The sequence below is a fragment of the Salarias fasciatus genome, chromosome 10, assembly GCF_902148845.1.
Source record: "Salarias fasciatus chromosome 10, fSalaFa1.1, whole genome shotgun sequence".
In the NCBI taxonomy this organism is placed as follows: Eukaryota; Metazoa; Chordata; class Actinopteri; order Blenniiformes; family Blenniidae; genus Salarias; species Salarias fasciatus.
The window spans coordinates 22,506,705-22,650,044 of NC_043754.1; the positions used below are offsets into that span (position 1 = coordinate 22,506,705).

The following is a 143,340-nucleotide window of genomic DNA, read 5'->3' on the forward strand; positions in this document are numbered from 1 at the left end:
AAATTGATTGGCCAATCAAAGAACATAAGCTATGGAAATCATGGTAACACTTTGCTTGAAGCTCCCCTGTATAACACATTATAAGTACATTTATAAAGTATTATAATGCCATTATAGCACGTGTAGCTATAGCTATAAACACTCATAAATGATCACAATGTCAGGACCTAACCCTAACCCTAATCCTGTGCTGTATAATGGCTTATAAAGCATTATGATCATTTATGAGTGTTTATAACTACTTATAATGTGTTATACCGGGTGCTTCAAGTAAAGTGTTACCGAAATCTTTTATACAACTCAATTCCCAACTCATAATAACACAAACATACATATTCTTAAAAAGACCGGCTTCTAGCACTGCCAAAACTCCAGCACGGACCCCACCAGGTAAAAGAAACTTCAGTTTTACTCGAGTGCTACTAACAGAGCGAGGAAGAAGTTCTCCTCTTCCGTGCACGTACACAGAAACAAGCCACAGGCACGAGCGTTTCACTAAGCCATAGTTATGCCCAAGGCCTGAAGGGGCCGTTTTTTTGCATGAAACATGCAAACTCCTTAATGCACCTTTAACAGTTAAAAGTGCTTATTCCAAGCTCTAATGCTTTAAATCTGTCAGGAGGAGATATATTCAGGGAAAACCCCCAATATTCACAGCATGTGTAAACACCATATTAGTAGAAAGACAGAGTTCTCCTGTGTGATGGTTACCTGCTGGCTGTAGGCGTTCAGGACCTCCTGCAGGGGGAATTTGAAGCGGAACGAGCCGTACATGGCCCTCTCAGAGAAGGCTGGAGACGTAGCGAACTTCCACAGGAAGCTGTTGGAGGCCTTTACCTCTGGGAATTTTTCCTCCAGCAGCCTCTTCTCAGCAGACATGATCTCCTCAGGACCCACAGCCAGATCGAACCACATCAGATCCTCACGTAGTGAACCTCTGAACCCGCTGTCTCTGTGAATACCGTTCAACCCCCTTGGTCCAGTCTCGTGCTTCAAATGAGACACGTGGAACTCTGGATGGGGGTAAGGTGGGATATTTTCTTTGTAAAGATAGCTGTTTCTTATTTCTTTTGCGATCAAGTCATCCAGGTTCAGGTGCACTCCATGGAAATGAGTTGCTTCACCTCCCCACCGGTTTCGTTGCGTTGCCATGGTCAGACTGGAAGTTATGAAGATCAAAAACAGGAAGTAGAAGAGCTTCCAGTGAAGAGTGTGTTTGCTGCCTGCTGCCTCACAAAGGAGTGATTCATGGCAGCTTCACAGGAGGAGAATTGCTCAATGAAACAAATGTCCTGCAGCAAGAAAGCAGGAATATTCAAATATCCCGTCGTTGGTGTCTGGAAATTTTCAGATCCCAATAATCGCCACTCCTCTAGAGGCTACTGTACCACTACTGCTGTACCAGCACGACTAGAACGCTTCTCGCTCCTCTTAAGTTTCATTTTCACTGAACAGTCAGTTGCTCTCCCTCCCACTGTCTCTGTCCCTCCCTCTCTCTCTCTCTCTCTCTCTCTCTCTCTCTCTCTCTCTCTCTCTCTCTCTCTCTCGGTGCATGCTGGGAGAGGGCGGCGGCTGGAGTGTGTGAGAGCGTGGTGTGTGTTGTGTGGCGTTTAGATTGTTTTTCTCTGTTTGTTTAAGTTGTTAATGTTCACATTCACCGTAGTTTATTAATCACAGAGCACATTTACTAGTTTATATCGTTTATTTGGGTTCTTGGTGGGTTTTGCGGTCTGTTTGGGGGAGGTCTGGCTGCAGCCATGACCAACCTCAGGCAGCTCACCCGCAAACACGGGGTCCGGGTGGTGGCCCAGTTCCCCTGCAGCGTGGAGGACGTGGCCCTGGCTGTGGGGGAGAAAGTGGGCTACGACAATGTTAGGTCGGTCGCGAGGATGAACAGCGCCGTGGTGATCTTCCTGGACCAGGTGGAGCAGGCTAACGCTGTGGTGGAGTCGGGCATTACCGTCGCGGACAGGTTCGTCCCGGTCCAGCCGCTGTCTCAGCCTGCTGTCCGGGTCGTCCTGTCCAACGTCCCTCCCTTCGTGCCAGATGAGCTTCTGATCCGCGAGCTGTCCAGATTTGGAAAGGTGGTGTCCTCGGTGAAGGACATCCTGTCTGGATGTAAGTCTCAGCTGCTGAAGAACGCCGTGTGCCACCGAAGACACGTTTTTATGATACTCAATAACCGGAGCGAGGAGCTGAACCTCAGGTTCCGCGTGAGAGTAAATGATTATGATTACGTGGTTTTCGCGAGCTCAGCTGGCATGAAGTGTTTCGGCTGTGGACAGGAGGGACACACCATCAGGGCCTGCCCGGCCGCGTCTGCTCCATCTGGTTCAGCAGGATCTGGCTCTCCGGACTCCGGCTCTGCTGGGTCTGGCTCGGCGGAGGCGGACCAGGCGGGACCGGGTTCCGGGGGACCCGGCGCTGCCGCCGCGGCCGCGGCCGCCCCGGCCCCGGCGCCGCGGGCCAACGCCTGGGGGGTCCCCCCACCGGCGGCGGCTCCGCGCTCCGGGCTCCCGGGGGACGCGGCGGCCGGGGCTCAGTCCGAGCGGCCGACTGCGGCTCCTCGGACCTTCCCGAGGAGGCGATCTGTCGTGGCCCCACAGGAGAGCACCGAGCACGTGGTGAGTAGTGTAAATACACCGGGTGAAGCTGCGGGTGACGGCAGGGAAGAGGAGAGCGAGTCTGCCGGGTGGAGGGACACTGACACTACTGTAAATAACACTGCGGAGGTGGAGGGAAAAAAAGAAAAAATACAGGAAAAAATAGTGGGTGAGGGAGGGGAGGAGAAGCAAGGTGAGGTGGAGGGACAGGTGGAGGAGGCTCCGGGTGAGACAGTAGTGGAGGAGCGGGTGGAGGAGGAACAGGGGGAGAAAGTAGTGGTGGAGGAGCAGGTGGAAAGAAAGAAGGGAGGAAAAGCGATGGAGGAGGGAGGAGGGGAAGCAGGCAAGGGCGCCTCCTGGGCTGAACAGGTGGAGGAAGCAGAGATGGAGGAGGATAGAACGGACAGGGTAAAACCATGTAAAAGAAAGAAAAAAGGCAATAATGCAGATGCGAAGAAAAGTTGTGTGGAGGAGCGGCTGTCAGACAGTGACAGTGAGTGTGTGTCAGACAGCAGTGACGTTTCTTTTAGCAGCTCACAGAAAAACAGGTCTTCATACAGCGCAGACAAACTTAAAATGTTTTTACACCAGACCAAAAACCAGCACAGGGTGAAGGTGGGGGATCATTTCCCCGACTTGAATGGTTTTATTTTATCGGCCAGGCTCCATATGAGCAACAGACAGGAGTCTGGCCTCACGGATCAAGAATGCTACCGTTTAAAAAAGCTGGTGCCAAAAGCCAAGAAACAATTAAATGATGAAGGTGGCAGCCAAGCATTTTTTAATTAATTTATTTGTTCTTATCCTGGTTTTAGACATCTCATTTATCATGGATGTTTTTAAGCTGGGTGTTTTAAACATAAATGGAGCCAGAGATCTGAGAAAGAGACAGTCAGTTTATGAGACAGCCACACTGAAGAAGATCGACGTCCTGTTCCTTCAAGAAACGCACAGTGATTTTAACATTGAGGCTGAATGGAGGAGGGAATGGAGGGGGGAGGCCATCTTAAGCCACCTCACTCCTCTCAGTGGAGGAGTGGGCCTCCTCCTCTCCAGGGCTTTTAACCCCGACTCCCTGGAGGTCCAGCATTGTGTACAGGGGAGGCTGCTTTTAGTCAAAGCTCAGTTCCACCATTTTAAACTTGTATTTATTAACATTTATGCTCCAACAGCCGGTGCAGAGAGGAAGCAGTTTTTCCTCAAACTGTCTGAGGTGGTAAGTGGGTGTGGGTCGGAGGACTATTTGTTTGTGGGGGGGGATTTTAACTGCACGGAAGACGCGACTTTGGATCGCAACCATGCAGAGCCTCATCCAGCCTCTCAGCACGTCTTGAAGCAGCTGGTCCACTCTCAGGGCGTTGTGGACGTTTGGAGAAGGATGCATCCTGACTGTCGGCAGTACACCTGGTCCCACTGTAGAGAGAGCAGGGTCTCCTCAGCCAGGCTGGATCGTATTTATTGTTTTAAGCATCATTTTAATGTTTTTAGGAGGTGTGATATTTTACCGGTTGGTTTTACTGATCATTGTCTACTTTTAAGCAGTATTTTTATCAGGGAGGTGAGACCAAGGAGTGCTTACTGGCATTTTAACTCTGTTTTAACCTTTGATAGAAGTTTTAGGGAGGCTTTAATGTTTTTTTGGCAGGGTTTTAGACAGAGGAAGGGAGATTTTAGCAGTCTTAGGCAGTGGTGGGACCACGGTAAGACGCAGATCAAACTCCTGTGTCAACAGCACACCCTCAATGTCACAAGTGATATCACCAGATCTATGAAGGATCTAGAGACCGAGATAGTGGAACTGGAGCATTTAAGTGAGTCCACAGGAAATCGAGGTAATTTTGAAAACCTCAAAAAGAAAAAAATGGCTTTAGCCGACCTGCTGAACGTTAAAGTGCAGGGCGCACTGGTTCGGTCCCGGTACCAGACCATCACAGGGATGGATGCTCCCTCTAGCTTCTTTTTTGGCCTGGAGAAAAAGGCCGGACAGGGGAGAGTGATCCACGCACTGCTTTCAGACACGGGGGAGGAGATCACCGAACCATGCCAGATACGGAGGACGGCGGTGGGCTTCTACTCCTCCCTGTACGGGAGTGAGTTCAAGGAGGAGCAGGAGCTCCTGGAGGGGTTCCTGAGGGGACTGCCTCGTGTCTCCGAGGAGACCAACACTGAACTGGAGGCCTGCCTGGACATGCAGGAGCTGCGGGCAGCGCTGCAGGCGATGCCAACGGGCAGGTCTCCTGGGATCGACGGGCTCACCGCCGAGTTCTACAAGGCGTTCTGGGACATCCTGGGTACGGATGTCCTGGACGTCCACAACGAGTGTCTGGCCTCTGGTTCCTTGCCAGTGTCCTGCAGGAGAGCAGTCCTCACGCTGCTCCCCAAGAAGGGGAACCTGCAGGACATCAAGAACTGGCGCCCCGTGTCCTTGCTCTGTGTGGATTACAAACTCCTGTCCAAGGTCTTGGCCTCCAGGCTGGGGAGGGCTATGGAGCAGGTCATCCACCGGGATCAGACCTACTGTGTCCCCGGCAGGTCCATGGTGGACAACATCCACCTGATTCGGGATGTTTTGGAAGTCTCTAGTTCTTTGGATATCGATGCTGGTCTGATTTCAGTAGATCAGGAAAAGGCTTTTGACCGAGTTGAACACAGCTTCCTTTGGAGGGTCATGGAAAGTTTTGGGTTCAGCGTTGGTTTCATAGCTAAGATCCAGGTGCTGTACAGGGACATTGAGAGTGTGCTGAAGATCAACGGCAGTCTGTGTGCTCCTTTTAGGGTGTGTAGAGGTGTCAGGCAGGGCTGTGCTCTGTCTGGGATGCTCTATGCGCTCTCCCTGGAGCCCCTTCTCTCTAAGCTACGTTCCAGTCTGCAGGGTCTGCTTTTACCGGGTTTTAGTGAAAGCATGATTTTATCAGCCTATGCAGACGATCTTATTGTTTTTATAAGGAATCAAGGGGACGTAGATATTTTAGTTAATATTATTAAAGATTTTAATGTGGCATCCGCAGCAAGGGTCAACTGGGGGAAGAGTGAGGCCCTTGCTGTCGGCAGGTGGCATGGCGGTCTTCCAGTTCTTCCCCAAAATTTAACATGGAGGAGGGAGGGCCTCAAATATCTGGGAATTTATGTTGGAAAGGAACATTTTGTTCAGAAGAACTGGGAGACCGTCATGGAAAAGGTGGAGGCTAAGCTCTCCAAGTGGAGGTGGCTCCTCCCGAAAATGTCACTTCGGGGCAGAGTCTTGGTTTTAAATAATCTGGTTGCATCCCAGCTGTGGCATCGACTCACCAGTGCAGACCCTCCTCCAGGTCTCCTGGCTCAAATTCAAAGGAAAATGATCGATTTCTTCTGGGATGGTCTGCACTGGGTGCCACAGGGGGTGCTGTTTTTAGACAGAGAGGAGGGGGGCCAGGGCCTGGTCCACTTGGCCAGCCGGACCGCCACTTTTAGACTCCAGTTCCTGCAGAGGTACCTCGCAGGACCGGCGGATCTGGTGTGGAGAGGCGTGGCCAGCTGCATCCTGAGGCGGGCCAATAAGTTGGGGTTGGATAATGTTCTGTTTTTGACTGATCCCAAATTTCTAAATCTCAAGGGGCTGCCTCCGTTTTACCAGAGTTTATTTAAATGCTGGGCCTTATTTTCACGCAGAAGGTGCCTGAAAGCCGACTCTCTGCACTGGCTGTTGAAAGAACCCCTGATCCACGGATCCAGACTGGACATCAGCGGAGCCTCGACCCCTGGCCTGACCGGAAGGCTGATCCAGTCTGGGACCCTCACCGTGGGTCAGCTTGTGGATGCTGTGGGGCCGGACCTGAACGACGCCCAGGCTCTGGGCTCGCTGCTGGGGATGCAGTCCATCCGGGTGTCCCAGGGGCTCCTGGAGAAGTGGAGGAGTGCACTGACGCCCAGGGACAGGAGCCTGCTGAGGAGGTACAGCCAAGGAGAACTCTCCCCGGATGCTGACGACCCCTTCCCCGAGGTCCTGCTGAGCCTGGAGCTGGGGGATCTGTCCGGCCCCCTCCTGAAGACCACACAGCCTGAAAGACTGTCCTTGCACAAAGCAGACAAGAAGATTTTTTACAGGAACTGTGTGAAGAGCATCCACAAGGGTGGACTGAGCAACAGGCCCCCCACTGTGTGGTCACAGAGACTTGGACAGGCTGGACCTGGACCCGGCCCACAGTGGAGGATTTTATACAAGCCCCCCTTGAGAAAACGGACTGGAGACCTCCAGTGGAGGATTTTACACGGTGCCATCGCCTCCAATGCTTTTATCTCTGTCCTCAACCCTGCTGTTTTAAACACATGCCCCTTCTGCCATCAGAGAGAGACTATTTACCACGTTTTTACTGAGTGCAAGAGGCTCACAGGCTTCTTCACTCTTTTAACGGCAGTTTTTAGTCTTTTTAGTGTTGCTTTTACTGAGAGAACTTTTATTATGGGAGCTGGCTACAAACAAAAAGAAAAAAACAAGTGGCAGCTCCTTAATTTTATCTCAGGGGAAGCCAAGATGGCGATTTATGTCAGCAGAAGGAACAAGGTTGAGGGCAGAGAAGGACAGGACGTCAGAGAAGTGTGGCAGGTCAACGTCAAATCCAGACTCTGGCTCGAATACCGGTTTTTTAAACAAAACAATGATTTAAATGCTTTTAAGGAGGTCTGGTGTTTTAAGGACATTCTGTGCTGTATGGACAACAATCAACTTCATTTTGCACATTTTTTAATTTGAAAGCATGAATGGTTTTTAAGAGTCTGACACACACTGCATTACTGTGAACTGTGCAAATAAAAGTGTCTTTAAAAATCAAAAATCTCTCTCTCTCTCTGTCTCTTTCTCTCTGTCTCTTTCTCTCTGTCTCTTTCTCTCTCGCACAGTTTTAGTTTAGTACACTTGGATGTTAGTGAAAAGAACAGATGTCAAAGCATGCTCAGCCTACACTTGTAGTTGAACTTTAGATCAGAATGTGCTAAAACAAAATGTGATATCTAGGTCAAGGTGTCAGGAACTTGAGTTGAGAACAACAAATCCTGTTGGGAAAGTTGTGAAATTCTCCCTATATAAACACTGGAGTGAGCACAGAGAGCAGGGTTAGGGTTAGAGTCTTCGGGTTACAGTTGGAGGGTTAGAGGGTTAGGGCAATAGGGTTAGGGTTATAGGATAATAAGATTTGGGTTAAAGGGTTAGGGTTATAGGGTGTTAGGGTTAGTGGGTAATTGGGTTTGGGCTAGAAGGTGATAGGGTTAGGGTTATAGGGTGAGGGTTTTAGGGCAATAGGGTAAGAGAGTAATATGTTTAGGGTTATAGGGCCACAGGGTTAGGGTTATAAGGTCTTAGGGTTAGTGGGTAACTGGGTTTGGGTTAGAAGGTGATAGGGTTATGGTTAGAGGGTGAGGGTTTTAGGGCAACAGGGTTAGAGGGTAATACGGTTAGGGTTATAGGGTGTCAGGGTTAAACGGTAATTGGATTAGGGTTCGAGGATGATAGGGTTCAGTTTGGGATTACATGGTCTTTATCATTCAGACTCTAAACTGATTTTCACTATAAGCTTGGTGTCTTTTCCAGTGCTTATTGATCAAAGGAATGTGTGTTTTATGTGTTTTTTGTTTCAGACATCAGGTCAGCCAGTGGGGAATCGTCTGGATCAAAATGCCCTCGTCGATGCATTGCTGACAGTTTGAAGTGTGGTGGTCACACTAATTAGTTTGCAGTGATCAGAGTGTACCCTTAATGCGGGCTCATAATGGACTCTCAGGCAGCATAGTACAGGTGCCTGTTGGAAAGGCTTGTTTTGTTCCATACCATCTGTTGCTCACTGGGTCTACCTTTTAAAACTATTCTTTTAGGATTGTTACAGTCCATAACAGTCTGTTTTTATCCTCAAGGTTTTCACAGTCTCATCATCCTTCCACCAGTAAAATAAACTTAAGATGCGTGCATGTCTGCAGCTCTTCCTGTTCCTGGAAAACAAATGGAGCCAGTACTCAGTACTGATGGCTGAGACTGATCCAGACCATCGGGTTATGCAGAGGCCTAGTGTGGTCCTCCCACTTAGGTACTGGTTTTGGTCACAAAAAGTATCAGCAGGTATTAAAACAGTTGTGGGGCTTTTTGTTTTTTTATTGGTGTGTGTGTCTTGAATAGTCGTTGTGCTTATGGTTTTGATAATAGTCTATTTGATACATTTTCACTCATACTGGTTTCTTTGTGGTCAACTCTGGGAAGGTTTCCTCCAGTACACTCCTCTGAGAGGATCTGATTTCTTCAGGACTCACAGTCAGATTAAACCAGACCAGACCCTCATCTGTAAATTAAAATCCTAATTAAAAAAATAACACAAGGACGACTGGAAAGAATTACATATTTTATTCTGAGTGAAAAGAAGATGGTGTTGTGTGTTTTTAAAAGGTCACCAAGCAAAATAAAAGCCTGCCTGACCAGATAGAACTGAAAAACCCAGAAGCCACCCTTATCTAAACCTTTCCTCAGATAAAGTCATTTTCCTGGGTGACTTAAACATTCATGTTGATGCTGACAGCCTCAAAACTCATATTGTGACATGACTGGTTTTCCACAGAAGGAAAATAAACCCTCTCATTTTAATTACACCCTTGATGAAGGTAAAGACACTGATTCTCCACAGTCCTCTGCTGTCAGACCACTTCCTGATATTGTTTGAATTTACATTAACTGGCTTTACAGCATTGAAGATAGAGTTTTTCTCTCAAGTTGAATCTGCTCTGTCCAGGCTGCTGAGCAGAGTCCAGACTGGAGCCTGATCCTCGTCTCTCAGCCCATTCGAACATGCTCTGAGACAATGAGACAATTACATGTCTTCATGAATGTTCACTTTGTTATAACAGATTTTTCTCAGAACACACAGTTATTTTAACTTGTTTTTTCCGTCAACAACAACAGAGAAAACATCCAACTAAACTTATTTTAAAGTTGTAACTGAAAAAAAAGATGTAATGACAGAACCTGAGAGTAAACCTATGATGCAGTGTGCTTGTTCCGTCCGGCAGAAGGCCACAGTTCTTCAACCAAGAGTTGAGCCTCATCAAACTCCAGGAAATGATCTTCCCTGAAATCCATGAACGGAGCATCAAACTTGTCGCAGTAGGTGAGGTGTTTCCTCAGCTGGTCCTCACTGAGTCTCAGCACCTGAAATATATGGTGGAATTTAATCAACACACAAAAAAAGACATAAACTTCAGTATTCCCCCACAGTCACGATAAAACACAAACACAGAGAAAAGAAAAAAGGAGTGGCCCTTATAAACAGCGTGAAAAACCATGTAAACATGTAAATTTCTTCACCATCAACATCATCGTCCATTTTTTTAGAATTGATCTGAGACGAGAGAATGCTCTATTGGTATCTGTATTTTCCATGAAATTAATGCGTTGAAAATTAGCATCAGCCACAGAGAATGAAGATTTTTCTTTTTTTAAATTAACATTTGTGCTTCAGCTGTCATCACTTTGCACACAGTTTACTATGAATACGGGGACCTGGATCCACTCGGACGCAGCAGATGAAGCTCTCAAGCAACCAGACGAGCGACTCTGGGAAACGTGAAGGAGGAGGACTGGTCCTCTACTCCAACAACAGTTACTGAAACACACCGTTCTCCTGATGTGGAGTTTATAACATTCAGATGCTGTCAGTTTTATGTGGCCTGACAGCTCACGGTTGTCATGGTAACGACTCTGCAAGCCGCTGTTCCCAATAGCAAGTCTGCATGGCCAACCCAGAACGTCTTTGTAACAAAGGACTTACCAGACGACACTTCCACTGTTCTGTTTTATACCAAAACGTGCATAAAGAAGGTCGGACTGTGAGCTCAGTCCCCTGCTCTGTGCCCTCTACACCAGCAGTCTCCAGTTCCGGTCCTCGAGGGCCTTTGTCCTGCATGTTTTAGGTCCCTGCCTGCTTCATCACACCTCAATCTAAAGTTGTGGTCATCAACCAGCTTGTATAAAAGCCTAATAACGAGTCCCTCATTGGAATTTGCTGTGCTGCGACTGGGAGAGACACCGGCCCACAAGGACCAGAACTGCAGAACCCTGCTCTGCACCCATGACTGCACCAGCAGTCCACAACAGCAGCATCTGGTCCAATGTGCAGATGACACTACTGTGGTGAGGATGATTCACGGCAATGATGAGACGGTCTACAGAGAGGAGGTCCTGAACCACTATCCTGACACTCCACTGCTCCAAAACACAGGAGCTGGCGCTGGACGGACGATTTGTTGGATATAATCATTTAAACAGTGGTGATAAAGCAGTGCTAGCTTGTTAGCAGCCTTTGCTAAGCGGTGGGGATTTAAGATGGACTGAGATACTTGTAGAGACAAGTAATGATCGATGAATGATAGTAACACAATAATCTCAAAGGCAAAGGAAAGCAAGATGAAGGTGAAGATGAAGGTACCTCTCCAGGCTCCAAATGCAGGGCGATGGAAACTTCATCCCAGACGTAATACTCCCACCTGCCCTTGACAGGGACCGCATTAATCCAGTTTGAACCGACGTCCATCTCATAACTGACAGAAGAGACAAATCAATCAGTTGACAGAAGATGAGAACGTTCCACTGTTCCACTGAGCCACACAGTTCAAAGTGTCAGTGTTAGAAGACAGAAAGGAGAACGTGATGTTTCTCTGACATACAGACACAAAAAAGAACATTTATGAAGAACGTTCATTTTCATCTAGTCTTCACCTGGAGATGGACTGTGAAGAAGCAGTTTCTGGTTCTGGGTTCTGGGCTAAAGTCCCTGTTTGAACCTCATCTTCAGTTTTTCTCAGCTAAACATGTGAGTCTGGAGGAACCGATGGAATCTGTGTATGTATTTGTCTTCCTCTTCTTTATCATCGCTACAGACTCAGTGCTTCCACCTCTGGTGAAAAGATGTCAGTGTCCGTCTTTGAGGATGGTGACAGATGTGAAGTGATTTAATGTTAGAGTTGCCAATTCCAAGAAAAACAATTAAGGGACATATCACTGGCAGGGCCGTCCAATCCAATCGCCTTCATCCTTCTCAGAAAGGTGAATTTTTTTCATCCCTTTCTTTGTGTGTGAAACAATTTCACTGGTTCATTTGATCCTGAATTTAAGCAGATGCATGTTGTTTATTGATATGAGCACATTGAAAACAATATATATACACACACACACACACACACACACACACACACACACACACACACACACACACATATATATATATATATATATATATGTATATATAATTTTTTTTTTTTTTTTTTGCCTGTCCTGTCCAGCCTGGGAGCAGCAGAATGGAGGTGTGGCTGCTGTTATATTCCAGACAGATTTGCTCTTCCAAGAGGAACTTATAAGTATAAAGCTCTTCTTGTTAACTTGTTTACTTAAAGGACCTGTATCATGCTTTTTTAGCTCGTCCAAACCCTATTATTGGCATTAACATGGTAATAGTTTATTTTTGGCGCTAAGGAAAAGTCATTTTGTGTGAAATAAAAGATTTTCGGAGGCTAATTCTGAAACCCGGAAGAGAAAACGCTCAGTATCACTGAAATCCCGCCTCTCTCCCTGTGGACTTTGACTGACAGCTACTTCAACCAATCGGAGCTGCGTTAGCGTCTCTAAGGATTAGCTTTAGCTCTTTAGCTTTAGCTTCTCTACACGCAATGACACGTGAAAACGTGTTTTCCTGTTAGAAACTCACCAAGCGCAGACCCTTCAGACTCTTGCTCTTGCTTGACTGTTGCTTTCAGATGATGGTTAAAGTTTATATCCATGATCGGAGATTCAAAAAGTGGCAACGCTGATTGCCGAGGGCCTGGGGGGGGGGGGGGGGGGGGGTCTCCTCAGTGGAAAATGCGAATCAGCTGCGTGCTTGTCAGGAGAGAGTGGGGGTGTTGTCTGCGCGGGGTGGGGTGGGAGAAGAGTGGTGGGGAGGAGTTCAACTTTGTGACGTACTTAGGTTTGAAGAGTTTCAAACGAGCTGTTTTCTACCCGAAGGGAGGGGCTGCTGTGAAGAGCAGCAGACTGAAAGAGATTACTCAGACATGCGTGGATGAAAGGAAATAACATTTTGGGGGTGGTTTTAAAGGGAAAACAACTATGGGGGATGGTAAAAATCCTAAAAAAGTGGATTTTGCATGATATAGGTCCTTTAATTTATTTTATTTATTTTGAATACTGATAGATGATATTGCTGGATCTGACAGCGGGATAGAAAGACGGGAATAGAGGCAGAAAGTTAAAGAAGCAAAGAAGTGAACAAACAAGCAAACAACACCAAAAAAAGAGTGGAGAGAAGGGACTGCAAAGATACGACGGTCTACCAGTTGATACTGACACTACAGACAATCGGCTACTGCACCTGCATAAAGATACGACAGAGGGCATCCTACGGACTTTTGTTGGAGCACATAGCTGGTAGTGATCTGGGACTGAGGATCCAGGTATCAAATTACACAAGAGCATCAATAGAGGCCTGCCACAGATCAAGACTGATCAAAGACTGGGATGATCCACGCACCATTGTATCTCTCGGAGTTTCTCGTGACATCTCAACAATATGTGCCGTGGACCAACGTAGTTTTTACACAATCTGGAGTGAGACTGGGTTCACAAATTTTACAGTATCTATGGCCATACAATGCTGATATTCATTGCACATTCCCATATTAACCTTGACCAAAGTGTTTTTAAAAATAATTGTCACTTACCATACGTGCCTCTGGTGCGGCCTGGATGACAACAAATTGGTCACAAATTCCCCTCATTTTCTTGTCCCTCGTGTTTTTTATGTCCATCACTTAAAACATGCTGCTTCAGGTCAGACAGTCCACCATGGGCTACTGAAAAAGGTGCCTGCACAGAGTCCAATGCGCTTTATGAGCATTATCTCGCACTTTGCCCACCCAGGAGGCGCCCACTCTTCCCTGTATTTTTTCAGCATCTTGTGTTAAGTTCCTTTGAGGAGCATTGCTTGTTGAAGGTGTCGTCAAGGTGCACCGGTATGCTTCAACTAGATAAGCAGGATTCTGTATGGTTTGCCTCCTGTGTGTGCTGTTTGCTGATTGGCCATAGAGCAGGAGTGGGCGGGGAATAGGTTCACCATAAGTTTTCATGTAGAGCGCCCGGTTTTTTATTAATTTGGATGGCAATTTACAGACCATGTTTTATTCTCTCGGTAATACCAGACAAAGTGCGTCCCTTTCCAGGTCAATATGGGATGCATACTTTTGTTCCTAAATACGGGACGGTTGTGTTTTTCGATCGATGGTTGGCAACTCTATTTAATGTTGATGATCCGAAACCTGTGAAAAAACAAACTGCTTCTTCAGTTGGTCCTTTGGTGGAGCTAAGAACCAAAATCAAGGCAGAGCCTGGTTTGATCTGGTGAAAAGAGCTGATATGGAGTGTACTGGAGGCTCTGCAGAGGTTCGGTTCTGGTTTTCTTACCGGTGCGTCCCACACATGGCCTCAGGCCTCCAGATGAAGTGTCCACCTCTGTATGTGCAGACGGCGTCTTCCCGCTGGTCTTCCAGCAGAGGATATTTGGAGAAGCGCTTGATATCCTTTGGTCGATGAACCAACACAACGTATTGCACTTCCTGCTTGAACACGGAGGTCCTGAACACCCGCATGACAGGTCGATCTCCAGGGCAAAACTAGAGAAAAGAAAGAGGTTCAGTGAAGACGGCGAGCAGACTGACTGCTGTCATGAGAGGAGAGTTCTGTTCAGTTCCGATACAGCAGAGTTAGAGGAAAGTTATTATCATTTGACTCAGTTCTGTGCACTGGTCTAATTTTTCGTGGGTCACTAGTCTGTTCATCTGGTGATCCTGAATCTCTTCTGCCAACCAGCCCCGGCCCCCCACCAGCCCACGACCCAAATTCAACGTCCACTCTGAACCCGAAACTCAGCTCCTAGAAAACCCTCCTGAGCCTCACTGTGTGACAATATCTGCAGGACGACAAGTTCTCCTGAGTGATGGTTACCTGCTGGCTGTAGGCGTCCAGGACCTCCTGCAGGGGGAGGGTGAAGCGGAACGAGCCGTACATGGACGTCTCAGAGAAGGCTGGAGACGTGGCGAACTTCCACAGGAAGTTATTGGGGGCCAACATTGAGAAGGTTTTTTTCAGCAGCCTCTTCTCAGCAGCTCTGATCTTCTTGGGACCCACAGCCAGATTAAACCACACCAGACCCTCGTCCCTTGAACCTCTGAAGCCGCTGTCTCTGTAGATTCCTTTCAAGCCTCTTGGATCAGTCTCATGCTTCAAATCACACACGCGGAACTCAGGATGAGGGTACCGTGGGATATTTTCTTTGCAAAGATAACTGTTTCCTATTCCCTTTGCTTTCAAACAAACGAGGTCCAAGTGTTCTGCAGTGAAGTCAGTTGCTTCACCTCCCAGCCGGGTTCGTCGTGTCGTCATGGTCAGATTGGAGTCGATGAAGATCAGAAACGCGAAGCAGAAGAGCCTCCTGTCAGGAGTGTGTTTGCTGCCTGCTGCCTGCTGCCTGCTGCCTGCTGCGTCACAGTGGTTGGCGGTAGCCACACTGAGGAAAGAGGAGAACTGTCCAAACAAACGCTCTGCAGCCTTGAATCAAACTTTTAGAAGTTGATCAAGAAAGTAACAGAGTTGGACACGAATATCCGAACATGCTATGGTTGTTGTGGTCGCCTCTCCCCCCGTGACGCTCAGCTCACGAGGTGCTGCTGACTCATACTTTAATACTGCTGCTCCTCTCATGTTTCACTTTCCAATGAAACAGACATCCCGTCACTTGGATTGTGAAAACTAAACCATGACAGCCAAAATTCTGACTGTGCACTTGACCGGTTAATTTTATATCTTAATAAAGGAACAGTGTGATTCTCTCTGAATGCTCACTTACTCACTCAAACACCCCTGAAAAACACGCTTTGCTCAGCTTCCTGTGTGTGTTGCCGGCACTAAATACGTCGAGGGCAGTCAGTTTTAAGTTGTGGTGCAGACTTATGAAATACAGAGACGAATAATGACACAAGTGTGAAACGATCGTGGCTCTCAGTCCTGAGCTGGGTGTCTGCAATGCTTTCCCCTGATAAAGCAACTGTCGGCTGCATTAAAATACAGACATAGCTGCTCGTTCTGCATTAACTCCGGTTGGCTGTGGGTCAAGTCTGGAGCAAGGCGGCCCAACCAACACTGTCGTCGCAGAGATTTCTCAGAAACCGATTGGTCCGTATCTGTGTTCTTCTGATGTGTTAGGACTTTGTTAGGAACTTTTGAGCAGTCACAATCAGAAAGAAGAAATTACAAAGCAGATTAAGCACAACTAAGAGGAAAAGGAGGGCTGTGTTGCTGTTACAACACAAGTTGTTTTTTCTTTTATTATTTGTGAGAGCTGCAGTTCAACTCTATCTTGACATGTTACCAAGCTACAGCTGACTGCTTAAACCTTTTTTAAAACTGTGAAGTGCAAGTTTTGCAAATTATTAATTATTAAGTATTATACTTAAATAATTTAACACTTGAAATGAAGTGTTAAAAGTTCTCATACTCTACTGCCTGAAATAGTGCTCCTCACAAAGTCCGAATACATCAAAAGGATTCCGAACAAGACCCGAAGCAGTGACGCCAAAGAGCCAATCAGCTTCTGATTAGTGACGGCTGCCGTCGGTGAGCTGCTGTGTGTACGGCAGCTGATTGGACCGACGACTCTGTTTTCAACAACCTTGTACCAAACATGTGTGTGTGTGTGTGTGTGTGTGTGCGTGATGCTTCAAGTGTGTTATTATTTTCACATCTACTCCAAGAGTCTCTATATAGTTGCTCACGACGTATGATCCATCAAACTTCCAAAACGGTGTCATGACGCTTTAAAAGAAGGAAATGCTGCTACTATCTGTCCTGTTCCCAGATGCTTTTAGAGTTCCCTGGAGAATGATGTTTTCAGAGTTAAAGGAGCTTGCCCTTATGAAACAACAATATATTGCAGTATATTGGGAAATACCATACAATATATTCGAAAATATAATCCCATGTATGAGATTAGATTATCATATTTTGCAATACATTTCAACCAACAGGGAGACGAAGGGCCGTAACAGAGCAAATTACTGATTGTCTCCTAACCGCTGCATTTTTCAGCTTTAGAAGAAAGGCTCGAGTAGTTTCTACTTTCTAAAATGGAAAAATAGAGTTCATTTGCACAGGATTGGATTTTTTTTTAGAGAAAAAAACCAAACAGCCAAAACAAAAAACACTAGTCTTGTGGTGGAACAGCAACACAGCCATCCCGTAGGTGGACGATTTCAGGTGCAAATCCTGGCAAGTGTGCAATTTGTAATTTATTAAAAAAAAAAAAATCATAGAGGATAATCAAGGATAATAATAGAATAATAAATCAAGGATAACAATAGAACAATAGAACAATAAATATTTAATAGAACATAAACAGTGGAACAAGTGCTTATGGTATCAGATTTTATGCTGAATTCTCTCCTTTTTCTCTTTTCCTTTTTTTATAGGCCCCATCTCAGCAGCCCCTTTTGCATTTCTAGGACTTTATCATTAACTGTTAGGACTTCGTTAGGACTTTGTTAGGAACTGTTAGGACTTTGTTAGGAACTGTTAGGACTTCGTTAGGACTTTGTTAGGAACTGTTAGGACTTTGTTAGGATCTGTTAGGACTTCGTTAGGACTTTGTTAGGACTTTGTTAGGAACTGTTAGGACTTTGTTAGGATCTGTTAGGACTTTGTTAGGATCTGTTAGGACTTTGTTAGGAACTGTTAGGATTTTATTAGGAACTGTTAGGATTTTGTTCGGACCTGGTAGGAGTTTTAGGTGAAGTGCACCACCAAAAGTAAATTAAGAGGAAATAAAGATATTTGCCCGCTGCGAGCAGGGTTCGAACCTGCGCGGGGAGACCCCATTGGATTTCAAGTCCAACGCCTTAACCACTCGGCCATCGCAGCTTGCGTCACACATACATGTAGACGTTTATTTTATTGGGCGATTCATAATTTTCTCTGTTTTTTGATCGAGGCGGGTTTGCCGCGGTGTCGTTACGCTCGTTACCTTATATGCACTCTTTACACTGGATTTTCTCGAAGCGGCAGAAACCAGCTCAAAAACATGGCGCTGAGGCACAGAGCCGCCATCAAGAACATATCTTGGTCTTGTACTACCATCTGCTGTCTGTATTGCGTTACTGCACGCTCTATTACATTCACTGCAGACTAAACACGGAATGCTTTGGCTATCTTGTTCGAGCCCACTTTTTACAATGACGAAGAATGAAATTCAGATTCACTCATGCGTGAGCATTATTTTAATCGTCTGAATAGTGAACACTGCCACGAGAGGAAGTCGGGGAGAGCTGTGTCCTCATTCAACATGGCGGCCACAAAAGTGAACACATTTGGAGAGACATGAGTCCTCATTCAAGATGGCGGCCACGTTACGTCAGAGGCGGAGTTTAGAGGCTTTCGGGTGAAATTTATGTAAAACGTAAAAAGTTAATGCGATGCAAGCATGCAATGAGATTATATCATGAAGGGAGGGAAAGTAGACGTCTCCGATAATGATCTAACGTCAAACAAATTATTGAAACAAAAAAACTTGATTTTGTGTCAGTCATTTAAATATTGAATATTAGCATCCGATTTATTTATAACTGCTCTCATCTGTCACTCGTCCATATTCTTTTCATTACTACCCCTGAATTCACGCGTTAATTTGAATATTTTTTGGTTTACAGGAGACACCAAAGTAAATGGGTCACCAGATAACAGGGACACTAGTTAATCTATAACAGTGGTGCAGCGCTTTTTCTCATGTTACGTGTGAGAAATAATGAAAGAAAAGAAACAGAATCTGCCTTTTGGGAAAGAGGGACTTTCTGGAATAACAACAATCCCAAAATGTGTTTCTATGTTTAAAAGTTAGGTGATTCCAAAATTTAGGTGATATTTATTATCGTTAAACATGTGGAACTGTGGATCTTTATTTATTTATTTATTTATTTATTTATTTATTTATTTATTTATTTATTCATATCCGTCTTAAATTTATATTTAAACTACATTTAATTATGTCGTTTGGTTTTTATATGTTATTTAATTATATATATATCCTAAATTTACAGTTAATTGTTAATGTATGGTTGGGCCTTGTAAATTCTCATATTTCCTCATTTCTTTTCTGTTTACATTTCTTTTCTCTGTGCTGCTCCCCCTGTGGGACAAATAAAGGACTTTCCTTTACCTGCTGTTGAAACTTCACGGTGACGTCACACCTACTTCCGGGTTAAAAGCGCTGTGTGAGAAACTACCGGACGGTGTCGCTGTGTAGCTGCGCACCGACTCGGTACAGACATCGATAGAACTGAGAAAGAAGATGTGTATTGATGTCGCTACTGTTGTAATCAGTACCATTTTTATTTTCGTGGTTAAAATTACGGTTCATGTTGTTTTCGTCCTTTCTGAAGCCACAATGATAAAAACTAATACATGTATTGTTTTCCGAACGCCGTACAACAGCTGAGTAATCGTCTCCCGCCGCCTCACGCACTGTGTGGGGATGTAGCTCAGTGGTAGAGCGCATGCTTCGCATGTATGAGGTCCCGGGTTCAATCCCCGGCATCTCCACTTTTAAAAGGTATCTTAACAGGTGACACTTCGAAACAGATGAAGTCCGTGAAAAACATAAATCAGAGACCTGTCAATATTACATCTGATGATCACATCTGTACTTGTGGAAAATTTAAATCTACTTATTTTTTTTGGTTCACAAGTGAAATGTTGAGCACATATTGATTGTAAAAGCATAATGCCCACTGTAATTGTTTATCTTCCATTTGAGTAGTCTTTATTATGCATTTTATTGACTGATAAAAACAACCATCCCAGTCATACAGCGCAGTAAAAAGGAAAACTCATCAAAATCGGACTGAATACCAGGAAGGAATTTCAAAGAAAGTTTATTTTGACTTCATTTTTATTACAAAATATCAACAAAACCACACACACTCGCACAAACATTGCTATACACACACCCCAGTGTCAGTGAAAAGTTTCATTCCAAACATTTTGAATTGTTTGTCAGGACCTAAAGGTGGAAGATAAAAACTAAGTTCCTGTTTGACCAGAAAAATAAGCATTCGCATCGTCCTGTGGAGAGAAATCTGTGGTTGAGGGCCTGATTCAGAAGGAAACTCTTCACTAAAACTTCAATCCGGCAATCAAACGAGAAAGGAAAAAGAAAATCGCTTCGTTTACACTGTTTACAGACACACCTCTGACTCACAGAAAAACACCAGATCTACAAAAATAGACACTTTAACAACCTGTGGCGGATTCTGAAGCTGCTTGTCACACATCAAAAAGCCACGTTTGCGAGGGAATGAAGCTTTGTCTTCAGCGGTGGCTCTCACAGCTCACCCTCAGGCCCGCTCACAGCATCCCACCATCGTCCTGTTCATGGCTTCCTGACAACAAACTCTTTCCTGATGGAGGCGTCCCACACGAATCGATTCTGGCTTAACAGGAAAACCAGAAAGCTGCAGTTTTCAGTATTGATGACTCACCTGTGAGACCTTCAAACTCAACTTGGCATTTTAATTTGTATTTAATCAAGAATCTATTTCAAATAGCAAATTGGGGCCAATGGTTCCTTAAAGTTGTAATGTTACTGCGATGTAGTACCACCGTAGTCCACTGGGCGGCAGAAGGAAGCTGTGAGGCAGTTCTCAGCAATCCTCTGTGCCAAGTTATATTTACATCTGTCAACTGCAGTAAAAGAAGAAAAAAAAAACATTAAGACTAAGATAACTTCACCGGCAGTGACCCAGTGATCCACTGCAGCCCCGTGTGGAGGAGAGGATGATGAAGCTGGTGAGCTGGAGTCTCATTAGCTAACTTCAGCATTACATCATTAAACCATATATAAAGGGAAAAAGTTCTATTTTTGTTGCCTCAAATCCAGATAATTTCATTTGTGGTGTTCCACAAGGAGCTGTTCCAGGACCAATGTTGTTCTTTACCTCTAGAAACCGGGCTGACTTTATCCATCCTCCCTCCAGTAAACTGCCATCAAGTTTTCATGAGCTGAAGATCCGAAGCCACCGTTACTGAAACTGCCTGCTGTTGTCCGATAATCCCCTCAGAAAAACCCGCTTTACGCTGCGAAACGCTGTCATTAAAATTCTTTGAAGCTCCAGGTTCCGAGTCTCCGGTTGCAGTAAAAACTCCCGCCGTCCTCTCAGAATCTGACCACGGGTCGGCGGGTCAACGCCGCCGTTCTGCGCTCTCATTGGCTGACGACGAGCTGGCGCAGGTACGCCTGCGTGAGGCCGCGCAGCTCCTCCAGCGTGTAGTCCTCCGGCATCGGCAGGCGGCTGATGTGCGGCGCCAGCTGAGCCAGCGGCACGCCGAGCGAGTCGGGCGCCGCGTCGCTGTGCTGCAGGCTCAGCACGGCGCGCAGGATGTTCGCCACCCGCTTCGCCATCTCTGCAGAAACCGGGGAGGGGGAGGGGCACGTCAGAGCAGAGAACCTCGCGTCATATCGGCGCTGAAAGCGGTTTGCTCGGCGCTCTCACCTGATTGGGCGAGGCGGTCTCTGGCCGTGCTGCAGGGCAGCAGCTCGATCCGGCTGCACAGAGACGTCACGTCGCCATGGAGACGCTCCAGCTCGTATCCGGCGTTCTCCATCTGACGTACAACACCAAACACAGCGGGATGACCGGGTCAAGGAGACCTGACGACACCACACACACACACACACACACACCCCCACACACACACTACCTGCTGGATGTCCTGCAGGGTCTTGATGACCCGGATGTAGTCCAGGTAGACCCTCCCGGCTGTGTCCCAGTCCTGGATGGTGGCGCTGTGCTCGGGGACCGACAGGCCCTGCAGGAACTCCAGGAGGTAGTCGTGGTTGTCGTTGATGATGCAGTCTGCGAGAGGAAACACGCTTCGTCAGTTCCGTCCGCGCGAACCAGAGCGCCTTCCCTAGTTTCCCCGGGCGGGGCGGAGGCCTCACCTGAGGCCAGGTGCCGGATGATCAGACGGTGGCACTGGTTCCAGTGTCCGGCCTTGTACAGGTGCAGCGCCTGCTGGTGGCGGTCGCCGTCGCGGCGGGCCCGCGTGGCTTTGGCCTCGTGGATCCAGCGCTGCGGGACGAGCAGCCGCTCCACCAGGAAGCGCTCCCTCCGCAGGGACTCCTCCGACTCGCACGGCGACACGTGGAGGGTGAGCACCTCGCGCACGGCTCGCTCCCGCTGGCTGGAGAGGGGGGCGGGGACAACTCAGCCAAGGAGGGCAGGGCAGCCGTCAATGTGTGCGCGTCAGTGTGTGTGTGCACCTGTTGTCGGGGATGTGCAGCAGGATGAGGACGGCCAGGTGCCACAGCCCGGCGCTCTCCAGCTGCGCGGCGTAGCTGGCGTGTAGGAGGCCCTGCCGGGAGGCGCCGAGGTGCTGGTAGTGCAGCGCCTGCAGGACGCCCCACAGGTGCCAGCTGAGGCGGTAGTCCAGCCGCCGCCACGTCACGCTCAGCGGGTCCAGCAGCTGCTGCAGGCTGTAGTGTCTGTGGGGGGAGGGGCGGGGTTAGGGGAAGGGGTTGTACTCCCACATCACACACGACCAGCGGGGGGCGCCGCGGGCCTCACCTGTCGCTGTACAGTTTGAGCAGGTGGAAGCACAAGTCGTACAGCGGTCGTTTACACTCCTCCTCTTCCTCGTCCTCCGGCTCCTCCTCCAGGTACGGGGGCAGCGGGGGGCAGGCGTACTTCCCGCTGTCACACGAGCCCTGCAGGACAGACGGCCCGGTCAGAGAGACGGCGGCCCCTCCTCTGACGACGTGCCGGGCAGCGGCGGCTCACCTGGAAGGCGGACTCGTATCGGGCCAGGGCGTCGGCCACCGAGGCCGTGGGCGGCAGCATGAACCACAGGTGGACGGCGACGCAGCGCTTCCAGTCCAGCTCCGAGCACACGTTCACCGCCGAGTCCGAGGACTGCCACACCTGCGGGACAGGAGAAGCGTCAACACTCCGCCGCTCCTCCCCGTGGTCGGTTACCGCGTCTCTGCATGGGATTCTGGGCGTTTCTGACGCGTCGTACGGGTTTTCCTGCCAGCAGTGTGAAGATGCGCAGCCGCTCCTCGGGCAGGTAGCAGTCGGTCTTCATGCGGTTCCAGTCGGCCAGCTGCAGGGCGAGAAGGTCGCGGGAGTACTGCGAGCCGGCGGCCTGGGACAGCAGCAGGGACAGACGGTGGTCTCCTAAACAGACGAGTGGAAATCCGTGAAATCAAAGGCGCCGTGTTGCTGAGGTAAAAGGGTAGCGGGCGGAGCGCCGCCTCACCCTCCTTCTGTGCGACGCGGCACGCCTCGCTGATGCGGTTCCCCGTCAGGTAGCTGAAGATGGCCTCCGTGTGGCAGCCTTTCCCCGCTCGGGCCACCTCCTCCTCCACCCTGCCGGCGGCGCCGCGGGACAGCCACGCCGAGAAGCTCCGCCTCCTCTCCCGCTGCTGCTCGTACTCGCCGGCGGAGGCCTCGCCATCGAGCTCCAGGTGGTCCGGGGGACCCAGCCGGCCCCACAGAGCCTCGCACAGAGTCCAGACCTCGGCCCAGTGACCCAGGACGGCTGCAGCGGCAACGGGATGAGAGCCGTTACCATGGAAACAAAGCTAATGGATAACTTTAGAGAGGAAGCCCTTCAGCCAACATGGACTAAAAGGTGGATTCTCACGGTCGGCGTCGCCCTGCTGCTCCTTCAGCTCGCAGATCCACTCGGCGTAGTCGTGCAGCGCCGCCACGCCGGGCTGCGGCCGCACCAGCGGGCAGGCGGAGCCGTCCGGCGTGCTGACCGTGCTGTGCTTCAGGCAGATCTCCAGGGGGCGCTGCAGCACCGCCTGGCCTTCCTCCTCGTCCTCCTCCTCGTCCTCGCTGGCCTTCAGCCGTGGAGGCTCCAGAGCCTCCAGCCGCTCCAGCATCACCTTGTAGGGACTCTCGGCGAGTCTGAGGAGGAGCCAACGGAGGTGAAGATCTGCTTCCATCTGGAAGCTCTCAGGTAAACAAACAAACAAAAAAAAAAAAAAAACAGCTCAAGTGCTTCTCAGACACTTACGGTTTGTTCCTGGCAGGCTTGGGCAGGAAGCTGAAATCAGCCTTTGGACCGACTTCCTGCTTTGTGGGCGTGGCTGAGCCGAGGGGGCGGCCGCAGTGCGCCAGCGTCCATCCGGGGCCCCAGCCCACCCTGAAGGAGCGCACGGCAAACAGGCCCGTGTCCATCAGCAGACCGCCCTGCAGCGGGGAAAACCTGCCGAGTCAGCAGACTGAACCAAAACCTGCCGAGTCGTGATCTGAATCTGAACCCATGGCGGGGATTAACAGTCAACATGTGACATACTGACAACAGGAACCAGAGCCTGAACCAGTCCAGGTGTGAGCTGCTGTTCCAAGATGAACTGAGTTCAAGAGGTCAAAGAACTTTTTTTTTTCCCATCATGCTCCTCTCTCAGCACCCACCTTCCCCTGGGTGATGGACTCCTTGAGGGGTACGGGCCCGCCCAGGCGCCGCACCCCCACCGTCCTGATGGGGGGCTCCGGAGCTCGCGGCGGCAGCAGGAAGGAGGCGGGGCTGTGGCCGAGCCTCGCCCGCTGGGCGGGGCGTGACGGCTCCAACGCTGCGGGAGACCCCCGAGACGGGGTGAGGGGGGCGGCGGGAGAGTCCAGCTGGTGATGGAGGAGGGTGGAGGTAAACCGAGCCTGAAGAAGACCGCCGACTGCAAAGAGAGAGACATGTGTGTTCAGTCACTGCTACACACACACACACACACACACACACACACACACACACACACACACACACACACACACACACACACACACACACACACACACACACACACACACACAGAGAGGAGCGCCACGTACCGGAGGGTCTGCCCGGCAGGACGAGGCGTGGCGACGACACGTCCACCGACAGCTTCGTCTGATCAAACATGTCTCCGTCGTCGTCGTCCTCCGCAAACAGAGACGCCTTCATGATCTGGAAACAACAGATTTCATGAAAAACACAAAGTCGCTCTGCTCAAAGCATCACCTGCTGATTAACAGCATTTCAACTTGGTTAAACTAAACAAAAACACCAGAATCTGTACTTTGTGCCATTTTTTTTTATATCTACAGTTTGAGAAACAATCCAACAAATTGACACAAAACATGAACAAAAATGTAAAAACTAGAAACATAAATAAATAAAACTGTAATGAACAAATCTTCAGTTTAAAATCCTGTTTTCTCTCCTCTCACCTGCAGGGCGTGCGGGTTGATCCCCAGCGAGGACGCCATGTGGCCGGATGTGGAAACGCCATCGTGTTCAGTGGGGAAGGAGCCGCCCGTCATCTCCATCACTTCGCCGCCGCCGTCCTCCTCGCCGGGCGACAGGATGTCCGTCAGGCAGCTCTGGGTGATGTCAGCCATGTCGCTGTCCAGCTCCGCCATGCCGCCGCCGGGCGCCTCCACCGTCATCGACTGGAGACAAACGTAAGGAAAGGCATATCCAGTGGTCTGCTGAGCTTACGGCGCCACTTCCTGGTTACTGAGGACTCTCTCCTCTGATTGGTCGAAGCTAAAAGTCACATCATACATTGTCCTACCCACAAAAAAGGACTGACACCAAAATGAACGTTTGCTCTGTTGTCACGGTTACAAAGAGCCAGTTTTCTTTAAGCACACTTTCAACTGAAACGCAGGTTTTATGGAGCAACATCCCAAAAGAATCAAACTTTCATATTTGAAAGTTGGACATTAAGTGTTTATTGCTGGACTGTTTGTGAAGCTGGAGTTCGCCCATTTCGCTGCAGGACGAGAGAACAGAAGTCCAGAATCCTCTCCTCCCTCTGAGGCTTCGTTCCTTTCAGAACGGCCAGCAGGTCTTTAGCCGGAGCCAGAGGGGTTGGTCTAAGTCCTCTGGCGTTCAGAACCTCTGAGCTGAATTAACTGAAAAACAAATGCACACATACTAACGCACCTCAATAATTTTTAATTAACTAACTTCCACATTTGTTTTTACATTAAATTTGTTTCTTTAATTTTATTTCAATTATTTAATTTCACATTATTACTATATTGGCAGAATTACACTGGTTTCCGCAGCAGAAAGGACTATCGTGTACTTACATTCCCCCAGACTTCACAATAGCTTCTACAGTGAAATATCGAAGTTTAACATGAGGCATTGGGATATTTCACTGTATATGTTACAAATTGAAACCTTTCAAAGCATAGCTTGATCATTAGTGTGTGCAGACTGAAAACGCTGAGTCATGATTTCCAGTGGACCAGGGTTCAGTGCAGGCTCCACAGCTTTTGAAGATAAAATCTTAAAATGTGAGAAATTGTTGAATATTGTTGAAAAGAAGTTTGAAATCCTCAAAATCAAGTTTGATGCAAAAAAAAATGTCTGAAAAATGAAACTAAAGGTTCCTGAAAAACCGAATAAAAAAGCTTGTGGACATAAACGTGTTGGTTATATCAAAGGGAAGATAACAGCAAGAGTTTATATGAATGAAGACATTTAATATGAGGCTCTGTGGTGTTAATTGTTTATTTCACTTCATGTGAAGCATTGGTGTGGAAAGTCGCAAACAGATGTGAGGATAAAACAGTAAAACCTTCAGTTTAAAAACTAATATATAAGAGTGAAATATCAGCAAAGAATTTACACATCAAGAAATTCTAGTCTCCCGATCAGCCCAATGCTAAAAAGCAGCCTCTTAGTGTAACCTCATTTCAGGTATTAGAAATGAGTTTTTTCTGCAAGAAGGGCAGGCTTCAGAGGCAGAAACCCCAGCGTCTCGCCCCCTACTGGTCACCTGTGGCGCTGCAGGAACAGCAAGATGCCAAATAACTCTTATCTGGCTTATAATTCATTAAACGGACTACATCAGCTCTGTGATGGAGACACACACACACTTTATTCAGATTAGCTGTGTCAGTGAGGAAGAGGAGGCAGATGAAGGGTGTGGATGGGCGCAGGCTGCTCTACCTGAGCCTGCGGCGCCACCTGCTGCTGCTGCTGCGGGGGTTTGCCGGCCGGCACGGACGTCTTCAGCTTCTTGACGTCCACCTTCAGCGGGACGTCCTCGTCCTCGTCCGAGTCCTGCAGGCCGTACTTGGAGAAGTGGGCCACCTGAGGGGAGAGGGGGCGGAGTCAGTGCTAGTCAGATCGCCAAAGTGAAACTGGGAATCGTTTCGAAGGGTCTTGGACGGACCTCGAACACCCAGGAGCCGGTCTCGGGACGGTACTCCAGGAAGCGGGCGCCCTGTTTCCGCGACGCCCTCTCCAGCCGGCCCTCGTAGTTCATGTCGGCGAGGCGCTCGGGGCTCCGGATCTGCGTGCAGCTCGTCTTGTCGTTGGGCCACACGCCGTCCAGGGTCACCTCCGCACGCCTGGGGGGAAGCAAACGGGGAGCCGTCACATGACGGAGAGAGGGCCGAAGGTGGGTCGCCGGCAGGCCTGGAGTGGACGACCGTCATCCTCACCGGTTGAGCCCCTCCCCCTCCGGCGGCTTGTTCTTGTCGTCTGGGTAAACGATGACCTCCTTGCGTCTGAAATGGACGATGTCGTCCAGGTTCAGTCCCGTCACGTTCACCGCGCCGGGGAAGAAGACGGAGCCGTAACCTGCCGTGGCCGAGCAGAGCAGAGCGGTGAGAGAGGGAAAGCGGCAGCGGGTGAAACGCTCTGCAGACGCCCGGATCGTCACCTTTCCGGCCCACGGTGAAGTTCTCCACCACACACTCGCCCTGCTCGTCCACCATCTCGGCCAGATCCTCCATGGAGGGGATGGTGTAGTAACCCACACGGCTCAGGACGATGCCTGAAACACACACAGTTCTTACTGTAGGTACCGGATTTTAGTGGATCTCCCTCCTACTCTTTCCCAGATCAAACAAATCGCAGACGTTGGTCCATACGAGTGTGTTCTCGACTCTGTAAATGTTTATAGCGTATCGTTCTTTATGGGTGGTTTCATGACAGAAACAAACAGCAGCACCCACTGGTGCTCTAATATACCAACTACGTTGTGAGTATTTGTCGTTACCATGGAAACGGGTATCATTTTCAAAGCACTTAGAGCTTCCGAAATGAAAACGCCAGAACATTGCATTGTTACTTGAAGCACTGTCACGTCACCGGTTTTTCTCAGCAGACACAGGAGGGTCTTACCGGCAGGGTGAGGAGAGCGCTGGGACTCCTGCTGCTCCTCCTCCTCCTCGTCCTCCCGCTCCTCCTGCAGAGACTCCTCCCCGACGGACGCAGACACGTCGTCGCCGCTCAGCTGAGGAAGCAAACGGGAAACGGGACGTGACGCTCGAGCGTTCCACCCTGCAGCTTTCAGTCCAACTCCACCACGTCACTCATTCTCAGCTTCACTTTTTAAATTCCAATTTAACGACATAAAACAAATGATTGCGTTTGTGTGTTTTTGTTTTATGCTGAGGCCTGAGCGAAGAAGCTCCGTCAGACACAAGGTTTGATCTCAGCTGTCAGACTGAACTACATCAGTCAAGCTGGCGTTAACACAGCTCATGTCTTTATGCACCAACAGTGTTCTTCCTCGCCTCTCTTGTTCCTCAGTTTTAAAAAGTGGAGTGGTTTGTTTTAGGCTGTTTTCACATATATTTGGGTCGAGCCACAGGCAGGCGCACCAGTAAAAAAGACACAATGTTTCAATTTTCAGCTAACACTGTCCCTTTTCACGTATGCTTTTCATGACCGCGCAGAGCAGCCGCTCTACACAAGGGAAGTGTGGGGTATCCGTGACAACCAGGCGGAAGTTGGCGTAAAACCAAAACAGCAGGGCTCTGAAGTCTCACGCATTGAGTGTGACAGTCACATCTCGGTCTTTTGTCACTCACGCCACACATTGCATTTCTCACGCTGAAAAAAAAAAAAGATACCGGTAAATTTGTCCGGTGCGCCGCTGCTATGGAACCGCAAAGAATCAAACACGTGTGAGAGCCTGTCACTTACCTGTCAATCAAAAAAGGAAAAGGTAGCTAAAGCTAAAATCACGCAAAAACCAGTGGGAAAAAAAGCATTGTTATCACGCGAGTCTGGTCGAGAGTGAGCGGCAGAGAGTTTCTTCTTTCTGCCATTATGACATGTGATCCCTTTCCCCAGGATTGAGCCAACTACGGGAGCCTGTGTAGTTCAAAAAGGCGCAGTGTCGAAACTTTGGGTCGAGCTAAAGCCAATGCGCTTTCACATGTCTGCCGCGACGCAGTCCAGGTCGACCCAAACCGCTCCGAGACCGCCCCTTCCAGCCGCTCTCGGAGCGGGCGAGTTAGAGCGACGACTAGAGCGAGTGGCGCTTTCACACCAACCCAGTCGCGCCGCGCTCGGTCCAAAAACTCTGTTAGGTCGAGCTAAAGTGGGTAGGTGTGAAAACACCCTCAGTCATTCTACATCTGAGTGTTTAATCATCCTATGAACGTGTGGCGGCGCGTCTGCTGACCTCCAGGCCGATGCGGGACGACTTGTGCATGTTGAGGTCGCTGATGGTGTCCTGCAGCCCGGGCTGGCCACGGCCCTGGGGGATGGGCTTGGCGATGGGGTTGACGTAGAAGTTTGTGACCTCGGGGTCGTCGTCCGCTCGGCTCCCGGAGCGCGCCGGCTCCCTCTGGTCTTCGTCGTCGTCCAGGTGGCTGCGGTGGGGGTTGAGACGGACGAGCGGACGGTCAGCTACCTGCGAGATGCTGCGTGGCTCTCACAGTGACGGTATCGAACCGAGGTTCCCCAGCAGCGAGCTGGACGCTGACCTGTGTCCGTTGTGCGGGTACTCGGGGGGTGAGGACAGCTCGTCGCCGTCCTTGAGGGAGCTGTTGTACTGGCTGCTGTTCAGGTTCTTCAAAACCAGCTTCTTGATGCTTTTCCTGCACACACACAAACACACACACACACAAAACTGTCAGTACTTTATGGACACGGAAAATTTCCGGGACCCCTGTTGCCATGGTAACCAGAAAGGTACCTGGGCACAAAGGCGCCGTTGGTGAGCGAGGGCTCGTCGTCATCCAGGCCATCGAAGAGCTGCGACTTGGACGAGCCGGAGGAGTTGAGCGCCTTGGGCCGCACCCGGGTGGCGGGCCGCGGCGTCAGCTTGTAGTGGGAGGGCGTGGTCAGAGCCTTCTGGGCCGTGGGATTGGTCGGCTTCAGGCGCTGCCGGAGCACAGAGGGGAGACCGTGAGAGCAGAACCACACCGTGAACAGCAGCACGGCGGTTCAAATGTCTGCCGAGCAACACGTGAGGGATTCTGGGAAACGTCACGGTCGGGTCAAACATCGGGGCTCCTGCTTCTTGACGCTCGTCTCACCTCTTCCTTCTTCTTGGGGTCCGACAGCGGGTTCCTGAACAGCGGCGAGTCTCCGTACGGGGAGTAGGCCAGGACGTTGAGCTGCTGCTGCAGCATGGCCTGCTGGGCCGCCGCCGCGCTGGGGTCGGCGAGCGCTGCGGGGACAGAGACCATGAGGCCGCGCAGGGAAAGCTGCGGAACGCGGACGAAACCTGCGAGGTGCTCGGCCGCTCACCGACGGGCTGCTGCGGCGCGCCAAAGCCCAGAGTGCTCGTCCCGCCGCTGAATCCCGTGGCGCCGAACGTCCCCATGGTTCCCAGAGTGGTGCCCAGTTTGTTCTGGTTGTTCCCGAACAGCGTCTGCCCGGGTCCCACTGCTACACAAACGCACACGGTGAGGAAGCCGAACACACGCAGTCCCGACGATGCCTGGAGGAACAGCTGAGGACTGAAGACTTACCGGTGCCGAAGCTGGTTCCCAGTCCGGTGCCAAGGCCTCCAGTGGTCGACTTGTTTCCAAACAGGCTCCCTGCAGCGGGATTCGCTCCAAAACCTCCAAACACGGGGAAAAAACAAAAACAAACTAAACATACATATATATAACATTTCGGTCCTGCAGACTGAATATGAAGTCCTCAGTGCTTCACTGAAAGCTTCCCTGCTGAAGGCGTACCGAAGGTGGACGTGTTGTTGCCGGTGCCCAGCGTGAGGGCCGGTTTGTTGCCGAAGAGGCCGGTGCCGGTGCCGAAGGACGGGGCGCTGGTGGTGGTGGTGCCGAAGCCGGCGGTCTTGTTCCCGAACAGACTCTGTAGTGGGGGAGGAGCAGAGTACAGACCCTGGATTACTGCCCCAAAGAAACAGCGAAATTAACTTATCTACTTTGGAAAAAAGTTCTTTAAAATCAGCTCAGAAATAGATATATGTCTATGAAGGAGCTTAGGAGGGCCAAGTAGAACGGTTGGACACAGAGAGAAGTAGGTCATCGGCATACAGCCACAGTTTGACAACGCAACTTCATGAAAACGCTGGTGCTGCACAACTACCGTCGTTCTGCACAAGCGCCAGAAGAACTCATTCATAAGGAATGCTGCTCACTTTTGAATTTGACAGCGCCTCCCTAATAGAGTGGATTCACTACACCATGACCTGGATCACATGTGGAGAAATTTCATTCCCAATAGAAACTCGACTCCACCGTCCCACCTCGTACCTGCGTGCCCATGTTTCCGAAGCCGGCGTTGGTCGGTCCGAAGAGTCCGGAGGCTGCGCCGAATCCCGAGGCCGTGCTCGTCTGTGTCGCGCCGAAAAGACCGCCGGGCTGAGACGCCGCCGTGTTTCCAAAGAGACCCTGAAGAAAGACAAAGCGTCAGGCTGACAGATTCAAAATCGAGCTTCATTTTGCCGCTACTTATCATCCCAAAGTCTCATGGAGATATGTTTTTTAACCATTTAACTGTTTCTCATGATGTTTATGATTGTTTATTTCTTGAACCACGTGGTTCCACAGCCATTCTGTTATTGCTCCCTGAAGCTTTGTATTAGTTATGTTCATTTTTTATTTCTTTTTCAAAGTGCTAAACACTAGGGGTGTAACGATAAACAAAAATCTCGGTTCGATACGTACCTCGGTTCTGAGGTCACGGTTCGGTTCGGTTTCGAAACAGTAGCGAGCAAAATGCAAAACCTAAATTTTCTTGTCGTTGTCCATGCTTCCCATGTCCGCGTGTCTGTGTCCGCTTTGCGGCACATCACCGATGCGAACGCTCTTCTTTTCTGCTACATTTGGGCTCAGTTGTGCACGTTCCATGCAGGCGCACTGATCCACACATCCTCGAGAAGCTTTTCCGGCTCTCTAGACTGTTTATCTGCTCCTTTATTTCAGATTATTTATAGGAAATGAGGCACATACATTGTCAGTACGTTATTTAGTATCAGAGTTTATTCAGCCTTTTTTTCCTGTTTCTGAATCTCGGAGCGGTGCCCGAGCGATTACATACTTTCACTCAGGGTGCGAACTATGGGGGGGGCCAGGGGGGTCTCAGCCCCCCTTGATGAGACATGGGCCCCCCTGAAAACATGATTTGTGAAATTTTGAAGGGACCCTAAATATTGGAAAAATGCTGTTTCCCCCATGTATTTCCTTTAATTTATTATTGATTTTGTGTGATCATAATCATGGATTATATGCAGAATTAGGCCAATTTTAAAGGATGATTTTCTCATCACTATTTCACTTTAATAAAGATGCCGACCTGCATGCAGTACTTGTCCTCACCATTGAAGCATGGGGGCGCTATGCCTTAAGCGTCACTTAAAGCAGACATATTCCCTCCGAGGCACGCGCATCCCCCCCCAATAAGTGAGCCCCCCGACAGCTGCGGTATAGTTCACACACTGCTGTCACTTCTGTGACAGACCTTCTCCTCCTCCTCACAGAGTCTGCTCTCTCCGTCCTCCAGCTTTTCTCTGAGTTTCTTCAGACAGAGTTGCAGCCTGTTCGCTTCATAGACTCACTTTTCAAAGTTAGCGTCTGTCATGGTTTGTTTGCTGTGGCGCTCTGGCGCATGCGTGTACCGGCACGACGTGCGCATACGCACAACGCGGTCACAAAATCTGTCCTGCGCGGGGACGTCCGTGGACAGAAATTCATGGCATTATGTCCCAGGGACCAATGCGCCACACGGACATGTGAAGCATGGACGAAGCTGCTAGCCGTAGCAATCATGGCTGCAGGTGTAGCTGCACATGCTAGCGGCAGAACATAAACACACGCACCATCCAGCCGTGAGCTGGGGAAAAAAGAAAACAAACTTTGGTCCGTGAACTCACCCGTGCACAGTCCTGTACCGAACCGAACGGCCCATACCGAAACGGTTCAATACAAATACATGTATTGTTGCACCCCTACTAAACACAGCCCAAAGTGATTAAAAACCCACAAGAAAGTTGGAAAACATCTTAAAAGCATAAAATTGCTAGGAACGGTTAAAAGGGACAAAATGAACAAATTGAACTAAAATGTAAAATTGTAAAAACAAAAAAACTCCACTCTGTAAAACTGTTTACATCACAAAAAGAGAAAAAAAAGGCGGAAAACCTCAGCTGCTAAAATACTGTAAAGCTTGATTCAAGAACAGGCTGAATTTGTGAAACGAAATCTACTAATAAAACTCTGATGCAGCACCAGACGGTTCTCATAACTTTGTTTCATCGTTCTTTTAAAGATTAAAGCCTCATTTATGCAACAACCTTTCAACTGAAAATGCATCGTTTTGTGGCTCCAGAAGAATTTTATTTAATGGAAAGTAAGAAAAGTGGCTCTTTGGTATTGCAGGGTGCAGGTTTGTGTCCTGGTGAACCGTTCCACTGAGCTGCTCTACAGAACTTCCAGGACTGTCGTGGGCGCTCACCATGCTGCTGGTGTTGGTCTGCCCCATGGTGTTGGTGTTCCCGAAGGAGAAGCCAGTGGTCTGTGTGGTGGTGGTCTGACTGAACGGCTTGAAGAGGCTGCCGGCCGGCTGCTGGGCCGGCTGGCCGAACAGACCGCCGGTGGCCGTGCCGAAACCACCGGCCGGCGCTGTACAAAGGGGAGAGATAATTTAATTGATTTATTTTTAAATCAACCACATGTGGTTCAGACAAATACAGACATGTCAAAACACTTTGATCATGTAACAAAAGTATTTACAAACTTCCCTGAACAGCAAGCAAGAAAGTGAAACTGTCGAAACACGGTGGCACACAGCACATAATAAACCAGTCAGTTTTGGCCCACAGGCCTTATGTTAGACACCTCTGGTTGAGATAGTCCCCGTTACTGAAGCAGCGTCTTAACCTGGCAAAAGCCGTATTGACATGAGCAGCAACGAAAAATTGCTTCACATGTCAATCTGGGATTTCACTCGGCAGATCCGTTCGGGGAAGGAGGGACTTGCTGTAGAACTCTTTGCGTTCATTGGACGGAAGGACACAGTGCACCCGCCTAACCATGTTTGGTTTCAGCCAATCGCTGCAAAGAAAAAACCTCTTGCTGATCGTTTTTCAAAGATGCAATAGAGGATTCATCCAAAACAGATTTAATTGCCGTCGGGACATCCACTGTTTTCGCTAGCAATGCTAATATTATGAGCAGTCCGTCGCTTCCTGCCCCGCCCTAAACGACGCGTGATTGGTCCGACCGAAAAAGTCAGAGACCGAGCACATTAGCGGGAGCGGTGCAAGATGGATTCTCGAGGTGTGTGTGAACAAATACCGCGAGAATTCAGCTTGCCGGCAAGGTTAGCAGCATCTCACCGGCTCCGAAGGTGCTCTTGTTCCCGCCGAAGGAGAAGCTGGTGTTGGGGGCCGAGGAGCCGAACAGGCCCGTGGTGGTGCTGGACGTGGCCGTGCCGAACAGGCTGCCGGTCCCCGCTGCCATCGGGTTGGTGGGTCCCTTCCTGCCTGCCTGGTAGTCCTCCAGCCTCAGCTCCTGCAGGAAGAGGCACAGGGAGACGACGCGAGTCAGAACCAGGAGAGACTCCTCCCGCTCTGCCCCGGGCGTCCTCCTCCACACCCACCTCCAGGGACTTGTTCTCGTACTCCTTCATGGCCGTGATGCACTGGTGCTTGGTGTTGATGCTTGTGGTCACACCGGCTTTCACCATGGTGTCGCTGCCGGTCGGAGGCTAGAGGAAGAAAGGGAAAACATTTTACACAACTTCCTGCAACGCATTATCTCCAAGTGAAGAGTGAGTTAGCACACTGTTGACACGTGTAAAAATAAAAAGAATTCTGTGTTAAATTTAACAGTTTGAATAATGATGACCATTAATTCTCACATACTGACAGCATTTTCTGACTTTACAATGATCAGAGGAGCGTGACTGCTGTAAGGACACCATCACTCAGGCCGAAGAACTCACATTAAACTTCACGGTGGTCCCCGGCTGCTGAGCGGCGGAGAACCCGGAGCCTCCGAACAGCGAGTTGGAGCCGCCGAAGGGGTTGGACGTGGTGTTGGTGGATCCAAACAGGCCGCCGCTGCTGGTGCTGGTCCCGAAGCCTAAAGGAGGGAGGGGGTCGTTTAATGAAAACTCAACAGATGCAGCTCGAATTGATCAAACAGGAAGCGGGTCATTTCACTGAGCCTGAGATTCCTCACTTCCAAATGCGGCGGGCTTGTTGGCGCTGAAGGCGTTGTTCTGCTGGGAGAACAGGCCGCCGGTGGCGCCCGTCCCAGTGTTGCCGAACAGGCTGGTGGACGTGCCGCCGGCTGCGCCGAAGCCGAAACCAGTGCTGGTGGAGGACGTGGCCGGCTGGCTGAAGGTGCTGGAGCCGAACAGACCGCCTGCGAGAGGAGAAGTGCCACGTTAGCCGCCACACTCAACCCAGAGCCGCACGGAACCGCGCTGCATTCAGGGGAGGCTGGGAGACTTCATTTTCACAAAGCCAATCATTCACTCCACATACTTCTTCATGAAGCACTCTAATCCCAATAAAACATATCACCAGCATCCTTGTGAACGAAATTAGCAAACTACACAGTTTTTATGTGTGCACATCAGTGTTCACCATGTCAGAACCACACACACACACACACACTTTATTACGGACAGAGAAACCAGGGCTGACTCACCAGGTTTGTTCTGCGTGGAGCCAAACAGTCCTCCAGTGTTGGTAGTTGTTCCAAAAGCAGACGTTCCAAAGCCGCCCGTCGTCCCAAAGCCAGTGTCTGCACAAACATTACATGAGACATTCAGGGACCTCTATAGCTCTGAAGCCTGTAGGAGGGCCATCACACAGGTTTTCTGCTACGGACTCCCTCATTTTAACATTAGAAATATTAGCCTGGCACGCCAGACTGTCTCTCCATGCTCAGGGATACACGGAGATACAGTCTGGTACCGCGCCAATTGAATCTGACTTCTGCCCGGCACACTTCTGCCGGGCCAATCACAGCCCACGAGAGGCGAAAGTTAGTGATGCGTCATATTATACCCCCTCAAAACAATCATGGTGGCGGCCGCAACACAGCGAGGTTTTATCACGGCTCTGTCTGAAGTTTTGAACAAACTGAATTTGGAGCTAAAACCACAGCAAGAATCTGCTCTGAAGGCTTTTCTTTCCAACCCCCAAATTCCACCAGACGCAAAAGCGCCGCGCCGCGTCCCAGAAGCGCTGCGCGCGCCACGGCGCTGGTGATTCGCTTCAGGTTGCCGCTTCTGAACGGCGCGGCGCTGCGCTCCCGGTGTGCGCTGGCTTCAGGAACAGGACGCAACGCGTCGCTTAAGCGTCCGGTGGAATTTGGGGGTAAAACGGACATAAAACTCCATGCCATGATCCCATGTCTTGGACTACAAAACTACAACAACGGAGCGCTGCGTACGTGGCATTGTCATTGCGTCACAGCCTTGTTTCTTGGATTGGTTCTCTCCGCTCAATAGTCCCGCCTCTCGTCAGCCTGTTTGAAATGATGCCCCAGTGGCGCGGTACCAGACTGTCTTGTGTGTAACAAATAAAGTCAGTCTGGCATGCCAGGCTATAGAAATATAGGTGTTGGCTCACTCTGACGGACCATTTCTACAGATTTTGATATGAGCACACGTTTATCATCAACAGTATAAACCTGGGAACACCCCACCTTTCTGATGTGCACCACTCAGCAGGACTACTTACTTTGCTGTCCGAAGGTGGACGAGGTACCGAAGCCCCCCGTCCCCCCACCGAAGGGAGTACCAAACGACTTGTTGAACATCTTGTCCTGCTAACAGGACCGCATGCGTCTTCTGCAAAAGACAGATGAGAAGACAAATCAAACTCACATTGTTAAAAAAGGAAAACATCTCATTCAGGGCTGGAAAAGCTCACATTTATCATTGTGATGGTAGGTTTGGCATACATATCGCAGAGGACTATCAGCAAATTCTGGCTCTTGCCTTGTGTCCTGATGGAGGAGGACAGACAAGCCGGCTTCAAAGATTCATGGGGGGAGAGGGTCCACAAAACCCTCTTGATTATCAGATGTTTTTTTTTTAATCCAAAAATTAGATGAGCCAGCATTTAACTCAGTTTATGTCAAGAAACTACCAAAACATTTATTCTCCAATCAGCACAAACCTAAGATCACACAGTAAGAAACAGGATGAAAAAAAGGCACACCAGACTAAAGAGAAAGATTAATCTATCAATAAAAACAAAAGAATCAACACTGAATTTGACTTTTGTCAATCAATGGATTAATTTAGGGCTGAATGCATATTTTGTGGAGAATGAAAGTTGGAAAGCGAAATCTGAAGCAGCACCAGTCCACCAAACACTCCAAGACGATGTATGAACCAAAGAGGTCATTGTCAGAGGACAGACAGTCGTCGTTGCAGAACATAAACTGTTTCAGTGCTTCATTTGCGTTTCAGAGCTGCAGGATTCCAGGAGTTCTTCAAGCATGCAAACACTTCACAATACACCCAGTCATAATCTAACTGCTATAACCTTATGTAAGCTGTTCATTTCGATTTATCTACATGCACATGACATAATGTTTTTTTCAGTGGAATCGTGGCGGTGTTTCTGGGTCCACCGCCTGACAGCAGCACGTGTTTTTATGAAAGTGTTTCACACATCCAGTCTGGTGCAGATGTGTCCTAACTTCTCCCCGTTTCACTTCACCGGGGCCTCATCTGACCCCACGCTCCACGTGCAGCCCCCACCGGGATGCGGTGTCACCACGCGACGTTCGCACCACGTCACAGTCCCGGTTTGACCGACTGCCCGTGTTTTCACATCCAAACCTTCCGGGAATCGAACCTGTGACGCAGCGAGTCCGAGCCAGCCGAGACCAGTTTGAAACTCCTGCGGCTAACGCCTGATAGCATCGCTCCTGCTGCGGCTAACAACACGCTAGCTCAACGGCCAAACAAACCGAGCTGTCAAGGCCACTGAGCGGCCGCCGGACGGGTACACGCCGGTACCGGTACCCCCGGCTTCCGTCCTCCTCCGGCTGACGGTTAACCGCCATAAGCAGGCGCGGAAGAGTTCCAGCCGTCGGGCTAACGTTAGCCAGCGAGCTAGCCCCTACCATGACCTGAACGTTAGCAAAACAAAAGAGAAACTAAACAGGAAATGCGGCTCTCTCGGCCGGTTTTTTACCTTTAACAGCGATGTGCCGCCGAGGTTCCGCCGCCGTGTCGGGTTGGTGAAGCTACCGAGTCCGAAGTGTCCGCGGTGGGAAGAGTTTTCAGAGAAACATCGGCGCCGCCGGCTAGCTCCGTCAACGAGGAGGGAAAACTGTGGCGCAGCGACGTCATGACGCACTTATCATGACGCCACGACGTAGTGCCGTGCATTTTTTTTTAACAATTTAAAAACAAAGTCATTGAAAAAAACAAATGTGATTGTCAAAACAAATGAAATATGTTTTTATTTCAATAAATTACTGTCTTAGTGAGTCTATAAAGTCCCAGTTGTTGATATTTTTTATCGTTTGTGCAAAAGGTAGTAATGAATAAAGGTAAAGTAGTCTTGGAGAACTCCTGTTTTAATCAAAAATGGAGGAAACTTGATTAAAGAAACACGACACAACATGAATGTGTACATTTTGCTCTCAAGCTTTAATTCAAAAATTCTACCTTGAACGTTTGAGATTTAAAACCAATCCACTGCATACAATTAATTTTGATCACTTTTTTAATTTTACAGTTGAGTATTTAAACATATCACAGCCTTAATTGTGACCGCTTTATTTACTTTTTTGTTTTGGGTTGTAGTGCATTCTACACACTTGTTTGCATGTTATTCCTACTATAATATTGTGCAGTGTTGTGTTATAGTGTAGTTTACTATGTAATGTCATGTTAATAATCTATACCCTAAGTTCATTTTGGGAATTTTTTTTTGGTTTCTTCATTTGACAGGCATTGTCAGATAACTTACTCTCAACTTATTTCAGAAAATAAAGACAACCCCCAGTTCCTCTTCTCCACCTTCAACATTTTAACAGGCACTAATTTTAATAAAGCTTTTAAGGTGCTGACAGATGCTCTCTGTGAAGACTTTGCAGACCACTTCAGAGGTAATATCATGGACATCAGGTTTAGTCTTTTACCCCAACAGGTTTTATCTTGCCTCGTAAACCAGCCACGCCCACTCCTCATCCGCATTTGGATTTTGGAGTTAGGCTCAGTCTGGGTAGGAGCTCATAGAAGGGGATTTCAGTCGGTCGTGAAAGGGCCGAGCCAATCAGCATTGCCACTTTTGGTTTTCAAATTTTTTTGGCAAATTCCGGTGGCTTAACTGGAAGTGACACCACTGCGCGTAGCGGAGATTACAGACTTTAACTTTAACCATCGTCTAAAAGCTGCAATAAGTAAAGTTATAGACAAAATACCAAGCATTACAACAATCAAGCAAGAGCAAGAGTCTGCGCTTGGTGAGTTTCTTACAGGAAAAGACGTTTTTGCGTGTCTTCGCGTGTAGGGAAGCTAGAGCTAATGAGCTAATGCTAACCCTTAGAGAAGTGAACACATTTTGAAGACATATTTGTTTTGAAGTGCTGATTGGCTGAAGCACGCTGTCAGTCAAAGGAGACACCCCCTGCAAGAAGTTTCTGTGGGCTCCTATCCAGACTATGCCCAACTCCAAATCCAAATGTGGATGAGGAGTGGGCGGGTCTGGTTTACGAGGCTAGGTTTTATCAGTGAACACAGCTGAACATTTGTCCATGTCTGAGGAAACACTGGAGAGTTTTGACCTGGCTGATGCGGGGACTCTTGGTCTACTTTTCTCCCAAGTGAAATCTACAACCTGCCTTTTAGATCCCATCCCCACACCACTTTTAAAATAATTTTATGGACTCCTTGAGGAACAGATTTTAAATATCATGAATTGCTCTCTTCAGGCGGGTGTCTTCCCCACTGCCTTTTAAACGGCGGTGGTGAAGCCCCTTCTGAAGAAGAGCAATTTAGACCCCAATGTTCTTAATAACTACAGACCAGTATCCAACTTACAGTTTTTAGTAAGGTTTTAGAAAGACTGGTTTTTAACCAAGTCAGTTACTTTTTACTGACAAATAACATTTTAGAAAGACATCAGTCTGGTTTTAAGGTGAACAACAGTACCGAGATGGCCCTTTTAAAGATTTTAAATGATATCAGGTGGAATCTAGATAATGAAAGCAACTCACAGTGATGGACCTAAGTGCCGCTTTCGACACAGGCTATGTTCACACTGCAGGCTGAAGTGACCCAAATCCGATTTTTTTGCCCCTATGCGACCTGTATCGGATCTTTTCCTGACAGTCTGAACGACACAGATCCGATTTTTTCGAAAGCGCCCCAGGCCACTTGGATATGTGGTCCTAAATCCGATACGTTTTGCCATGCGACTTCAGTCTGAACGGCCAGGCCTCATTTATCCGACCTACACGTCACGATGTGGGGCGCCCAAGATGTGTGTCTTACCGTGAGTGTTAAAAAAAAGGCGCTCGCAGACGTACATTAAGGGAGTTTTTGTCAAAATTATTAAAAATTATTATTGAACTCCGTATCATTAAAGCCTCTCACACCACTGCCCCACAAAAAACTTGGCTCTCTTCCTTCTCATTTGCTAAATTCTGCAGCGCCAGGACGACAGAGAGAAAAAAATAATATCATCCACACGCTCTCTCTCTCTCTCTCTCTCTCTCTCTCTCTCTCTCTCTCTCTCTCTCTCTCTCTCTCTCTCTCTCACACACACACACACACACACACAGAAGGAGCTCGGCGCGGCTGATTAGAAGCGCTGCGCTCAAATGATTGCTCAATGTTCAATTGTAAGAATGTGTGTTTGATCAGTTCTTGAATAAATCGACACTTGAAAAGCTACAGATTCTGTATGTTGTTTGTGAGCTCCGCAAACACTGAAGCGCTGCTGCGTGACGTCGTTATGTCCTCTTCTGCGCATGCGGGACACTTTTGGGTTGTATTCCGTTCAGACGGGAGATCACATACAAGTCGCATTTTATTGTAAATGTGAACGAACTCACAAAAAAATCGGATTTCACAAAAAAATCCGAATTGAGCATTAAGCCCTGCAGTGTGACCATCACATTTTAATAAATGGACATAGACACCTGGTGGGCCTCTGGTGCTGTTCTTAACTGGTTCAGTTCTTATCTCACAGATCGATGTTTTTATGTAAGTTTGGACACTTGTTCCTCAGGAACCCATGGAATTAGGTGTGGGGTTCCCCAAGGTTCGATTTTAGGTCCCATACTTTTTAATCTCGACATGCTTCCACTTGGGGACGTCATCAGGAGACACGGCATCAGTTTCCATAGCTATGCTGACGACACTCAGCTGTATCGTGTCTCCTGATGACTCAGGGCCAATAGAAACCCTTTTTAACTGTATTTCAGACATCAAGTCATGGATGGCAGTGAATTTCCTACAGCTCAACCAGGACAAGACTGAGGTTTTAGTTATCGGTCCCGAAGGCCTTTCAAGGACTTTCACCAAAATTACTAGATTTTAAACCAGCACAATCAGTTAAGAACCTGGGCGAGATTTTTGACTCCGAGCAAAATTTTATTCCACACATTAAAAACATAACTAAGATTGGATTTTATCACCTTAAGAATATAGCCAGAGTCGCCCGTTTCTCTCTCAGGCCAGTACAGAGGTGCTAATGCAGCTTTTATCTCCTGTATATTAGATTAATGTAAAGCCTTGCTCCCTGGTCTTCCCCAAAACAATATTTCAAACCTCCAGTTTTTACAAAACTCAGCTGCTCGCGTGCTGACAAGGACACGGGGGCGGAGCCACATCACACCGGTTTTACAGTCGCTGCATTGGCTCCCTGTCCGCTTCAGGATCCACTTTAAAGTTCTCTTATTAGTTTTTAAATGTCTTAACGGCCTTGCGCCTTCTTATTTAGCTGATTTGCTGATTTCCTGAGGTCCTCTGGCAGTGCCTTATTGTCTGTTCCAAAAGCAAGAACAAAGACTCAAGGCGAGGCGGCTTTTAGCCACTACGGCCCCCGCCTGTGGAACAGCCTGCAGGAGAACCTCAGGACCGCAGAGACTGTTGATATTTTTACAAGGGAGGTTAAAAACACACCTTTTTAATCAGGCTTGTAACTGACCTTTTATAGTCCTCTTAGTTCCATCATTATTTATGTAATTTTATTCAGTTTTATTATGTACTTTTAACTTATTTTACTTTATTACTTTATAATCTTATCTTATCTTATTTTATATTAACTTTGTATCATATCTTCTTAAGTTTTTAACGGTCTAACTCCAGTGTTTCCTGAGGGGGGTTCTTCACACCGGGAGTTGGATCCGATCCACTGCTGGGGTTACTGTGCTCGGGTCCTCTGGTCCCGGCTGGCCCGGGGATCTCCGCACCTTGGTGTGCGGGTTCCCTTGGTCTGGCGGGGTTGGGGGACGGGCGCTGGAGCCCCAGTATTAATGACCTTTGACTTCTCCTGGTGTGGGCGGCCCCACTGGTGGTGTTTCCTAAGATGCTCAGGCCAGGCCATGTCTCCCCTTCTGTGCGAATTAAAATGGGAGAGTGTCTGTTTGTATGTGTGTGTGTGTGTGTGTGTGTGTGTGTGTGTGTGTGTGTGTGTGTATACCCAGTTGTCTGTGTCTGTCTCTGTGTGTGTGTGTGTGTGTGTGTGTGTGTGTGTGCATAAATAATGATGGTGCGCTTTTTGTTCTTTTGTTTTTATGACTGTTTTTACTGTTCAGCACTTTGCGTTGTTTTATTAATATGAAAAGTGCTCTACAAATAAAGATTGATTGATTGATTGATTGATTGATTGATTGGAGAGAAGGACTTCACTCTGGTTGTCATGGTGAATCCACGATTCTGTGATCGATCGCATTGTTCTCTTTAAGGAAGTGATTGCGCACACTCAGTTGGATTGGTTTCACCTGGCTTGATGAATCCATGCATTCTCATCCTGGATTGGTCTTTAGTGCAACCAAGTGGTTGAAACCAAGTAGGGCCAGGCTAGTGAAAAAGCGCCATAAGTCTGAACCCTCTGGTTCGGTCATTCATCCTGGACGTCTGAATCCTACTTTGGTGCGATTGGCCCCAGTACTCTGCTTTTCCAGTTTATTCCTTAAACACATGAAATAAAACTCGGTTTGCTTGGAAATAGTTGGATCTCTGTTTCCAGCAATTTGCATATTAATGTCCAACTGTGTCATGACACACCATCTCACATGGGTAAGGAAACACTCCATCCATCCGTCCGTCCACTCTAAACACATTCACGTTCACTCTGGACTCACACTTCCACTCTAAACACTCACTTTCACTTTAACTTCATTCACACCATGGTGTATATCCTAATATTTTAGTTTTTATGCTGAGAGATTAATCATTTAAAACTGCCTCCTGCATGAGGAAAAAGTTTGGATACCCCTGCCATAAATCTCCAAAAGTGGAAGAAATAATGATGAAACGTGAGGACTGAAAAGTGAGCCTGGAGTCAAAAGTTCCAACATGATCCAAACTTTCACCTGTTTGTTCTGGTTTGAAAACACCCACAGGACTCATTAATGAGTGTGTTTACTGAGCGCGCTCACTAATGAGGCTGTGAATAATTAATGAAACTAAGTGAGTTGTGAAATAACAACACATCGATGGAACAATAACACAAAAACAACTCAGCATAACAGCTGACAGAATAAACAGATGATGAAAACAAGGAAGCAAAACAGCAAAACTAAGTTTGTTGTGTTCACCTCTGGGACTGACGGTCCTGAGCAGCCGTGTGGCCCTCGGGGGCCCCAAATCAGCTGGATGTTTACTGAAGCTGTGAATATTTCATGAGGTTATTGAGTCATCGCGGAGCAGTGTTGATTTCTCTCAAAGGATTTAACCCAGCGACATTAACCTGCACCCCAGAGATCACTGAGGGAAAACAACCTTCAGTTCCTGAGAATGAGAAATGACTTTCAAATTCAATTTTTCTTGTGTATCTAATGAAGACACTTTGTGGAAAATGTACATTTTCATTTCTGATCTGTGCTTTGGGAATTCTCCCAGGTCGATTTTGTTGATAGAAAAATACACTTTTTTGACCCTCAGAGGCTCCTGTACCCACAAACAAGCAATATTTAAGAATAGACGATTCCCAGATGTAAGTAGAATCATGGACAAAAAAAGTAGGGCTGTCAAAAATTAATTTTTAAAATCATGATCACATTATTCCCATAGTCAATCATGATTAATCACGCTTTGAATTCCATTTTTTAAATTCAGTTGTTTAGCATTTCAAGGCAGTTTTGAGCTCATAATGTAAAGCATTCATCAGTCCAAACCATCAGTCCAAAAGTTGAATTTAAAGTCATTGTTGAAGTTTCAGCGGGGCGAGCTCCTGCAGTGACTGACTTCTGACCAGAGCGTCTTGATCAGGAATCAAATACAGAGAAAGAATTTCCTTTTTCACCTTATTGGATTTTCTTTCAAAATAAAATGCCATGTAGACCAACTTAATACTTAATGGTGGTGGTGGTGGTGGTGGTGGGGGGGGGGCGAGCGAAGCCAAGCAGTGCGCTGCGACCGCTGGGCGGTGCGCCTCACGGCCTCAGGCTCGGCGCCCTGGGCAAGTGCCCCGGATGCCCAGCCTAATCGCCGGCCCTGACTTCGTGTCGTACATTTTCTGTCTCGTCTGTTTCGTGTTTTATTCTGAAGCATCACGCTGTCTCTGGTTTCAGACTCACTGATTTCCCTTCCTCACGTCCGACTGCCGATCCCTGCCCTGATGTGTTCCACCCCACTGTGTGACGGCAGTGACGAGCGCTCAGAGGAGGAAATAAAATGAAAAAATAAATGAAATGGCTGTATTTTCCAGTGATTTTATAACGTAATAATCAATTTCACTTTGCTGATTTTATATTATCTTTTAATTTTAACGTTTACCATTAAAATACCGAAAAGAGACGAGGCAACAGACACAGTGGGACACAGCGGGACACAGCGCTGCACCGCCTACATCCAGAGGCCAGGTCTGACCGGGCCTCAGATGGGCAGGTGCTCTCTCTTTATGTCTCTATTAAAGGTGTAATATAGGATTTTCTATTTGCTTTGAGTTCCGGGTGGATCATCAAAATAACTGGTGGGTCTGTTTGTCAATCATTCTGACGAGCTGCTCTCGTCAAGCCTTTGTGTGCTCGCTCTCAATCAGATTCTACTTATTGCGCATTCTGAGTGTTTATGTAGCCGGTGAGCCCCGGTTTCAGCTAGTACTTACCGATGGCGAGTCTGACATAATGAAACTGTAACTGTTTCGGAGAATAAGCTTTATGAGCGAGGCCGATCGCAGAAACTGTAAACAGAGCCGTGCACGCCCAGAGAAGAAGAGCTCGCGCTCGCACGCTTCCGCCATTGATAGGCGTTTCCTCTGGAGAAGCCGTCGAGCAGGTAGGATGGTCTGGCGCATGCGCGTTTTTCAAAAGTGAGTAACAGATGTTTGGCTTCGTCTTTTCGAGAAAATCCTGTATTACACCTTTAAATGTTCAAATACAAATACTATATGAACTAAATTGTTATAGTTTAGCTGGTTTATATGATGAGTTGTGTTTTTATCAGCAACTTTATTTCTGTTATGCATTTCTTGTGCCATACAATCAGTGGTGTAGAAGCATAAGGGAGGCCGACAGTTCTCTGGGCTCATGTTAGGGGGCGCTCATGATGTCAAGCGGTGGTAGTGGAAAAAGACATTTACAGGTAGCGTGTCAAGTGCTGAGTCATCTATTCCTTTCTTCTTGCCTTGTCGTACTTTCGGAATGGAGGATTATATTCAGAAGCTAAAACAATTCTCAACTTTGGATTTCTGCTTGAAGGAGGAAAAAATAGCTAAAGGAAGACCGACGCCAGAGCTGAGAGATTTGTTTCAGAGCACGGATCGGAAAACCTGCTCCTTTAAAACGGGCTGGCACTCAAGAAAAGCCTGGCTGTGTGGATGTCCACTGAGAAAGAACCTTTTCTGCTTTTCCTGCCTGGTTTTCTCACCCAGTTGTCTGGACTCAGTCAGGATATTGCGACCTTAAAGGGATACTTCAACATTTTGGCAAATTGGCCCATTTAGCACAATTCCTTAGTCATTTCGAACAGCATACTTACTTTTTTTGTGAGGGCGAGCTGTTGTTTATTCAGAGGTGAGTTGGGAAGGTTTTGGGGACGGACACAATGGAAGTGGATGGTATTTTTGTTCCCCCTCTCAAACTTATCAAATACACAATCCAACAACCCCAAAACACTTTGGTGGACACGTTATAACCACGTTATAATGTTTTTTTTTTTGTTGTCAAAATTAATATTTTATTTTGGGGTCATTTTAGGAAGTGTCATTGATTTTCAAGGGAAAGGAATTGAATCCAGAGTATGTTTATTGCCTAAATGTTAAATCCTGATTCTTTTTTTTTTTTTTTTTTCAATTCCAAATTAAACATGATGCATAAATTTACATCAATTACATTTTTCCTCCACGAGGAATGTGGGCGATTTCAAACAAACCATTATTCTGCTTAAGGAACTTTTTTTTCCCCCTTTGAAAAAAAAAAACAAAAACAAAAAAAGAACAAAAAAACAGAACAAAAAAAGGAAGAAAAAAAAGAAACAACAAAAAAAAACAACAACACAAATTTCCACACAGTGTCAAAAACAATGAATAAAAGAATCATTAACAACTCAAATTGACAAGAGGGTGTTAGTCATGCAGGCAGTAGATGCTACAGTGAAGCATTTAGTAGGTATGGCAGTTCAAGTGCATGATTCTGAAGGTATGTCTATCCAAGATAGTCCAAAGAGGCCCCTCTGCACAGTCTGTGCATTTGTGGAGCCAATGTGGTCCAAGAAAGGAGCCCAGGTTTTATAAAACAGTGAAGGTTTGTCTTTAGTCCAGTAGGTTGTTGCTTCCAAAGGGATAAGTTCCATGATACTCTGTAACCACTGTGAGAGTGTAGGGGGTTTTTCGGAGATCCACTCAAGTAAAACGCACCTTCTGGCACTAAACAAGAGCACATCAAGCAGTGATGACATATGAGGTGTAAGATTTAGACCAGAGTGTAATCCAAGATTACAAGATAGAGGAGTGATATCCAGACCAAGTATTTCAGATATCTTTTCACATACATTTCTCTAGAAACTTCTAAGACAGGGGCAGTCAAAATACAATGGTAGTATGTTCCATCAGAAATTTTACATTTATTACAATATTTGGGAAGTGAGGGTTAAATTTATTCCATAACACTGGCGTAATCTGGAGCCTGTGAATGATTTTGAATTGCAATTCCCTATCTTTATTTGTGGGTAAACAACTAGAGGGACTCAGCCACACATCTGCCCACACATCATCAGCAATCATTACGCCCTGGTCAGCCTCCCAGAGCAATTTGAGATGTCCAGCACCCCCTTCTGGAAGAGACAGAGTATTATAAAACCGGCTGATCAATTTTTGGGGTCTAGGGTCTTGCAAAATTTCCTCCAAAGAGGAACGAGAGAAGCCACCAGGGTGCAACCTGGCCTGACCTGAAGTGATAAAGCTGCGAACTTGTAAATACCTGTAGAAATGTTTCGATGGGAGGTTATATTGCTCAGTTACCTGGCTAAAAGATTTAACAATACCATCAAGCATGAGGTCCCCCTATATTACAAATGCCCTTTTCTGACCACAGAACAAATGCACGGTCATTAAAGCGATACTTCAACATTTTGGCAAATTGGCCCATTTAGCACAATTCCTTAGTCATTTCGAACAGCATACTTACTTTTTTGTGAGGGCGAGCTGTTGTTTATTCAGAGGTGAGTCGGGGAAGGTTTTGGGGACGGACACAATGGAAGTGGATGGTATTTTTGTTCCCCCTCGTCAAACTCATCAAATACAAAATCCAACAACCCCCAAACACTTTGGTGGACACGTTATAATCCGCACGTTCACTACGCTTTTTTCCACAAAAAGGAAGATAATGAGCTGTTAAGATCAGAAAGAGATTTTTTGGTCAGGAGAACAGGGACCATTTGGAACACATAAAGTAAACGAGGAAGAATGTTCATCTTAAAAAGATTCACTCTCCCTATAAGATATAATGGGAGACATGTCCAGCGGGCCAGGTCCTCTTTAATTTTATGGATTAAAGGTATAAAGTTGGCCTTATAAAGGCCAAGAAGGGATGGGGTTATGCATATACCAATATAGGTAAACCCAGATGGCGACCATCGAAAAGGGGAAGCAGTGGATGCAAAGATATTAGAGGTCAGGGGCATGACCTCTGACTTTGAATAATTAATCTTGTAACCTGAAAACAGTCCAAAAGATTTAATGATCTGAATAACTCTAACAATAGATGTCTCAGGGTCACTTAAAAAAAGCAAAATATCATCAGCATAAAGAGAAATTGTATGGTTTTGAGGGCCTATATTGATGCCTGCCACTAAGGGGTCGTTCCTAATCGGCTCAGCCAAGGGCTCGATGGCGAGCGCAAACAATAACGGCGATATTGGGCAGCCTTGACGAGTGCTCTTGGGATTCTTTAATTGGGTTCTATATCAGACACTTACAGGTCTATACATGTGCATTATAATGGAATTGTAAGAGTCCATTTAGTTCCAGTGGTGCATTCAGAGTTATGAGGGTCTTTGAAATTAAGTTTTGAGAACCACTGGTTTAGTCAATTCATAAGCTAAATGAAAATGTTTAAAAGTACAGGTAACTTGTGCTGTCATTTCCAGACATGTATACAAGGGCTGTGTGGAAGGAAGGTGAGCAAGAGGAGGAGGGTGTTGTTCCTGAATGTTGGATTGACAGGACCAACAAAACTGTCAGGTGGACACATATTCTGAGTGCCACAAAAACAGAAAAGGCAATAAGGGAAAGGATAAATCCCCGGGAGGACTGGATGACATTCCCTTTAATCAAGATAAAAATGACACCAGGAAAGTGTTTAGAATGTTTGTTTATGTAAATACTTTATGTATGTGTGTAATCGAATGAAAGTCATTACATATATATTTTTTGTACTTTCAAAATTATAGCTAAGCGTCCTGAATGTGCTATCTACAACCTGACAAGCCAGGCGGAGGAGGAGGGGGATGTGCCGATTAGATCAAAGAGGGACTGCACAAAAAATGGAATTCCAAAGGGTTTTGGGTCCGTGTACCCTCTGTTCATTCTATTTCCAATTCTGAAACGCAAATAAGAAAACAAAAAAAACCAGGCATTTTTAATTTTCCAATATATGTAGCAGAATTTAAAATAAACAAACAGGAGCCGTTTCCCATTAATATATTGCCATAAAATGGGTTTTTCTGCTGTTTTCCTATTGTAAGTTTTTCTATTCCCAGATAAACACCAAGAATCCAATCTATGCTAATCCAAAATGCAAAAATGTGGTTATATTTGTATTATTGCAAGGTGAACCGGAAGCAGTATTTTTTTCTTTAATGCAAAAAAAAAAAAAAAAAAAAAAATGCGTTGAACTGGAAGCAGTTTTTCCCGCGAGTAAACACGTGTCTTAAACACAGCAGATTGGGTACAAAAATTTAATTGTAGAAATGATTACACAAAATCTTTCATATGCCGACATTTCAACAAATTTGTCAGAACAAGGTGTGAAGGAAGCTTGCTCAGCAATGAGTGTCAGGAGATTTTGTGCACACCACCACATTCCCAGGAGGGGACATGTGTCCGACTCACAATCAGAAGCTGCTATCAGCAGAGCAAGGCCCAATCCCAATTCTCTGCTTCATCCTCACTCCTCAACCTTGATCCTCAATCTCAAATGAAGTGCCTCCTAAAAACAAGTGTTAAGGAATGTAATGTCACTTGGAAATGGGACAACCCTTAAAGACAGTTACGTCCTTGGACCACAGGGGGCAGCACTGCGCAAGAGGGTAGAAGAAAGCTGGAAGTGCAGTGTTTCCTGCAGGAAAAAAGTTTGGCCAGGGGGGAGCGCATGGCGGGGAGTTTTTGGACCGTCAGGAGGGTGCTAGCGGCTCGCGCGACTGCTTTTTTGGACCATCCGAAGGAAAAGAGAGCGCACACGCGTGGACCGCTGTTTTTTTTTTTTTTTTTTTTCCCCTCTCCGTTGTCAAGGCGCTGCAGAATTTAGCGCGGTGGTGGTGGTGGTGGTGGTGGTGGTGGGGGGGGGGGGGGGGGGGGGGGGGGGGGGGGGCTGGCAGCAGTAATACTTTCGGTCAATGATCAATAACAACGCCCTTTATAAACTGTAAGTACTGCGCCCTGCATAGAAATGTTGAACATGTTGCATGTGTGACCTTGTTAATAAATGCATTCAAATGAATTGTCTCAATTTCTTTATAATAGCCTTTGTAAATATTATCTGTGATAGAAAGTTAATACAATTACTCCCAAAGTAATATACACAATTTTTTATTAATAAAATAACAGCAAAACGAATTATTTAACAAGCATTCTGGGTCATCCTTAACTCCAAGGTAGGTCTCGTAGAATCTCAAAATTAAGGGAGATAACGCTCCTTAGTCTCACTCCTTTCCTCAACTTGATTAGGAATGGGACAGCACTTAACTTCACGGGAGCGCGCATTTTGAGGAATGAGGAGTAAGATTGAGGATTAAGCAGAGAATTGGGATTCGCCCCAAGAAATCAGGTAGGTTTTTTTTGGTTTTCTGTTTGTTTGTTTTTTCAGAGGTGGGTAGTTACTAGTTACATTTACTCAGTTACATTTACCTGATGAGGTTTATGGATAAATTGTACTTCTAAGATAGTTTTACATGGTCTCCATACTTTTTTACTTTTACTTGAGCAGGTTTGTGAAGAAGACTGTACTCTTACTAGAGTCCATCAGGCGACACTGAGCTAGCTACTTTCTTATTTACCCATTAACTATCCTACACACTATTATCCCCCTTATGCATCAATTAATGTTGTATTTTGTCAGATAGAGGGACTTCCTCCATATGCTCTACCACCTGACGGTGTTCCTCCAATCACAATTGGAAATGTGTGCTTCTTTATTATATATTATTATTATTATTATTATTATTATTATTATTTATTATCATTATCATTATTATTATTTATTTATCTTTTTAAATTTCTTAAATAATTCTATTATTTTATTTTATTACTTGCTACAGTCAGTCACTGACGACTATTATTTTGGTTGTACTGTCAATTCATGTCTTTGACTGTTTCTGTTATTATTAAATAAAAAAACATTTGATCACAAAAAAAGGAAATGTGTGCTTCTTGTGCTGTAATTTGTTATTTTTTAAATATTTAATTTATTTTTCATGTTTAGTTATTCTATTATTTAACTTGATTGGAAGTACTCAATTTAGATTATGATTTTGTATTTTTGTCTCATTAAATGCAAGTTTTCACAAATTAATTGGATGTTCCTCAACAGTTGCTCAGTACTTGAGTAGTTTTTTTTTGCCCAGTACTTTTTTTACTTTAACTCACCACACCAACTTGACTCACATTCTGAAGTAACTCGACTCTTACTTGAGTAGAATTTTTGGCTTCTCTACCCACCTCAGCTGATTTATTTTTAGACTACATATGTTTTATTAAATATAAATCCATGAAGACTCGGCCAAATGTCACAGCTTACTTATGTTGATTCATCAGACAGGGTCAACATATGGTTGGAAGATGATGACTGGGTACCTGTCTGTAATAGGCGTGGTTGCTGGTGAACGCCGGGTGAGGAAGATTTTGAGAACAACTCATCGTCCCTATCACGAAATGTGCAAACATGTAAGTATCTTTTGCAAGCTTTTAATGTTGTGGTATATATGGTGTTATGTATTTTACAAGCTAACTTTTACTTACTTTTTCCCCAAAAGGCGCATGTAACCTTAACCCCATCCCCTACACAGCTGAATACATGGGAAACAAAATTTACATTGACCAGAACGAAAAAGTGGTTCGGAGTGACACACATTCTTGCAGTGGATGAGTACAGCACCACAAACCCATGCCTGTCAAAGTTTTATTTTTTTTACTTTGTATGTACTGTAAAGACTAACTTTTCTCACAACTTCACTTTTATGTGAGTTTTTTGTGACTTTATTTGTGACATTTTTTTTTAAAACTGTTTCTTGTGGCTTTTTAGATATGAATTGTGCTGTTTTTTGCTCTTTTTTAAATTTGTTATAGGCAACCCATTGTTTCTCAAATGGGGGTCCGTGTACCCAAGGGGTACTCTGAGGTGCAAAGAGGGGTACACTTTGGATTGACCAAAAGCACGGTACTTGTTAAATAATAAAATGAATCCTGAAAAGTACAGTGCTTTCAGTAATTCCAAAATGTTATAAATCTCAACCCTGACAGTAAAAGTAAGGTTTTAGCTCTCTTGTCTGTGTGCATAATTATTAGGCAACTATCAAATTGTAGAACTATTATGCAACTGAATGAAATACAAAAATGTTCCCATCTCACCTGTTTGCATTGTTCTGCTAAAGGGCTGAATAATAAAAAACTCAAAATTCTGAAAGTAAAAAAATATATATCTGTGACCAGTATAGCCACCCTTCTTTTAAATAAGTCACAAAAATGGTGCACTAGTAGATTGCAATACTGTTGGTCTATTGTACAAAATCAACAATTGATTGAGTTATGTTTCACTAATTTACAGATCAGCAGTTCTTGAATGCGGGATGAGGGACCAGGTCAGGGTGGACCATGGCCATGAATTCTACTCGTCCCTCTACACAGGAGATGCTGTCTAACCACAGCAAGCTTTAGAAATGTTACTCAGTTTTTTATGTAGTGGTAATGGACACCAAAATAACAAACTCTTGCTGCACTGATCCTCATTTCAAACACACGGGGCCAAAACCTCAAACCTTAGTTAGCCATATAAACAAACTCCCAAAGATTGCATTGTTTACATTCATGCTCCATCTAGAGAAATCGTTGCACAGCCCGAACCCTCTGTCAGTCTGCCTGCAGAGCCACAGAGCGTGTCTCGGGCCGTGGTGTATTACTCCGCGGTGCTGAAGGTAAACACAGGAGACAACACGGGGAAGAGCAATAGAGCCCAATGGATCAGTGGGTTTGTAGCAGTTCTCTATGTAGTGTGAATGTTCACCAATATGGCATTGTTAAGCTGAGCTGAAATATCACTTTTACCAGATGCACGCTTGAGTGGGGGGTGCTTGTGGGTACAAATACACATCAATGGTCCTGCTCCTTGGACTCCTAATCAAACAATACTGCCTGTAAACTTTTAACATCTGATATAATCCTGTTTCCTCTCACCATATTAAATTTGCAGACTTAAAGGGACTTAAGGCAAGATTTGTGAGAAACTTCACATGCATTTCCAGTTTATTCAATGCTAATGAGTCGTGAAGCATTAAAAACCTAATAATAACAGGCCAATCGCGTATCTGTCTGTTGCCTTATACAGGCTGTGTGCCAAATAATTTGTTGCTGTTCGAGGTCCGAATTTCCCACGCAGTCGTGGGGATGTGACGTAAATTGACACTGTATGCGCGTTGCCGAACAGGAAGAACATGGCCGCCGTGGACGCGGACTCAAACACTGCTGGGATCAGGGCGGGCAGTGTTGCCAACTTGGTGACTAATTTTATCGCTAAATCTGGCGACTTTCCAAAGCCTCTTGGCGACTTTTTTTGTCAAAAGTGACTAGCAACAATTTTAGCGACTTTTTCTGGTGCTCTGGAGACGTGACAGGACGTCTCCGCTGTCCTCAACAAGCAGCGGGAGCTGCGTGAGCCCTTCCCCCGTCCCAAAGCACTCACAGGCGGCCAGTCTCACGCAGCGCTCCCTGCTGCAGTCAGAGCAGAGAGGAGACCCACACCGCTCCGTCCACACGTCAAATGAATCGCGCTGCGCAAATACACCGCTGCTCACTCGTTGACAAACCAAGAATCAACAGAAGAAAGTTAATTTGTAATTCTATTTGTAGTTTCATTTGTCCGCTCTCCTGGTATATTATACATTTGCTCCCGGTCTGTGAATCCAAGCACGAGTCGAGCCCCCCCCCCCCACCCCCGCGCTCTTCATACAATCGGATAACTGCATCCACTCAAAGCCCACAAAAAACACCACGAAGAAAAAAAGGACTTTATCAGCGTTATCTCGTGAGTCAAAAAAAAAAAGACCGAAGCCGCAGGCACCCGAATAAATATTGGATATGCGTTTGATTCATGGAGGGAACTTCAGCTGCATTTGGGAGTGAAAACGGATGCTGACAAAAATCACATAAGATGCGCTGTGGTCTTGCAGTAAACCGCGACGTAGTAAACAGCATGAGCATCACTGGTGCAGCGCTGTGAAGCCGGACAGTCTGTAAAATGTTTGTGCGACCTCCCGTGCCGCCTTGGCTGGTGGCTGCAGTTCCCCGCAGCGCCTATCGCGGCAGCACTGAGGTAAATTTTGAAAAGTTGCCTTAAGTCCTTTTAATTGAACCTACCCCTTTCTTGTCTACAGAATCGTACAGTGGAGCGATTGTTGGTCGAGATAAATAACAGGGTAAATTACCCAGTGAAGGAGGCCCTCATACAGCTGCAGGATCAGGAAGTCCTCAACATCGACGACAATGTGACAAGATACTGTACATCTAACCTTACTGCTGAGCTGTGCAAGATTAGCAAAGCAAGAGCTGTACATGCATGGAATGCACACAGAATTCCAGGTGAGGTAAAAAAAAACAAAAAACAAAACATGTATCCAGTCATTTTTTGTGAATTTTTAAAGGTGCTGTAGGCAGGATTTTGCTAGTCAATGCTAATTGACTAGCAAAATTTCTTTGGATTAAATGTTAGAGTATCCATTGATAATCCTTTAGGAGTGCAGCATAACTGCACTACCGCGAGGGCGCAGCGTCTCCATCTGTCTCTGTTCTGAGCTGAAAAGGAATCTCGACAGCTCCAGGTATCGTTGACCAATCAGAAGAGCCCATGAGGCTCTAACCGTGATTGGTCGAGGGGCGTTCGTCGCACGTTCTTGTGGGAGGGGCTTAACTTGTGTGAGGGCGTGATGTCAGAGAAAACAGGACAGGATTGGCTGTGTTGGGTTTCAAATCACCATCTTAGATGAGTCAAATCGTGGAGATGGTGGAGATGCGGAATCCTGCTTACAGCACCTTTAATTTAAGTTTTGTTACTGAAATGTAACAATGAAATGTTGTGACCTACGCTTTGCTACACAGGCAAAGGAACACCAAAAAATCGCCTGGCAGCAGGAGGATGTCCAAAGAAACTGGGAGAGGAGTTGCTGTCACGTGCCTCTCAAGCAGCAGACATGTACGAGCAGGATGTTGGCAATTCAGCAATATGCATGAACATGTCAAATAAAGGCAAGTTGGTACTGCATATACTGTATATTTTGTTACTTTACTTTAACAAAATCAAACACTTGCTAAAGTTGCTACAATGGCTGTGTTAAACATTACTCAATATTGGTCAGACATGAAATACAAAAAAATTTTTATAAAATAAAACTATTATGCATCGACAGCTGTTGAACAAGCGTCCATGCTGAAAGCGACCATGATGTACCGAAGACGGCGAGCCGATCTTTGTTGAAGAGCCGAAAAAACTCTCCGTCGGTAAAGCATCATAATTGGCATCATAACTGGTCCGTTAATGGGACACCGGTCCAAACGGCGATGTTAAGCGACATATATTGCTGAAAGGTTGCCTTCTTGTTTTCAAAGTAAAAGCACAGATTTATCACTGAGGTTTTTTTGCATGAGAAAGGGAAAGGGGTGGTTTATTTTGGTGAAAATAACCGGAAGTGCGTTGCTCACTGCAGCTGGCTTGAATTTCGCCGAATTCGCCCGAACAAAATACTAAACGGCTGGTATTCGGACAAATAAACGACACACTCGGGCTCCAAACGACCACTTTGTCGCCTAATTAAAAAAAAAAAAAAATCTCGATGAAGTATACATTTGACGAGTTTAGAGCTAAAGTGAAATCAGCTTTAGCAGATCGATTTCTGCTCATGGAAGAAGTGCAATGCATTGTGGGTTATTATGTAGTATGCTGTAGTGTAAACGCTTCGCATACTGTTTGATGGACTGAGTAAGCAGGATGCAGGATGGATAGTATGAGTATGTAAGGATGTAGTAGACAGTATGCGGTTTCGAACACAGCCCATGTCTTTATGAGTACAGGTAGAGTTAAAAACGACAACAAATATTACATTTACCAGTTCTGTTCAGATAACTTTTTTTATAAAGACATGTTATTCGAAACAAAATAAATATTGACAAATATTGGCAAGCAGTAACTAAAATGTTTACCTCAGTTTCTTTCCCTTTGTTCCTTGCTGGAACTCATGAAACATCTGCTCTGGGACAGCAAGAAACTTTTTTGCGTTTTGCTTCCAATACTTGGATCCTAGCAAGAAAGGAACTCATGTAACAGATATAATGTAAACACACTTACAGCTGAACAGAAAACTTTGTTGGTCAACAAAAAATTAAGAGACAAATTAAGGGAGTAGATGGGGCATGTAGTTTAACCACAAAGCATATTCATTTATTGTTATACAACTATTCATTTTTTCAATTAGTACTTCTTGTCCCTTCAGAGTCCACAATCTCATTTCCCTGGGCATCAGTCAGGATGAGAGGGTCATTACTTTGCAGGGCATCTTGTATTTCTACAAGGGTACCTGTGGTTGTGGCTTCAAACTGAAACAGTCTGAGTACAACCATACGGGCAGGCTTCAGCTTCCCCTGGCTGAGCTCAGCAATGAAAACAGTCCTAGAAAGATTGTTGTGGGAGTAGTTTGCATTAACTCAAATCAATCAGTTGCTTCCATCTCACATAGCCTACTGTAAATCCTCTTATAGTAGCTGGGGCTTTTATTTGTCTCAGCTGTAGCTGGCACCAGGCTTTCAATGGAAGGAGGCATGTATAAGAGAGAGGCTGATATTTTAAAATTTTCAAAAAGAGCAGAAAGATCTTTTGTGTCTGTTTGAACCCAGTAAAATGTACTGAGCTCATTTAATGAAAACAAGTATCGAACAGTACTGAACAGTAGTGCAGTTTAGAGCTGGGGGATAAATCAAATTAATTCAAATAATTTGATTTTATTTTTTCAATCGATGTGAAAAAAATGAAATCTCAACATCAAGTTTAATGTTTTCTGTCTCTCCGCCATTTTTACCGGACGCATGTAATACACACAGTCGCCATACCAGGAGGACTGGCGCTGTAGCACAGACTACTGTCAGTACAGTGCTGTAGCGCTTCACAGAGAAAAAGAAAAGACAAGACAAAACAAAAAAAAAAACAAAACAAAACAGGCTTATATTGGGAGGCGGCTTTTATGAGCTTTCTTCAAAGATGCTCCCGGTCATTAAAGGAGACGGGTTTTTAATGGAATACAAGTCATTATTAGAGGATTTATGGTACATTACAAACGATTCAGTTACAATTGATTCAAGTTTTAAAATGATCTTGGTTACAAAGGATCTTAAGAATTACAAAAACAAATACAATCATGTTGAGGTATTCATATTTAGCTAGACTTGGACCAAGATGTTCATGAAAGCAACCCCCCCCTTTTTAGTATTTAAAAAAATTGAAATAATATATGTGTGGATTTTTTCTAACCATTTTATCAATGTCTGATTTATGTTTAATCTTTACTGCATTTATGTTGGATGTTTGTTATATTCCTATGTTTCTGTATAATTGTACTGAAAGAAACAGAGCATGCTGTAGTACATCCGCGCATGTTGCACATTCCGGATCTACTTTTTGGTCAGACGGTGATGTTGACCGGTGATGCTGAACTGTTGTTTACCTGACAGAACAAACTGTGTTTTTCATTAATAAATGTTCTGAAGAAACAGTACTGGAGTGTCCGGAGTGTGAGGAGACACTGTGTCATCGAGTCAACACACCCTTTACGGTGCGAGTTATCAAGCTAAATATGCTAGTGCGATAAAACCGTACAATATACATTTTGATGCTTAAATAATTTGACTAGCAAATAACTTAGTAATCAATGGTGGGGGGGTGGGGGTACCTTTGGAACGTGTTACTCATGCTTGCTGGAGGGGGAGTGGGAGCAATGGCCTGAGCAGGTGATCCCAGAGCAGCAGTGGGCTGTGCTGGACGGTGGAACTGGAAACGGTTCTGGCTTGACATTGGAAGGAGTCTGCACGGCAACTGGAAGAGCAATATCATCCCCATGAACCTCATAGTGGCCTCATAGAGGTTCAAGGTCCAAGCAGCAGAAATGTCCAGCCGATCATGGGAATATGGCCACCATATTGTCATCATCAGTCATGCACAGGTTACCCGGGCACACACTGGATGCTTTCTGTTTCAGTTCCGGATGCCGCAACTAATCAGTAGTCATTAAAATCAATGCTGTGGCTCACACCTGCTCCGGTCCGGCTCAGCTCCGGAGCCTGTCCAGCGGTCCGGTAACTTTCCGCAAGAACCCTATTTTTCCGGGACCGGAGCCCTACCACATCAAGTTGGACACAAACAAGTCAGGTGCCGGAAAGAAAGTCAATACATGTTCCAAAATAAGTGATTTCAAAATAACATCTGTGTCGTGTTTTTGCCTTTATATTATATATGTATATATATATATATATATATATATATATATATATATACACACACACACACACACACACACATACATACATATATATATACACATACATATATATATATATATGTACAGACAGGACAGAGTCATACCGGCTCGGACGTCGCCCGTGTTAACAAGGTCCGCGTCAGTTGTTGTGGAACCAGGGCATACTGATGACAATTGGCTACTGGAACAGACACTCGTGGAGCAGGTCGGAGAACAGAGCGTTAATGGAATGCTACTACAGCAGTAATCCCAGTGAAAGGGGATACATGCAGAGAATGTGGGAACAATGGTTACTTCGAAACCCAACATCCAAGCTAACTAAGAAACAGCTACTAAGTCAGTGCTCAAATATCCGCAAGAGGAACTTACTGTCACAGTTGGAGATTGATGAGGTGCAACAGGACCAAGACCAAGACCCAGCACCTCACCCACGGTACAAGATGCTACATCAAGAGGGAGCCAGGATGACAGGTCATACGAGATTAGGTATCAAGCCCCAATAACAGAGCTGAACAAGAGAGCAACTGACCTGAGAGAGAAGATCATGACGTCCTGGGGGAACTCAACACCCTCCTGGCTGCCAAAGCGAAGTAATGACAAAGTACCATCGGAATCTCTACTGGAAGATGTGAACACAGCACTGCTAACAATCCCTACCAACACCATCACTGAGACCAATCAGCTGATATATGCAACAGCAACAGTCATCCTAGAGATGCTTGGCTACAAGATGAACAGCATGAGTAGCCGGAGTGACCAAGAACCTCCATGGAAAAGAAGGCGAGAGGCAAAAATCATGGCAACACGGAGAGAAGTCAGCTTCCTCGCAGAACTAAGCAGAGGGGTGAATCTCAAGAAAGAACTGCCCAAGAAATACAGAAAGCTGTCAATAACTGAGGCACTGGAGACTGCTAAGCAAAGACTCACAGCCCTAGCTACCCGCCGAAAGAGATACACGAGAGAAGTGGGCACCAGGAGAATAAGCAGGGTGTTCTCCAACAATCCAGCTAAGGTCTACTCTCAGTGGCAGGGTAGTAAGACCACAGCAGACCCACCCAGGGCTGAGACTGAGCAATACTGGAAGAGTATCTGGGAGAAAGATGTGTCACACAACACCAATGCCCAATGGTTGGCAGCCTTGCAGGCAGAGCACAGCAACCTCCCAGAACAAGACCCAGTAGTAATTACAACAGCAGATGTACAGGCAAGAGTGGCCAAAATGAAGAGCTGGACAGCTCCAGGGCCCGACAAGATTCACACCTACTGGCTTAAGAAGCTAACTGCACTCCATGAACGCCTTGCAGCACAAATGAACCAGCTGCTAATATCAGGGACCCACCCAGAGTGGCTAACCCAAGGTCGGACAGTCCTCATCATGAAGGACACCCAGAAGGGAACAATACCATCAAACTGCCGGCCTATAACCTGCCTCAGCACCACATGGAAACTCCTATCAGGCATCATAGCGGCCAAGATAAGTAGGCACATGGATCAGTACATGAGTGAAGCACAAAAAGGGATTGAGAATAACACCAGGGGGGCCAAACACCAGCTACTGGTTGACAGGTCAATCGCCCAAGACTGCAAGGCCCGCAGCACCAACCTGTGTACTGCCTGGATTGATTACAAGAAAGCCTATGACTCAATGCCACACACGTGGATACTGGAGTGCTTGAAACTCTACAACATCAACAAGACTCTAAGGAGCTTCATTCAGAACTCAATGGGGCTGTGGAAGACAAATCTAGAGGCCAACTCAAAGCCAGTGGCACAGGTTAGCATCAAATGCGGCATATACCAAGGCGATTCCCTGTCCCCGGTTCAAGAGCGGAACGACTGTCAGCCACCTCCTCTACATGGATGACATCAAACTGTATGCCAAGAATGAGCGTGATATCGACTCCCTGATTCACCTCACCAGGATATACAGCAATGACATCGGGATGTCATTCGGACTGGATAAGTGTGGACGAATGGTATCTAGAAGAGGGAAGGTGATCACAACTGAAGGAGTTGAATTGCCTGAAGGTAACATAACAGATGTGCAGGACAGCTACAAGTACCTGGGGATCCCACAGGTAAATGGTAACCATGAGGAGGCAGCTCGAAAGTCAGCCACAGCCAAATACCTACAGAGAGTAAGACAAGTCCTGAAGAGTCAGCTGAATGGCAAAAATAAGATCCAGGCCATAAACACCTATGCCCTACCAGTAATCAGATACCCTGCTGGCGTAATATCCTGGCCACTGGAAGAAATGCAAGCCACTGATATCAAGACAAGAAAGCTCCTTACAATGCACGGAGGGTTCTACCTAAGTCCAGCATACTGAGGCTATACACCAAGAGAAAGGAGGAAGGCCGAGCACTAGTGAGTGTCAGAACAACTATCCAGGAGGAAACCAAGAGCCTCCATGAGTATACCAAGAAGATGGCTCCCAGTGATGATCTGCTAAGTGAATGCCTCAGACATCAAAAGCCCAGTAAGGAGGAACCAGAGCAGCTATCATGGACAGATAAAGCCCTGCATGGCATGTACCACCGACAAATTGAAGAAGTGGCTGACATTGGAAAAACATACCAGTGGCTGGAAAAGGCCGGACTGAAGGACAGCACAGAGGCACTAATTATGGCTGCACAAGAACAGGCCCTTAACACAAGATCAATAGAGGCCGGGATCTACCACACCACACAAGACCCCAGGTGCAGACTGTGCAAAGAAGCCCCAGAGACAGTACAGCACATCACAGCAGGGTGTAAGATGCTGGCAGGCAAGGCATACATGGAACGGCACAACCAGGTAGTGGGCATCGTGTACAGGAACATATGTACCGAGTATGGACTGGAGGTCCCAGGGTCAAGATGGGAGACACCCCTAAAGGTGGTCGAGAACAATTGAGCCAAGATCCTGTGGGACTTCCAGATCCAGACTGACAAGCAGGTGATGGCCAATCAACCTGACATAGTGGTGGTGGATAAACAGCAGAAGACAGCTGTGGTGATAGATGTAGCAATCCCAAGTGATGGAACATCAGGATAAAGGAGCACGAGAAGCTGGAGAAGTACCAAGGGTTGAGGGAAGAGATAGAAAGAGTGTGGGGCATGAAAGCAACAGTGATACCAGTCGTGATTGGGACACTGGGAGCAGTAACCCCCAAGCTGGGAGGATGGCTCCAGCAGATACCAGGAACAACATCTGAAATCTCTGTTCAAAAGAGCGCAATCCTCGGAACAGCTAAGATCTTGCGCAGAACCCTCAAGCTCCCAGGCCTCTGGTAGAGGACCCGAGCTTGAAGGAGACAGACACAATACCGCCGGGGTGGCGAGAACACAATTTCTTGTATATATACATATGTATACATATATATATTTTAATTTTCTGGAGAAACTGAAGAAACAATGCGATGTAGTCATTATACACATTAGAAGAATGAATGGTTTTGTACTTCGTCGCTGCACGAAAGGGAAACCGCACAAAGTCACGTTGGACTACGTGAGATTTGGAAGAGTGAGGAGCCGATTGTCTGATGAAGAATCTTCTAGAAGAATCTTCTGCTTCAGAGCGACTCCACACACTAGAAGATCAGGAGAGGAAACTGGTGTGATCTGTCTTCTGTTGTCTTCTCGTGTGTGGTCTCTGAATCGGGGAAGATTGAAAAAAATCCTGTAGTGTGTACTGGCCTTTCGGTGGACTAGAGCCGTGATTGAGAGAACATCAGACAACAGAACATCTATCGTGGCTGATCCATTGATCTAATGAGACAGCCTGGACTCAATGGATGCAAACAGTTTCTAACTGGAAAAACCATGCCAATCTGCTTAAAAGGAGGTGAGATGGTTAAAACAGCTAAATTTCAAAACTCTCAACAAAAAATCTTGAAAGAAGGAACAAAACTGTTCGAATTAGTTTAAATGCAATAAAATGTTCAGTATTGTGAACTGTAGTTAAAATGTCATGAATGCATCATAAGATACAGATTGTGGGTCAAAACTGCATAAGAAACTTTTGAACAAACAAACTGCATTTGCCTCATTTGTGAGTCCAGACGAACTTAACTTGGAAGAAAGGGAAAAAAATGGCTCTTTTGGTCACAAAGGTTGCAGACCCCTGCCATGTGGATCTGTTGTGTTTTCTCTATAAAAGTGTTGGGAAATAACTATGTTGTAATTGGCACCAAATAAATAAAGCTGAATAAGATAAATCAGAATAGAAAATAGAAAGGAAAAGTCTGACTGGATGAGACTTTCTCAGATGTCATCATCCAGTAATCACATTACTTCCAATACGAGATGCGTACGTGATGCAAGAAGAAGGTTGCATATAGCATCTGAAGTCTGCAGAGGAGGAAGACTTCCAGTCTGCACGTTACCACAGACCTCAACAGGTTGTTATACTTTTCAGTGTTCAAAGTTCATTCTGGATGAATTCTCTTGTTTACTCCTCTGATGCTTTCAGGTCTTTTCTTTTCAATGTTTGATGCCTCTGATGTTTTAAGTTGTTGTTTTAACATTTTATTGTTTCTGCTGTTTTAACGTTTCTGATGTTTTTCACATAATTTTGATGTTTCTGACATTTCAATATGTTTCTGATGATTCACATATTTTCACGTTACAGATGTTTTCTCACATTTGATGGCGGATTGCAGCTTCGGATGTTTTCACCTTTCTGATGTTTCAAAACTTTCCTGATGCTTTTACAGGCTTGATGATTCAGATGCTTTTGGGTTTTTTCTTTTCACATTTCTGATGTTTTCACATATTGATATTTTGTCATGTTTTTCTTATTTCTGATGTGTTCACACACTTTGAACTTGACCTGTGTGTGTGTTCTTGCTCTGATCGAATGAGGACGTATCACATGAGCTCCTCTGGGTTTCGTTCTTGGTTCATTCAGAGCTGTTGAGAGATGTCTAATGTGTCGGTGCTCTCAGATGACCGGAGCTTGTTGGAGAGGGCGATGATCTTCTCCGTCACCACAGTGCCCTGCTGTGTCTTTCTCTTTGTGAACTGCACCATGTTGTTCTCTCTGAGGAGTAAAGCTGTGTTCAAGGACACGTGTCGTTATGTGCTCCTCTATAACCTGTTGTTGGCCGACACAATGCAGCTGGTTGTCAGTCAGGTACTCTACATCCTGGCTGTTTTAAGGCTCAGGCTCACCTATCCCTTGTGTGGATTTGTCATCACACTCAGCAGCATCATTATGAGAATCTCTCCTCTCACGTTGGTGGTCATGTCTTTTGACAGGTACGTGGCGGTGTGCTACCCTCTGCGGCATGCCACCATCGTGACCATGGGTAAAACCCGAGGAGCTATCTGTGTGATCTGGGCCATCAGCTCTGTCAATGTATTCTCTCATATCAGTTTGCTGAGGGTGAATCCTTTTGAGGGTCTGAACTCTCTGCAGATGGAGCACGTCTGTTCCATGGAGAACATGTTGCTGAGCCCTGTTGCTGCAATGTTCGATCAGGTTTATGAGTTCACTGTGTTCATCTCTGCCGGAGTCTCCATCTCTTTCTCCTACATTGGTGTTTTGGTTGCAGCCAGATCAGCTTCCACAGACAAAGTGTCAGCCCGTAAAGCTCATAAAACTCTGCTGCTGCAACCTGGTCCAGCTGGGCCTGATCCTGTCTCCACCATTGTCAAGCCTGTGATCATCCACATCTCACAGGCCATCGACATAATCACACTCGTGCGCAATCAGAATCATGCTCTATGTGTGCGTAATCATGGTTAGCCAAGTGTCTGAGTCCCCTCATCTACGGCCTCGGAGATCAGACCATCAGACCCGTCCTTCTCCACCACCTCTTCTGTCAGCTCACTACCATCTCTCTCCATCCGGGTGGCACCTCAGAGGCAGATGTCAAGTCACATGCAGACCATGTAGACACACAGGACTGCATGTCGCTACATGCAGATGCAAACACCAGAAACTGTTCATAGCTGTATGTCGATGTGTATAGCTTAGAACAGTTCAATGCAAATAATTGACAGATACATAAATCATATCCAGATGCATATGCCTACTTAAAGCTGCATACACACTATTACAAACAGATGCATGAAGATATGTACAGCTTTATGTGCCTATATAAAAGCACGTTATTCACATTTCTTCAAAAACCCCAGCTCTACTAGTAGAAAAAAAGTGAGGGGATTATATTAGAAGGGCGCAAATGTAACTGTACATTAAATTCAATATAAAGAAACAGGATAACTATGGTGTGGATCCTTTCAGCATCTACACAATTTGACTAATCAGGTACATGAGGTGAAGCATGTATTTCATGGACAAATCATACATGATAGGAATCTTGGATGTGATATAGATCATGCTGGGATCTTTTCATGTTGGTACAAAGAAACAAGAGACAAAGAGACCACCCATGGTGAATATGTGGCCAGCTGAGTCCCTCAGAGAACAAAGAGCAATGGCGTTTGTTCCCATGCGGTCAGCAGATGCGCAGCCACCAAATCTTCAGATCAAACCAGAACAAAAATCTTGGAAGGTGCCGAAGACGTCGAGCACCTTCCACATTTTGGACCAGAACCATTCACCGAGCAGGCCGAGGCTGAGCCTGGATCTGCATATCTTCTCCCCTTTGATGCATCTTCTTCCTGCTAGACCCACAGCGGATCAGCCGCTGTCGAGACTGCAGCCGCTGTGCATCCTGTCCCCCCTGCAGCCTGACGAGGATCTCCAGACCCGACTGGGACTGGATCTCACCCGCAGTTTATCTGCCATCCAAAGGACAAAGTTGGACCGTCTGCAGACGCACTTTGCTGTGCCTTCAAGCTCCCTCCCTCCCCACGGAACAGCGATCACTGCTGCAGGATCATTCCATTGTACGAAGTGTGTTTGGCAAGGCATTAGTTAGTTGTGTGATTAATGTTTGTGATTGCTGGACTCAGAAACTGTAAGTTTATTCTGCTGCACTTTGTTAATTGATCATTATACCATCTGTGCTCAGTGAGCACCACGTGCAGGAGCGCACACACTAGCGCACTGCAGATGTCCCCGTGAGCTGCAGAGCAGGCAGAGTTCCACGCTCACCTCTTCTGTGTGTGACAGCAGCTTTGATGCTAGTTTTCCTCTTATTCTATTCCCCTTTCCCTTTTCTCGACTAAACCCGGGTTAAAAATTGGTGCCGACAGTTCGTCGACAGCATGCGTGTGTCTGACCGCATCCACCCTGCTGCGCACACATACATGTCCGCATGGCCATCCACCCAGGAGGGGGGGGCATTCGTGAGGAGGAGTAAGCTGCTCCTTTCTCCCTCTGCTCCACCTGGATAGTGACTCAGATGGATTGACCAACACACACACACACCACCCACACACACACACACACACCACACCACACACACCACACACAGTCTCGTATTTCTATCCTTGTGGGGACCTTCCCATTGACTCCAATTCATGTCTAGCCCCTAACCCTGACCCTTACCCTAACCCTAACCCACACCACAACAAAGCCTAACCCCTAAAGAAATGTTTTTGCACTTTTACTTTTTTCAGTACCACAACATGGTCAAGGAAACACTGTTTCTCCTACTTAGGACCCGGAAAAAGGTCCCCACAAGGCACGTCGTTCCACGTTTTGCTATCCTTGTGGGGACATTTGGCCCCGACAAGGATAGAAATAAGAGAACACACACACCACACACCACACACACAACCACACACACACACACACACACACACACACACACACACACACACACACACACACACACACACTCTGATTCGATTGTTCGTACATTCTTAGACGTGTTAATTCAAAAAGACTTTTTTAATAAACGCTCATTAACTGAACTGGATGATTCATGACAATTTTTGGTGTATTTGAGACAAGTTCCGGGTTGTAACAGCTCAGTGCCGATATTATGCTTCTATGATAATTTAAGCAGCGGTTCATCCTAAAGATTAACAAGTTTAAATCATTTTCCCTTTTTTGAAACTGAACTTTAATTGTTTAAATCATTCTGTGATTTATTCATTCCCAAACAACTGATTATATGACATTATTAATGATTAAATAAGAATTTATTCCTATTGATGATTGATTTTGGATAAATTACTTTTGTGTTTGACTTTGTCCAATTTATTATCCTGTAATTGGTTGCTATTAGTGACTCACGTGACTCACAGTTTATCTGTAATTATTAATTAGCAAATGACAATATCCTCCAATTTTTTATTTCAGAAAATTACATTAAAGTGATCAGTTACCTTCGTTAATCCATACTTCAGTAATTTTATACTAATTATCACAACATAAGCTCAAACAAATGCCCAAATGGTTATAAATATGATGAAAGAACTCAGTCTGGTGGATGTTTGGGGACATCTCCATCCTAATGAGAGACATTTCACCTTTATGTCTCAGGTACACAAGAGGTACTGGAGGACAGACCTGCTTGCATGTCAAAAAGTGACTTGAATTGAATAAATGAGCGCACAATTTTACCAATCCGAATATCAGACTATGGCACAGTTACTATGAAAATCAATCTGGGGTTACACAATCATTTTAGACACTGGATACTCGATGTCTCACTACTAACTGACTCAAACATCAAGCGAGAAACACAAGGTTCATATCTGAGTACTTGGACATAAACGAGAATGGTAATGTCCACTCCCTCAGGGTATGGGAGTTCCAGCAAGGGCACGAGTGAGAGGGGGAAATCATTAGCCTAGAACAAAGAAACAAAGGCTTGCGGAGAAACAAGAATTAGAATCTGAATTAAAAAAAAAAAAAACATGGGTCCAAAGACAAAATTCAATGAATCCAGGAATTATTTGGATGGAGCTCTGACATACATATAAGGCTGAGGAAGCTGTGAGATACATTTATTGGAAATATAAAATGAGGAATAAAGCAAATCAACTTCTGACATTTCAGCTTGATCAGGATGTACAGCTCCAAAATCAATAATCCTGAAACTATTGTTGAGACACACCTCATCAAAATTTCAAAATATCAAAATATCAAGCAAACCATTTGCACATATTATAAAGAACCACGTCAGGCTTAGAACTATGGTTTAAGGCAGAAAAATTTTTAGGATTTTTTTCAAGACCATTAAAAATGAACAAAACATCATAGAAAGAAACAGTAATCTTATTAAAACGGACCACAGTATTTGAAATTAAAGAAAGCATCACAAAATCAAAGCAACAAAACACCAGAAACAGATGGGTTCCCAGTCAGCACTGGCCAGTGATGATTGTAACATGACAAATTGTCTGTTTAGGTGCACTCTCTCAGTTAACTGAACACAGGTGAATTTACTGCCATCAAATGATCTTACTTTAACACTACTTAAATTATATAATTATGTCATAAAACCGAGAAAGCCCACAAAATCTCAGCTGGAGGCCATACTAACAGTCATCAGTAAGGAGTGGAAGGACCTCACACAATGTAAGGTATGGTATGCATTTATTTGTCAGGGACAGTGCACAACAAAACATTAACCATAAGAGGAGAAATTATTGGTGCTCGATTATAGCCGAATGCTAATTTGCACCAGTAGTCCCTGGGTAGGTTGATGTTTAACAGAGAGACATTTAGAGTTAGATTACAATGACCAAAAGAAAAAAAAAAACTGTTAAATGAAAACATGTTTTGAGCAATCTTTCTGCACACCCATATACCCAATCACTCCCTCATTCACTGTCTTTCAGATCACCAGTCTCTGTCACTCACAACACTACAGCGCTAATGTACACATATTTGTTTTGAGAGCAGCCATTTCTTTGTCAGACGTGCAAAAGTGGGAAATTCTGTGCAAGTCAAGATCTCAATTGGTAGTTTATTCCAATGTTTTATGGTCACATATGAGAAGGCTGCTCTGGCTAAAGCCGTATTATTGTTAGAGACATGACATTCTCCTCTAGAAGAGGAGCGCGTAACTCTTTTTGATATTTCTGATGTTAAACAGATGAAACTTCTCAGAGGTGGAGCCATACCATGAAGTACCTTAAACAGTAAACAGAGATTTGTAAAGATAATTAAGTTTTCAAAACTTAAAGGAGCACAGGCAGTTTGCTCGTTTTTATGCGAAACTCCGACCCCTGCAGGCCTTAGGCGTAACTGTAGCTTAGTGAAAAGCTTGTGTCTGTGGCTTGTGCCCATGTACGTGCACAGAAGAGGGGAACTCCTTCCTCGCTCTTTAGCAGCGCTCGAGTAAAAGGTAAGTTTCTTTGGCCTTGTGGGGTCTGTGCTGGAGCTGTGGCAGTACTGGAAGCCGGTCTTTTCTTACTTTCTGGAAGCTCCATCCTCAGTACTGCTCAGTTGTTGCTGCTAAGCGTCTGACGGAGTAATGGCGGACAAAACAAAACTTAAGGATTACCAGGCCAGCGGGAGCGCGCATTACGTCAGGCTCAGAGCGATTCGTACCCGAATCACTCATATTGCTGTGCCTTCAGTGCCCTGAACAGGAAAATAGGAGCGACTGCGATCTTGCAAAAATAGCTCTTGCTGCCCATCAGGCAAAGGTGAAAACGTGTGTGGGTGTGAATAATTGATAATTTAATATTGAAAAACTGCTCTATACCCCTTTAAGATCTTGTATTTAGTAAGAATAGAGCAATGGTGAAATCGTCGAGGTTTCTTATGATGAATCTTGACCGCTTGTTTATATAATGATTCAAGGGGTTCCAACATTGTTTTGCACGCCTGAGACCAGGATGTTTTACAATACATAAAACGTGACATAATCATAGAATTTAGATACATGAATGAAGCCTCATTACTCAGTGACCCTCTGATGTACTTATAGTTTGAGAGAATAAATTTGAGGGAGTTGCAGAGTTTCTTTGTATGACTTTTAAATGTTAATTTTGAGTCCAGAGTAATTCCTAAATATTTAAAATCATTAACCATTTTTATTTTACTTTCATTAATAAAAATATTTGGAGGATCTTTTAAATTACGGTTATTTGTAAAATACATGGCAACGGTCTTGTCAACGTTAAGCGTTAGACAAGAACTCTGAAGCCAAGTCGCAACTCTTTGCATCTCTGCAGTCAGTCTCGTGGCAACCTCAGTTTCTATTTTGCCCATGACGTGAACAAGACAGTGTCATCAGCATACATTATAATCTTTACACCACACACAGAAGGAAGGTCGTTATGAACAAACTGAAAAGTGCGGGCCCAAGGATTGAGCCTTGTGGGACACCGACAGTACAGTTTTCAAGAGAGGATAGGGTATTATTCACTCTGACACATTGTTGTCTACTATGCAGGTATGATGCAAACCAGTTATTGTATGCTGGCACAGTCCAAAGTGCGTTAATTTAGTGAGGAGGATGTTGTGGTTTACTGTGTCGAACGCCTTCCGCAAGTCAAGGAAAACTGCTCCAACTACCCCTCCTTGGTCTAGACTTGATTTAATTTCTTCCAGGAAATACCCACAATGTACATGTAGCAGCTACCATCCAATAAGCCTGCTCTGTGTAGATTCTAAAACCTTAACTTATATTCTGGCTTCTGGAATCCAAAGAAATATACAGTGGTATGAAAAAGTATCTGAACCTTTTGGAATTTCTCACATTTCTGCATAAAATCTCCATCAAATGTGATCTGATCTTTGTCAAAATCACACAGATGAAAAAACAGTGTCTGCTTCAACTACCAAACATTTACAGGTTTTCATATTTTAATGAGGATAGCATGCAAACAATGACATAAGGGGGAGGAATAAGTAACTGAACCATCACATTTAATATTTTGTGGCCCCCCCTTTGGCAGCAATAACTTCAACCAGACACTTCCTGTAGCTGCATCACAATGGGCCACGAAGACTTTGGGTGTTTTTCGGCGCGCAGTCACCCGCTAGTGAAGCGGTTTCTGCTAGGGGCGTGTCGGCTGAGGCCTCCCCCAAGGCATGCAGTTCCCCCGTGGGACCTCCACACAGTGCTGGATGGTCTGAGGGGGCCTCCTTTCTAGCCTGTGGAACAAGCGGACTTCCGCTTTCTCTCCTTCACGGCTGCCCTTCTTTTGGCTCTGGCCTCTGCCAAAAGGGTTGGAGATCTCTGCGCCCTGTCGGTTCATCCCTCCTGCGTGGCCTTCAGTCTAGGACGGAGGACTGGTTCACCTTTGGCCTAACCCGGCTTTTCATCCCAAGGTGATCACTTCGGACTTTCGGTCGAGAGTGATCTGGATCAGGGCACTTTGCTCCTCACCTGGCTCGTCAGTGGACGATCCACGCTGAGGTTGTTGTGTCCGGTCAGGGCTCTGCGTTGCCTAAGTGGAGCGCAGTTTCTGCACTACAGACCAGGGGCCTCACCTATAAACCCTGCGGGAAAATCTGACAATAATGGTGCGTGGGAACGCAACGCAACTTCTGTCCGCAAAAAAATCGGGAGCCAAAAAAAGTGCGCCGCACAGCTGTTCGCCAATTTCCAAGTCACGGTTTCAAATCCTGCGGAGAACGTGTCGGTGGCCGATCACACCCACAATCCTGCCCAACTCCACCCTTGGCACCATATATGGTATGCAAATGAGTCATTAATGAAATTGGGTATATTAGACGGTGAGGCGCACGCGCGGAGCCTGCGATAACCGCGGATCAGGGCGATGAAGTGTCGGAAAATTAGATTTTAATGACAGTCGGGCGGGTTGTGTTGAAGCATTCAATAAAAAAAAAAGCAACATTTTAAATCTTATTCCAAACATAAGAAACGAACGAAAACGATAGAAAACACTTTATGATTCAGCCAAATGAGCAAAAGTGTGCATAATCATGGCATTTACAATTTAATCGCACATTCAGCAGAAAACAACGCAGCTTTTCCTTTTCAAGGCGATCAGCGTCTCGCTGCAGAACACAAGTGTCGCCGGCAGGTGAGACGCGCCGCATGCAGGCGGTGGATCTGCTGCTGTGGAGGGCTGAGGTGATGCTGCTGCCGTTATTGGTGAGGTGGAGAGCCGGTCTGCTGTCCTCTCTGGAGGACACAGCAGTGGAGGGACAGAGTGGGAGCAGGTTGACCACAACGTGGTCAGAGCCATCGGGCCACTACTGCTGAAGTGAAAGAAGTGGTCCGACTTGAAGGTGAGTTGTCATAATTCATAGAGTCTCAACATTGCGGAAACACCTTTAAAAAAAAAGGGAAAAAAAACTTAACATAAAAATGTAGTGGAAATGGTTGCACAATACGATTGTGCGTCCAGGCATTATCTAAATTGTTTTGCCTCTGGAGTCAGCAGGATTTAATGCGCTGCAGCACATAGAGGCTGTGAAACCCGGGATGATTCGGGGTTCGGACGTCAGATGGCTAAATAGCAAACATTTTTTGTGTCAATTTGCCATTTAATTGTGAACACTTTGAAGTGTGTATCATGAGAAAAATTGTCATACAAGGGACAGTCGGTATTTGTAAGTGCAGAGACAAAGACATTGTACATGTTCATATGTGATGTGTCTGATTGCTCCCTGTGAATTATTTATTTTGTGTTTATTTTAGAAGATGCAGAAAGGAGATGGTACAGGATGGAAACATTCCAAAGCGCACTGAACATGACTTCCTCAAAGTGTCTCCCCTCATGTGCTCATCACCACTCACTGTCTGTCTTAATGTATATTTAAATTATATCGAACTTATGTCTGTTATTTATTTCGTTATATCTGTCTTGGATCTTGGTGTAAATTATGTTTGATTTATATCTGTCGGCTTCTATTATTTAATTAAATGTGTCTTCCGATTTATTTCCGTTATATTTAATTCAACTTAAATAATTAGTTGTGTCGGTCAGTATATTCCTGTTATGCAATTATATCTAATTTTACATACAAACTATATTTAACTTTTCCTTGTATGGTTGGGCTTTGTATTTTTCTACTTTTCTTTCTACGTTTCTTGCCGCTGCAGCCCTGCAGTTTCCCCATGCGGGACAAATAAAGGCTTTTCAATTCCGTTTCCTTCTGCGTCGTCTCCACGTAGTTTTTCTGAATTGTGCGGTCCCGTACGGCACCTATTTTGTTGGCGGTGAGGACCGCAAAGTCACGCGCATTTTTCCCTTCGCAAAATGTATATAGGTACCTGCTTTGGCGCAGAGGGGCGGCACCGCAAGGTTTGGGGCTCGTTTTGTGCGCCGCAAGCTTTATAGGTAAGGCCCAGTTTGTGAGATTTGGAGCCAGGGGTCATGGCGCCCGCTGTCCTCCCAGCGCCTTGCTCACTGGGTCGGTTGCCTATGAGGCTCGGACCCGCCCGCCGCTGGCGGTGGTTCACGCTCATTCGACACGTGGTGTCGCCGCTTCTGTGGCCGTGTGCAGAGGTGTCGTGGTGGGTGACATCTGCCAGGCCGCCTCTTGGCCCTCTGGGTCTACTTTTGTGTGCTCCTACCTGATGGATATGTGCACCGACTCTGTGGCCATGTCAGTTTCAGCGAGAACAGGAGTTCTGTTGCTGATTGTGTTTGGTTCTGGACCTGTCTGGCTGCTGCCTCCCTGGGGGATGCAGGCCGTGTGTGGTCTTGTTGCCTGTCGTGGTGACTCTGGGGAGTCCTGGCTGGCGTCTGTGTGCTGTTGTGTTACGGTGGTTGTCAGACACATTGGGGGTCAGTGCCTCGGTGCGAGGCTGCTTGCCTCAGGTGTCTTGGAGGTTTTGGTGTGGCGGTACAGGGCGTATTGCCTGCCTGCTTCCTTTTTACGCGCCAATCTTGTCAGCCTGTCCAGCTGGGGGTACATTTATCCCTACGGCCTCCACCTTGGTAGTGTACCAATAGGGAAGCCCTTAGGTGGGCTCAGCACTACATGAAGTAAAATTATAGTTACTAAACGTAACTAAAGTTCTGCGAGTGTGTGCGTGCCCACCTACCTGCAATCCCAGCTGGCCTGCTTCCGTTTCTCCTGGGCTGCACAGAAGAAGAAATTTATGCTCACTCAAGCTGCTTATAACCCCTTGATGAGGAGCAGGGCAGTGTGCCAGCGTGCGAGTGGGAATGGTGCATCAGTTTTTTGATTTGTCTCAGTGTCTGGCTGGCGTTAAGGAGAGTACCAATAGCGAAGCCAGTAGGTGGGCACGCACACAACTGTAGAACTGTAGTTACATTTATCAACTATAATTTGCTACATGTTTCAGGCTCTTTTCCTTTGTTTTTCTTTCTTTTTTTTTTTTTTCTTTACCTATCCTGTCCAGCACAGAAGCAGCAGAATGGAAGTCTGGCTGCTGTTATGTGCTCGACAGATTTGCTTTTCCAAGAGGAACTTATAAGTATAAAGCTCCTCTTGTTAACATCTGCTCTTTGTTTTAATACATTTATTTTATTTAGGGGCGACAGTAGCTCAGTTGGTAGAGCAGGTCGTCTTATAACCGGAAGGTTGGCGGTTCGATCCCCGCTCCCGCAGGCGTAAAACTGTCGTTGTGTCCTTGGGCAAGACACTTCACCCACCTTGCCTTGTATGAAAGTTGTGAGAGTGAATGGTTGGTGGTGGTCGGAGGGGCCAATGGCGCAGATTGGCAGCCTTGCTTCCGTCAGTCTGCCCCAGGGCAGCTGTGGCTACAGTAGTAGCTTACCACCACCTGGTATGGTGTGAATGAATAATGCTATGTAAAAGTGTCTTTGAGTGTCCTGAAAAGCGCTATATAAAACCAATGCATTATTATTATTTATTTTGAGTGCTGATACATAACATTGCTGGACCTGACAGGGGGACTTAAAGAGAGAGAAACAGAAAGTGAAAGAAAAACAAGTAAACAGACAAGCTAACAACAAGGGGGTGAAAAGAAGAGAAGGAAGAGAGTGCAAGGATACGACAGTAATTTTTTTTTTTTTTTACTCCAGACAATCGGCTACTGCACCTGCATAAAGATATGACAGAGAGCACCTTATGGACTTTTGTTGGAGAATACAGCTGGTAGCAAAGTGGGATGTGCAAAATGAGGATCCAGGTATGAAATTACACCAGAACATCAGGAGAGGAATTATACAGATCAATGTTAGTCTAACCCACCACAAGAAAACAAAGTAACTGAGTCCACAGGGAGAATGTGAAGAGTGATTAAAGATCATTGTGACCATGAAAATGTGATATATGCATATATGACCTCTGACCCTTGAGGAGACCAGAAGCAGGCCAGAGAGGCCCTCAGTGCCCAGATAACCTGTGGCCATCCCAGACCCAGGATCTGAACCACTCCCCCAGGCAGAAGTGTAAGCGCCGGTCCAGAAGAGGGCAGAGGAAAGCCCTGACCCCCGATGGTCCTGGGGCCCGGGCGCCCAGGGCCCAAGAGCCCAAGAGCAACTACCCCCCCCCCCTCCCCCACTGAGGCAGAAGGCCATGATTATAGCCAGGAGAACTGGCCCACACAGGTGGCTACCCACCCCAGGCCCAGTGCTCCAGCCACGTACCCCGAGATCCCAGGCATCACAGCATCCAGTCGTCCTGTTCCCGGCAGACAAGCGCGCAGTTTTCCCCTAGCCTAGTACCCTTGTCCCCGAGCCTAGTGCTCCTGTCACCTAGCCGAACGCTCTCTTTCCCTAGCGTCCCCTAGCTGAGCATCCTTGCCCCCTGACTTAGCCCCATTAGATTCTAGTTACCTGTTCCCTAGCCTGGCTACCCCTGCCAGAGTCATTCCTGCCAGTGCTGTTCCTGACAGTGCACTTCTTAGCATCTCCGAGGAGGCTCAGGAGAATGATGGCGGTGAGGACCCATTTTTTGGAGTCTTGGAGGAGGTCCAGGGGAATGATGGTGGCAAGGGCATCCTTGGCATCCTAAAAATTCCTGTTCGCTATACTTCTCATTTGATTAATAAGGTGAAGAGCTCATTACACGTTGTCCTGGGTTTGCCTGTGCATCACAAAGCCCATCCGATCTGAACCTATGAGATCTGGGATCATATCCTCCATTCATTTTGCTAATATTGATGCATATTGATGCATACAATCTGTAATTTATGTTTAGTACTGATATAGGTCTTGCACAAGCTACAATCTGTTTTCTACTTTCCTGGTTTGGGAATCACTGTAATTATAGCCTGTCTCCAGGAAAGTGGTTTCTCCACCCCTGAGGACATGATCAAAGTCATTCATCATTTTTCAATTGGTGCAAGGGTTTTCCTAAAGGTTTTGTTTTTTACCGTGCCACTGGAAAGCCATCAGTTCTTGGCATTTTACCTGTTTTCAATCTCATTATGGCTTTATTTATTTTTTCAGCTGTTGTGTCTTGAGTCTTTATTTTATTCTGCTCCAGTCCTATTGATGGTGTAGGGATGATAAAAAAAACCTGATACAACTTATTTTTTTGTTTCTATAATTTGAACTGAATTAATGAATTATGCCATTAGTTGTCCCACAAGGGGAAATTGCATTTCTGCCCCGATAGCCCTTTACAGGCGCCTGACATTGGCGAAAAAAACAGAGGGGGGCAGAGGGGAATCAAAAAAGTTACATCATTATAGACTGTGCTTCCTGGGGGAAACAAAGTTAGGACGAAGGACCAAAAAACAAACCTGCACGCACAAACAGCAAAGACATAAGGCAGTTGCATCAGTTCAGCAGGTCAGCCTTTGTAGCTTCCTCAGCGCTCCAGGTCAACTCCACTGTTCGTCAGCAGAAGGGTGGGGGAGGCGGTTGGTTCGGGGGTACGGGGACATCATGGGTGCAGGTGTGAGGCTATCAGTTCATCAGTCCATGTATGTGTGTGTAGTTTGGCCTGTCCCTCTCCGCATTCAGTTCGTAGTGACCCACTCGCAGAAGGTAGTCGCTGTGGAAACGCCTCGACGGAAGCAGTCCAGAGGTGAGGCGAGGTGGATTGTGAGAGCGAGATGAAGGTCATCGATAGGTAAGCAATCTCTGGGTTTAAGTCTTCCAGGAGGTTTGTTTTGAATTCCAAGGGGCGCTGGATGCAATCAGTAGATATCTTGTTTTGGTGTGGAAGGAGAAGTTTGACCTGCCTCTGCTTGGTTCTCAACTTTTTTCAGACAAAAGCTGAGTTTAACCCTCTCGGTGATGGTGACAACCAACTTGCTTCTCAATCGTGCATAACCCCAAATTGTCCAGCTTTCGAAAGAGTTTGCACAAACGCCCAGCCTCAGCTTTTGCCCGTTGATTTGAAAAGACCGTCATCCCTTTGATGTCTTTTTTGGTGGCGGTCTTCTTAATCCTCCAGAAGATCAGGTCACAGCACAAGCCAATCAGCCACAGGCCTGTCGTCATAAATCCGAAAATGCTAACATTTCCCATGTCCTCCATGGACAGCGGTGCCAGGCATGTGTTAAGGTGCGTTCACACCGGACACGTTGCAAGCGTCACGGGCGTCACAGACGCCTCAAAGTTGATGCGTGTAAAGTGTGGAATTCGACGCGTGTTCAAATTACACATGACGCTTGCAACGCGCGGCAGCTCATTGGCGGGAGTGGGAGGAGCTTCTGTGTCCTGTCTTCATGTTGACAATGGTGGATCCCATCGAGACACTGGCTTGGCTTTATTTAATAAAGAAAGCCAGAAAACGGCGTCGTCAGGCGCCTGTGCGACGTTTTTGGGTTCATCCCATCCTGCAGCGGCGTTCGCAATTTGGCGAATTTCACCATTTGCTCCAGGAGCTGCGTGAGGATGAGATTCGCTTTCAGCGGTACTTCCGCCTCTCCCGGGCCCAGTTTGACTACCGTCTGGCCCGCATCAGCGCTCTAGAGATGCGCGGATTGCGGTTGCACCCGCGGAGCCCGCAGATAACCGCGCATCGAACGGATGACGTGTCGAAAACTTAAGATTTTAATTGCAATCGGGCGGGTTGCGGTTTAAGCACTCAAATAAAAAAAAAAGCAACTTCAACACACTTAAACACTATTCTGCGGATGCCGGGCGGGTTCGGTTTTGAAAATTGAGTAAAAAAAATCATTTGGGCGGATAGCGGGCGAATGGAAAAATGAGCCATCTGCGCATCTCTACAGCGCTCAGAGTGCTCGTCTGTGATTGGATGACGCTCGGCGTTGACGCTTCCAAAGTTCAATTTTCCCAACTTCAGGCGTTGACGCCTGCAACGTGTGAACGCGTGTGACGCACGTGACGAGCGTCGCCAACGCTCGAAAAGCTCGGAAAGCGCCGCTCGAAAAGCGCCTGACGCGCGTCAGGTCCGTTGAAGCTCGTCTACCATAGACTTTGAATGTAAAAGCAACGCCCGTGACGCTTGCAACGCGTCCGGTGTGAACGCACCTTTACCCCTCCACTTGCCCCAGGCGTCGATCACATACCCGGCATGCCAGACCCCGTCCGGCCAGGCAGGATCCCCCGCTCCTGTGCTCTTCATTGAAATTATCGTATCAATTCCGTTGACACACCAGCTGATCAATTCCATGGTTGATATTTTGATTAGTTCGAAAAACCAAGTCGAGTGATTGCTCCAGTCAAGCAGACGAGACAAAGGCAGCAGCAGCAGAGAAAATAGAGCGGGAGACGCAAAGTAGGAAGCGATACAAAAAGCATCCGCCTCCCCCGAGAGACAAGCAAGAATGATTTAATTTGGTTTAAGATATTAATACCATTATAATTTATGTGTCTCATTGCCAGTAGTTTCATTTCAGCAGTCAGTTCCTTAATTTACTTCTCCTCTTTATTCTCACCACAACATAAGTTGGACCCCGATTACAACCTTGGCGACGTCCCATAATGTACAGTGAGACACTGTCTCTCTGTCATTAAACAACACATACTCCTTGTTCCTCAATGTATTTTAGCATTGGGAGCCACCTAAGAGGCTAGTATTTAGTCTCCACAGAGTCTCTTTGGGTCTGTTATCTAAATTCAGTTTCAAGTACACCTCAGCATGGTCAGAGATAGAAGAAATAATCAATTCTTGAGTACATCTAATGTGAGGGAGAGAAGAAACTATTTGCACTTATCAGTTGGGTGCAATTCTCTCCATACAAGCATTTTTTTAGTGTATATAGCTTCAGGTTTTTTTTGCTTTTTGTTCCACTTGTAGAGTCCAAGGTGGGGTGTAGATTAATAGTCCAGTCCCCAGCACATATCAGCACAGTGATTAAGATGTTAAACACCTTTTGAATAGTTATTTTATGAGTTATGGTCCACAAAAATGCAATAATGTCACTTCCTTATTGTCAATGAAACCTTTTACTGGTATCGTTCATATTTATCAATAATTTCAGAATAGAACTGGCAATTTGTTATGTTTGAAATTAATGTTGCTATACCCCTTATATTTCTCTTCTCAAATGAGGAATATAACCAGAGTGTATTGCTCTTATAATTATTGTTTAAAGATTTTGATTGTTTTGGGAAACATTCGTCTCTGCTCTGTGTTTCAAAACTTTCTTGACTTTTTTTCTGAATTCTTGGGGTGAAATTCCCTCGTGCAGTGTTGTTGTACTGGAAAACTCAAAATAACAAAAGCATGACTCAGGGGCACAGATAGAAAGGAAGAAACACTCCTCAAAGCAAAGGGCTTAAACAGAACTGTGGTCACAATAATATGAGAAGTATGAAGCAGAAAGTCAAATATTCTGTCACTGTCTCCATCTAGTGAGGAGAACACAGCAGGAAGAGAAGTGGAAGGTACAGGACAGGTCTGTTTGTCCATCAATAGGGTTGACATGAAGACTGGACGGGGCTTTCTGAGATGACATCATCCAGTAATCACATTACTTCCTGATCTGGCATATGATGCAAGAAGAAGGTTCATATTCAGAAGTGAAGCGTCTGAAGTCTGCAGAGGAGGAAGACTTCCAGTCTTCACGTTACCACAGACTTCAACAGGTTGTTACACTTTTCAGTGTTCAAAGTTCATTCTGGATGAATTCTCATGTTTACTTCTTTGATGATTTCAGGTCTTTTCTTTTCACAGCGTTTGATGCTTTTAATGTTTTTAATGCTTCTCATGTTTCCAGGTTTTGATGTTTTAACATTTTTATTGTTTTTGATATTTTAACATTTCTTTTTGTCAAATTTTTATTAACGTTTGTGATTCATCTGATATTTGAACTTTTCTGATGTTTTCTCACGTTTCTGATATTGATGCTTTTAGATTTTTCATGTTTCTATTTTCAAATGTTTCTGAAATTTACATGTATCTTCTGTTTGAAATGTTTCTGAAGTTTTAAATTTTTCTGTTGTTTGTAAATGTTTGTTTTCAGGTTTCTGATGTTTTTAAATATTTCTGATATGTCCTATATTTCAGATGTTTCAAAAATTTCTGATGTTTTAGGTTTTCTAAAGCGTTGATGATGTATACATCTTTTTAGTTTTTATTTGCAAGTTTCTGATGTTTTCTAACATTTCTAATGTTTTTAGTTTTTTTCTCTGATACTTCAGACTTCATGTTTTTGACGTTTTCATATGTTGATTTTGTTCATGTGGTTGTCTTCTATATGTTCTTGATGTTTTTTGATATTTTCAGATGTTTTCACAGTTTTCATGTTTTTGAAAGGTTATTGTTTTTCACATTGGTTTCACATATTGCTTATGTTTGTTGTTTGTTTGTTTTTGATGTTACTGATATTTTTCCGTGATTTCGATATTTTGACATGGTTTTGTGATTTCAGATGTGTTCACAGGCTTTGAACTTGACCTGTGTGTGTGTTCTTGCTCTGATCGAATGAGGACGTATCACATGAGCTCCTCTGGGTTTTGTTCTTGGTTCATTCAGAGCTGCTGAGAGATGTCGAACGTGTCGGTGCTCTCAGTTGACCGGAGCTTGTTGGAGAGGGTGATGTTCTGCTCCGTCACCACAGTGCCCTGCTGTGTCTTTCTCTTTGTGAACTGCACCATGTTGTTCTCTCTGAGGAGTAAAGCTGTGTTCAGGGACACGTGTCGTTATGTGCTCCTCTATAACCTGCTGTTGGCCGACACGGTGCAGCTGGCTGTCAGTCAGGTGCTTTACATCCTGGCTGCCTTAAGGCTCAGGCTCACCTATCCCGTGTGTGGGTTCTTCATCACACTCAGCAACATCGTCCTGAGAATCTCTCCTCTCACGCTGGTGGTCATGTCTTTTGACAGGTACGTGGCGGTGTGCTACCCTCTGCGGCATGCCACCATCGTGACCATGGGTAAAACCAGAGGAGCCATCTGTGTGATCTGGGCCATCAGCTCTGTCAATGTGTTCTCTCATATCAGTTTGCTGAGGGTGAATCCTTTTGAGGGCCACAACTCTCTGCAGATGGAGCACATGTGTTCCACAAATTCCATCTTGCTGGGACATGTTGCTGCAATGTTCGACAAGGTTTATGAGTTGACTGTGTTCATCTCTGCTGGAGTCTCCGTCTCTTTCTCCTACATTGGTGTTTTGGTTGCAGCCAGATCAGCTTCCACAGACAAAGTGTCAGCCCGTAAAGCTCATAAAACTCTGCTGCTGCACCTGGTCCAGCTGGGCCTGAGCCTGTCCTCCACCATGTTCAAGCCTCTGCTCGGGGTCATCTCCCAGATCATCGACAGGATCACACTGGTGCGCGTCACTATCATCTTCTATGTGTGTGTGATCATGTTGCCCAGGTGTTTGAGTCCCCTCATCTACGGCCTCGGAGATCAGACCATCAGACCCGTCCTCCTCCACCACCTCTTCTGTCAATTCACCACCTCCGTCTCAAATCATGTGGCACCTTAGAGCAGATGTCCAGCTACATGCAGATGTATGCAGATACACACAGTCAGATGTGTCCACATGAAGTTGCGTGCAGCTACATACTGCTCCATGTTGATGCATTCAGATTCCTTTCGATTCATACAGCTGCATAATCCTGCATATAACTACATGCAGCCCACTTGTGGCCCAACGTGTTGACTACATTGCTTTCAGTGTTTCTGCTGTTTACATATAAACACTTATCACTTACAGAACGTTGGCTTGTAAATGCAAAAGTTATCTGAAATAAAAATGCAAAAGCGAAGCATTGTCTCTTCATACATTGTGTAAACTGGAACTTTTTCTTCCTGACAGTCAGAATAATACATTTTTATTTCTAAGATCACGTTTTTCTCATTTGTCTTATGGAAGCACTCTGTAGAAAAGATATGTTGCTTTAAAAAATTAAGATAATGACAAAGATGCGAAGGGGTCGGATAAAATAAGCATTCCCTTCTTCTACTGCCTTTCATACATACATGCAGATGACAGTAGCATATATTGTCTTGTCTCCTCTATATTGTTATTGTTATATTTTGCAGTCCTGGCCCGAATTTAGGACGACTCTGATTATAAGACGACCCCCATTTTTCAAATATAATTTTGTGAAAATGAAAATATGTTGAAGACAATAATGTTACTCAAAAAACAACTTTTTATTGTGCAATTATTCTAGGAAAACTTACAACAGAGATAACATTTCATGTGATTTAAGATCCAGAAATATTACTGCAGTATTAAATAAAAAACTAGGTAGCACTTTAAAATACGGCCCGCGTCTTACAGAGTAACTTCCCTTCTCTTACAGTGTAGTTTCCTCAGCTGTGAAGGTAACTGTCGGACATGTACAAGTTATTTCGCGGAACCCGAGGAGTACTTACACCTGTGTCTGACAGCGTAAGTGCGGTTGTCTTACAGTGTAGTTTGACGTGTCTTAATAGGTAATTTCCTAAAGTGTGGGGGTAACTTTCATAAATGTAGCATGACATTTTACAGACTCTTATGGGGTACTTACGTTCGTGTCTTACAGTGTAAGTCCTGGAGTCTTATACTGTAGTTTCCTGTGTTTTACCATAATCTTGTCAAGACAGTGTAATTTTCCTGAACATATGTGTCGCTCCCGTAGTCCCCGGCAATGAAGACCCACGGGATGGATTTTTAATAGATAGATTTTATTTTCGATTCCGAAGAAGATTCATCACGTCTCGTCAGCTTCAACTGCTCTCAGACACTCTCAATGTGTAGTTCAAAGACGCACGTTTTTCTGTAAGGCATTCAATGACATTCAGTGCCTCCAGAAACAATAAAATAAAATAAAATAAAAACACAGGATATGAATTAAACAAATATGGGGTGCCTACGAACACCAAAAAAACATTAACAATGGTTCATCCACTCTTGAAATAGCAAAAACTGTTCATATCTCTCACATATGCTTTTACTGTACAACCTTGATGAGCCACTTCCTCCGAAGAATCACCATGGACCCCTACAGATTGTGTGACCAATGACAAACTGAAATATTCACCTTTTAAAGTTACCCAGCCCTTAAGATCACCCCTGTCTTTCCTTACTGTCTAACTATCCGGTACTTCCACTGCAACTACCGAGTACTTACCTGTAACTACTGCTCAACAACAGGGAACCGGGCCGTATTCTAAAGCGAACACTTGTGAGCTTTACTTACTGTGCAGCTACCTAGTACTTACTTGTAACTACTGCTCAACAACAGGGTACCGGGCCGTATTCTAAAGCGAACACTTGTCTGCTTCACTTACTGCGCAACTACTAAGTACTTTGCCAGTAACTACCTTCCCTACCTATGCAGGTACCGGGTACTTACACTCTAAGTACCCAAGACTTACCTGTACGGGTTCTGTGATATTGCTTCCATTATTTAAGAAATTTATTTTGAAAATAACCAATTCACAAATCAGAGTAAAATAATCAAAACATGATGCACTACTGATAACTTTTACTTTTAATAAAAAATATTATATTTATTTAAACTAACTAATGGAAACTACTACATAAGCTAATCCAATAGTTAGTTTAAATAAATATAATATTTTTCGTGGGCACCCCATGTTTGTTTAATTCATATCCTGTGTTTTTATTTTATTTTATTTGATTGTTTCTGGAGGCGCTGAATGTCATTGAATGCCTCACAGAAAAACGAGCGTCTTTGAACTACACATTGAGAGTGTCGGAGAGCAGTTGAAGCTGACGAGACGTCATGAACCTTGTTCGGAATCGAAAATAAAATCTCTCTATTAAAAATCCATCCCGTGGGTCTTCATTGCCGGGGACTACGGGAGCGACACATATGTTCAGGAAAATTACACTGTCTTGACAAGTAGCTATATGGTAAAACACAGGAAACTACAGTGTAAGACTCCAGGACTTACACTGTAAGACACGAACGTAAGTACCCCATAAGAGTCTGTAAAATGTCATGCTACATTTATGAAAGTTACCCCCACACTTTAGGAAATTACCTATTAAGACTCATCAAACTACGCTGTAAGACAACCGCACTTACGCTGTCAGACACAGGTGTAAGTACTCCTCGGGTTCGGCGAAATAACTTGTACATGTCCGACAGTTACCTTCACAGTTGAGGAAACTACACTGTAAGAGAAGGGAAGTTACTCTGTAAGACGCGGGCCGTATTATAAAGTGCTACCAACTCAAATACTGTATTCTGTCATTATTTCAATCTCATGAGGAGAATACAGCAGGAAGAGAAGTGGAAGGTACAGGACAGGTTTGTTTGTCCATCAATAGGGTTAACATGAAGACTGGACGGGGCTTTCTGAGATGACATCATCCAGTAATCACATTACTTCCTGATCTGGCATATGATGCAAGAAGAAGGTTCATATTCAGAAGTGAAGCGTCTGAAGTCTGCAGAGGAGGAAGACTTCCAGTCTGCACGTTACCACAGACTTCAACAGGTTGTTACACTTTTCAGTGTTCAAAGTTCTTCTGGATGAATCTCATGTTTACTTCTTTGATGATTTCAGGTGTTTTCTTTTCACAGCTTTTGATATTTTCAATGTTTTTAATGCTTCTCATGTTTTCAGGTTTTGATGTTTTAACATTTTTATTGTTTCTGATGTTTTCACGCTTCTGATGTTCCACTATGTGTCTGATGTTTTGACATGTTTACTGATTCACGTGCTTTCAGGTTTTTTTTTTGTCACAGTTTTCACAAGTTTCTGATAATTTCATGTTTCTGTTGTTTTCATTTGTCTTCTATATGTTCTTGATGTTTTTGATATTTTCAGATGTTTTCACAGTTTTCATGTTTTTGAAAGGTTATTGTTTTTCACATTGGTTTCACATATCGCTTAAGTTTGTTGTTTGTGTGTTTGTTGTTGATGTTACTGATATTTTTCAGTGATTTCGATGTTTTGACATGTTTTTGTGATTTCAGATGTGTTCACAGGCTTTGAACTTGACCTGTGTGTGTGTTCTTGCTCTGATAGGATGAGGCCGTATCACATGAGCTCCTCTGGGTTTCGTTCTTGGTTCATTCAGAGCTGCTGAGAGATGTCGAACGTGTCGGTGCTCTCAGCTGATCGGAGTTTGCTGGAGAGGGCGATGTTCTTCTCCGTCACCACAGTGCCCTGCTGTGTCTTTCTCTTTGTAAACTGCACCATGTTGTTCTCTCTGAGGAGTAAAGCTGTGTTCAGGGACACGTGTCGTTATGTGCTCCTCTATAACCTGTTGTTTGCCGACACGGTGCAGCTGGTTGTCAGTCAGGTACTTTACATCCTGGTTGCCTTAAGGCTCAGGCTCACCTATCCCGTGTGCGGGGTTATAATCACACTCGGCAACATCGTTCTAAGAATCTCTCCTGTTACGTTGGTGGTCATGTCTTTTGACAGGTACGTGGCGGTGTGCTACCCTCTGCGGCATGCCACCATCGTGACCATGGGTAAAACCAGAGGAGCCATCTGTGTGATCTGGGCCATCTGCTCTATGAATGCGTTCTCTTATATCAGTTTGCTGAGGGAGAATCCTTTTGAGGGCCTGAATTCTCTGCAGATGGAGCATGTGTGTTCCGCAGAAAACATGTTTCAGGGCCCTGTTGCTGCAATGTTCGACAAGGTTTATGAGTTCACTTTGTTCATCTCGGCCGGAATCTCCATCTCTTTCTCCTACATTGGTGTTTTGGTTGCAGCCAGATCAGCTTCCACAGAGAAAGTGTCAGCCCGTAAAGCTCATAAAACTCTGCTGCTGCACCTGGTCCAGCTGGGCCTGAGCCTGTCCTCCACCATGTTCAAGCCTCTGATGATCTACATCTCCCAGATCACCGACTTAAACACACTAGTGCGCATCAGAATAATCTGCTATGTGTGTGTGATCATGTTGCCCAGATGTTTGAGTCCCCTCATCTATGGCCTCGGAGATCAGACCATCAGACCCGTCCTCCTCCACCACCTCCTCTGTCAGCTCACCTCGTCCGTCTCAAATCATGTGGCACCTTAGAGCAGATGTCCAGCTACATACAGATACATGCAGATTCATATGAATGCATGTAGATAAATGCAGATGAATGCAGCTCTGTACAGATACATGCATGTGTAACATATGTTAGATGAAATACTTTGTATCTTTCCCTGTAAGGTCCAGCTTCTGTACATTACATTTGACTATACTTAATTAAATGGTAATAATCTGAAGTCAGTCGTTTTGGCATTTTTCATCCAGCACCTCCCCAGACATGGGGACTTGGTCGTCAGACCCTCATACCTTGACACTCACTTGATCACAGTACCTGTTTGCCCTCTTGGTATTGAGTCTATCACCTCCCTAGACAAAGAGGGCATTGGGAGAAATGACCCTCATACCTTGACACTCACTCGGCCAAAGAAAGGCGTTTGACCTCTTGGTTTTTGAGTCTCTCACCTCCTTGGAATCGAAAATCTACAGCCGGAAGCAGTTCAGTGTGCGTGTGGCAATCTTTGCCTAAATATATTTTTGTGTAACAGTCAGGTTAAAAAGGTTATTGTCAGTGTGCAATTCTCTGAAAACCCGGAGACATATGCTGCTCTGCCCTCTACAAAACCTGATGAGAATCAAAAAAGGAAAAAAAGAAGGGACTTTTCTTTTTCAGAGACAGAAAGGAAGAGCAAAGTTAAAGAGAAAGAGAGCAGACAGGACGGCTGGCAGTAAACAGTCGAGGCGACCTTGAGAGAGGAGCACACACACACGCACGCACGCCCAGTCTTGTATTTCTATCCTTGTGGGGACCGTCCATTGACTCCCATTCATGTCTAGCCCCTAACCCTGACCCTTACCCTAACCCTAACCCACACCACAACAAAGCCTAACCCTAAAGAAATGTTTTTGCACTTTTACTTTTTTCAGTAACAACAACATGGTCAAGAAAACACTGTTTCTCCTACTTAGGACCGGAAAAAGGTCCCCACAAGGCACGTCGTTCCACGTTTTGCTATCCTTGTGGGGACATTTGGCCCCAACAAGGATAGAAATACGAGAACGCTCACACACACACACACACACACACACACACACACACACACACACACACACACACACACATTTGTACTTATATCGTGAAGACACTCACTGACATAATGCATTTCCTAGCCCCTTACCCTAACCCTAACCATCAAAAATAAATGCCTAACCCTAACCTATGCCCTAAACCTAACCTAAACCCAATTGTAACCCTAAATCAAAAACCAAGTCTTAACCTTCAAAAAGGTCATAAAAGGCCTGTTGAAAAGTGAGGACTGGCAAAAACGTCCTCACTTTGCAAAAATATCCTCACACTGTTGGTGAAAATCGAATTTTGGTCCTTACTTTTGGGTATGTACAAGAACACACACACACACACACACACGCAGACGGTGGCCATTCAAGTGAGAACATTTAGGAAGGGGGCGCACTGACACGGAGGATTCTGCGCAGCCTGAGCGTCTGACGTCACTCCGGTGAGTGTTTTCCGTGTTGGTGAAGCTTGCTGAAGCCTGCGAGCGACTGAAGTGCTTGCTGTCTCTCTCTTGCTATTACTGTTAATTCACGAAGCAATCAAAAATCGGGGTTATTTACGCCCCCGGGGTTACTTCGCCCCCGATTGACCAAGCGATCTCTCGTGAATTACATTTCTTCTCCGCCGTTAGCGCCACCGGCGTGCTAACTAGCTTAGCGTGCTAACTAGCTTGGTCCGCCGGGACCGCTATGGCGTCCTCCCCTCTGTCTTCTTTTCTTTCCTGCTCAGTGTGCCGTATGTTGAGTCAGAACCCTGCCTCCCTTGACGATAGGGGTATTTGCGTAAAGTGCAGTGTATTGACAGCGCTGGAGGCCAGGGTAACCGAGTTAGAGGAGCGGCTGCGCAGATGTGAGGGGCAGGGCAGCGCTAGCTATAGCGAGGTAGCGGCAGGGCTCGCAGCCCGTTCCCGCAGTGAGAGGAGTGTTAGCAAGCCTAGCCCCGCAGCGTGTCCCGAGCAGCCGGGACAAGACCAGGACCGGTTTGTGACAGTCCGGAGGAAGGCTAGTGCTAAGCACCGCCACGTAGCACTCCAAGAACCGCTTCACGTCTGCAATAGGTTCTCTCCCCTCAGCGACGACACGCCGGCTGAACTGGACACGCTGGTGATTGGCAGCTCTATAGTTAGAGACGTGAAGCTGCCAGCGGTGAAGGTTAGGTGTTACCCGGGGGCCAGAGTGGGGGACATCGAGGGGAACCTTAGGCTTTTAAAACAGGAAGGTAGGAGATTCCGTCGAGTCGTGATTCACGCAGGCGGTAATGATGCCCGGCGGAGACAATCAGAGGTGCTCAAATTACAAGTAGCCTCGGTGTGTGAATTGGCTAAGTCGATGTCTGATGCCGTAATATTCTCTGGTCCCCTGCCCAATTTGGTCAATGATGAAATGTATAGCCGACTTTCATCATTCAATCGCTGGTTGTCTAGATGGAGTGAGGAAAACGGAGTTATTTTTCTAAACAACTGGTGCACCTTCTGGGGAAAGCCTGGGCTCATCCGCAGGGACGGCATCCACCCAACTTTGGATGGTGCAGCCCTTTTAGCTCACAATATGGCTGATCGGCTTCGAACTCTAAATTGACAATCCAGCTATGAGCCCCGGGCGCAGAGCAGTCGTGTAGAACACTCCTCTGTTGATCTTGTTGATCCCGTCACTAATCCTGCTCCCGGATTTTTACAAGTCAAGCATGGAGGTTTACCTAGGCTAACAGAGACTGAGTCTGTCCAAAGTGCTCAAAGCATTAAAAAAAAGTCAATGGGTAAAAAGCTTAACATCTGTACAAGACAAAATAACTTTTCCAGTAGGAAATACATAAAATGTGGTCTACTAAACATTAGAGCAATCTCCACTAAATCTCTGTTAGTTAATGACCTTATCGGTGACAATAACATTGATCTCCTTGCTCTAACAGAAACTTGGCTCCAGCAAGATGATTATGTGAGGCTCAATGAATGTACCCCTCCAACCTATGTTAATTTCCAAACAGCTAGATCAACAGGTCGAGGTGGAGGTGTGGCAGTGATTTCCCACTCCAGTCTTCTTCTTAAACCCAAAACTAATGTTAAATTCAACTCTTTTGAAAGCTTAATACTAACGCTTACTTGTCCAAATTGGAAGAATCAAAAAGCTGTGCTATTAATTATTGTGTATCGACCTCCTGGTCCTTACTCTGACTTTTTAACTGAGTTCTCAGAGTTTTTAAGCAATATAGTATTGACTCATAACAAGATCCTTATAATAGGTGACTTTAACATCCATGTGGATGATTCTGGTGATAGTTTGAGTAATGCGTTTATTGCAGTATTAGATAGTATCGGTTTCACTCAAAATGTTGATGAATCCACTCATAGTCACAAGCACACCCTGGATCTGGTCTTAACATATGGGATAGAAGTCAGTGACCTAAATGTTCTCCCTCAGAACCCTATTCTCTCAGACCATTTTTTAATTACTTTTCAGGTTTTGATTGAAGACTACTGTGCTCAAAAAGATAAAATTAAGCTGATACGGACATTATCTGAAAAATCTGTGGCTCGGTACAAAGAATTGATCCAGCCTGCATTTGCTGCATTATCTTGTGAACTCACAGAAATGAGCTTATTGGCCAGTGGTGATAATAGTGATCAGTTTGTTGACAGTGCTATGCACTCACTAAAATCTGCCCTTGACGTAGTGGCCCCGTTGCAGCTGAAAACCAATCGACCCAGGCGCGTTGCTCCATGGTTTAATTCTGAAACCCGTGTTCTCAAACAAAAAACTCGGCAATTAGAAAGACTGTGGCGTAAATCTAAATCAGAACAATCTCTGAAGGCCTGGAAATGTAGCTTGCTAAGCTATAAACAAATTCTCTTTAAAGCCAAGACATTATATTACTCTCATTTAATAGAAATAAACAAAAATAACCCTCGGTTTCTATTCAACACTGTAGCCAGACTGACAACCAGTCATACTGTAGTGGAACCAGTAATCCCAGAATCTTTAAACTGCCATGACTTTCTTAAATTCTTTAATGATAAAATCATAACCATTAGAGGTAAAATCAGTGAAGCGCTTTCCTCAGATCAAGCTCAGGGAATCCAGCCACTGCCTCCACCTGAAATACCTGAAATACTAGATAGTTTCTCATTAGTAAATGGGGCTGAGATTACTTCAATTGTAATGTCTTCTAAAACCTCAACCTGTCTCCTAGATCCAATTCCAACTAAGCTTTTCAAAGATATCCTTCCAGTTATCTTAAATACGATCATAACTATAATAAATACCTCTCTAGAAAATGGCTATGTGCCACAGTCATTTAAATTCGCAGTAATCAAACCACTGCTGAAAAAACCTAATCTCGATCCTGATATTCTAGCTAACTACAGACCGATATCAAATCTGCCTTTTATTTCAAAAGTCCTGGAAAAAGTTGTGGTTAAACAGCTTTACCGCCACCTACAGGACAATAGTTTATTTGAGAAATTTCAGTCAGGATATAGAGCTTATCACAGCACTGAGACTGCGTTAGTTAAAGTCACTAATGACTTGCTATTGGCGGCTGACGCAGGTCTAGTCTCAATCCTGGTTCTCCTAGACCTCAGTGCAGCTTTTGATACAATCGACCACAATATTCTCCTGCAGAGGTTAGAATGTGAGGTTGGCATCAGAGGAAAAGCCCTCTGCTGGTTCAAATCCTATTTATCTAATAGGTACCAATTTGTTCACGTTAACCAACAGTCCTCACCGTGCTCCCAGGTCAGTTATGGGGTTCCTCAAGGGTCCGTGCTCGGGCCAATTTTATTTCTGTTATATATGCTTCCTTTAGGGAACATAATTAGAAGTCACGATATCAATTTTCATTGCTATGCAGATGACACACAACTGTATTTATCTATGAAACCTGATCAAACTAATCAAATAGACAGACTCAGTGACTGTATCAGAGAAATTAAAACCTGGATGACTACGAACTATCTCCGTCTGAATCCTGGCAAAACAGAGGTCATTATACTAGGCCCCCATAAACTGAGAGAGTGTCTATCCAAACAGATTATTACCTTAGATAACGTCAGTGTATCCTCCTCCTCTACTGTGAGGAACCTCGGGGTCTTATTTGATCAGGATATCTCATTTAAAGCACACATCAACCTGGCTTGTAAAACAGCATATTTCCACTTGCGCAACATAGCTAAAATAAGAAACATTTTACCTAGAAGCGATGCAGAAAAACTCATCCATGCATTTGTTTCTGCGAGATTGGACTACTGCAACTCCCTTCTCGCAGCCTGCCCAAAAAGTGTATTAAAAAACTTTCAGTTGGTTCAAAATGCAGCCGCCAGATTATTAACTGGAACTAGAAGACGTGAACACATTACTCCCGTTCTAAAATCTCTTCACTGGCTTCCAGTCGAGTTTAGAGTTAGATTTAAAATCCTTCTCCTCACTTACAAAATCCTAAATGGGATGGCTCCAACCTATCTCCAAGATGCTTTAACGCCTTATCAACCAATCAGAGCACTTCGCTCTCAAAATGCAGGGTTACTGGTGACTCCTAGAGTCTCTAAATGGACACTAGGTGGAAGAGCCTTTAGCTATCAGGCACCATTTTTATGGAACCAGCTTCCAAGTGGTGTCAAAGAGGCAGACACAGTCTCCACATTTAAGGTTAGGCTCAAGACGTTTCTCTTCGATGCAGCCTATGATCAGGTCAGCTAGGGATTCTAAACTAAACTAAACTAAACTAAACTAAACTAAACTAAAACAAACCAAACCAAACTAAAGTAAACCAAACTAAACTAAACTAAACTAAACTAAAACAAACCAAACCAAACTACAGTAAACCAAATTAAACTAAACTAAACTAAACTAAACTAAACTAAACTAAACTAAACTAAACTAAAACAAACCAAACCAAACTAAAGTAAACCAAACCAAACTACAGTAAACCAAACTAAACTAAACAAAACTAAACTAAACAAAACTAAACTAAACTAAACTAAACTAAATTAAATTAAACTAAACCAAACCAAACCAAATTACACTAAACAAAATTAAACTAAACCAAACTAAATTAAACTAAACTAAACTATACTAACTAAATACTAGTTTAAACAGTTAAGTATCCACAAAGCTGCCCCAGGAGCTAGAATGCTGTGGGAAGTACGGTGCACTGAGCCCTGTCCTCCTCTAATGTCTGAATGTTATTCCCTTTAGTCCGTTCATTGCTTTTCACCTGTTGTCCCCCCCTTCGAGGGGGAGTCTTCTCCAGTTTCAGTTGCTGACTCCACTATTACGAAGGCCTATGAACAAGCTCCGTCCGGACCGGGAGGACACCCCTGTCGGTCCTGCCCGTGGACTGGCTTCGGTTCTACTGCTGGGATCCGTGGTTCTTGTGCTGGACCGTCCAACGGACTGTCCTCAACATAGTCCTAGGCTTTACTTCTTATTGTCTCATGCTAGCTGTTGCCAAAGCTGTCCGTCCCTGGGAGAGGGATCCCTCCATACTGTGGTTCTCCCCAAGATTTCTTCTTTTCCCACTGGGTTTTTGGAGTTTTTTCTTGCCGGATGTGAGGGTCGAAGGCGGTGGTTGCTTCGTTCTGTCTCGTTACTGTAAATATTGACATATTACCATTATGCTTATTCACTGTTTTTACTTTTACCGACAAATGTAACATCTTGAAGCCCTCTGAGGCAACTGTTGTTGTGATACTGGGCTATACAAAAATAAATTGATTGATTGATTGATTGATTTAATCATTCACACTGACCCATAAAGGAAGCTTGGACTGGATCACACCTCGAGAAGATCAAGTATTTTTAATTTTCACGTTGGCAGTGAAGTTCTATAACTTTAAAGTTTTCAGATTTGAGACCATTGATCCCAGTCTTTAAAATGACTTGCTTAAACCTCTCAATAGATGAACTGATTAGTGAAGAGAGTTTAAAACCAGACATCAGGCCTTGAGTGACAATAATTGAGAATGAATGAATGAGAGCACATAACTGTCCTGAGAGCAGACCGGGCAATGGTTGTTTAAAAGGCCAAAGATGAAATATTTCTAAAATTAACAACAGGTAACAAAAAACCAAATTCTAACCAGACCTCACAGAGTTGGTGGCCACATAGGAGTCGTTTTAGGAAATTTTAAAACAGAAATAATCTAAGTATAATGGTGGAAACCAAAGAGAAATGAAAAACTGAAAAAGTCATCCCAATATGTGAATCTGGAAACAGACATCAGGTCGACAATTAAGGTCTGTCTCTTTCCAAAACCGTAGAAAATTTTTTTATTCACAGATCAGATAAATCTGTTGCCAAACTCAAACTGCAGTGTGAAAACCAAAATAGATTCAGGCCACAAAGATCCACTGCATTAATGGAGTGAAAAGATCAAATCAAACCAAATGTTATTTATAGATCACTTTTCCTGCAGTACAGGCCATGACAAAACTGACCCATCACCCCCCACGACACAATGGGGTTATCAACCTCAGAAACCTCCACAACAACCAGCCCAACACCAGCCCCCGAACCATCCCATGATGCCCTGGGGGGCCGAGGTCCTACAAGGGGTGAGAAGTAGCTGACTGTGTCAAATTCAAAATAATTCCCTGTTGTAGAATTGAACATAAATTGGAAAAAATACTTGAATTCTCACTAATCCTCACACTGGAGCACCATACAGCACAACAAACCAGCCACACACACCCTCAATACACACACCAACTGGAATATTTTCCAGCAAAAAAACAGAGCTATGGCCGCTTTGTAAAGAAATTAAAACTCAAATTGGAAGGTTATGAACTGGAGCACAGGTTTCTACTGTCATGAGTCTGTCCTGTAAATCTGCTGGTGAAGGGCTGGTGATATGCACATGAATGCACAAATAATCTGGAGCAGAAAACACACTGACAGTATTGTCCCTGCAGGTAGAATCAGGCAGCGTCTCTGGGAAAACATCCCATCAGCTGACACAAGCAGCAGCTCAGCTCACACACAGGCCGAAGAAGAGCAGAGGTCAGAGATATTGTGCAACAGAATGAGACATCCCAGTGAAACACCTCTCCACGAGGCTTAGGAGAAATGGGAGCCATGGATTAGAAGTGTTAGGACATACATGCTCCCCGTCGACCCCCACATTGTACCTATAGCTACTCATTGCACCCTGATCCAGGATACGACGCCGTCTGAGAAGTAAAAGATCTATTGACCCAGGAAGCCACACCATGGTTAGCAGTGCAAAAAAATCTACGTTGGACCAGAAGGCATGGCAGCTGCAGTGAATGTACAGGACACACTAACAGTGCTATACGGACTCGACCATGACTCGACACCACACATCACTCTGGCTGTGGCAACAGGAGGACAAGCCTAGAATCTGGGCCCCATGATGAAACATGCCCTGGACAAATCAAACGTTTGGAGCCCCACTGTTAACCCTCTACTGCAGTACTGTAAAGAAAAGAATATCTACCGCACTGTTCACAGGTCACATGCAGCACAGTCACTAGAAAAAAGCACATTAGAAATAACACACGGTCGAGAAAACACAGACTCCCCAATTACAGAAAAACTGCTGGACAGGGACCCTGCAGGTGTGGTCCCAGGGACCCACAGATGTAGGACACTGTACCAGCATTGAACCGATACACATTAAAATGAAAAATGAGATCGTTATTTATCAACCACAGTACCTCCTCCCTGAAGCTAAATTAAATTGTGTGAGAAATACCATACAGGGGCTACTGAAAACAGGAGTCCTGATTGAATGTCAATCAAATTAAAACACACTGAACCCAGTTGAGAAACCGGGGAAGCCCGACTATCGGCTGGTACACAATTTGAGAAAAATAAATACTAATCTGGAAACATCAAATTATGACACACTGAATCCCTACACCATGCTGGCAGGAACAGAGCAAAAGAAGAATTTTTTTACAGTTATGGATCTCTCAAATGCATTTTTCTGCATTCCAATAACTGAAGACTCGCAGAAGTACTTTGCGTTCTCATATGAAGGAAAACAATACACCTAGCTACACCAGGCTGCCCCAGGGACTGAATGACAGCCCCTCCCTTTTCAACGCTGCTTTAACAAATCTAATGAAAGAACTAAGTATCCCACCTGACGTGACCTTCCTCCAATATGTCGATGACATATTGATCGCTAGCCCATCAGAACAAACCACAGCTGAAGCGACAACTTATCTCCTCAATTGGTTGGCAGAGAAAGGATTTAAAGTTTCTAAACAGAAGCTGCAGCTCTGCTGCACCCAGAGTAACCTTCCATATCAGACACGGGAAACCACAAAGACACAATACTGTCACATCCAAAGGCAGCCACAGTGAAAGAACTGATGAGCTTTCTGAGTTTAACTAACTGCAGCAAAAACTTTGCAAGTGAACACACAGAAATAATCCAGCCTCTCCGCCAAATGATTAAAACTGCAGGAAGCAGAAATTACTCCCACCCGCTGGAATGGACTGTGGAGGGAGAAAAAGCCTTCATCAAAATCAAACAAAAACTTCTCCAAGCCACTGAACTCTCAAGTCTGGATCACAGCAAACCCTTCCGCCTGGACGTGAATGAAAGTGGAGGATCCGTCAGCGCTCGGGATGTGGAAATTAATCAATATCGATCATGATCAAGATACATATGTGCGAGATATGAATGTATCGATTCATTCAGTGTGTATCGATGCGATGACGGCTTATAATCATGATGCATCGTTCTCTGTGTGTCTAATTGGTAATCTTCAAAGTTGCATCGGTTGTACACGTTGTACTGCATTCTGTCTTGTGTTTCCGAGGCGTGTTGAATGCACCATCATTCCCGAAGGCGGACCGAAGCCGAATGCGCATGCGCACACAGTTACAACAACATGTTTGCCAAGAGTGGAACATTAGCGACAGGCAGCCTGCATTAGTCACTGACAGTGCACGAAATATGATGCTGGCTGGATCAGGTGCAGAAATGAAGCCACATGTGCAATGCATCGCACACTCACTTAATCTGTCCTCACAAAAAAGGCTCTAATTTGACGGCGCAACTTGGCGATGATCACCGGCGGAGGCAGCGCATTCCTATTTTCGACAGGCACAGAAGAGGGTTTCTGGCCGGTCCGCTGCACTTGCGCCGAGATGGGCGTAGCGGCGCACCAGGGGGAGTGGTCGACAGAATCAGCTGGGCGCAGTGAGAGTTTAGTGCAGAAGGTGTGACGCCGGTTCACACAGGACGCGGAGGCGGCGCGCGCGGTATCATGAAAGATACACAGAATCACTCATGAAGCACATAATTGTTTTTATTATCTTCTTTGGCACGAGAACAGCCAAGACGGTCTGACAGACCATTTGGGTTTTTGGAATTCAAATAAATCTGTTAAAAATAATTCCCCTGTCCTCTAATTCTTTGACTTTTCCTAAATATGTGTCTTGTATGTTTTTCTGAAGCAAATAAGGTCCTAACAATGACACAAATAATATTACAAAGCATTTATACCTCCAAAGGCCAACAGCGTCTCACAGACTGCTGATAAAAAAAGACGCACTTCACGGGGCTTTTTTTTTTCTGCTATTGATTTGTTTTGGTTCATGCGCGCATTTGAACAGGGAGCTCGCTCTGACAGCAGATAATCAGACAGACGGCCAAAAATATCAAGCAAATCCCAAAAGAAAGATAATAAAAACAGGCATAAATAAGAGATATAAGGTGGAAGAAGCTTTAGCAATGATACAGGACGTAAGTGAGGGGGAATCGATGGCGGAGACGTGTCGGACATCAGCAATCTTGACTGGAGTAAAGAGGAGGAACGTTCTGAATCAGAGTCAGAACAGCCGCGGGCCAAACAGCGAAACAAATTTAATCCTGCCCCAAAAATGCCCGATCGACCTCCGGCTGCTGTACAGTCCAGCGCAGAACCTGCAGTGGCGCATGAAGCGCTCACGCGTCACCTCCAGATATAGAGAATTACTGTAGGCTAGTGTCAGTTTACAACTAAATAATTATAACATAAAATGGTGTAACAAAAATAAAATAATGTAATACAATTAAACACAACAGTGAACACGGTAGTTGACAGCAGGAGCACTGGCACAGCGACTCCAGAGGTGCCAGTTACAGATTCAGGTAAAATATTATATCCTCCATCAAAGTGCAGCAAACTATGTATTTTTCGTTTCCAAAAATTAATTTTATAACGAACATATTTTCTAAATAAAAACCTTTGTCCTGTCGAGCCTGCAGTCCCAGAATCAAATGAGCAGAGTCAGGACGGTACCGTGTGGGAAGTTGTCCGTCCTGGTGCGCAGCCGGGGAGACTTATTTTACTCATTTTAATATGCTTTTGATTATTATTGACGGTTAATAATACAACTTTTTTATGTGTGTTGGTGTGTGTCTGCGTGTTTATCAGGGACACGAGTGCGCGGAGTGTCAGTGAGAGGTAACGCTGCGCAAATGCGCACTGTAAAAAGTTAAATAAATTTTGAAACCTGATTTGAGGCATTGATAAAGCAGACATGAGGCATTAAAAGGTTTGCTGATCCTCTTGACTTAATATTTTATTTATTTATCTTATTTTCGTGCTAGGTTTCAACCGCATTCGATCTTCCTCAGGCAAAGAACCAACAAAAAAAAAAAAAAAAAACACACAAAAAAAAAACAGAGATAGAAAGAAAGAAAAGACAAAAGAAAAACAAATAACACGCGAAAATGGTTCAAAGTGGATCAATGTACAATTCGGCCGGGCCCAGAGCAGGATACGTTGTCTCTACAGAGTTGTGACACCAACTCTGTCATCATGAATGAGTCGAAAATGAGGGACTCTCCGCTTTGCATCGCCTCATTCATGCATGAACAGTCTCTATTTTGTGCTCGGAAGATCTCTCAGGTCATTTTGAACCGGCTTAAAGAAAATCCTTCATATGGACAACCAGTCCGTTTGTCACTAGAGCTGACCAACACACTCCACGCAATGACAGCGGCTTCATTCAGTTGACTGATCTGATTAAAAAAATAAAATGAACATATTGCAGGGGCGGAAACTATGTGGATCCCGCACGGCTGTATATGCATGCGTTGAACAGCGTAAAAAGCAGGTGAATCATCATTTCTACCTGTGATTTTGAGGAGGAAACCTGCACGATGTCAGAAGTTATTTCACACCATCGGACCAAAACACGGTTCGGACAGTCTTGGGCAGGCTCTTAGTGTGTTTTATTGATCTTGCATCTAGTCATGACGCATTTGCTACAGCCATGCACCTGTCAGTTTGCCTTGTCTTTCTTTGTGAATGAATAGTGCCGTGCGTAAAAGCGTGCACTGTATGTAAAGACCTCAGCGGAGCCGATCGGCGCTCTGAAAGAAGTATTAGCCTGTAAATGTGTCTGCATTGTTATTTCATTTGTCTGGTTCCCCAAGCTCTTCAAGAGATTATTTATTTTAAAATACCTTCATATACATTGTTGCTTCACTATGGTTTAGTATTGAGGCCAGGAAATAAAATGTAGTTCATCATGTTGATGAAGCAGCGTCCTTTGCTGCAGTGCATTTGAAAAAAAGGAGAGGTGTTCATTTGATTGGTCAAATTACTCTCAGCTGGGTTAAACCCACTTTCTCTCCTCCCTCTTGCGCCACCTGCGCCAGTGGGCGGGATGGAGGCATGACTGCGCCTGGTTCACGAAATTAGGACAATTTTCTGGACACGCCCCATTGACTTTATCCGCTGACGGCGCACTTTGCGCTCCGCTGACAGCGGGCGGAGTCGGCGCAGTCTACGAAGCTAGAGCCCAAAGTCTTCAAGGTGGAAAGTGTGTCCGAGCTCATGGTGAAAATAAGGAAGGTGGTGACATATTTTCACAAAAGCACGAAAGCATGTGATGCTCTCCATGAAAAGCAGAACAATTTGGGCCTGGAAAACCACAAGTTAGTGCACGATGTTTCCACAAGATGGAATAGTTCCCTGGAGATGGTGGAGCGTTACAGGGAACAGGAGCCTGCTGTGGCTCTAGCAATGAGGAAAGTCAGACCGACCTGGGGAGATGGCCAGGGCTATAGCCTCACAGAAGAAGAAGCTCTACTGCTCCCTGAAATAATCAAACAGATGAATCCCCTGAAACTGTCAATTAAGCTCCTCAGCGAGGAGAAGACCCCCACTCTCTCTATCATTGCCCCCATACTGGACAAACTGCGGAAGGACTTTCAGGCAAAAGACAATGATCTACCAGTCATTGCTGAGATGAAGCAAGCATTTCGAGAGGACTTTGATACCCGGTACACCTACATCCAAGACCTGCGCAACATAGCCGCAGCCCTTGGTCCCTGCTTCAAGGACCTGGAATTCCTACCTGACAGCACCTCTAGGGACATGGTATTCCTGAAGATAACAGCAGAAGTGGAGAAAATGGTAAGAAAAAAAATAGACTATACTCACTCAGTATATTGTTGAAAGTGTCTCTGTCTCACTATTATATTTTCTGTCTCGCACTTTACTTGAAAGAAATCGATTATTTTGTTTATTTTACCTCACAGTCACATTGGACAATCCAGAATGTATTGCTTAAAATGTATGCCTCAAGATGGTGTTAATTTTCAACACCTAAAGAATAAAATGATAATATAATGCCTTATTTCTGTTGACAATTGTCAGGCAGAGGGTGATGACCTGAATGAGAAACAGGCAGCTCAGCCAGAAGATGAGCAGGAGGAGGAAGATGAAGTGGAGGAGAATCAGGAGTTGGCTGAAGAAGGTGTGTTGTGATTGGGATTTATAACTTGAATATAATAGTGTGTTAATGTTGGTCTGATATTATACATAGTTAACAATATTGTGTTACTGTGGGTCTGATATTATAAGTAGAACAGTGGTTCTCAACCTTTTCATACCAAGTACCACCTCAGAAAATATCTGTCTCTCCAAGTACCATCATAACGTTAAAATACAGGGGGAGACTCCTCTGAGGGCTCAAGTACAGGCACCACAGGTTAAGAACCACTGACGTAGACAGACATATTATAACTTTAAAATAGTGTGTTAATGTGGGATGTGGGTGCGATATTATTCAAAACTCTCATGTCTCTTCTTTTGTCTTGTCTTTTCTTGTCTTGTCTTGAATATCAATCCTAGATGATGATGACCCAGAGCCTCCCACGAAGAAATTGGCCTTGTATCTGATGTTTGGTGGTTTTCTGACCCAGAGAGCACCAAGGAAGACTGCGAGAAAGAGAGAGAGAGCTAAGGACGAAATTGTAAAATACAGGGGGAGGGATAATCTGGCACTGGATGGCAATGTGCTAAAGTGGTGGAAAAAAGAAGTAGATCTCCCACTGCTGTCAAAGTTGGCAAGGAGCTACTGCATCCCTGCAACCAGTGTCCCGTCTGAACGGGTCTTCAGCACGGCTGGAGACATTCTTACAGCAACAAGCAGCAGGCTTCTTCCGGAGCACATTGACCAACTTATCTTCTTGAAAAAAAATGTGCAAATAAGCCATTTAGATACATTTTAAGGCCACTAAGGCCCAGATTTGGCTGCCAGTGCCAGTGTAAAAGAGTCCTATAGGAGGTCATGGGTTGGCTGGCACTTGATAGTGGGAGTTACATTTACTGGAAGTTTCTTTTTTTCTTTTTCCTATTTAATTTTTGTCTGTCTGATGGACATAGCACACAAGACACTCGGAGAGAGTGGTCAGTTGACAGCAGGTCACAGCCAAATAATAGTTTACATTTTGCTTTGCACAAGCAGTTGTGATTGTGAAAGGTTATTATTATTTATTTATCATATTACTATTTGGGTGACAGGGATATACGGACATTGCACACATAAAACACTCAGAGAGAGTGGTCGGTTTACAGCAGATGTCACTCACTGCCTTGTTGTTTGTATTCTTCTTTTCAGAAGCAGTTGTGATTTGTTAAAGACCTAATTGTGAAAGGTTATTATTACCTCTGCCAGGAGGTTATGTAATCATGTCGATTTGTTGGTTTGTTTGTTGGTTTGTTGGTTTGTTGGTTGGTTGGTTTGTTGGTTGGTTTGTTGGTTGGTTGGTTGGTTTGTTAGCAAGATCCCGGAAAAAGTAATTGACGGATTGCAATAAAACTTTGTGGAAAGGTGGGTCTTGGGATAACTTAGAATTGATTAAATTTTGGTGATGATCCGGATCACTGTCTGGATCCAGGAATTTTTTAAAGGATTCTTTATCATTGAGAGATAGGGAGTCTTTCACATGGTTGGGCAGGCCCACTGACAGGGGGCGACAAACACCTGGTTCACACAGGACGCAGAAGTGGGAAGTGCTGCGCACCGACTGTCAGATCGGCGCAACTGTTAACCCGTCTGACGGTTCATACGGTTCATACAGGAGATGTGGGGGACTGCGGCGTCCGTAGCGGCTTGCGCCGTGGACCATGGCCGCTCTGCTCCTCTCTATTTTCTCCACGAGCTGCGTGCCATGCACCGCCAGTTGTAAAGCTGGACAGAGCAGATCGCACCACACAGGAAGTCTGGAACAGAAAATATGAGAGAATCCGGTCAATTTTCAAATTAAAATGAAGTAAAATAACATAAATTATGTCACTTTTCGGTTTTCCTTTTCAGATAAACACACACACACACACACACACACACACACACTCACACACAGGGAGAGAGGGCGACAGGGTGACAGAGAGAGGCACTGCACGCTGCAGTGCTCTGCTCTGATTACACCCGATCACCCCCCCCCCAATCACAATGTTGTGCGATTATATATAGTGTTATTACGGTTGTTGGTGACTGATTTGAGCTGTGGCGGAGGTCTGCGCTCTCTGAGTGCCAATTCCTAGTTTGTTTTTCATATTACTATTTGGGTGACAGGGATATGGATGGACATTGCACATAAGACACTCAGTGAGAGTGGTTTTTTCTTTGCACATTTGTTCAGACAATAAGCAATCTTTTGTTCAATTTTCTGCTTCTAAGGAATAAACCCAAGTCTATTTTAACATACTGAATAAATTGCCATCTTCTTTTTGTTTTTTTTTTTGCTTAATAGATAACATATGATTCTTTTTTTTTGCTTCACATTGAACTGTATTTGATTGAACTGATTTATTAAATCACATCGCAAACAGGTGTATCGCATCATATCTGGAACAGAGTGAATCATACATCGTATCAGGATGAGGGGTGAATCATATTGCATCGTATCAGGATGAGGGGTGAATCGTATTGTATCGAATTGGGATGGAGGGTGATTCATATCGTTTTCATATCGAAAACAGGGATTAATCGTAAGTATCGTATTTGCAGGGATTCAGTGTATCGCAAATTATATCGTATCATTGGCAGGGCATCGAGATGCATATCTAATCGCCACAGTAATGGAGATCCACAACCCTAGTCAGTGCAGTTCTGTACCAGAAGGGGACATAGGGACAGAGAGTGTTGATGTATCACAGTGCAAAATGAGACAATATTGAAGCAGGACAACCAAGCTGCGTAAGAGGGGGTGATGCCATTGCAAACTCCATTCAGAATACAAGTCACACGAGGATGGGACAAGAACCGGTGGAGTCGGCTAGACGGAAGTCCACGGCTCCAACACGTACATCCATCTAGATGTAAACACGGAGTTACATCCAGCTACTTATACCTACAGAAAGCTACATGCAACTGACTGAAGCGTCCCAGATGCATGAAAATGCATGCAGCTATGACTCAGGTTGACTGAAGCATACCACGTAATGAAGCACTCTAATTCATCTTGATACAGATGGCTAGATGGAGATACATGATTCAGCTACATATACCCAGAGAATATAAAGCGACATGCCACTAAATGTCTACAAACAAATACAAGCATGTACCTGTGTCTCTTTGCAGAAATGCACATATATGCAGATGCATGCAGATACATGAACACATATGGGGATATATGACTGCATGTACCTACATAAAGATACACGCATACATGCAGACGCATTCAACTCTACACGGCGGTATGAAGACACTAAAATGCAAAAATAGAAGCATTATTGCAAGAATAGATTTTTCTTTTTTATCTGAAGAAAGCATATTGTCGAATAGATATATTAATTAAGATAATGACAAAGATGCAAAGGGGTGGCATGAATACGCATTCACTTCTTCCTACTCCCTTTGGTACATGCAAATGACAGTGGCACATATTGTGTTGTATCTTCTATATTAAAAATAATAATTGCAATTGGATGCTGTCTTTTTTTTGTTTTTTTTTTACTTTTTCTTTTGTTTTTTCCATGTTTGAAATAAAGCTTCTGCTATTGCTACATGTACATTTAAATTCATGATCTCATTCTTGGTCAACCAAAAGAACATTTGCATTCGCCATGATTTTAAAACTTTGCAGCATTGAAGCAGCAGAATGAAGGTCTGGCTGCTATTATGTTTCCAACAGATTTGCTCTTCCAAGAGGAGATAATAAATATAAATCTCCTCTTGATAATTTGCTTTCTTACTTTATTTTATTTATTTTGATTACTGATGCATGATATTGCTGGACCTGACAGCGCTACGGAAAGATAGATAGAGAGACACAGAGTCAAGGAAACAAACAAGTGAACAAAACAAGCAAAAAAAAAAAAAAAAAAAAAAAAACAGTGGAGAGAAGGAAGAGAGAGCAAAGTTATGACAATCCTTCAATTGGTATTGACACTCCAGATGACCAGACCAAAACCGGCAAGCGCCGACCCCGCTGGGCACCTGAACCAGGGAGGTCAGAGCAGAGGGCTCAGGGCCCTAAGTGCCCAAGAGCCCAAGAGCAAACCCTACCCACTCCGGTGGAGGTCCATGACCATACCCAGGAGAACCGACCCCTTGGGCGGCCACCTGCCCCATGTCAGCGGGAGCCAGCAGCTCCCCCAACCCACAGTCGATCCAGACCCCAGGCCTGTGGGAAAACAACTGAACCCCCATCCTCCACCCCCCCGACACACCAGGAGCGACCAGGAAGCAGGGGTGTAGAAAGACCCCTGCCCTGCTCATGAGCAGTGAAGCAGTGATGAGGTACGTATGAGTTATGTGCAATTAAAATTGAGGGGCAGTAACCACACCGTGCCACGAGTGAGGCCAAAAAAGCAGTCCCACCTACCCGAGCATCACCTCACTACTCCTGACACGGCGTGTCAAGTCCCCTAGATGTGCGTATTGTATGTACTTGGTTGTGTTTGAGGACTAGGTTTAATTAAAACTGAGAGGCGAGCCACCACAGGGTGCAGTGAATGAGGCCACTTAAGCCTCGTTTCCATAGTTCCAGTACGGGCCGGGTCGGGTTGGGTCGGGCCGTGCCAGATAGTCATGCGTTTCATTGCCCATGGTGACGAAATAAGGGTGACGAGCCGTGACCAACCATGACAATTTTCGGCCCTGCTGGCAAGCAGGGACTAACTGTACCACGCCGGATATGGTAGGGAGTGACTTGAACACCACTGTCTGCTGATTGGTCCATGACAATTGGCAGTCTAGCTAGCCCGAAGCAGCCTGCCGTCTGTGACTATCTGTTCCACCGGTGAAAATGGCAGCAACTCCGCAAACCTTTCCAAAAAGTCTACCGAACACTAGTCTTCACGTGAGGAGCAGCGGCTGCTTTCCATCACTGCAGAGGAGGTTCAACAGGAACTGAATGGTACCATTAGAAATGGAAAAAAAAAATAACTAGAACTGCAAGCAGTGCTCATAGGGGGCCAAGCCTCCCGCGCAACTCGGACCCCGGACTCAGCGGAGCCCTCAGAAGCTCGCCACGAGGGACCACGGGCTCGGGGCGGGCGTCGGGACACGAGCCGACGTCTCACCCCCACCAGCAAGGCCCACGTCACGCTCACCATACGTAGTGCAACTCTGATCAACTTTCACGTCACTTGATGTCTCTGTTTACTGCGCCCCCCTTTTCGCCAATTTTGACCAAAGTTAACGCACAGCGTCTGGCCGAATCAGACAGAGATGAATTGAGTTCAGTGTTGAGAACTCTGATGTTTTAACCATACAGAAACTGCTTTGAAAAGAGTAAATTACTCAGAGATCATGCCGTTTCCGTCCGTCTTTCAGACACCAAGTTCCTACCATGAGTTGCTGTTTGGTTTTTAGTCATGTCAGGTCACTGAGTAGACACACAGGTTGTTTTTAATATTGTCAGTGAAAAAAGACAGTATGACATTGTCAACACAATACAGTTGAGGTCAGAGTGTTACATGCACTTGTAAAGAATATAATGTCATGGCTCTCTTGACTTTCCAGTCATTTGTACAACTCTGATATTCCTCTGATGGAGTGATGGACTCTATGCACAACTTCACCCCTTCCTGAACTTCAGGATTTTCCTTGTTTCCTGTCTTTCATGATAAGACAAGCTGATTAATGCAGGTGTGTCTGACCTCTGTAACAACTTCAGACACACCTGTATTCATCAGCTCATTCTATCACGAAAGACAGGAAACAAGGAGCCTCCTGAAGTTCAGGAAGTGGTTGAGTTGTGAATAGAGCCTATTGGATGCTTATTTGTCACACAAAGATTCATGAAGTTGTTCATTTGCAATCTCTCAGTTCACACAGACAAAGCCTGCTTTCACCACAGACACTGCTCACAAACAATAAACTCCACCATGTGGCGACTGTTGGTTACTACACCTTTATTGGTTACTACCCCTAACATGAATTATGCCTGTTTATTCCCCTTTTTTTGGTGATTTAGTAGCATGTCCCATGATGCCACTGTGCTAAGGGAACATGTCGATATTAAGTTTAAGAAGATGTGATATAAAATGTAAAAATGACGGGTCAAAATGCGTTTTCATGGGTTATAGCGCCACCTCGTGGCCAATGTTCACCAAAATGGGCTGATAGACCCACCGTCACATGGCAACCAAGCATCTCAAGTTTGGTGGTGTTCGCATTTATCATGACCAAGATCTGTGAAGCCCTGTGTTTAGCTAGCTAGCTGGCAAAGAATAGTCAAGCCCACGTTGCGCATATTTCGTCGTAGCAAAATTCTTTTGATAACTTTATGTCAGACCCTACTGAAGACTTCATCTGCTGCTTTTCATGCAGATCGGACAAAGCCCCTAGACGGACTTCAGAAAAGTATGTTTTTTGGTTTTTGCTATCTAGCGAAAACAACTAAAGACATAAATGGGCGTGGCCTAGCCCAAATGATTGAGTTCTACTCAGGGAATTAGCGGATGTAAGTGTTTGGAATGTGCAACATATGACGTGGGAGTTATAGCCCAAAACGCACTTATGTGGCTTATAGCGCCACCTGGTGGATGATTGATTTGATTTTTTGCGTAGTGGGTTGCGACAAGGTTCTGGACCATCCCACCCAATTGCACCCCCCTCCCATGTACGGTTGGGGCTGCAGCAGGTCAAAATTAATAGGCCACGCCCACTTTGACCAATCACGAATAACTTCAAGATATTACCTCAGGAGTGAAGTAGGATCATACCTACCAAGTTTCGTAAGCATCGGTCATGCCATTTAGGAGATATAAATTTCCCATCTTTACAGCGCCACCTAGTGGCCAGTGCTCGCGTTATTGAGTTCATCCACCCACAGTCACATGCCAACCAAGGATCTGAAGTTTGGTCACGTTAGCATTTATTATGACCAAGATCTGCAAAACTTTATGTTTAGCTAGCTAGCTACTAAAGTTTAGTCAGGACCAGCTTGCGCATATTTTGAACTTGCAAAGTTCTTTTGATAACGTAGGGTCAGACCCTACTGAAGACTTTATGTGCTGCTTTTCACGCGGATCGGACAAAGCCCCTAGACGGAGTTCGCAAAAGTATGTCTTTCAGTTTTTGCGATCTAGCGAAAAAAAATTATAGGCGGAAATGGGCGTGGCCTAGCCCACGTCATTCAGCTCTACTCAGGGAATCTGAGGATATAAGTTTATTGAATGTGCGACACACGGTGTGGGAGTTATAGACCAAAACGCGTTTATGTTACCTATAGCGCCACCTAGGGGCGGACTCGTTTGATTTTTTTGCGTATTCCGTCGGACCATGGTTTGGGACCAAGCCACCAAATTACACCGCCCTCCCATGTACGGTTTGGGCTGCAGCGGGACTTTTACATACGGACAAAAAAAAAAAAAATTAAATTGCCTTGTCTCTGAGGGGCTGCTCTCTGTCGGCTCCAGACCCCCGATCAGCGCCATGCAAAATGCAAGAAACTGTGGAGAGATTACAGAAAAAAAAAAGGATCACAACAGCCGCAGTGGGATCCTGAGAAAGAACCAGCGGCGGTTTGACGATATGGACTGAATTTATGATCAAAGACTGGCAAGTCAAGGCAGAGGAGGCGGTGTGGACGGCATCGCTGCCCGGCTGAGGTGCAGGTGATGGTAAGTTTTAAAACTCTGAACTGTACAACCACCAGTTTTACCATGCAATTATCCACCACTGAAATCTGTGATTTTTGTCTTAAATCTATATCCACGCAGCGCACTAGCTGGTTAACATTAGCACGTGACTAAGCTAGTTTGCTTTACACCCAGCTGGACATCATATTCCATGTAGCGTTGTGGTGTTTTCTGAATGTGTGGCTTGTGTAACGTTTCTGCAGGAGAACGTGAGTCACTCGCGGACCAGGAGTCCTCCTCCTCTGGGCCCAGGGGCGGAGAAGGGAGGTACAGCACCACCAACATCTGCTCCATGTCCTGCAGCAGGATGGAGCATCCACTCCACCTCCACCTCCAGCTGGACTGTCCTGTTTTATGAAGCACACAGCAGCTCAGGGGTGAGCAGCAGCCTTGTTCATGTTGCAGATTATGCAGTAAACCATTCAGCATCCACACTGGTATTCTATCAAGTAAAATGACATAGATAAATTCACCACTGCTGCTCCAACTGAATACTGACATTGTACTGTACATTGTACAGGGCCCAGTGTACAGTACAATGAATGCAGAGAACTGAAATAAATATATGCTGCTGTTTCTGCAGCTCCAGTTTGCTCTGGTGAACTGTGGGTGTTTAAGTTGAACAGCTCTCTCTTGTCCAGTGTTACAGTGAACACAAACTGTTGAAGAAACAAAAACTGCTTGACAAACAACAACAAATCACAACATTGTGCACCTGCTGCCCACATATAAGACTGTTCTACAGACAGAAAAGACTAAAACTCAGGATGTAAAGGTCTGGTCAGAGGAGTTGGGGTCCCCCCTGCAGGAATGCTACAACTGCACTGACTAGGACATTTTCAGAAAGTCCTGTGGTGATGATTTGGACTCATTGGTGGATGTAACATGCTCATGTATTGCCTTTTGTAGGGATATGATCATCCTATGTAAATGTGTCAAAATATATCCTGACAATATTTATGGTCATTCAGTGAAATTGTGGCGCTACTGAACTGAGTCCTGTGTTTCATTATATCTATAATAAGTCACTATAGACACAAAATGTGCCTATCATCTGGAAAGATGCTGTAGTTGTCCCTGTCCCTAAATTCAACTGTCCTAAAACTGTTGGTGATTTCAGAGCAGTAGCTCTGACCTCAGTTTTAATGAAAACTTTTGAAAAACTGGTGAGGTCTGAGATTTTACAGCAGTCAGGACATATTTTGGATCCTATGCAATTTCCATATAGGCCTCAGAGAGGAGTGGTGGATGCAACACTCATTCTGCTAAACATGGTTCTTAAACACTTGGATTTTCATGGGACACATGCCAGACTTTTCAGTAATTGTATTAAGAATACTCAAGTACAGCGGAATGTGGATGGTGTGTATATTGAAAGGGTGTTTGAAAATAAGTTTCTTGGTGGAATGATTGATCATAAAATGAACTGGAAATCACATATCAAGTATGTACACACTAAGACATCAAGAAGCATTTCTGCTCTGAGCAAAGTCAAACATTTTCTGGACCAGAAATCACTCCACATTCTCTACTGTTCACTGGTTTTACCATATTTACATTACTGTGCAGAGGTCTGGGGTAACACTTACAAATGTTCAATAAAATCATTATCCATACTACAAAAAAGAGCAATAAGGACAATTCATAACGCCGGCTATAGAGAGCACACAAATACACTATTCTTAAAATCAAAAATATTAAAATTCACTGACCTGCTTCACTTTCTAACAGCACAAATCATGTACAAAGCAAGCAATAATCTACTTCCTGAAAATATTCAAAAAATAGTTTTTAACAGAGAGGGGGGTTATAATCTGAGGGGGGAGTTGAACTTCAAATACCAGCAAGAAAGTTTTTGTGCTTCAATCAATGGAGTGAGGTCATGGAACAGGTTGGGGGTGGAACTCAAGCAATGTCCAAGCATGACCCAGTTTAAAAAGCGGTACAAAAACATGGTTTTCATGAGGTACAGGGAGGAAGAAGGCTTATAACAGTTGGGTGTTTTCACAAATTATTTTTGTCTGTCTTTTTTTTTTTTTTTAATCTATTTTCTTTCGGGGGTTGTTTTATTCACTTAATGTCTAATCTGTGACTATGTTTATTTACCTTGTTAATTTTCTTTTAAGTAAATATTGATTATGTAAATAGATGTTCAGGACACTAATTGTTAGTGGAGAGGGGGTAGGTGTAAATAAGCTTGTGCTTCTTCCTACCCCTTTTCGGACATGTCGGACTCTATTAATTTGTTGGATTATTAACATTGCTTTTTTTCTCTCTTTTTTTTAACGTATATCTCAGTTTATTTATTATATTATTTATGGCATGTTTGAAATAAATAAATAAATAAATAAATAAATAAATAAATAATCAAATCAAATCAGATCAAATGTTGTTCTTCTTCACTTTCACAGAGTCAACCTTTGCAGAAAGAGTGTTCACATATTTGACTATGATCTGATGGAGGTTTGAGCTGCAGATGGATTTTTCCAAAGAGATGATCACATTGAAAGTGCTTTTTTTTTTAGGCGAGACTGAAAATTTTTCATTTGTGCTGTGTTCCATCTTCAGTCACACTTAACCAGTAACATATATACTGATATTTACACATCTGGACAAATCTTACAAGTGTTCACTTCATGATGAGACAGTAACCACTCAAATAGGTCTAGTTATTGCAGTGCTATACTCTTTTTATTTTGTTATGTCATTTTTGAGAAGAGGCTCTGAAAAAGAGCCAAGGGCTTAAAGGGTTAAGATCTATGAAAATTCCAACTGAGTGCAGTTTGTCATCTATAGCGTTTGTGATTTCCTCAACTGATTCTATTAGTGCCAGTGACGTAGAATTATTCACTCTAAATCCATATTGACTGTTAGAAAGTAATTTGTGTTTGTTTATAAACCTGTCTAATCTACTATTAAATAATTTTTCAAGAATTTTGGAAAATTGTGGGAGCAATGAAACAGGTCTGTAATTTGTGTAATGGTGTTTGTCGCCAGTCTTATAAAGCGGCACAACTTTAGCTATTTTCATTTGATCAGGAAATTTACCAGTTTGAAATGATAAATGACATATGTATGCTAGTGGTGTACAAATCCCCTCAATGACCTTTTTTACAACTGTCATGTCGATTTCATTTGAATCAGTAGATGTTTTCCATTTACATGCAGTCACAGTGTCTAATATTTCTTTTTCATTTACTGCTGTGAGGAACACTGAACAGGGATTTCTTTCAAAAGTTTACCAATCCACTCTTCTGATAACAACGAATCTGGAATTTCCTGTGACAGATTTGGTCCAAGATTCACAAAAAAATTATTAAAGCCGTTGAACACATTATTCTTAATATCTATTCTAACATTATTATCGATAAAATAGTGAGGGTAGCTCTGCTGCTTAGTACCATTTTTAATAATATTATTTAATATGTTCCATATTCCTTTAATATTATTTCTGTTATTATGTAGCATGTTACTGTAATATTCCTTCCTACATACCCGTATAATATTGGTAAACTTGTTTTTATATTTTTTATATTTATCTTCTGTCTCTTTAGTTCTCTGTTTTATAAATTCTTTATACAGTGCATTTTTATTTTTACAGGCATTTTGTAGTCCGTTTGTTAGCCAGGGTCGATCTTTGTATCTTTATTTACTATGGTATTGTTTAACTGGACAATTTTTATCATATAATGATATAAATATTTTCAAAAGGTTTCATATGCACAGTCAACATTGTTTTCATTATATACATAATCCCAATCTTGCACTAGTAAATCCCTCTTCAATTTATTCATACTCTCTTCCGTCCTCACTCGTCTATATTTTGTTTTTTTTTCTGATCGAATTTGAGATCATGTGACGTAATGCACACTCCGGCTGGCCTGATTCCCTTAAGTTTCGTTTTGTCCACCATTACTCTGCCAGCTGCTTCGCGAGCAGCAACTGAGTGGTATTGAGGATGAATTTTAGAGAAAGTAAGAAAAGACCGGCTTCTAGCACTGCCACAGCTCCAGCACAGACCCCACCAGGCAAAAGAAACTTACATTTTACTCGAGCGCTGCTAAAAGAGCAAGGAAGGAGTTCCCCTCTTCTGTGCACATGGACACGAGCCACAGACACGTGGTGTGCAGGGGCTATTTCGCATAAAACGTGCAAACTCCTTCATGCACCTTTTACAAAGGCGAGAGATTATACAGTGTGGACTGTAATTTAAGCTGCTCAACACCTCTGGCTGTCTCACCTACTTAAATTAGATGGCTTTTCATCAACATCATCATGGCGTTTATCCGCTAGGAAAGCCATGACGTAGGCGCCCCCTGCAAGGTGCACTTCCAGGGCCATTCATCTGCAACGGATCATTCAAACCTGGTTTGTTTACCATCAAGATGCCACAGTGTTGTGTCCCTCAGTGTTTTAATAGATCGGAGACTAAAAGAATCACTCAAGTCTCATTCTACCGTTTCCCTGCTGATGATCAAAAGAAGAAGAGACGGCTGAAATTAATCAGGTAAATTGCAATTTGAAGTATCGCTCGCGTTAGCACATGCTATAGCTAATCCAGTGCTAACACTACAGATGTTGCATACTAGACAAAGATTTAACTTTTTAGTTCAGTCATCCGGATGCAAACATGCCATCTAACTACTCCACAAGGATCGATGTATTATGTGTTTTATAATATTATTTCTTGTGGTCTTGATGAAGAGAAGAGATGATGAGCGTCTGTCTTAGTTAGCTTCTGAGTTAGCTTCATGTCAGGTACAGAAGCAGACGATCGACATTATCTTGTGCCTGTCATGATCGCAAACAAGCCCTTAGGGCTCCAAGCAAAATAATTCTCTATGAGAATCCCAAGTTAGTGTTAATATTCTAAGAGCCTTTTATTAGAAATGCATCTCCTTGTACTAAAATGTGTAACTAACGATGTTGTTGTTAAAATACTGTAACTGCAACCCTGTAAATTATATTGGAGTATTTGTTTTCCATCACTTGTTCTTTCCATACATATGATAGAAACTACTTATCTCAAAAAAGTATATATAGTCTGAGGAAGTCTGACATTGAAGTCTTTAGTAGCCAGTTATTTCCATGTATTTTTGTACACATAACTAATACCAATTTTACAATTTGTCATGATCTGTCCTCCTCCACAGGCGTGACAACTTCACTCCAAACCACAACACAAAAGTGTGCAGTGGGCATGTCCCTCAGGGCAAAGCTGCTGGGCCTACACGGTTTGCGTGGCTAGTGGATAAAATACTGAAAATGTGTGTCTGTCTTACAAGTGTGCAAACACCAATTCTGCATGAAATGGCATGATGGGAATGATTCAGATGTGAAAAAGAAATAAATGCAAAGTCATGAATGTATGAACCTTTATTATAATAAAGTGTCATTTGCTTAAAGTGTAGCTTTTCTTTATGGCATGAATTCTGTAGGCTGGTGGTGCAAATTCATATCTCCTGCAACATCTTCAGCAAGAAATGCTCTTTGTAGAACTGTTCCAGAGCGTCCATCAGAGAACCAGTTGCTGCATCCAATTGCAGAAAGAAGTCTTTTCTGTCTGCTTCCTGCAGGACAGTCTTTGTTGCAGCCGTCCAGGGACATTTGACTTGCAGATGGGAAAAGCAGTTATGCCACATAATAGCCACAGTGTAAAAATGCAAAAATAGAAGATCTGTAAGCTATTTTCCATTGTTTCACCACCATTTTAGAATGCGGTGAGTATTAATAGTTATAATTTATTTGATTTAAAAAGCACCTTTCAAAGCACCCAAGGACACTGAGCATTAACACTAGGTTTACCAACTAGGGGCCGGTTTGGCCCAACCCGTCCCAGAACCCATAGAGGGGCCACAGTGGCTCAGTGCTTTTGAATACACAAGTCGGTGTCCTCCAGCCAGCCACCTTTCATTTGTAAATGCAGCCACTACGCAATGCATCATGCAGGAATGAGGCCCAAACAGAGGGAGAAGTGTAGCACACACACCAATGTTCAGCTGATGCTTCTAAAACTCTCTTCATGTGATAGTTTGTATCAGTTTGACACAAATGACCATTTTCAGAAGAGAAAACTTTGTTGTGGATGTAAAGTATCATTTTGCATGAGAATTGGGGGGGTTGCACATTTTATTAGTGTGTATTTCATAGTTAAAAAAATAAGATATATTTCTTCCGGTGCATCTGTGGGTCCTGCGTATGAAAACAATATTTGTTATAACATAGTATGTACAGTGCCTTGAAAAAGTCTTCACCTCCTTTGAATTCTTTGCCCTTTTTCTTAAATTTCGTACTTTAAACATTAAGTTATAAAATTGAGATTTTTTGTGAGGAACCAACATCAAGTGCAGTGAAATGAAATTTGTACAACATTTAAACTTTTTTTTTAGAAACAAAAACCTGAAAAGTGGGATGTGCAATATTATTCACCCCCTTTTCTCATAGTGGCTTCAGAAGTTGTCTGATCGTTTCCTCAATGATCAAATGTTGAGCTAATGACTAAACAGAGTCTGAGTGCAATCCAGTCTTAGAACAGATGTGACAAACGCAAAACTACACTCTTCTCTTTGCCACAAAATCAGTCCTTCTGTTGAGGGGAGGTTTGAGGTGGCCTTTTCATAAGGCTACCCCTGCACTGAAGTGCCTTTCTCCCCCTCACACTCTGGCCCCCAAACCCCACCACAAAAAACAAATCCATTGTTTGGCGAAAGAATCTTCCTTCCTGGCTCTTCCCCCCCAATAGGTATGCATGAGCCCACAACCTGGCAGGTATCGGCTGCGTTTACAAAAGAAAAGCAGGCCAGTGAGTGGCCGCTGAGCTGTGCACTGAAAACCAGGGGAAAAGGGGAAGAGTTTCATAGGTAGGAAAGAAGAACCTGGGATTACAAAAAATTCATTGAGTTTGGAAAGAATCTTCCTTCTTGGCCGATTTGCCAATTTTATATATTTATGTTTGAAGTATGAAATTTAACAAAAGGCCAAAAAATTCAAGGGGGAAATATACTTTTGCAAGGCGCTGAATGTGCTTGTAGAAAATAAAACACTGAATCAGCATCTAATGTAAAACTGAAGTAAGAGGTCGACGCAGTTTATGTTTTTAATTTCTTCCTGTGATTTATTGATGATGCACAGAATTCAGTCTGCCTGGCTGATCCGGGCACCTCCCGATGAATCTTATTCATTGTGCCAAGGATGGCGGTCTTCCGTCGGAGGAGTTGTTTGGCAAGAGCCAGAGACATGAAGAAATGTATCTGTTGTTACCGTTCTGCCTTTGTCCAGAAACGGCTCCATCAGCTTTATCATCACATCTTCTCCCACTCTCACTCCCTTGGCATGGCTGGGGTCTTTCCCAACATAGGGGGTCATGTTGCACACATATTTAGTCTTCAGGTCACATGCCACCCAGAACTTTATCCCAACCTTGTCTGGTTTTGTTGCAATGTATTGCAAGAAACAGCATTGAGATTTTGTTGGGAACAGCTGTTTGTCTGTGGTGATGTGCCTGCCTGGACTGTAGGACCAAATGCAGTTTGCAACAAAGAAACTCCAAACATTAGAGATTGGGGGAAACCTGTCAGTCTCAACTGGGTCCCAGTCAAACACCTGGGAGTTACATCACAATTTGTGATGGGTAAAAAAGTTAATTGTGCTTGGAAAGAATCTTCTCTGCCAAACTCAGGAGGAAATCTCAAAGTAGTCCCTGGCTGTTTTCAAGCCTCCTCCTCCCCCTCAGAGGTATGCATGAACCAACTAGCTGGAAGGTATCGGCTGCATTTACAAATGAATGGTGGCTGGCTGCAGGAGAACGACTTGTGTATTCAAAAGCACTGGACCACTTTGGCCTCTCTGGGTTTCCCAGGGAGGCCAGAAAATCCTGGTATTCCTAGTGTTAAAAGACTGAGAAAAATTAAGAACAGTAATAACATAACAGAAACAACAAAAAGCAACAAAATTGTTATGATGGATATGTCTATGACCCATTGGTGTTGTAGGACTGTCTGAACAGGTGAGTTTTGATTCTGGCTTTGAAGAGTAGGTGAGCATAAGGGTGAAAAGCATACAACTCACTCTTAAGTTATTTCTTAGAGACAATGACAGCTTGATTTCAAGTCATTATAGCCATTTGTTAGCATTTAGCTAACAAGAGACACAGCGCGTTATCTATCTATTTGAACAAGTGAAATGTTACATAACACAAATCTATCCATAATATAAATCTATCCCAGTCTTAACTAAGGCTAGTTAAAAGCCAAGGGAGTGGTATATACAGCATGAAAAGCCAGAAAGCCCTGGTTAACTCACCTCGACATCGTAGAGCTTCTTTTTCTTTGACGCCTGGACTTTACCTTTAAATACACCCAGTGTAACGCTGATATTTGCCACCCAACCGGAGTTAGAAGAATTCAGACCCTTTTGAATCCTCTCTGAGGTTTCCCCGGACAAAAAGATGCAATTGTAAAGAGATTTACAGGTTCTCACATGTTTGTTTTGAATTGTTTTACACGTTGTGCCGATGGAGTGCAGACACCGCGTTTGGCCCCGGAAGTGGGCATATCCAGGTGGCGTGACGTCGGAATTTCGTAGCGGATATGCTGAAATCCACTGCATCTCATTTGTTTTATGCGTTTCGTTTGAATTTACTTTAAATTTAAAAGAATTGTTTATTTTGTATGAATTTATTACAAATAAAACTGTGAAATAAGTGTAATTGGGTAAAATTAAGTAAATTTGTTCTTCTAATACCTATGACAGTGAAAAATCAGAAGATCTGGCAACCCGGGGGCGCAGGCTGCTGCGGCGACCCTGCGTTACACCATGTTGTTGTACCGCTGTTTTTGGTGCTATCTGTGGACTGGAATGATTGAACTGGCACTACTTTTAATGCAAAATGAAGATAAGCATTGGATTATTGCTGTGGCTGGTGCTGTGTGCCGTGAACTTTTTAATTATTGAAGGTTTTCACGTGGAGAGAGGTAACATCCTCACCTACACTCGTGAGCACCTGCTGGAGCTGAAACCCCACGCCGCAGTTCAGGATCTCCCCGTGGGCTTGCTGGACAAGCACCCCGAACTGAAACGGACTAAACGGAAAGCTAAATCTAAAGCTAAGAAACGGGGATCGCGTGGAGGAGTACGAGAGAGGGCGCGGAGACAGGGTTGTCACCCCCCACTGCCGGTAATCACTCTCTCTAATCTTCGCTCTATAAACAGGAAATGTGACGAGCTGTCAGCGAAAGTCAAATATGACCGAGACTTTAGATGCAGTAATCTGATTTGCTTCACTGAGAGCTGGCTTAAGGAGGATGCGCCGGATCCTGTTTTGCCTGGTTACATGTTGATACAAGCTAATCGAGATGCTGTCAAATCCAAGAAATCTGTAGGTGGCGGCCTTTTAATGTTTGTTGACAGACGCTGGGCTATGCAGTACATGGTGCGGGAGAAAGTGTGCACCCGGGACTATGAAATCTTGGTGGTGTCTTTTCGCCCGTTCTATCTGCCTAGAGAATTTGAACAAATCACGATCATCCTTGCTTACTATGGCTGGTTAATCTGTCCGATTTCCCGATACGATTCGATTACGATTATTGAAGTCCCGATTCGATTACAAACCAATTTTCGATTATTAACGATTCTCGATTACCGATTCTTGATTTTCCATTTGACAGCAGTAACCCAAATACACCACAAAGATATTGCACCATTAAAACAATTGGCTGCTGAATTACTTAACTTCTCTTTTATTGAACAACAATTCAAAGAGCTTTCTGTAACTTCAAAATTATCTGTTCTTACTTAACACATGTAAAAAAAGAATAAAAAACAAAACATGGAAACTGTTTGTAAATAACCATAATTTCATTTAAATGTTCGATTTCCATGATTGCTTTCTTTTATTTTAATGAGCTGTACTACCAATACTTGTTTGCTGTAAGCGGAAATCAACTTCCGGTTTTGATATGTAATGCTTTTATTTTGATAGCACTGTTTCCTGTTAAGACGTTTTTTGGTGAGGTTGCTTGACGACGGTTGAATGAATGGAGCGGAGTTTGAAACGGAGCGGAGAAATCAGTTTTGTATTTTTGTTATTTCATTGTATTTTGTATTTTAAAAACGCTGTGACGTGATCCATCTGCTGCGACTGTCTGCAGCTTCACCGCGTCTCTTCTGCATCCATTTCCGGGCTTTTCAGTGAGTTGAGCAAACTACAGAAAACTATCTTGGTCATTAATTACTCTCTGAGGGTCGCTTCATTGGCTCAGCTGTTTAATTGCGTTTCGCCATCTAATAACACAGTTTCTGATTGGACGAGAGCATCAAACGGTCTGCCGCCGTCTGACAAGCGCCACTTCCAAAACAGTTAATAGCTATTTAGATATTTGAGAAATAAATGGATAAAACGTACAACTATCGCTTTGTAATGTTCCTGAAGTGTTCAAACATTACTCAGTGTTTCCCTGATGGAATACTTTTCTCCTCGATGGATTCTAAACATGTCACGGCTCGTAACTGCTGAATGCCGCTCAAGTCTGGACAGAAAGTAAGTCTACTATTATACACGTAAAGTTACCTTTAAGAGATTAAAAGTTTAAAAGCATTAAATGTAACAAACGAGTGTTTTTACAGGGCTGATGATTCAGGACTGAAGTCAGGCTTTTATTGGAAGAGCTGCTTCATTCAGGTGTTATTTAGTCACTGGCAACTGAACTGTTGCGATGTGCTGTATGCATGCAGACACTGTGACCCAAAATGATGACTTTAAATTTAAACTCGGTCCGCGCTCTACGCGCGATCTAATTTTTACAAAATAAAATAATAGGAAATGAATCGATTTTTGAAAATTTAATAATCGATTCGTACTCGTCCATAACATATTCGCGATTAATCAATAATCGATTTTTTTCACCACCCCTATTGCTTACATACCTGGACCTGACTTTGAGGGAGCAGCGGCTCGTGTGGCGGAGAGTTATAATGAAGCACTCGCCCGGTCAGCGGATCAGCCGGTCTTTGTGCTCGGTGATTTTAACTCTTGTGAACTTTCCAGCCATCTGCCTACGCTACATCAATGCGTGGACTGTCCCACGCACCTAACGCACATCCTGGATAAGTGCTATGGGAACATACAGGATGCTTATAAGTCGCTCTGTCGGCCCGCTGTGGGAAAGTCTGATCATCTTGTAGTACACCTGTTCCCGCAGTACAGATCAAAACTTAAACGGGAAAAGCCAGTGACTAAAGTTGTGCGTGTGTGTACAGATGACAGCACAGAGATGTTAAGAGACTGCTTGGAAGATACTAACTGGGAGATTTTCTTTCATTCTTATGATAATGTGGATGTTCTCACAGAGACCATTACTGCTTATTTGAACTTTTGCGAAAGTAATGTAACTCACACAAAAACTGTGAAGCTCTATCCAAATAACAAGCAGTGGATAAACAGCAAGTTAAAGGCCTGCATAAATGAAAAGAAAGCAGCTTTCTCTGAGGGGAACTTGGATCTTGTCAGAGAAAATAGAGCTGAGTTGAGATGCAAACTGTACAGGGCAAAGATGGAATATAAGGAAAAAGTCAAAAGACAGTTCTGCTCTGGAAACGCAAAAAGTGCATGGGAGGGATTACATCAGATGATGGGCAGGGAGACAAACAAACATGCTCCACTGCCTCATACATCTCCTACCATGGCCAACGATCTGAACGTGTTTTATAGCAGGTTTGATAAGACAGACTTCAGTGTCGAGCGGGATGAGGCCTGTAGACTGATCCCTGATTACGAACCTATTGTTCTTGCTGAGCATGAGGTGGCTGCCAGCTTGGCCTGCATTAAACCAGGTAAAGCCCCAGGACCGGATGGGCTTAGTGGAAGACTTCTAAAAAACTGTGTGCACCAGTTAAAGGGTGTCTTTACTGTACTGTTAAACCTTCTCCTCCACTCACATATATGCCCCCAGTCCTGGAAACGTTCAAACATAGTGCCTGTCCCTAAAAAAATCTGGAGCATCTGAATTGAACGATTTTCGCCCTATAGCGTTAACCATGGAGAGGACCGTGAGCAAACACATCGTGTCTGCTGCAGCTAGCTGTTTGGACAAGATGCAGTTTGCATACAGATGTCAGAGAAGCACAGAGGACGCAGCCATCACTCTGTTTAACACCGTAGCTCAACACCTTCAGGCCTCTGACCAATATGCTAGGATCCTCTTTGTGGATTTTACATCTGCCTTCAATTCCTTGCAGGTACATATCCTACTGCACAGACTGATGGACTGGGGGGTCAATGGAGGCATACTTAAATGGGTCAGGGATTTTCTGACCAATCGGCCTCAGAGAATACTTTTTGGCTCTGATGTCTCAGAGGAGACTGTGCTCAATACAGGGGCGCCTCAAGGGACCATTTTATCTCCTTTGCTTTTTTCTATTTATACGAATGCTTTGCAAGTTTGTGATGAATTTTTTAAGCTTTTTAAATATGCTGATGACATGGCGCTGGTCGCCCTGTTACAGAAAGGAAACACCGTGACAGATCATCTGTATTTTAATTAAGTGTTTTTAATGCAACAGTGGTGCTTAGATAGTTTTTTAGAAATTAATGTCTCAAAGACAAAGGAGCTCATTGTGCATGATACAGAGGTATTAGCACCTGTTAAAATTTTGGGTGAAACAGTTGAGACTGTTAATAACTTTAAATACCTCGGCACATACATTGACACGAAACTTGTTTTTCTTGAAAATACTGACCGTGTTTTTAAGAAGTGTTCGCAGCGTCTGTATCTTCTTCGAAAGCTGAACAGTTTTGGGGTGAGTCAACCAATCCTCGAAACAGTGTACAAAAGTCTAGCCTTCTCACCTTCAACGTGCTGTTGTGGTACGGGAACTTCAGCGTGAAAAATAAAAATAAACTGCAGAGGATCGTGAACTGGAGCTCAAAGATCATTAGACGGCCACAGAGAGGTCTGAGAAGTCTGTATGGGGAGCGGTTGGGAAATAAGGCGATGAGCATCATAAATGATATTTCCCACCCGTTAAACTCTGAGTTTGAGCTACTTCCATCGGAACGGAGGTACAGATTGAAAATGGCTAAGAGAAATATTTTCAAGAACTCTTTTGTGCCAAATGCAATCAAAGCGGTTAACTCTATATGGGTAATATTCTTGTTTGAATCGTTGCATGAAATGTAGTGTCTTGTTATGTCATGTGCCAATGTAAAGTGTTTCTTAACATGTTTCTTAATGTGGCTGGTGAAACCAAAGACAAATTTCCACCTCGGTGGACAATAAAGTATTCGTTTTCGCATTTGTATTCATATTCGTATCATTTTTTTTGAGTGCATGCTGCTAGCAAGACGGGATGGACAGCACCTTCGACCTGCCTTGTACATGACCAACGTTAATAAATGGACCCAGGGCTGGTCCCAGGCATAGGCAAACAATGTAGGGTGGGGGGCAAGGCCGTACAAGGGGCGCTCCCACGCTCCGTGTTCCGTGTGAGCACCGCTCTGCGCCACCCTGCTCTGCCCTGCCCCGCCCTGCTCTGCCCTGCCCCGCTCTGCGGGGCGCTCCGTCGCACCGAATTGCTCGGCACTGCCCGGCATCGCTCGGTATCGCGCCGCTCCCACAGGGCGCTGAAGCCTGGACCCATGCTTGTATGTAAAACACAAATGTGGACTTTCAAGATTTGTATTTGAGGACCCCTGATCTGGAAGGAGAAGCCAGGGATGAGATTAAGTATCACTCTACTGTGGAGAGAGGGGGACCCTGCTAGAATATTTACCATCTTGCAGGAGCTGTATGGGTGCTCAGTCTAATGTCGCCGTACAGGAGATCTTCTCTTAGAATCGGCGAGAGGGAGAGACTCTTTAAGAGTTCTCCCTTGCTTTGATGGACCTTATGAAGAAGGTAAAACAATGCGTTCCTGCTGACATGCCCAATACTGAAGCACTCTTTAGGGACCAGTTTATTGAGAATGTGTTGAATAGTTCCCTGGGCTGAGTTGAAGCAGTTGGTGCGCCGAAAGCTGGGTTACACCTTGCTCGAGGTTAGAATAGAGGCAATCCATTTGGAGTTTGAAGGTTTGCCTGGTTGTGCAAGAGGTCGCAGTCAGTCAGTCCCCTCAGTGCACTGTGTCCAGTATAGTGTTCACGGTGGCCCTTGGGCTGCTGCCCCAACCTCATCAGTGTCTGAGTTGAGTGAATTGAGGGAGATCTTAAAGCAGGGGTCGGCAATTAACGGCCCGCGGGCCAGATGTGGCCTGCCGAACCGTCCAATCTGGCCCACGAGAGAATCCCAACACGCGCGCGCACAAACGCATTAATGTACGCATTACCCCGGGCTGTCGAGCGGACGCACGCACCCCTGTGAGAGTGCAATATCTCTCATTGTGTTGCAATAGACAATCTTCGAGGGATGTGTTGTTTAGTTGTGGTTGCCGGTTCGTCACTGAAAAATAAAGAGGAGTGGCACCTCGTCTGGTGAACAGAGAGCGCAAGTGAGTGCGCTGCACTGAGCTCACTGTGTGTGTTTATTCTCCAGTAAGTTTGAGTGTGTGTTTCACAAAGTCAATGTAATGACGCGATTGTCGCTCAACCTTGAGCGGCGGATGGTGAGCGATGACGCGGTGAGCGGCCAGCGGCGAGCGTTTCCAGGGAAAAATCCGCGCGCCCATCGACTTGCACTGCCACTCGCTGCCGCCCGCCGCCCGCCGCTCCATTGCTCGTCGCTCGAGTTGAAATAATTGAACCTTTCAAGCGAATTGGCGCCAGGACAGCCTATCAGCGTGGAGCTCTTCACAAACATGCTGACGGAGGGCAGCAGGGCTCCGGCCACGCAGAACAGTTGGCATGATGCCAAGGCGAGCGGCGTGCGCGATCTCGCTTGTTCACCGCTTCTGGTGGAAACACAGCGTCAGCCTGAAGCAGCGCTGGAACCGGCCGTCCGGGCGCAGCTCCTGCAGAAGACGGTGGAACTCACCGAGCTCTGACCGCCTCCGGAGGGCAGCATGCAGCCAGAAGCGATGCCGACACTTCGCTGCAGCCGGAGCTGACCGGACTTCCTCATGCCAGATACAGAGCAGCCATGGTGGCAGGCGGAGCATCTCAATCTCTATTTGTAAAAGTACTACTCGTTGTCATAAAAGTGCTGAACAGTATAAACAGTAATAAAAACAAAAAAGAACAAAACCCGCACCATCGATCAGTATGCGCACGCGCACACACACACACAGACAGCCGCATACACACAGGACTGTGGGACAAACATCAGAAGAATCCTGACCACTGCTGCTGTGCAGGAGACGGTGATGAGGATGCTGTGATGTTTCAGCAGGATGTTCTGTGTTGCATATTTCTACCAGCGTGACGCGTCCCGCGAACGAATTCACTCACCAGCGACAAGTTTTGCATGTAGCGCGGCGCTGTGTTACTTGTTGCGCAAATGCAGTCGCGTTAAATCCGCGGATGGACGCGCGCAAGCCGGAGACCCCTTGGCCCGCGATTGAAGTGCCCCCAAAAAAAGTGGCCCGCCGCCAAATCTAATTGCCGACCCTGTCTTAAAGCGTCAGCAGGAGCAGCTTGATCAGCTCATGGGTAACGTTGCTCAGCTGCAGAACTCCCAGTTGGGCCACCGTCCACCTAGTACTGGTCCTGTAATATGCAGGCATTGTAATCAGCTGGGACACTTCGCACGAGAGTGTGATGGAGTGCGTGTTCCTCCTCGTTATCAGGCCTCCTCTGTCCCGGATTGTCAGTCTCCCCCCCTTCAGCGTAGGAGTACTAGCGCCCAATGAACTGCAGAGCCACAGTTTGGGTGGGGCCCCCGCTGGCTCACAAGCTGCTTTACTGAATGCAGATGCTTCTGCATTGGTGTCCTCTTGTCTCCATTTAGATGTGGACATGGACTTGTCTGGTAGACACATGGTGTCTATGGTCTCTGAGACTGCCAGCATTTTGAGCCTTGGGGCCACGAGCGCCGTTGTTTCTGTCATTAGTTGGAGCTTCGAGCGGCCAATGGCCTCACCATCCTTTACATTGGGTATGTGGAGCTCGATGTATAAATATGTGGCAAACTGATGCCACATTGTGGTGTTTTGGTGGTGAGCGATCCCCGTGGGGGTCAGCCTGCACAAGTGCCTGGTGTTTTAGGAATAAATGAGATCCACCGGTGTTATCAAGAGCTTTTCGGGCAGCATGGTGCAGCTTTGTTCTCTCAGGCCTGTGTTTCAGAGGCCCCTGAAAAGGTTGTGCAGGCGCTGCAAACGTGCCATTGTGCAGGCTCTTAGGCCCTTCAGGACTGTCCCGGCAGTCCCATGCATTCATTACAACCAGACTTGACTATTGTAATTCACTGTACGTTGGTGTGAGTCAGAATGTGCTTAGCCGCTTACAGAGAGTCCAAAACTCTGCGGCTCGACTCCTCACTGGAACACGCGAATATGACAGCATCTCACCTATATTAGCATCACTCCACTGGCTTCCAGTGGCTTTTAGAGTTGATTTTAAAATCCTCTTATTTACTTTTAAATGTTTGCACGGTATGGCTCCTTCCTGTCTCAATGACCTGGTTCACCTATATGTCCCGTCTCGATCTTTAAGATCAGAAGATCAGTTGCAGCTTGTGGTCCCTAAGACAAAACGCAAGCTTCGTGGGGACCGTGCATTTTCTGTCACTGCTCCACGGCTGTGGAACCAATTACCTTTGGAGATTAGACAGGCTGAGTCACTGAATGCTTTTAAATCTCTTTTGAAAACATCTTTTTTCACTGGCTTTTAATCAATGATGTTCTTATTGTTATGGATTGATCATTTGTTTTTTGCACTGTCTGCTCTTATATTGTATTTTGTGATTTATATTTGTCTGTGTACAGCACTTTGGCCGGCTGTAAAGTTTTTAAAGTGCTTTATAAATAAAGCTGGTATGGTATGGTATGGTATGGTATGGTATGGTATGGCATGGCAAGGGGAAGGTCAGGGGTAAGAGAGCTTGGCGGATTCCTGGTGGTGTTATGAAAACTGTGGACACCACATGTTCTGAGCAGTACTCTGGCTCTGCCCTACCATTTTTCCTGGAGGTTGATGCCAGCCATAGTGGCTTAGGAGCAGTCCTTTCGCAGATGCAAGCAGGCAAGATGAGGCCAGTAGCTTATGCTAGCCGAGGTCTGAGGCCCACTGAAAGGAACACGGTGAATTACAGCTCCATGAAGCTCGAGCTCTTGGCCCTTAAGGGCCAATCCCAATTCTACCCCTTACCCCTACCCCTTACCCCTACCCCTATGATATGCGCGTTCACGAGGCTTAAGGGCTATCCCAATTCTCCTTTTTGAATAGGGGTAGGGGAAAGGGGAAGGGCTATTTCACCCCTTTCAGCGAAGTCTGCATCGATGCTCCCTATTCTCTATAGGGGTAGGCGGAGTTTCACATTGGCCAGAAAAAAACAACATGGCGCCCACCACGGAGTCGCAAAAATGTAAGATTGCTTTCTGTATACTATTTAAAAAGCTATAAAAAGTGTATTTGCTTCACTGAATTTATAGATAAACTAGCGTGACAGTGTCCCAGTCATGGATTAACGTTTTAGCGCTGCGCAGCACCGTTTTCAATCGTGAATTTGTAACTTATGAAGAGCACTAATCACTGAATTAACGTCATCCTTTATCATGTTTTTAACGTAATATGTTAGACACAGGGACCCCCGATGAAACCCGACTGCTGATTCAGTTTAGAGCCGGGTTCCTCAATTAGCGGACTGCGGTCCACGACCAGACCCCCCCCCCCCCCCCCCCCCCCCCCACAGGGCGCTGAAGTCCGGACCCATGCTTGTATATAAAAAGCAAATGTGGACCTTCAAGATTTGTATTTCAGGACCCCTGGTTTAGAGGTTAAAAAGGAAGAAAAGTTTTTGAAATCAAAATACAGCGCCAAAACACATTGGGAGTAAATTATATTATTCGTCTAAGCTATAATATGTCAGTAATAAAACGTGTTTATATAAATATATCTGTATTACTTTAGGAAATTCATAAAAGAAAATGGCTTGGAAGGGGAAGTTACAGCCCAGCAAGCTTCAAAAAAGTGGGAGAACCTCAAAAAGAAATATAAGGTAAATAATAATACCATTTTTAAAAAAATAAAAGTAATTTCTAATGTAATTTCTATCATTTCTAATATCCATAATTTTTTGTTGTTATAGGAGTGCGGCGGGGCTTAAAGGGCCAAGGGGTATCCCAATTCATAGTGCTGCAAAGATAGCCCTAGCCCTCAGCCCTATTCTAAAAGGGGTAGGAGAGTGATAGGGGTAGGGCTAAGGGCTAAGGGGTAGGGGTAAGGGGTAGAATTGGGATTGGCCCTAAGTGGGCCATGACTGAGAAATTTAGAGAGGAATAAGTGCGTGGTACATATTGATAACACCCTCAGTCGTTTGTCCTCTGCCAAATTGGCTGCCACAGAGCAAAGGTGGGCTGCCCATTTTGCCTCCTTTGATTTTGAGATTAAGTACCGTTCAGGGAGGAGCAACGCCCAACAAGACGTTTGAACCTTTGGAAGTGGGTTTTTCAGCTGGATTGCTTCCTTCCCCTACTTTGATTGAAGTTATCAGGGGCACGGCATACATACATGTCATTAATGTTGGCTCCAGTGATGTTGTGTTGTACCCTCGTATGCTGGTTGGCACATTGGGTGGTGTGAACATCATCAGTCTTCCTTCCGGGATCACTGAAGTGCCCTCTAGCATAGCCACTGTGTCTTCCCAGACGGCTTCCTCCAGTGTGCAGCAGCAGGTGGAGGATATTGATTTGTCAATGTTATCTGTTGAGGAACAGGGTCAGGTGAGATTGATATTGAGGCAGTATACTCCTGTGTTTTCAGCCCATAATGCTGATTTGGATTTTAACAACCTGATCTCCCATGACATCCCTCGAGTGGATGATACTCCAGTGAAACAACGCTATAGGCATATCCCACCAGCAGAATATGAGGTTGTGAAGGAGCACATCAACCAGCTGCTCTTGTCACAGATCATTAGGGAGAGTAGCAACCTCTGTGCATCCCCAATTGTGTCAGTATGCCAGAAGGATGGCATCATACACATGTGTGTTGACTATAGGCAGTATAATAGTAGGACCCGTAGAGATGCCTTGCTTCTGCCGTGCATAGAGGAGTCCCTGGATGCATTGTCAGGTGCTTGTTGGTTCTCAACCTCGGACAAGTGGTTACAACCAGGCAGGTCGGCCAAAGACTGCTTTTTGTACACTATTTGGCTTGTTTGAGTGGAACAGAATGCCCTTTGGGCTCCGTAATGCACCTAGCACCTTCCAGAGATTAATGCAATGCATCTTCGGTGATCAACAGTACCAATCCATACTGCTATATCTGGATGATATTATTGCATTTTCCTCCAATGTAGAACAGCATCTGGAGAGATTAAAGGTGGTGCTGGGGCGGCTCCAACAGGAGGGTCTTAAAGCCAAGTTCAGCAAGTGTTCCTTTTTCTAACAAGAGGTACACTACTTGGGCCATGTGATTTCAGCCCATGGTGTGTCCTCAGACCCAAGTAAAATTGATGTGGTGGCTAATTGGCAGACTCCCACCACTCCCACCACTGCCGCAGAGCTGCGCTCCTTCCTTGGGTTTGTCAGTTATTACCGGTGCTTTGTTGAGGGATTTGCCAGATTACCAGGTCCTCTGCACAAGGCTGTATCTGAGTGTGGTGGTACCAAGACTGGTAAAAGGGTGGATTGACAGCTTCCCAGAGTGTGGACTAATGAGTGCCAGCAAAGCTTTGAAACCCTGAAGTTGAAGCTCATCACTACACCGATACCAGCATATGTGGACTTTGCCCAACCATTTTTCCATTGGAGCAATGCCATTGCGGATGCCCTTTCCCATCAAGCTTTGGGCATACGACATACATGTTACCCAGACCTCCATTGTGGTCATACCACAATGAACCCTCTTGGAGCTTCGTGCTTCTCAACAGGTAGATACTGTTATAAGCAACATCCCAGCCATGAGGCGCAGACACACCTCTCCCCACTCACTCTTTCTCTGCTGCAGCAGTAGGACCACCTTGTCGAGGAGGACGGTGTCTTGTACAGTAAGGTCTTCCGTTCAGATGGTGAATGTGTGCTGCCCTGATGTTGCCAAGTCCTTGACCAGCGAGGTTTTGAGTCTAGCTCACCAGGAGCATGAGCACCAGGGGATGGAGCGAACGCTGGCACACCTACGGACCCCTTGTCATTGGTAGATGTCCTCTTTTCAGTGTAGATGCTAACAGGTGGTTAATGCGAGTGTGGTCACAGGTAAAGTGCTAGTGGCTGGAGTCCTCTCTCCCGCCGTCTTCTTGGGAGTGCGTGTTTGTATCTGCACCAGTCTCAGGTATGCATGTGTATTGTTGCAGCCACATCAGCATGTGTAATATTATTACACATATTATTTTCTTGATCCAGGTGCCGCTGTGGTCGGCTTGTTGAGTCACTGCTCTTTTGTCTCCGGCTGCTTTGTCTACAGCTGCTTTGTCTTAAGCTTTTGTCTCCACCACCTCCAATCTGTGTAACGTCATATGCCACTGCAGTGATCCGGCGACTGCACCCCATCCACGACACAGAGCAAATCCCTGGTTGCCTTGTGCAGGCCGTGTGAGAGCCGCATGCTACAAGCTGGGAGTGGTCTTAAACTGGGTCTCTCTTTTTAGTATGAATCATTGAATGAGTGTGTGAAAATGTGGGTTGTGTATGTGCCAGCAGTGATGTGTTTATGTGTATGTTTTTGTTAATTTTGGTTGCAGCCCCACTACGCTTTTTTTTTTTTTCATTTCTTTTCCCTTGTAGTGGCTGGAGGCCGGTGGTGGCATCCCTCCATCTTGTTTCCTGTGGTTCCGGTGGTGGGGGTATTTCCTTATCTGTCTCTGTCACGGGTTTGGTGATTTAAGTTTATTTCTTTTGGAAGGTCCCTTCCCTGCACTAGCTCAGGCCCATCCACTGGGCTTCAGTCAGAGAAAATCTTCCCTTTCATCCCGACTGAGTTTTAATGCATGAATGTCTATGAACCACTTTGTTTACCTGTTTACCTGTGTTGTTTACCACTGTATTTTTACCTGTCAAACCACGTCTGAAGCCTTTCGTCTTTTCTGCATTAAATAATTCTCTGGGTGAAATTCCAAGGGTGGCGTTGTCTCATCAATACATTTTCAATAATCCTAACCGTGGTTGCCACATAAGTTAAGATAATAATCCATGCCAGTGCAATGACAGCCAAAGATACTGTTTGGAGCTCACAAAAATTAATGTTGCATCGGTGTGTGCAAAACCTATGTTTGACTCGAGCAGAGATACATAAGTGCACTTGGCACCAGGACACCCTCAGCTGGACCTCTATGATAGACATTGACATCTGACCCCCGGCCTCATGTCTTGGACACTCAGGTGACAAAAGGAGCTGAACTGTCGACCTACCACTTCCTGGTGGTGCTTCGAGAGTATGCAGTCGCATTCTTAAAGGCCATCCAGGCTCTGTATGACGGAAGTAGGAGTCTGGTCCACACTGTCGGCAGTAAGGCTGCTTTCATCCCAGGAGAGTCCAGGCCTTGGCTCTCCTGTGTAGGTGGGGGTGCGATAATTTTCAATCTGCACATGGTTCGGATAGCACACTGCACTTATGAGAGTAGACTATCGACAGACCAACCGCATGCACAACAGCTGCTCATTTGGGGGTGCTGTCGGCCAAAATGAACATTGACCAGACAGGCAGAAGAAGAAATCCAGCTCATTTGGTTGGTGCAAATCACAACCGGAGGTCCCACCCCAGCAGCTAACTAGCGGTTAGCAGCTAATGACTAACCACAAACAACTGATAACATGCATGACAGATCAATCCTCTAGTCAGGTGATTCTGACCATGAGCCTGGCTCTACATCTGGAGATGGGTCCCCAGCGCTCTATGCAGCTGCCCACTGCTCCTTACGGAATGCCTCAGCGCCATTGAAGTAAAGTACCTTACCTTACCTTAACTGTGATTTAGTATTTTAACCATCTATCAAAAAGCACCTTGTTTTCCTAACCACTCCATTTCTGCCCACAAGATAGTTTCTTACTCTTTCTTTGTGTCTGCTTCTTCTGAGTTGGTTTTATTTATTCTACTATTCAAATGCATATGTGCATGTACTCCAATTGTCCAGTTTTAGATCAGGTGATTCGAGGGCTCCAGAGTTCAACTGAAAGATCTGAATCTGAGATCACCAGAGCGTTCAAACATGCACAAATGATGAAGCTTTTCAAAGAAAGTGCTGATTTGGTCTAAAACCTGATTTTACAAGCCTGGTGTGAAAGAGCCCTTAGTCAGACCTGTTCCTGGTGCATGTTGGACTAACGGTGAGGTAATCTGGGCATATCCCACTCTGATGAGGTTCCGGGCAAGACCGATGACACAATGGAGAGATTTTGTCTCTCAGCTGACTGAGGAAGACTCCTCTGAAGCACAACTGTGGTCACAATAAAATCAGCAGTGTGAAGCACAAAGTTAAATATTCTGTCACTGTCTTCATCTAGTGAGGAGAACACAGCAGGAAGAGAAGTGGAGGGTACAGGACAGGTCTGTTTGTCCATCAATAGGGTTAACATGAAGACTGGATGAGTCTTTCTGAGATGACATCATCCAGTAATCACATGACTTCCTGATCTGACATGATGCAAGAAGAAGGTTCATATTCAGAAGTGAAGCGTCTGAAGTCTGCAGAGGAGAAACGCTTCCAGTCTGCACGTTACCACAGACTTCAACAGGTTGTTACACTTTTCAGTGTTCAAAGCTCATTCTGGATGAATTTTTACATTGACTTCTCTGATGCTTTCAGGTGTTTTCTTTTCACAGCTTTTGATCCTTTCAATGTTTTTAATGCTTCTCATGTTTTCACGTTTTGATGTTTTAACATTTTTATTGTTTCTGATGTTTTCACATTTGTGTTTTTCAAATTTTTGTTTTTCTTAATGTTTTTGATTCAACTGATATTTGAACTTTTCAGATGTTTTCACATTTTTGATGTTTTCACGTTTCTGATGTTTAAAATGTTTCTGATGCTTTCATTCTTGTCTGATGTTTTAAAAAGTTTGATGTTTTCAGGGTTCTGATTTTTTTAAATGTTTGTTTTCAGGTTTCTGATGTTTGCGAATGTTTTTTTTTTTTTGTGGTCATTTCTGATGTGTTCACACACTTAGAACTTGACCTGTGTGTGTGTTCTTGCTCTGATCGGATGAGGCCGTATCACATGAGCTCCTCTTGGTTTCGTTCTTGCTTCATTCAGAGCTGCTGAGAGATGTCTAACGTGTCGGTGCTCTCAGCTGACCAGAGCTTGTTGGAGAGAGTGATGTTCTGCTCCGTCACCACAGTGCCCTGCTGTGTCTTTCTCTTGGTGAACTGCACCATGTTGATCTCTCTGAGGAGTAAAGCTGTGTTCAGGGACACGTGTCGTTATGTGCTACTCTATAACCTGTTGTTGGCCGACACGGTGCAGCTGGTTGTGAGTCAGGTACTCTACATACTGTTAGTCTTAAGTCTCAGGATCACTTATCCCTTGTGTGGGTTCCTCATCACACTCAACCGCATCATTCTGAGAATCTCTCCTCTCACGTTGGTGGTCATGTCTTTTGACAGGTACGTGGCGGTGTGCTACCCTCTGCGGCATGCCACCATCGTGACCATGGGTAAAACCAGAGGAGCCATCTGTGTGATCTGGGTGATCTGCTCTGTGAATGTGTTCATGTATATCAGTTTGCTGAGGGAGAATCCTTTTGAGGGCCTGAACTCTCTGCAGATTAAGCGCTGTTCTGTAGAAAACATGTTGTGGGGACCTGTTGCTGCAATGTTCGACAAGGTTTATGAGTTCACTCTGTTCATCTCTGCTGGAGTCTCCATCTCTTTCTCCTACATTGGTGTTTTGGTTGCAGCCAGATCAGCTTCCACAGACAAAGTGTCAGCCCGTAAAGCTCATAAAACTCTGCTGCTGCACCTGGTCCAGCTGGGCCTGAGCCTGTCCTCCACCATGTTCAAGCCTCTGTTCGGTGTCATGTCCCAGCTCATTGACAGGATCACCCGGGTGCGTATCAGTATCCTCTTCTATGTGTGTGTGGTCATGTTGCCCAGGTGTCTCAGTTCCCTCATCTACGGCCTCGGAGATCAGACCATCAGACCCGTCCTCCTCCACCTCCTCCTCTGTCAGTTTGCCACCTCGGTCTCCACCCGGGTGGCACCTTACGGCAGACGTCCAGCTCCATGCAGACATAAGTAGATAACATGATTTCACGCAGTTACACGCAGATGCGTGCAGCTCAGTTCAGCTCCATGAAGATGCCTGACTCTGTGATACTACAGGCTTGATTTAAGTTTTCATGCAAGTACAAAAAACAGGAAAAATGTATACATTTATTTAACATAATCAATCATAAATCTATTACTTCTACCCTCTATATCTTTTAAAGTAGTGAAGTACAACATATATTGTCCAAATTGTACTTATGAGTCAGATTACAGGCTTGAATGAATTACTCATGAATATCCACGAACTTAAAATCATGCAGAGAAACTCAGAGTCAATAGTCTTTGAAATATTTATTCATACTAAACTAATTTTCATATTCTGTTCTATTGAGATTTTAACTGATTATTCTGCCTGTTCATTTTGTTTGGGGCAATGTTACAACAAGGTTCATTCTGGGATGAATAAAGTATTTCTGTTCTAAAGTGAAGTGGCAATCTGTGATCACTTTCTCGAGAAAGTATTGATATTTGCCTTCAAATATGGGGAGGAAGAAAGTATGAATATAGAGATAGTAAGATATCACTAGAAAAGTCCATAATATATTTCGTGTGTGTCTGCCGCTCACTGAGTATCCCCTCAAGACTTCCTATGTGTGTGTGTGTGTGAGAGAGAGAGAGAGAGAGAGAGAAAACAGAGGAAAATAAATATATATGTGCAATAACAGTCATAGTCACAAAGTATCAACAATTTCTCAGTCATTGACAACTATTAAAGGTGCAATAAGTAATAAATGCAGTATAAAATAATTAATTTTTCTGGAGGCCAGCAGAGGAGCATCAAGTTTTCGTACAGAAAGAAGGAACCGTATTGGTGTAAAGTGTGTCACTGGAATCTCTGTAGTAAGAAAGTAGTACCTGGCTGTTCTGAGTTTGGCAGCCCAGTAATACAGCTTCATGTTGGGCAACTTAAGGCCGCCACGTTCATAAGGCAGGTAGAGAAGAGAAATACATATTCTGGGGTGCTTGTTGTTCTGTATGAAGCCGGTGAAGCTTTTCCTAAGCACAGAGAAAAAAGGAGGCTAGGAGAGGAAGCGAGATTGCCTGGAAGAGATATAAAAACTTATGGAGGACAGACATCTTAATAATATTTATACGCCCTCTCATAGAGATGGGCATCAAGCTCCATTTCTCTAGAAATTCTTCTATGACTTAACCAGTGGGTCATATTTGATTGATATTATGTCTTCAATAACAGGTGATACTCTAATAGTAGGTAAGTCCCTCTGGGGTATTAGTAAGTTCAGTGTGGATCTGTGGTCGGTCTCTCTCTTCCCTGCTCTGAATTAGCAAGGCTCTTTATTTATTGTTAATTTTGAAACCACAGAATTCTTTAAATGTCTTCAGTAAATGACTGAGGGCTTTTAGTGAGGATCTTCGCTGTGTTAAAAACAAAATAATATCATCTGCAAAAAGAGACAAACAATGTTCTGTTTTTGTAATAGTCATGCATGTGATGTCAGACTGGCGAATTGCCATGGCTAAAGGTTCAATAGCAAATAAAAATAATAAGGGACTCATAGAACAGCCTTGGTGAGTAGATCGACTGAGATTAAAAGGCTTTGAAATTTGGTTATTTGTCACAATTTCTGCCACTGGATCATTATATAATTGTTTAATCCATCGAAGATATTTTTCTCCAAAATCAAATATTTTAAGACATCAAACAGGGAGCTCCATTCGATCCTATCAAATGCCTTTTCAGCATCTAATGACAGGATTGCATGGTCTCTGGCATTTTGTTTAGCATATGAAACATTCAGTAACCTCCGTGTGTTATGAAAAGCTTGTCTTCCAAGAGCAAATCCATTCTGATCATTGGCAATTCGGTTAGGTATCATTGATTCTATTCATCTGGCCAGAGCCCTACACAGTATTTTGGTGTTGCTAGATATTAAAGATATGGGTTGAACATTTTAGGCTCTAATTTGACGGCGCAACTTGGCCGTTGATCAGCGGCGGAGGCAGCACATTGCTATTTTCGACAGGTGCAGAAGAAGGTTTCTGACCGGTCTGCTGCACTTGCGCCGAGATGGGCGTGGCGGCGCACCAGGGGGAGGGGTCGACAGAATCAGCTGGGCACAGTGAGAGTTTAGTGCAGAAGGTGTGAGCAGGCATCTGAACAGGGGGCTAGGTCTGACAGCAGACAATCAGACAGATGACCAAAAATATCAAGCAAACAGTGTTAATTTTGTCAACGAAAACTCAAACGAAAACTATTCGTTGACGACCCTTTATTCCGTCACTAATTTGTGACGAGAACGCAAATTTAATAAGCAATGACAACAAAAACTAAAACAAAATCTCTGAAAATCATGAACTGACGAGTAAAAATGTGACGAAAAAGCTGACGCTGGCCGCCGGACAAGCTGGGTTACAACCATCCTCACGTCGGGATCACCAGCTCCGGTCCGCCTCCGTTCTGTCTCCGATACGGAGATGCAGCACCGCAGCAGCACTGTTATCTGTTGTGCTTCTCTCCTTCTTCTTCTGTGATGTTTTACGGCAGCTTGCATCCCGTTGGTTGCATTACCGCCACCTACTGGTCATTAAGATTGGAGCTTTTTTCTTGCAGGCTGTCATTTGTTGTAAGAATTTACAGAAAGAATCTGAAGTTCATGTATGTAATTTTTTTCCAACAAGCCATAGATTTTCGTATTTATGATACAAGAGTTATATGATACATTCTAAATTTAAATATCTACACATAATTAAAGATATGCTTACAGTGGAGTTTTTACAACTGTGACAAATATCCTTTTGCACTTCTGCTGCTGTGGTTTTATGTTGTGTTGTTTTTATGTGTATATGTATGTTGATGTAGCACTTTGCACTTTGCCCAAGACAAATTTCCTACTGGGACAACAAAGTTATCTATCTATCTATCTATCTATCTATCTATCTATCTATCTAATTTACTACAGTACAACAAAACTGTCAAATTTCATCAAGACTAAAATTAAGACTAAAACCAAAACTAATTTCAACAGACTAAATTTTAACTAAAACAAAACAAAACTACAAAACTAAAATGTGACTTTAACTAAATCTAGTCTTTGGTGAGTGACTAAAACTAAAATGAAATGAAAAAGTCATGTCAAAATTAACACTGCAAACAAATCCCAAAAGAAAGATAGTAAAAACAGGCATAAATAAGATATAGGGTGGAAGAAGCTTTAGCAATGATACAGGAGGTCAGTGAGGGGGAATCGGATGGCGGAGACGTGTCGGACATCAGCGATCTTGACTGGAGTGAAGAGGAGGAACGTTCTGAATCAGAGTCAGAACAGCCGCAGGCCAAACAGCGAAACAAATATAATCCTGCTGCCCCAAAAATACCCGACCAACCTCCAGCTGCTGTACAGTCCAGCGTAGAACCTGCAGTGGCGCATGAAAGTGCTCAAGCATCACATCCAGGTAGAGAATTACTGTCGGCTCCTGTCAGTTCACAACTAAATAATAATAACATAAATTGGTGTAAATTTTTATTTTTTTTAAACTAATGTAATAAATCTCAACACAACAGTGAACACGGTATTGACAGCAGGGGCACTGCAGCGTCTCCAGGGGTGCCAATTACAGATTCAGATAAAATATTATAGCCTCCATCAAAGTACAGCAAACCATGTATTTTTCGTTTCCAAAAATTAATTTTAGAAAGAACATATTTTTTGAATAAATACCTTTGTCATGTGGAGCCTGCTGTCCCAGAATCAAATGAGCAGGGTGAGAAAGGGACCGTGTGCAGGTGTCCGTCCTGCGCGCAGCTGGGGAGACTTATTTTACTAATTTTAATATGTTCTTGATTATTATTGACGGTTAATAATACAACTATTTTGTGTGTGTTGGCGTGTCTGTGCGTGTGCATCAGGGAAACGAGTGCGCGGAGTGTGAGTGAGAGGTACGCAAATGCGCACTGTAAAAAGTTCAATACATTTTCAAACCTGATTTGAGGCATTAATAAATCAGATATGAGGCAGAAGTTTTGCTGATCCTCTTGATTTAATGTTTTGTTTCTTTATCTTAATTTCTAATACATTAGATTACAGAAAAGCAACCTGTTGGTGTGCTCCTGTGCAAAAACACTGCATATGTATGACAGTCTGGCTGACCATAGCGGCCTTTGGAGGGGGTGTAAGAATGCTGGCAACACGTGAAGCAGAGCGGAGGACGGAGCAGATAGCAGATGTCGCCACCATTCTCTCATAACTGATTATCCTTTGTCTGGGATGGCCGGAATGCCATGTGTGTGATAGGAATTATAGGGAATCATTTCAGAGGACATTGATCTGGATGGCAGCAGAACCAGCAGTCCTAAACACACCCAGCTCCCCTGTGCAGCTGCGCTGAGTGATAGGCGCGCAGACACCTGTAATTCTTTGTGCTTTCCCAAATGTATCTTTAAGAGTTATGATGCACACAAATAAAAACAGATTTTCCCTTTCCCTACAAAGTCTTTATGTAGCCTCTAAATGCAGGGTGTCTGCATTTTTATTTCATTTGTCTGGCTCCCCAAGCTCTACAAGAGATTATTTATTTCAAAATACAGTCATATACATTGTTGCTTCACTATGGTTTAGCATTGAGGCCACGAAATAAAATGTATTTCATCATGTTAATATGGCAGTGTCCTTCGCTGCAGTGCATTTGAAAAAAAGGAGAGGTGCTCATTTGATTGGTCAAATTGCGCTCAGCTTGGTTAAACCCACTTTCTCTCCTCCCTCTTGCGCCACCTGCGCAGGTGGGTGGGATGGAGGTGTGACTGCTGTTCACGAAATTAGGACAATTTTCTGGACACGCCCTGTTGACTTTATCTGCCAACGGCGCACTTTACGCCTCTGCTGACAGCGGGCGGACTCGGCGGAGTCTACCAAGTTAGGGCCTTAAATGTGTTTTTTTGTGTGTTTCAACTTTGATTTTTTTTTTAAGATCTCCCTCAGCACACGCTCATCCGGAATGTACGAACTAGGTGGAATTCCCTCTTTTTAATGGTGGAACGTTTTTTTTGAGCAGTTCCCTGCCATTCAGGCCGCAGTCATGGATCCACGTCTGAGGAGGCTGAGTGAGAAGGACAAGTAAGAGGAAATTATGTGACTATTTCAATATGGCTTGTTGATTTATCCTATTCTTGGACAATTTAAGATGAATGTTAAATATTAAATACACTGATCTCCAATGACAGAGTGTTATGACCCAGAGAGTCAAACATATTATTCAAGGACACAGGACAAACACCGGATGAGGGTTCAATAATTTATTCAACACTTTCTCCAGAGTTGGCGTCTTGAAGCTGGAAACTGACGAGGCTCTGGAGGAAAGAGAAATGTCATCACCCGTGCCCCAAAAATAATATAAAAAAAACGAAGTACCAAACAGAGGAAGGCCCAGATGGGCCAGCCAAACTTAAAGCGAGGGTAGACGATGTTGTCCAAAAGCACTTTTTGTCATACTGAGTGAAATGCTCCTTGCCCCCTGGGGGAAGTCATTACATTATGTGGACGGAAAAAGGTGCGGAAAAATCTGACCACTGTCGCGGCCAAAGGACAGTAAAAACTCCGACCAATCGTATTGCACGGACCGCTCTTCAGGAACCAATCAAATCCCTTCGCCGTTCTACCAGCCCCCTGCGTGTACATTTCAATGGCGTGCACTGGCCCTGGTTCAGTGCGCGCGCGCGTTGCCAAGGCGCTCTCGGCGCTTGCGGCTCGAGTGAAAAATAGAAGGAAGCGGAGCGGGCGCGCTGCGCTCCTATGTGTGTTGTGTGCGGGCAGTCAGAAAGGTTAATAACATTGGAGGCCATCACAAACTCCCTGCGCGAGGTGCTTCCGCGCGCGCGCGTGTGTGGCACTTCCGCGTCCAGTGCGTTCGCTCCCAACGGGAGCTCCTCCAATGGGGTGGGAGCTGGGCAGAGCCTTGGGGAGATGCTACATTCGTGCTGCATGCTAGTTTTCCAAGATCGTCGACCCTAGCTTTAAGAAAAAGATGAGTTCACAGCCCAACTGCTATGCAGCCGTCGAAGCTGATCCCTCGTTCAAACTAAAGTTACAAAAACCTCAACTAAACATGATCAAAAGAAAAGCGAAAATGGGACGGCTGGTCACACCTGGACGGAAAAGGGCAGCGATCAAAAAGGGAAAAAAGGGAAAAAGAAAACACGAAGCCGGCTAGCTGGCTAGCATGCCCTGGCCAGCAACATGCTTGCCTGTTGGAGCTGGAGTCCAAGGCACGCCGGCGAGCGCACCTGGCGTGGCAGGTAGGTGAGCGAGTGAGAGAGAGAGAGACCGAGAGCGCTGCCTCCACGCTGCTATTTATAGCGTGGCGGCGCAAAGGATGTTGATGTCCAAGCCTTCTCGGAGAAAGCCACAGCAATGGACCCCAGATTCCAATTAAAAAGGGATGCAGACGCCATCTGGGACCGTATAAGGGCAGCATCAGTTGCAGAAAATACTCCTCATTTCATTTTATTTCATTTCATTTCATTTATTCTTTTCATTTATTACTATTGCAACAACACATCATCAGTAGGGTAAAACTAACCTGTCTCACGACGGTCTAATCCCAGCTCACATTCCCTATTAGTGGGTGAACAATTCTGCTTAAGAAGAGCCAACATCCAAGGATCATCAGAGAGCGACGTCGTTATGAACGTTGACCTTTTGGTCATTTTCTTCTCAAGCCACCAGAGCAAGAGGGACCAGTATCCAGGACCAGGGCCACAGAGTGATGACGGCGATGAGGAGGAGGAGGATGTAAGCTAAGTTCTTAATGCTTATCAAATCAGTCACACTACAATAAAACAAATCAAAGTCTATCTTTGATATGACATAATATAATGTTAAACTTAAGTTAGTTTATGGTACCTTTTAATCCAGACAACACCTGCAAAGAAGCCCAAGACGGCACCGGAGGAGCTATTTGCATCTGAGGACCACCAGCTGCAACAGACAGTCCAACAGCTGGAGACCAGGCAGTCCATTGAGGAAGGAGTGGAGCATGAGGTTCAGCTGTACAGAGGTCTTCCCCCAGTCCCTGTGTCAGCTAACCCAGCTCTCTGGTGGTGACAGAAAAAGGACACACTGCCACTTTTACATGCTCTTGCATGCATATCAATTCAGTTATATGCACTGTTCAAAACATTTAAAAAAAAAAAAAGTTTAATCAGTTATCTTCATATGTCAATACTAATGATGTTTTATCACCATGTTAGTCAGGATTTCGGCAGAAATATTCAACAACTACAGCACTGCTTAACCTCACTAATGACATTTACACAGCCTTTGACAACCAAGAACACACTGGTGTTATTTTTATAGATTTTACCAAGACTTTTGACACTGTTGGTCACTATTTATTGCTGGACAAGCTTTATTCAATAGGTGCATCTCGAGATGTACTGCTCTGGTTCCATTCATATTTACATTCATGAAAACAGTTTGTTACAGTACAGGGTAAATCTTCTGAGGCAGTTATAATGAGTAAAGGAGTGCCCCAGGGTTCTTCTGTTGGGCCTCAGCTATTCTCAATCTATATAAATGATTTATCTAAACTTGTTGAGCAGTGTTAAATTCATCTATATGCTGATGATACGGTTCTATATATTTCTAATAAAAATATAATTCAAGAATTCAAGAATCACTTCAATGTGATTTTGGCAGAATGCTTGCCTGGCTTACCCAGCATAACCTTATTCTGAACAACAAAAAGTACTTTTCTATGCTCTTTTCAAAGCACTCAACATCAAATTTAAAAATATACTTGCCCAATGGCAGTCACCTCGAAAATTCTAATGCTTTTAAATATCTGGGCATATGGGTGGACCCAGAACTGACATTTAAACCACACATTGGCTATGTAACCAAAAAAGGTTATGCATGTATCCATCTGTGTCTGTAGATAAAAAAAAAATAGCTTCACAGAAAACATTAGAAAAAGAATTGTACACCAACTAATTTTGCCCATAATTGACTTAATTGAATTAGGGAGATGTTTTTTATCAAAATGCAGCCGATTCTGCTCTTAAGCCTTTGACGACTATAACTCATGCACTCTGCAGATTTATACTCAACTGTAGTTATTATACTCATCACTGTTTAATGTATAACTTGCTTGATTGGTTACAGCCAAAAGAACGGAGACAATTCCATTGGCTTAATTTTATTTTTGAATGTATTCATAATGATTTTCCATGCTACTTAAAACAGCATCTGATACCTTTTATGACAACCTATTCACTAAGAAATGTAATGCACCCTTTTTCTGGGTGCCTTCTGTAAAAAGAGAGATGGGGAAGAAGGCATTTTGTTACAAAGCTCCAGCAGAGTGGAATAATTTACCTGATGAACTACGTTCATTAACATAATTGTACTCAATCAAATCAATTTGGTACAGCAATCTTAATTGTACTTGTATGTGTTTTCTATGAACTTATTATTATCCTGAAGCGTGGACTTTCTGGGAATTGGGAAGGGACGTGTAAAGACAACAGTTGCGTATTGTGATGTATGGTGTCTAATGTGTCGGATGTTATGTGTATCTGTCATGTATTGTGACGATATGTTTAAAGCGAGGGTAGACGATGTTGTCCAAAAGCACTTTTTGTCATACTGAATGAAATGCTCCTTGCCCCCTGGGGGAAGTAAATACATTATGTGGACGGAAAAAGGTGCGGAAAAATCTGACCACTGTAGCGGCCAAAGGACAGTAAAAACTCCGACCAATCGTATCGCACGGACCGCTATTCAGGAACCAATCAAATCCCTTCGCCGTTCTACCAGCCCCCTGCGCATACATTTTAATGGCGTGCACTGGCCCTGGTTCAGTTGCCAAGGCGCTCTCGGCGCTTGTGGCTTGCGTGAAAAATAGAAGGAAGCGGAGCGGGCGCGCTGCGCTCCGATGCGCGTTGTGTGCGGGTGTTATGGGCCCCAAGCTAAGTTGGGTACAGCAATAAGATTATGTTGTTGGATTCAATGCCTGAAAAACAGGTGAAAAGTGCATGAAAATGAGGCACACTGAACCACGTTGTTCTGCTGCAAAATCCATCTGATTTATTCACAAAACAATGCATCAATCAATTTATCATTCAATCATTCAATTAATAAGCAAACAAAACAATAAACATTTCCCAAAAACTGCAACAGTGTCTCTTCCATTCATAAGTCCTTTTTCAGGTCGAAAGTGTGAATGTGTGTGTGTGTGTCACAGTTCTTAAACATTTTCAAATCATCATCATCATTCAACATGGATAACAACAGTATTATTGTGAAACACATTTAAGACAATTTATATCATCATACTGATCCCATGTATCTGCCATTAAGCAATGAAAATGACTGTGCAATTGATACACTAAAATACTCTTAACTCACAATCACAGTGCAGCATGAATCTGGATTCATTAATTTACCGTACTGTAGCTTAAAGCTAGTTTTAGGGCAAGGTTTTAACTGTCTGTCAAAAAACATATAGAAGCATCATCACATTACAGGGAAATAATAACAATACAGCAGATCCAACAGGACTCAGGCACTTTAAACACAAATAAATGCCCTTAAACAATAAATCATTGATTGTAATTTCTCCACATGAACATCACAGCACTTCAGACATATAAAGAATTTCAGAAGAAGATATTAGAAAATGGAATCAGGAATGTCCAGCTGCTCATCACACAATACTGAAGAAAACTTAGGATCTCTATAAACTCAACAAACTCTTCAACAACTCTATAACTTTCAAGTGCTCAGGAAACAACATTCAGACAGGGATTAATTATAAATTCACACATTTCAAGATGTAGTGGAGACATAGTATGGCCGGCGCCATTGCTGACGGTCACAAAACAGCTCCAAATTCGCGGACTTTTTCATACTCCTAAAACTCGTCATAAAACGCTCAAAACCTTCTTTCAACCATAACACAGCATGCTCACATCGTCTCTACATGTCAGAGCATCTATATTTTTGTGTTTCGTTTCATACTGACCTGAAAAACAGGTGAAAAGTGCATGAAAATGAGGCACACTGAACCGCGTTGTTCTGCTGCAAAATCCATCTGAAGATGGAGGGGTGGTCTCACACCTTAAGAGGAGCATCCAGAAACAACGAACACACCCAAAGGTTCCTACCCTCAATTTAAATGCTACAGTGGCCCTCACTGTTATTCTTCTGGTTTTTAACCCTTTTAACAATTAACACTGGCAACAATAAGTGCAAATAATAAAGGTATTAAGGCATTTGCCTATTTTTAAAATATGAAATAAATCACATTTGTGAGGGGATCACACGGGCAGTCAGAAAGGTTAATAACATTGGAGGCCATCACAAACTCCCTGCGCGAGGTGCTTCCGCACGCGCGTGCGTGCGTGGCACTTCCGCGTCCAGTGCATTCGCTCCCAATGGGAGCTCCTCCAATGGGGTGGGAGCTGGGCGGAGCCTTGGGGAGATGCTACATCCGTGCTGCATGCTAGTTTTCCAAGATCGTCGACCCTAACTTTAATGTTGTGTTTTCGATTCAGTGCCTGTCGGATGATCTGTTTTTGGTTTTTTGGGACCCCTTGAAAAAGAGATGGCTCATCTCAAGGGGCTATCTTTAAATAAATAAATAAATAAATAAATAAATAAATATCTGTGTGTTCAACCATCCTCCACTGCCTCGGAAAGGGTGTTTTCCACAGCTGGGGACACAATCAGCCCTGAAAGATCCAGGATCTTCCCACAGAAAGCAGACATGCTAATATTTTTGCACAAGAACTGCTAATCATTGTGTTGCAACATTTCAGTATTTATGTCCAGAGATCTAGGATCCAGAGAATATTTTTTTTTGTATTTTCTTTAATTAATAAAAAAAAAAGTACAACAATGTTGTCTTCTAGTTCAACTCCATAGACTTAAGATGGTCTCCCAAATGTTGGATGGTTACATTTTTTTTTTAATCAAAACAGGTCATTATAGCAAGTAATCGCTGCTTGTCACTGGCTCTCACTGAAAGTGGCTTGCATGCATGCATATTTTTGTTGTCAAAGACTCACTAAAATTTTGAGTGAACAGTGAAAACCTACAGTCTGTTTTTCTTTTCATATCAAAGGCATTGATAAGGGAATTGTTAAAGAATTGAATTGATAAGCAGAATCGATAATGGCATCGATATTGATAAAATCTTGTCAATTCCCATCCCTAGTTTTAGCTGGACTGGATCTCTTCTGGGTTTTGAAGGTAGCCACATAATCACGCGTCAAATCATTGAGGGGCGTTGCGATGGTGGAGTAACCTTTTAAAAACCTCCGGTAATATCCAACAAATCCCAAGAATGACTTGAGCTACTTTAAAGTTCTTGGAATTGGCCTGGATTTCAAGGCCAGGATCTTATCTAGATCAGTCTCAACTCCTTTTTCAGAAACAATGTGTCCCAGATATCTGACAGACTTATGGAAAAACTTGCATTTCACAGGAGAGAGCTTCAAACTATAGTCCTTCAAGCGATGCAGTACCCACAACAACCTCCGCTCTTGTTATTCCAACATGTCTGAAAAGACAATCAGACCATCAAGAAAAACCAAAGCTTCTTTCAAATGCAGATCCCCCATGCTCTTCTCCATTAACCTTTGGAATGCAGATGGAGCTTTCGGTACCCCTTGGGCCATCCGGTCAAACTCCCAAAATCCAAAGGGTGTCACAAAATAGGTTTTAGCTTTGTCTGCTTCATTCATCTCGATCTGGTAATAGAGTATTTGCAGCTTATGTCACACACCGGCATCACAATGCATGCTGGGATGTCGCCACCATGTTAGAGTGAAAACAAACCCGGAGGGCCACGGTGTTTCTGGTGTGTTCGGCAGAGAAGTCTGCATCAAAGAAGTGAAAAATTGGTTCTCAACTGTGCAGCTGACTCGGTGTACCAACTGCAGAGGGAAAAAGGCAGGATCGTCCTTTCACAGGTTTCCGACTGATGTAGAATGGAGAGAGAAGTGGATCACTGCACTTTCGCGTGCTGGTGGGGAACATACAACAAAGGAGTGGCGACCAGCAAGAACTAGTCATATATGCAACAAAAGTTTTGTTGGAGGTGTGTGTGCTTTAATATATTT

At 44.7% G+C, this 143,340-nt stretch overlaps 7 protein-coding genes and 2 non-coding genes across 11 annotated transcripts in view; 5 read left to right on the forward strand and 4 right to left on the reverse strand.

The window, feature by feature from the left end:
• LOC115395811 (uncharacterized) overlaps nt 1–1,423 on the reverse strand; it is a 16,186-nt gene extending 14,763 nt beyond the window's left edge. Inside the window, exon 1 of the mRNA XM_030101467.1 lies at nt 712–1,423. Coding sequence (XP_029957327.1) covers nt 712–1,152 — 441 coding nt within the window. The 5' untranslated portion in view covers nt 1,153–1,423. The remainder of the gene's footprint in view (nt 1–711) is intronic.
• A 7,529-nt stretch (nt 1,424–8,952) lies between these two features.
• On the reverse strand, nt 8,953–15,197 carry LOC115395812 (uncharacterized). Its single transcript, XM_030101468.1, has 4 exons — nt 14,605–15,197; nt 14,065–14,273; nt 11,042–11,153; nt 8,953–9,765 (listed from the first exon to the last, which is right to left on the reverse strand). The coding sequence occupies exons 1-4, from the start codon at nt 15,040–15,042 to the stop codon at nt 9,595–9,597; spliced, it is 930 nt and encodes a 309-aa protein (XP_029957328.1). The 5' UTR covers nt 15,043–15,197; the 3' UTR covers nt 8,953–9,594.
• A 2,292-nt stretch (nt 15,198–17,489) lies between these two features.
• trnas-uga (transfer RNA serine (anticodon UGA)) lies at nt 17,490–17,571 on the reverse strand. The gene has a single exon. It is a non-coding gene; the product is annotated as a tRNA-Ser (tRNA).
• A 1,602-nt stretch (nt 17,572–19,173) lies between these two features.
• On the forward strand, nt 19,174–19,245 carry trnaa-cgc (transfer RNA alanine (anticodon CGC)). Its single transcript has one exon. It is a non-coding gene; the product is annotated as a tRNA-Ala (tRNA).
• A 629-nt stretch (nt 19,246–19,874) lies between these two features.
• Nucleotides 19,875–38,220, reverse strand: nup98 (nucleoporin 98 and 96 precursor). Of its 3 annotated transcripts, none has more exons than XM_030101439.1 (35): nt 38,084–38,220; nt 36,614–36,723; nt 35,574–35,669; nt 35,100–35,285; nt 34,861–35,000; nt 34,516–34,623; nt 34,253–34,427; nt 33,370–33,536; nt 31,170–31,307; nt 30,633–30,765; nt 30,420–30,512; nt 30,196–30,333; nt 29,982–30,115; nt 29,639–29,826; nt 29,427–29,540; nt 29,123–29,312; nt 27,832–27,943; nt 27,368–27,481; nt 27,147–27,285; nt 26,876–27,053; nt 26,650–26,793; nt 24,912–25,133; nt 24,534–24,648; nt 24,126–24,382; nt 23,725–23,900; nt 23,347–23,615; nt 22,960–23,241; nt 22,720–22,877; nt 22,482–22,622; nt 22,269–22,408; nt 21,965–22,186; nt 21,644–21,885; nt 21,403–21,557; nt 21,195–21,306; nt 19,875–21,105 (listed from the first exon to the last, which is right to left on the reverse strand). In XM_030101439.1, the coding sequence occupies exons 2-35, from the start codon at nt 36,690–36,692 to the stop codon at nt 20,906–20,908; spliced, it is 5,457 nt and encodes a 1,818-aa protein (XP_029957299.1). In that variant the 5' UTR covers nt 36,693–36,723; nt 38,084–38,220; the 3' UTR covers nt 19,875–20,905. The 3 variants fall into 3 exon arrangements, with proteins under 3 accessions (XP_029957299.1, XP_029957298.1, XP_029957301.1); XM_030101438.1 differs by having other exon boundaries at nt 30,196–30,336; XM_030101441.1 differs by lacking the exons at nt 19,875–21,105; nt 21,195–21,306; nt 21,403–21,557; ... (9 more) ...; nt 24,534–24,648; nt 24,912–25,133 and having other exon boundaries at nt 26,202–26,793; nt 30,196–30,336.
• A 25,198-nt stretch (nt 38,221–63,418) lies between these two features.
• On the forward strand, nt 63,419–68,608 carry LOC115395785 (odorant receptor 131-2-like). The gene is made up of 4 exons (XM_030101429.1): nt 63,419–64,205; nt 64,247–64,376; nt 65,135–65,266; nt 68,602–68,608. Exons 1-4 carry the CDS (start codon nt 63,419–63,421, stop codon nt 68,606–68,608), a joined length of 1,056 nt encoding a protein of 351 aa, XP_029957289.1.
• Nucleotides 68,609–80,140: 11,532 nt separating this feature from the next.
• LOC115395786 (odorant receptor 131-2-like) lies at nt 80,141–81,082 on the forward strand. Its single transcript, XM_030101430.1, has one exon. It carries the CDS (start codon nt 80,141–80,143, stop codon nt 81,080–81,082), a length of 942 nt encoding a protein of 313 aa, XP_029957290.1.
• Nucleotides 81,083–84,655: 3,573 nt separating this feature from the next.
• Nucleotides 84,656–85,597, forward strand: LOC115395787 (odorant receptor 131-2-like). Its single transcript, XM_030101431.1, has one exon. The coding sequence runs from the start codon at nt 84,656–84,658 to the stop codon at nt 85,595–85,597; it is 942 nt and encodes a 313-aa protein (XP_029957291.1).
• A 44,663-nt stretch (nt 85,598–130,260) lies between these two features.
• On the forward strand, nt 130,261–131,232 carry LOC115395788 (odorant receptor 131-2-like). The gene has a single exon (XM_030101432.1). The coding sequence runs from the start codon at nt 130,261–130,263 to the stop codon at nt 131,230–131,232; it is 972 nt and encodes a 323-aa protein (XP_029957292.1).
• The last annotated feature ends 12,108 nt before the right edge of the window (nt 131,233–143,340 follow it).

What these genes read in the sequence shown, in the direction of transcription:
- LOC115395787 (XM_030101431.1), top strand. Translation starts at nt 84,656, where the DNA reads ATGTCGAACGTGTCGGTGCTCTCAGCTGATCGGAGTTTGCTGGAGAGG.
- LOC115395788 (XM_030101432.1), top strand. Translation starts at nt 130,261, where the DNA reads ATGTCTAACGTGTCGGTGCTCTCAGCTGACCAGAGCTTGTTGGAGAGA.
- nup98 (XM_030101438.1), bottom strand. Translation starts at nt 36,692, where the DNA reads ATGTTCAACAAGTCGTTTGGTACTCCCTTCGGTGGGGGGACGGGGGGC. An exon ending in CTTCACCGTGGGCCGGAAAG is followed by an intron (nt 27,286 to 27,367) that starts GTGACGATCCGG and finishes CGGCCACGGCAG; the next exon opens with GTTACGGCTCCGTCTTCTTC. An exon ending in CCCTGCAGGACATCCAGCAG is followed by an intron (nt 21,307 to 21,402) that starts GTAGTGTGTGTG and finishes GTTGTACGTCAG; the next exon opens with ATGGAGAACGCCGGATACGA.
- LOC115395812 (XM_030101468.1), bottom strand. Translation starts at nt 15,042, where the DNA reads ATGACGACACGACGAACCCGGCTGGGAGGTGAAGCAACTGACTTCACT. An exon ending in TGGACGCCTACAGCCAGCAG is followed by an intron (nt 14,274 to 14,604) that starts GTAACCATCACT and finishes TCTTTTCTCTAG; the next exon opens with TTTTGCCCTGGAGATCGACC. An exon ending in TGCATTTGGAGCCTGGAGAG is followed by an intron (nt 9,766 to 11,041) that starts GTACCTTCATCT and finishes CATATATTTCAG; the next exon opens with GTGCTGAGACTCAGTGAGGA.
- LOC115395785 (XM_030101429.1), top strand. Translation starts at nt 63,419, where the DNA reads ATGTCTAATGTGTCGGTGCTCTCAGATGACCGGAGCTTGTTGGAGAGG. An exon ending in CGACATAATCACACTCGTGC is followed by an intron (nt 64,206 to 64,246) that starts GCAATCAGAATC and finishes AATCATGGTTAG; the next exon opens with CCAAGTGTCTGAGTCCCCTC. An exon ending in ACCTCAGAGGCAGATGTCAA is followed by an intron (nt 64,377 to 65,134) that starts GTCACATGCAGA and finishes TCTTCCTGCTAG; the next exon opens with ACCCACAGCGGATCAGCCGC.
- LOC115395786 (XM_030101430.1), top strand. Translation starts at nt 80,141, where the DNA reads ATGTCGAACGTGTCGGTGCTCTCAGTTGACCGGAGCTTGTTGGAGAGG.